Source organism: Phlebotomus papatasi, chromosome 2 (assembly GCF_024763615.1).
Source record: "Phlebotomus papatasi isolate M1 chromosome 2, Ppap_2.1, whole genome shotgun sequence".
Taxonomy (NCBI): domain Eukaryota; kingdom Metazoa; phylum Arthropoda; class Insecta; order Diptera; family Psychodidae; genus Phlebotomus; species Phlebotomus papatasi.
The window spans coordinates 81,747,251-81,869,877 of NC_077223.1; the positions used below are offsets into that span (position 1 = coordinate 81,747,251).

Genomic DNA, 122,627 nt, shown 5'->3' on the forward strand with positions numbered 1-122,627 from the left:
TTTTCACCAGGGGGTGACATTAGCTTTGAAAAATGAGACCGGTTTTAGTGTAATATTTTCTCTGTTTTCGTACACACTTCATGAGATATCTCCAAAACTATGCAGGTTGCCAATTTAGGGTTTCCGGTTGCCTCTTCTTTATTAAATTGGCTTTTATCTTGTATTAGTATTTTTTGCTAATTCATTCTACAATGACAGAAAACAGCTAATAAATTCAAAAGATTTTTCGACTCGCTAGAAACATATGGGAAACACAGGAAATGACATGCCCCTGATTTTCACTATGATTTATTATTTATTATATAAAAATACTCATTTTCTGGTGAAGTTGTGAACATCTTGTACTAACTTTATTTTTATGAATATCCCCTTCGGTTCCCAAAGTTATCTGTTCCCACACTTGTTGGGTGTCTTCTCAATTTCAAAAATATCTCATTTCCCTCTTCCACGCTGAAATCCCCAAACAAACCGATCTGTATTAATTCATTTCAGACAACAGGTCATTAATCGCAGAGATTTGCTATTTCTGCTGGTCCATCTTCGGGTGCATCCGAGACAAATGGCAATCCAGAGGTGCTCTTTCACATTTCAACTGATAAATGATGGATATTAATTCATCTGATATTTACATGCAATTGGTGAATTGAAATTTGTGGCTTGTGAGACAACCCGGTGTGGGATGGGGGATCATCGGGTGTTCGTTGAGGCGGTTGGTGGCGTGTGTAAGTGGCGTATCGAGCATCCGCGAAGTGCATTCACTTGTGTCCTCCATTCGCCAAATTGCAAATTCCTCAGCTACATCGTGGCCTCTCTCCCTAACTCTCTCTTCTCCAGTGCTCTCCATTTGCGCAATCGCGTCCTCGCCGGCGGTTTTGACATGATGCCATGTGTCTGGGTACACTAAATTGAATTCCAGAGAGACAGAGAAATCTCTGGTTTGGCCTCTCTTGGCCGCCAGCCGCTTCTTGGCGTGCTGAGAGGCTCTTGGGGACTCTTGAAGCCAAACACTCAGTCAGTTGACGCTGGTTCACCTCGTAGTCGAGACGTTCTGCGCATCACTCGGCACATTGAACTTTTCGAGTTTCGTTTTTTGGCGATCCAGAGAACTTCTCTGGGATTCCTAAGTTTGTCTCATAACACGTGAACTCGAGACGCACGTATCTCAATACCCATTATCCGAACCTCTTGGGCGCCCCACGGCTCCTTCGCGTGTGCTTCCCATTAGGGCTTGAAAGGCGAAATATTTTTGTGACCCCCTCCTGGGTTGGCCCCAATATTGGCCAGGAGTGCCGGAAGAGGTGTCATAAAGCATACTGTGAAGGGTGAAAATATACCCAAAATTGTGCAAATGGGTGAGGATCATGTGAAAATTGTGTCACAGTGTGATTAATAGTCCCAAGTGGTAAGAGACTCACGCAAGAGGCCCATTGAGGCAGCTGCAGCAAATTCCAGTGCTTCTGGTACAAGAATCCGATGGTCTTAGCCATCGACTTCTTCTGCTGCAAGAAGTGAAATTTGCAATTTGTGATTGTGTGCAAGAAATATTCGTTGGCTAAGAGGTCTCAGATGCAAGGGGATCAGGATATTGAACTCGGGTCCAATGGTGTGTGAGTGAGGTTTGAAATCTTGAGCACAAGAACGAGTTTCTGGCGGTTGGGAGCATCTCATCTAGAGAGGTACATTGTTCAAATAAAAATCAAAAAGCCCACATGTTGAGACTTTGCATAGCGCTGGATATGTAGTACATCTGAAATGTTTTTTTTATTGGAAATTATGTTTGGATTGGTCAGATGGTTAATCTAAAATCCCTTCTTTGATGCAATTCTTGTTGGTATAGCATTTGAAGAGTGTTCTCCTTTGTGAAATTGAATACACTAGAACTGTTGCAATTTAGTTTTGAACAAAATATGTCTGTGCAACTTATTGGTCAATATTTTAGACAATAAGACAGGTTAGAACGTACGTAAAATGGTAAAATAGTCTTGGCCAGTTTTGGCCAGAGGAAAATTAACAGAAGTACGAATATTCTTGATAACTTCAGTTAATACTAAACCTACCAAACCCCGATCAAATTGACCGGTATAACTTTATAAAATTAAAACATATTTAAACGGTACAATGTCACTATCAAACTTTATGAATTTCTTAAAATATGCGTATATATTTTTCAGTGTTTAAATTCTATTTTTTTCTCTTTTCCAAGAAAATTTGTTGAGTATCATACCTGTTATTTGACCGATCGTGATAGGAAATACGACCAAAAACGGTCAAAAGGTTTAATGTTAAGTTCTGGATAAAAATAACATATTGGCAATTTTGGACTTTTACTAACTAAAACGGTAATTTATTAACTAAGTATGTAGAGGTCATAAAAATACTTATACCAAAGCTTTTTCAATCCGTAATACGAAGTTTTACGAGCTTCAGACCAGAGGTTGAGCCTACACTGAGAAAAAAAGAGGGTACGATTAACTTTTTTTCCTCATAACTAACACTTTTTACGTGTAAAAATATATCAAAATTTTTTAATGTTAATTTTACACCTTTTGAGGGTGTGGAGAATTACCTGTGGTAAACAATAATTTCTCTGTGATAGGATTCTGTGATATCTAATACCCTCTTCTTCCTGCCCAGTTTACCTATAAATATATTGTGGTGTTATAAATCTGTCAGGGACTGTGTGTTTCTTGGGCTTCCTTCTACCGTTTGTGATATTCACGTACCTGGAAATATATATTCCTTTATTAAATATCTTTAACAGTGATCCGGAACGTAGGCGGCTGGAAGACGTTTCCTCGATGACCGCCAAATGCTCTTTTCCAAATCCACTGTGGCAGTGAAACACACTTTTCACCTTCACCAATTATTTTATTTACAAATATTCTCCTCTTAGATTACACTGAACACGTTTAACTCTACGTCACGTAAATTTTTCTGTATTTTTAATTGATATTTAATTGATAATTCACAAAATAAACTTATAACTTTATCTCCTCACGTCTCTTTGTCAAATCAAGTCTTACGTAATGCCAAAGATCCCGCTCATTTCCCCTACTTTCCAGCTGATCTTATTCACCACTTTTTCCTCTTTCTCTCTCCCTCCATGCATGTTCAAAATCCAACCGTCTTTTGTCTCTCACCTTTAAGAGGTCTTATAGAATGGAAATTCTATACAGAGGGTAAAATCAACATGACAAAAGGGTAACTTTAACCCATAATACACCTAAGAAGCATAATATTTACACCAATTTCGTGTCACTACTGCTGGGTAAAATTAACAGTTATTTTAACTTTTTCGGATTTCTCTCAAGTGTAGGTACTGAAAGTTGTAAACTCCTGAAATGTAAGAAATTCTAGATGTTTAACAAGATCTAGTCGGTCTTTTGCCATTAATATGGAATCCCAAGTAAACATCGTGCCTGATAAAGGACTAGAAATTTCAAGTCTTCTAACGCTTATCACTAAATCTAATAATAATAATAATGCTGGCACAACATTCCATGAAGGGACAAGGCCTTCCCTCAAGGGGATTTCAAGACATGTATTATTATTTTTTCTTGTACGGGATGAGGTTGTCAGTCCCATACCCTTGGAATCAAGTGCAGTGAAATTCACTGGATGCAATCCGAACACCTTTAATCCCAGAAAAATTCTTAGTGACCTAAAGGGGATTCGAACCCGGGACACTTGCATCATAGAGCGAGTGCTCTACTACTTGACCCATTGAGTGCCTTATGACTAAGTCTGAGGTCTATGAAACCCGTACTCCGACTGGACGTTTAACCTTGTCACCAGATTCTGAGTTGCCAGAGGGAAAATTAAATGTTACGTGCGTAACGGGCATCAATACCCTTAACTCAAAATTTCTTAAAGAATTTTACCCATCAAGCAAAATTATTGAGCTAAACCATGTAGCTGAAACTTCAGTCTGGAAAGTCCTTAACCCTTATATTGGCTTCAGACTTGAGGCTTAGCTAAATGATGTAACATCTTTAATTAGACTAGACTGACTGGACCTAACAAACGTCGCGTAGGCAGTTACTACGCCTAGACACCAAACGGTTAGAGATAGAAACTTGTGTCTTTCGGGGTACTCTTCCAAGGATCATTAATACGTCCCTCAATTCCCCCATCTCTACCTTTTCCTACAAAAAACCATGTTTTTTTTTTTTGAGATTTCTCAGAAAACGTGTCGTCTGAACCGCTTCTAGTCGGTTCTGAACCAGTAATGAAACGGTTCATAATAATTATTTTTTATTCTAAAATCAATTTTATTATTCCTCAACTATTTCAGTTGATCTTTTGAGTAATTTAAGAAACGGTTTGAATCTGTCGTGCTAAACGATAAATGATGCGAAAGTGTTTTTGAGGTATTGAATCTAAAAGTCACGAGTTTGAGCATTTCGCAAAATATAGGACGCTTTGCCACCTCTTTTTTATTGAACTCTGCTTTTATATTTTCACTAACGTTGAATCATTCATATTAAATCTGAGGTTACTTATTCCATTTTAAATGGTAATTCTAGTAATTATAGATGAGCCATTAAATATTAAAATTACATCTGTAAAACCTGCAACTCGACTTAAAAATTTTATTTCATTACTGAATAGTATTCCTTTAATCTAGAGAGAGTCTTAAAGTTAATTCTGTATAATAAAATAAATACTCATAAACCTAGAAAATTATCCTTATTACAGTAATAATTAAGTAGTCTGATTTATTAGACAAGCTTACTATAGAATAAAATAGAATTTTATTTCTTTTCTTTCTTTTAAGTATTTAACGATTTAACTATTGAGTCAACGGTGACCCAATTGAAATTCCCAATGCCGGAATTTTTTAATCTAATTCTAATTTTTGATACTCTCGACCTTAAGGGGTTAACCCACTCCTCGTACGGGCACCGCCGTTTAAGCGTCAAGACTAATTTGCTAGGCAAAATGACGAAAACCCCCTTCTCGAGTTGTATATATTTTGTAGCCCAACATTAGCTTCGTATAAGTAAGGGAAAAGTACCCGGGATCGGAATGTTAAGAGGCATGCTCGATATTTAGTTGAAAATATAAGCATCAAAATACTATTTGGTATTTTTATGTATGCTAATCGGTATATTAGTGATCCATTTAACTAGGAGAAAGTGCCCATGCTTGATACCATTTGAAGCATCGTAATCACTAAATTTTTCCTATGTTTGTCAATAAACGTGACTCCGCATTATATTTTAAAACTGACTATTTTACCATAGTTTTAAAAAATGATTGCGATGAGTCACATATATATTGTGAAACATAGAAAATTTAGTCATTACGAAGCTTCCAATGATATTAAGCATGGGAACTTTCCCCTATATCTGTGTGTTTGAACTTTAAGAGTTTACAATAAATTAATAAAAGATAGATGTAATTGCTACTGTGTACTCTGTTCCTCGAATCGTCACGAATTTAATCACGTGTCTCACGGACAATTGGTTTTATAAATTAAATCTACACTAATGCACCGTATTCTTGTGAGAATTAAATGGTAAAAAGTAGTTAATAATTTTTAAAAGGTTATTTTAATTGGTGAAATAATATGACAATAACTAGATGATCCGAGGAACACTGCCGATCGCTGGTGCTCTTCCCTTATAACTTCTTATACGTGACTGCGTTTTAAAATCTATTAGGCTTAGGGGAAACTGGGGCACCAGCAAACACGGGGTAGCACCAAACACTAATTTTTATTTCTAAACTACTTGGACAAAGCAACTGGCAAGTTGGCCTTTTTATATGGAGCTATTTGAAGCCAATTCCTAAATTGATCTCGGACTCAGCTCACAGTGCTCCAAGGAAAAAATTTATTTAAACAAAAATTTAGTATATTTATCAATCCATACGGAAAGGTATCTTATAATACGGAAAAACTTCTTACTTTTTAAATATTTAGCATAACGATCACGAGTGCAGAAAAATTCCCATACGCATTTGTATGTGAAAGAAAGAAAGTAGCTTCAACTTTGACGGCCACTCGCCGGGGACTAGACTTTGACTATCCCTATCATTTCTTTAGTGAACAAGCATCCCTATAACGCCTATAAATTTCTATAAGTCTTGTCCTCTGAAGTCGAATATCTGATTTAAAAATCTCAGTGTTTGGTGCTACCCCGTGTTTGGTGGTACCCCAGTTTCCTCTACCACTTTTTTACGTTTCCTACAATACTTCTAAAAGCGTAACCTTAGAAATTAAATTTAGATAACTGACCTTTAGAAGGCTTTTTGTTAAAGGTTTGTTTGTTAAAGGTTTATCTAAGTATGTCCACCCAATTAAAATTTGGAAATTATTGTAAGATATTTAAAAGAACATCCTTTGACAATCTTTCGACAAATAGCGTTACAAACTTTTTTGCAAAGTAGTTGTCACAACGTTGGAATATGAATATCTTTTTTTTCCTTTCTCAACTCACCTTTGGGTCCTACCGTTTGGTTGGACTAAATTTAAATTTAAAATTCTGTTAGGAATCACCCCCTTTATTGTCTTTTACCAATTCTCAATCCAAATACAAAAGGCAGGACGAGCAAAACCCGCAGAACGCAGCATGATGAAACGGAGAAATAATATTTTTATTATTTCCCCACGCAGACATTTTCATTTTAATTGAATTTTATTTAAGGTCATTTCAATTCAATGTCCGCAGAATTTATCTTTCTGCGTATGTCTCCGCCATCTGCATAATTTTGTATTCCCGGAGTCCAAGACAGAAGGAGTTGAATGGGGAAAAATGTGCAAAGTTCTCTTTTTGCTATTCACCGTTTTTCTGTATGGGGGAGTTTATTTGAAATTCCCACGTGAAAATTAATTCACAGGTTGAAGTTAATTCTCGGGGAATTCTTTTTTTGCTTCTGGAACCTCTTTGTTTTCAGCACCTCGAGAGGGAACAAAAAGGATATCTTTTCACCTCTGGGGGGAACTTGCAAGAAGGCAACCATCCCCTGGAGTTCACCTTTTTCCCTGACATGGGAAACGAATATTTGGTATGTCGTGATTTTCTGCAATTTTTCCACTTTTCAACCTCGCACCCTCGCGTTTTCGCGCTTATCATGTCCCTGAGAGCCAAAAGATGTGTGTCAAGTCGAAGAAGTTATGTGAGGTCTCAGCCATCCAACCAATTTCTTCTCCCTATCACCAGTCTCTCATAAAAATAATGCCGGTGAATCTATTTTAAGCTAGTGGAACTGATTAAATCGCAAGGAGTTCTTTTAAGCTTTCTGCCTTTTTCGCATTATATCCTTGTCAATGAGTTTACAAGTTCAATGGCTTGGCAAAATTGTCTCATGATCCTCCTGTTTGGTTTTACTCTTTCTACATACTACGCTTCTTTTTCCCTTGGGGCTTTCCTCAACCATGCCAAAAATAGCATCCCATTGACAAAGAGTGTGAGCAAGAGACGCATTTGGAATTTAAATATTCACAGTTGATTCTCACAGTTACATTAAGTATTCCTTTGAGAATGGCATCTTGAGAGCAAACACTTGAGAATCTCAAGAAGTCAGAGATAGGACATTTCGGCATGGAGATGGGAATTTGGCAATTATTGAATTACGATTGCATGTTAGAGAGTTGCATAGATGTGAAGTGTACTCAGGAAAATTAGTGAAAGAACATCTCTGAACTTGTGATAAGTCAAGAGGACTCTGTTTTTTAAAGTTCAATGGTAATTGACTGCTTTTGATTGAGGGTGTAGAGAGCTAAAACTCATAATCTTCTTACTAATAAACTCTTGAAATCCTAGTTTATATGAACGTTCAATTTTATTGAGAATTCTTTTTCGGATCTTAAAATAATAACGAATTGACCTTTATTAAACATTTCTTCGGTTACATCGACCGTTGAAGTATCTAGAGGAAGTCTTTCTGGCTTCGTACATATTCTGGCTTCAAACATTTGATGTTTTTCCATATTCCTTTAATGAGTCTGATCTAATTTTTGTCAGGAATTGTGTGACTTAAGTTAATACTAACTAGCTATTAAATTATTTTGCCATAAGGTCAAATTCTGGAATCTGGGAAAAATATGAAGTGTTCGAAGTCAGAGTATGTGCGAAACCTGAAAGCTTTCCCCTACATCATTTTTAATTTAATATCCACCTCCTGAATACGATAATAGGTAATACAACCAACTATTCTTGAAGCAAAATGGAATGGTTAAATCCGGTATTATTTTTTAGATTTTGATAGTTATTCAAAAGGCGGATCGAGACGTAAAATCAAGCTAGCAAACATATCATCTTGTAGATTTATCTTAAGTTTCATATAATTGAATAACAAAAACTATTCCTGCATAAAAAGCGATCGAAACACCATAGAGGATACAATAAAGAAAACTTAGTCTTTACGGGACTATTTAGATCCAAAGACAATGCTTTTAGATAACTTTATGACGTAGTCGATTTTTAACAAGATATAAATGTTTGCATTTTATTGAATATTATTGAAGCTACACGTATCCGTTTGCAGATCTTTATATCCTATTTGGTACGTAACATATCCCTATATACTTTAGCGTTGTAGACCAGATCGGCGATGAGAATGACTATTATTAAGTCCTAGAATTAAAGTAAAGCCTACGGGCAATAGAGGGACAAAAGTCAGCCGTAGAGGACAAAGTCATCCTTACTTACGGTAATTAAGCCATAACGGATTAATCTCAGGTCTGAGACAGATCTTAGACTTGTTAGCCCTTTAAAGAGGAGACAGTTTTACGTTTCGAAAATTAACAATAAAAATTAAACCGATAAACAAAATTTGTGAAACATCATACATCTAACCTTGGAAAGTCCAATAGAATCTGATTCGCTGTATTTTTTGCCTCTATGAACGATAGAGACAAAAAGAACCCAAAATATTTTAATCAATTTTCTGACAATATTGATTCTAGTGTCAAGAGGCTTTTGCTTGAAGAACAATTGAAAATATAAAAAAGGTTGTAAATTTGCAAAAAATATCCTATATACCTTCAATCGTTTACTTTGAGATTACGCACAAATATTAGAAAGAAATTAGTTTAGGTAGCGAGGAAGGATTATTTTCTCTAAGGGTCACGCGTGACCCAATCGTCCTTAAAGGGTTAATTTATTTATATTTTTTTTTTAGAAATACTCATTAAGGGAAAGCGCGCTACTTTCGAACGACTCAAGCTTCGGATAATTAAACTTTTTCTCTATGTTCCTTTTAGAATTCACCCATAGCTTTTTTCTTAAAATTTGAGGCATTGGACCATCTATTGATATATAGTAATGGGTCAAATTCATTTATAATACATTGAAAAAATTGATTTGTGCGAAGCATAAATCGTCCGAAGGTAGCGCGTTTTTTCCTTTTATCTTTCGGTTTTTTATCGGATTTTATCTTTCATAAAGTTTCTTTTTTCAAAGCTCCCATTTTTATATTTGGAGTTAATTTATATTAAATTTGAATATTTTTTTCTCAATTTTTTAAAGTTATTATAAGTATTATGGGCAAAAAATGAAGAATTCCCCAAAACTCGACGGTTTTCTTTTTCAGTAGGGGAATGTAGGCATGGTTCGCACAGAGTGAACCTTCGAACGATGTGAATTTTCTCTTTGTTTGCAAAGAGCTAACTTACTATTTTTCATCTCGTCTCATGAGCTTGATAAAATTATACTATATCTTATGACTAAGAAATGATGAACTAGCTCTTTGTAAACAAAGAGAAAATTTGCGTTGTCTCGTAGATGGTTTGTTGAATATTTCCTGTTTTTTTTTTTAATTTCTGAATATTTTTAATAACGAGCGATTTCTTTTACTTTTCAAATTTGAAGCTCTAACTAAAAGCATTAATTTAATTTGCCTATCAGATAATTCTATGGGACTAAAATGTCTGATTCATTTTATATATTTTTTAATTTTTAAACATTTTTGTTACACTAAGAAAAAACCTAAAAAGTTAAAACAACTTTACGGCAGAGTTGAATTAACTCTACGAATATAGATGTAATTGTTACTCTTTTTCGATGTAAAATTTCATCTCGACTGAAGTATATGCGTAAGTGTTTTCGTTTTAAAACTATAATTCAGTCAAGAAGATTTTCGTGTGACAAAGTTCATATGGCACATCAACTAGAAATATGCCTAACAGTGTTTCATGAAGACATGTGCGTGCATCATACGTGATATTTCGCTCGGAATATAGGGAACTTAAGATCAAGAAAATATTAATAAAGAAAATGATAAAATAAAAACATAAAATTGCAAAATCTATCCATTTCGGGAATTGAAAGAGTTATTTTAACTCCTAAAAAGATTTTTTTTAACTCTTAAAACGAGTTATTTTCAGTCTTAAAAAGAGTTGTTTACACTCTTTTGTCATGTAAATTTTAGGAAAAAAGTTAAAACAACTCATAAATTTAGTTAATCGAAAATCACAACGAAAAGGAGTCAATTCAACATCGATTCGAGTAAGTTTTACTCGATTATTTTTCTGAGTGTAATTAATAATAATGTAATTTAAATTTGCATAAATTTCGTTTATAACTTTTTTTTATGAAAATCTTGTTTGGCCAATTTTATCCCTTAAAGAACATTAATAATATGTAATTATAACCTGGTATAACTGTTCATAAAAGAACTAGACCTTCGCATTAGTGAGTTTAATAATATACATTTAAATTCAGTACAGTGAGGTTCATGGGATGTGATTCGACCACCTTTAATTACAGCAATTGGTCACCTTTTGGTCCTATTGGGATTTGAAATTCCAAGCCGATACATTAACGTAATGGAATGGGCATTTTATCATTTCACGCATTACCAGTCAAATTTTGTGTCTTTAAACTTCTGTGAAAAACTTTGATCTGACGGTAGCTCATAAATAATGCTTTAGAGATTACAAGTACTTAAGTCTTAAGCTTGTGATAGAACCTCTGCACTACAGTATCTTCTGAAATCTTCATTGTTCTGAGTGCAATATCTTTTTGGCTTATTTCCATCAAATTCAAGCCCAGCAACATGAAGTGCAACAGCATGATGGATTATTTCTGAGAAAAGTAAAAGCGCATTCTTCAGCATCGTGACTATGGCGATATATTGTAGTGCAATTCGGAGGACAAGGAGGGAATGGAGCCCATTAAATCCACCTACTCTGCCGCGAATGAGTTGAAAACGAGTGCTTTAACTTGAGCATTGGGAAAAGAATTCCCCAAGTTGGCAATATAAAGGAGCGCGCTCTCAGTGAAAATGATCCCTCGAAGATAATGGCATTTCGGTGGAGATTTAATTGCAATGTGCTGTATAAAACATGCTGAACTGTTTCTCCAGAGAGACTTATTTGAATTTAAAGAAGCTACCAAGCGAATCTTCAAAATTTTCTCGAGTGAGGAAGTTAATTCGGAGGCCAAAAGACTCCATTGGGGAAGATGTATGTGCGGCAATTTGAAATTGGGTGTAGTTTATTTGATGGAGATTGAGAACTGACCAAGAAGAAATTTATTATTCACATCACACAAATTATACAGTAGAATAATATGCAATTGCAATCTGTTCACTGACCAATTTATGTGCAGATGGTGAAGCTTTTGTTACACCTCATGTTCAAAGGTGTATGTACCAACTTATATTCCAAAATTCAACCATCAGCTTTCATTTACAACATTCACCATATTTACACAGCAACTGTCATAAAATAATACGATACGGCATGTGCTGAATAAAATGTGAATTTCCATTTTTTGCCAACTTCTTTTTTTTTTTGTTAAACTCAATAGATATTCATTTCATATCAATCGACTGCACTCCTGTAACCGAGTTCCAATTCATTATTTTTTTTCCCTTCATATTCTACATAAAATCCATGCTCTTTAATTCTACGTTCGTATGCAAATAAACTGGATGGGATTCACATAGGATTTTCTTGATGACGGTTTTCTGTTATTCATTTTTTTTGTTACATTTCTGCTCACTGGAAATGGAGGAAATACTGCAGAGAGGTGGGTTGGTTACTGCTCAAAGTTATTGCTGTGATTATAAAATTTCCAGAGGTTGTTTAAACTTTAAAGCTGCATTTTTATTAGGTTACATGTCGACCGACATACTACTAATGTCGGTTGATATGTCGTTTGCTGTCTGCGACAAATTAAAAAAATCAGAAAACTGTCTTGGATAGAAAATTACAGTAGACTTTCGCAAAATCGGACCATTAAGAGGCCGTCAAAGGAATTTATTCAGGAATTATGAAGGGATGTGGTAAATGATACAGGTAAATGATAAGCCCTGTCGCTTTAATTTTCTCCCAAAATAAAGGGAAATACTCACACAAAGTGTCACTTAAGTCATTTCGAAATTCGAACAAGAGAAACCTTCAAATCAAAATGGTGTTATTAGCCTATCCAAATCGTTCTTCGACTATCTGTTCTTTTGGGGAAACTATGATTGTGAACGTTCGATCTATATATAAGCAAAATCTCCTTGGAATTCGAAAATTCGAAAAGAATTTCGCAAACAAGATTTAATTGTCGCACTAAATTTTAAGAATTTGTACAATGAAACATTATTACCATTCACAAGTAGAATTTGAAAATTCGAAGATCTAAAGCGTGTCCACGATAAATTTGTTCCCAAGAATAATGCTTTAAATATGAAGTCTGCATAATATTAAAAAAAAAGAAAAAATATTTTTTTAAACTTTAGTTCATTGTAGATTTATTAAATTATATATTAGTTTTTTATTCAAGTATTTGATTGGCGAAATTTCGAATCTTCTTCTTGAATCCTCCCATCAAGGTCTGTACAAGATCATCACCACGATTCTTGGTTGTTTCATTCCGTTTTTTCTAGAAGTACTCGAGGTTCTCGACGCGTTTAGCCTTCTTCTTCAAATCGTATTTGATAATAGCCCAATATGTTTCAACTGGACGGAGATTTGGAGTGTTTGCCGGAATCAGCCTCCTTGGGTACATAACGAACATCGTTCTCCTCGTACAAAACAAACGCAGTTGGTTTTGAGTAATGGCACGACGCCAAATCTGGCCAGAAAATCGGGGGTATGTCCTGGCATCTGTACAGAGGCAACAGGCGTTTTTGGAGGCACTCCGGGATGTAAATTGACGAATTCATGTTGCCCTGCATGAAGAACGCCTTTCTCTGACGTCCACATGAGCAGATCGCCATCTAAACCATGCGTTTTTTCGGAAACTTTTCATAACTTTTGTACCTGTAATTTTCTCTTACATCCTATGCGAGACTTTCTTCTTCTTCTACTTTAATTAGGCAAATGCCTGTTTTTCTCACAGTAGGGCTGCGGATTATTTATCGTGATTGAGTGTTTCAAGGTGCCACAGTATTGAGCATCAGCCGGAGTTGTGATTCTGATGTCCAAGACTCGTACCACCTTCTCGGTGGTCTACCCCGTGGTCTCGTAGTCGATCCTGGAAGATTTTTTTGGACTCTTTGCGGTGCGAGACTTTGCGGTGTAATATTGCTGTCCTGGTAATTGAAGACTCCTTTTACGTATGTTTCGTCATCCATCAAGATGCACCCACTAAAGCCAGACATCATCTTATCGTGCAGCCTTCGAGCTTGTGTTTTAGATAACTTACTTTGTACATCCGTACGATGAGGGGCTGCTTGGGCCTTAAAAGTCTTCGTCCATTCCTCTGTTTGATTTGGTGCACAAGACTGGGAGAACATTTAAGTTTTTTAGCCATATCCCTCACAGATGTCGAAGGATTGTTCTTGTAGCGCATGATCACCTTTTTCTCCAAATCTCGATCTCCAATACCCCGATTTTTTCCACATCCAGGTTTCTGGGTAGTGGTTTTACTGTTAAGGAATCGAAGAATCATCCTCCGGACGGTCTGGCGTGTGGTATTTGTGAGTTTTCCAAGGTCCGCGTAATTGATTCCAGGATTTTTTTTAGATACGTGTACACGATCAGTTCCCTTCTCTTTTCCATTATTATTTCGTATCTCAGTAAATATAAACAGAATTTGATGAGAGTTTCACCAAACGAAAGGTAAAAACACGTTTTACAATGTTTACATACACACGGCTCTTCGTTATCCGGCACTTCGTTATCCGGATGACAGCTGCCAAACTCTGGCGGTTGATGTATTAAAAATTATTTTTACTAAACATGAAGTTTCTCCAGTGTGAATTAAAGTATTATTATCATTGTATCGAAGTTTTTAATATATAATTGTGATAAAAAATGAAACATAAGCACATCATGAAGAAAATTCTCTTGTTCTTTGTCAGACAGAAAATAAATTCACACAGCACAAAATATAAAAACCGTTGATCATTCAAAAAACCTAAATGTCATTTTATCCCCCAGTCAGCCGGATAACGAAGAGCCGTGCGTACAACGAAAATGCGCAGTTAGTGACATCTGTCATAAAAATATCAAATCATTTGAAACAATTTTATTGTGGACACGCTTTATTTGAAAAGTGAAATTGAAGGTATGCTTACGTCTTGAAAATTCTGCACATACATACGATCAGTACATTCTGATCGAATTTCGAAGTGCACACTGCACAAGTGTCAAAATGTGTAGATCTTCACTTTGTTGTGGGGAAAAACACAAATCACTGAGTAATTCTTTTGTGAGCTTTTTAGTGTAATGCCTCATAAAATTTCCCCAGAGTCTTTTTGCTTAGAATTTCTCCACAATAAAGCAAAAACAGTACATTTTGATACTCGAAACCGAGACACTTCGAAATTCCGCCACCATGCGGACGAAACGAGAACTAAAAATATCTTTTCTTTGGCTTTTAAACCCGATGAATGAAATGAATAAACATAATTAATAAATAAAATATAATAAAAGGACCTGTTTATTCCTAAAAAATTTAAATTTAAATTTAAAAATTTAAAAGTTAATTCGAAACTTTCCTTTAAGAATACAATACAAAGAACTTGTTGTTTTCAAATATCAAATTTGAACGCAGGTTGTTTTAAGCTTGTTACTTTCGAAATGATTCAAAAAAATTCGTCATGAAAACAAAAATTATGAAATCAATAATAATGTAAGTAAGTTCAAAAGATCGATATTATCTCAATTTAAAATTAATCTTTTTTCTATTTGTTTTTTTTTAAATTTCAAAAATCCTACTCGTAAATCACAGTGGATTTCGATAAATTATTTCCAAAGTCAGTTTACAAAACCAATAAGGCAATAAAAACCAGCTGAATGAACTACAGGCAAAAGCACAAAGAGTTCAAATTCAATCCCATTGCTGGGATAGTTTATTGCTGAAAGTTACTGGGTGTTCACATGACTGCCTCCCTCTTTTCTCATTATTCCTCGACAAAAGGCAAGAACGCATTTTCCTCTCGTGGGAGCCCAGATTGAAATATTATTATGAATTTTCTTGCCGTGGATGAATTGTAATTTACAGCATCAGGCCAAGTTGATTGTTTTGCCAGGTACAGTCAATGTGAAGGGGCTCTTTATTGAATTTCTTGTTTGCACACGATTAATAATTATGTCAGAGGCAAAAGGAAGGCCCATACCGTTGACTCTATTTGCCATTTAACCACCGCAAATAGTTTGATGAGTCAAACTGAAATGTTTCAAAAACATTTAATTAGATTTTAAATCCGCGGGTTTGGGTGGGGTAGTCAGTATTTGATGTAGCTCAAATTTTAAAGAGAGGTGAACCAGATGAGTTCATTGAGGAGCTTCAACATAATTATTTAACCGGCGTGACTAGGAAATAGTGGATAGTAGATTGGATAGCAAGTGATTTGTAAAGCGTGTGATTTAATTAAAAATTTCCCTTGTAAATTACTTCTTTGATGAAGTATTTTATGTGCTGGCGGACAGATGAGCTGGATAGGGCGGAGTGAACTTATGAGCCAGATCTAAAAAGCAATTTTTACGTAGATTTTTCTTTCAAAGGGAATCTGTGAGTGAGTTTGAAAATTGCAAATGAACGTTACCATGGCGACAAATTAAACTTTAATTGGCGGTTGGTTAAACTACCATTTAATTGAGAGACTGTACCACTCATTTTGAAGATAAAATTGTGTCTTTTTTTTCTTGGGCCAATAAAAAAAAATACCCCACCAGAGTGCAATTAACTGATGCTTGGTGATGGCATTTTGGCTCTTCTTCTCGTAACTTTCCTGGCTGAAATACCTGGGAGAATGTCGAAATTACCAATGTTTTTCTTCTTCAATATTTTGTGCATTTGGATGAAACTCACGATCATCGTTAAAATGTCCATTTAAATTGATTTTTATTCCCAATTCTCTTTGTATGTCGCTGAAGAAAATACATTTGTGGCACAATTCAAAATAAATAAATGATAATATATTGCTTGTTCTTCTAGAGAGAGGATACATTTTTTTTCTTAACAAATTGAAGAAACGCGTGGCCGCTGAAAACTGAAACCATTACGAATATCAATTGGCAAAAGATTTCCGAGGGAAGTTTTAAATTTGTCACTGCTGAAACTTCGTTAATGAATTTTAAATTTTAAGTAGATTATAGTGTTTGATATGGAAAAGGTTTAGCAATATCGAATTTAGAAAAAGAGGATGAAGTATTTGGATATTTTGATAGGTTTTGTAATTCGTTCCTTAAACGAAACTTACTAAACTCAATATTTATAAGAGAAAAAATCCGACTTCAAATTAATTCTTAAATTTTAGCTTAGATTCCATAATGGCGATTTCTGCTAATAAGATTAATTTTCGAATTCGTTTCATTTTAAATAGCCTACGAAAACGTCATCTTCAATATTTCATAGTCGAATATTCCTTTCGAAATCAAAATCCTAATTTTGAAAAATTCCTTAAGAAACTTAATTAAAAGAAAGACTTCCCAGAAAAGCTATGAAATCCATTGTGAGGAGGTGTCAACCTAGGTGTGGACCCACGGCAAGGTGGCTGAATCAGGTTCAGGATTTTGTCTTTTAAAGCGCCTTGGAATCAATTGTTGATTGACACCTTTCTGAAGTGGCAGAGGATCGATAGGCGTCGGCTACTAACATGGGCCTGCGTGTCCTAAGTCCTAAACCCAGGGGCCTTTTAACGTTTCATTTTTCCATACGTTTTTGCATAGGCATAGAAGAGTATTGGCAAGTTTTTTCTTAAAAGAAATTGAATTATTAGTTTGATATAATTTCAAGTCGTGCATTAAAAGCTATCTCAAAATACAGATGTCATATTTGCAAAATTTTTACAAGAAAAAGTGAAAAATAGCTTCACTGTTTATTAGGCTTGAGGGGCCCCTGCCTAAACCCGTATTCCCGATAGGGACAAGCGGTTTAAAATGAATGACTGTACTAGATATTAGAACCTGATCGGAGTCTGACTTTGAACCATAAAGGGGTGAATTATTTAAATAAATTTCGACTAAATAACGAGTTACGTTAAAAACTTTAAACGTTAAAATGTTAAACTGTAGGGTAAGTGGGGCATTTTTGAATTAGGACCCCTTTAATATTGGGTTTTTCTCCTATTTTTAAATAGAACTAAGCCTTATCTTAATGAAATTTAGTTTCAAAATTGGTTTTTGGATCTTAATTTTGTTATGGTAAAATCCAGTTGCACTTAAAAGTAGAAGAAAAAAGCTTAATTTCAAAAGTGCCTAATTCAAACAGGTTCCACTTCCCCCTCACACGATTTCAGTCAGGTTATACTTAAGTCTATTTGTATTTCCAAAAGTCAATTCAGTTTATGTAGATAATTTAGTATTTTAACAGAATGCGATATCGAAATTGGTTTAGTTTTTTGAACGAAAACTGATATTACAGCTAAAGCTTTTTCGAACGCTTTTTCGATTTTAGAAAAAAATACTTGAGGTTCGAATTTTAAATATTTTAATGCTAATATTATTTTTAGAGTTTAAATGAGTCTTAAATACTCTTGATATATGAAGATCAGAAATATCCATTTTTTAGAACTTATTTGAATTCTAATCATAATTGCTCAAGTTTACTACGAATTTATGCCAGATTTGAAGTTAATAAAACGACAAAAGAAATTAGATTGAATCTTTTTGAAATTCAAAGATTTTAATGATTTATATCTGGAACATAATTAAGTGTTACTTAGTTAGGAGTTTCATGCTATTATCGAGCTACGGTTCCGGATGATATTAGAACAATCAGACTATTAGACTTAATTATACGAATATCGAATTTCCAGTCCGTTTCTTGAATTAAATTCTCTTTTGGACAATATTTTCGGAAGATGTATTACGCCCTAGATACACTTACGACTAAAGTCAAGAGTCTCCTTAACGTAATTTTATAATCAAAATAATTATTTGACGAAATTCCCATCAGTTTCCCACTAACTAAGCCCTTACTCGACTTAAGCCGAGTGACGGAATGGTCAGAAACTGATTGAGATGTAATTTGTGTGTATTTGTATGTCTTGGGCATTAGGTTTGATATGAGAATTATTTCGACTTTATATTGGTTTCGAGTGATTTTATTGTATTAAAACATTATTAAGTAGGGTAAAGTGATACAACTTGGACATAGTGTTACAAGTTGGACAATTCGCCGGTACAAGTTGGACATGGCTTTTTTCTTGATAAATACAGTACAAAATTTGTTTTTGAGCGCAAGGAACCAAATTATAAAACTAAAGCATTAAAAATATACAAATAAAAATGAAGTACTAAATTTATCAAGACGAAAAGCCCTTTCCAAATTGTACCATTGTCCAACTTGTACCACTTTACCCTATTGAAGAAGGTTTTAGGACAATAAGTTTTAAAATCCAATATGTTTGGAAGATTGAAGCATCGATCGGTTACAAATTCCAAAGAAAAGACATTCTGACCTCTTGATAATTCCACTAGCTGGCTCATGTAGGTTTCAACTCGAATTTCGAAAAGTCCTGGAAATATCATTATTTATCAATCTTTAATTTATCTTAAAAATCATTGCATAATGATTCTAATCCAATTAAGAATGGAAAGGGGTAAATCTTCCTTCTAAAATTTCTTTTTTTTTAGTACATGTCTCTTCTGATGTGCTTCTGCTTTATCGAGTTTTCTTTAAAGTGATTTTCCTGGTTTTACTGTTTGGTGGTTTTTGGAATACAGCAAAGATATGAGAAAACAGTCGAGACAGGAATGGATTTTTTTAAAGAAATTTTTTTCATTAAGAGACAAATGTCATAATTCTGTCAAGAAGACATTTTTCGTCGAAAGTTGCTCCCAATGTGTAGAGACCTTTAGAAATCTAATCCATGCGAATTTAATTCTCCAAATGTGTCTCGGCTATAAGGTAATATGGCAAAAAATATCTGTTATTGAAAAATTCAAATTGAATTTCGAATTTTCAAATTAATTTTTCTTCCAACGCTACGAAGGGAACTAAATTAGCTTTTAGCTCAATTTTGAAATAAGAAATAACATTAAATCTCAGGGTTATTTTTCTAATTTAGAAAATTTAAATTTTCCTTGTTCTTCATTTTATTTGCAATGATATTCGAAAACATGTTTTTAAATTTCTACGTTTGCGCTTTTCAAGTAATATTTCAACTGAGGGCGGCTTCTATATAATTTTTTTCACTTCATTTGCAATAAAATTACACATTTATTTATTTCGAAATGTGTTTTAAAGTTACCATTCCTCCCCAATAACATTGCGAAAGACTCTTTATGTCGCATCGAAAATTTTGCAATGACGACTAAATAAGAATTTATGTGGTAGTTCTGCTGAAATTATGTCTTGACATGTTGATTTAACGATTGGAATTTTTCCTGCCTCCAATCTAACATTCCATCGTGCTTTCTATGCTGACATAATAGCATTGTCGAGGTGGCAAAAGACGCCAGAAATTCTACACTGAAATTAATATTCCCGCTGAGAATGTTGAATAACAATAAAATTAATATGAGGAGGTGGATCTCGCAGTCTCCCATTTCATACAACCAACAACCTCATGAATGCTCTTTTGCGGATGAAATTTTCTAAATTTTCACTAGCTATTCAAAATTGAAATTGAAATTTTAGCAATGTCACCAGCTGAAGAGAAAAAGTTTTGCTGGGAAATATGTCAAGAGTTAAATTAATTCAACATCAAAATCAGGCGGAAAGGATTCTTGGTCCCAGGGATATGCAGGGCTCTAGTTGAAGGTTGATTTAAAGGACACAATGCAGGTTCATTTGAGTCCAATGAATGTCTGCTGAGTGACGATAACGTCAGGATATCCTGATGCTTACGCCAGAGGATTATGTGGATTCTGCCACAATATGCAGAACATCCACCCATTCCTCGAATTCCTTCCCCAAAAACTGACCCAGGCTTCTGGATCCAGCTTCCTAGGGTTCATTCATGCTTTTGGCAACACAAGGACCATTCTCACGGATGATTGCCAATGGAAGCCGGCAGCCCAGAGTGAAGAGAACTCTGGGGATATTGTGAACAATTATCGTAAATTCCGTCACTTTATTTCCATTGAGATCAAGCCACATGGACGACTATTATGACGCAAAAGACTACCATAAAAATTGCTTTCCTCCCCAACAGTGTGTTTATTATTTTAATTCTGCCACCATCATCATGGACAGAACCAACACTTTGCACTCTCTTTTGCCCACTTAATCGACCATTTAATTTCCTGCCCATCTCAATATTTTCACCAACCACCCATTGTGAGACAATGTTTCTCATAAATGTCACCAAGAAACAAGAAGATATGCAGAAATTGTAAGATATGACATTGCTGACCCAATATATTCATAATTACCAGTTTAACAGGATGTTCAAGATAAGGCTTGGCACCTGGCTATTTGTTGAACTTAGAAACTCTGGAGCTAACAGAGATGTTAATTTAGTTAGTGAGGAGACAAAGACCTTATACTCACATGGGTATATTTACTGAATAATAGAGAGATACAAAAGTCTATTCATCCCGTATTTACAAGAGATTAATAAGCCAGGAGATTATGGAAACAAAAGGATGAAAATGTGGATTATAATATGCAGAATTTAATAAATATCGACATTAACTTATCCAAAGATAAAGAGATCCATCCTTAATATTTTAACAACAAGCCTATTTAATAAAAATTTCGTATTCAAAATTTGCATTCGGTAAGAATACTTGAAACAAATAGAAATAAAATGAAGTTACACCTATCTGGACATAATTTAGTTTGTATACTTTTGTGTTTGAATTAAGAATTTCCTAATTTTATTAATAATCCAAAAACACCTGAAATCACCTTCTAATCACTTTTAAAATATAAAAACTTATGGATATTTTACATTTCCAAAATTGATTCGCCTGATTAGTAATCCCGAAGTTTGTTTACTCTTAACTTAAAAGATTTAAAAAATTTTACAATTATAAACCAAAGATATTTATCCAATTTTTTCAAAGTATTTTAAATATTTTTATGAAATAATTAGAGACAGAAACTTTTGCTTAAATAGAGTTGCCTGAAAAAAATAAAACCCTTTGCTGATATAAAATACTAAATAATTTGAAATTTAATAAAAATGTATCATTTATTAGGGGTAACTGGGGCAAAATTAGTCACGCATGGTATTGGATATTGGACTGTTATATTTTGCCTTACAAGGAATATTGAGGAAACTATAATTTTATCTAAGTAAACACATCCTTTCTTGTTCGTTAACCCTTTAAGGACGATTGGAACACCGGTGTCCCCTAAAGAAAATAATTTTTCCTGACTACCTAAAGTTACCTTTTCCTTATGTGTGCACGTAATTACAAAGTAGAAAGTTGAAGGAATCTAGGATATTTCTTGGAAGTCTCCAGCTATTTGCTATATAGTAAATTTTTAAGCTAAAAAATGACGAATTTTTAAATTCTTATAATGAAAAATAATTTTAAATATTTTTTATACTTCCAATTTTTTTAAGCAAAACCGTTTTGGGAAAAGAAAAAGAAACTACAATACTCAAACATATTATTTTTCAATAGATTGAAAATTATCATTCATTAGTATTGTTAGAAAAATGATTTAAATTTTTAGGCTATTTTTGTCCTAATATAGCAAATCAGACTCTGTTGGCTTTTCGAAGGCCAAATATAAGACCTTTTACTGATTTTGTTCATTGGTTTCATTTTTATTGCTGATTTTCAGTCCGTGAAAACTGTCTCGTCGTTAAAGGGTTAAAATATTTATAAACCTGATACTAACACTTTTTTGTGAATTATACGTAATCAAAAATTTATTTGATGATTAATTTTGCCCCAGTCTCCCCTAAAATTTATCTTATTAAAAAAATAATGAAATGAAACGTTTTTCTGAAGAAGAAACTATTTTCAACCGTTTTAAGAAGAATCAAAAGAGAATATTAAATTATTTGTAATTTAATAATAATTTTAATTTTATTTTATATTTTTTTATTTTTATTTACTTTGTGTCTTTTATTTTTTTTTATAATATTTCTTTTACAATATGAAAAAAAATCAGTTATTCGAATTTTGGTGAAAATCAGCCAGAAGAAATTAACTGGATTAGTAAAACCTAAATTTTGCCAATAATGGTTCCGTCACACCTTTTAGACCAAGAAAATTTCATAAAATCGAAATTCAGGTCCCTTTCATTCCCAGACTTTTTGCATAAGTCCATCAAATTATTTCACATTCTTCTTCCTTTCCTTTTAAGCATCACACCAAAATCAATTTAGTTTGACCTAATTTTGAGAGCGAAAGGGTAAGAGAAACTTATGCGAAACGTTTGAGTATGAAAGGGATAGTGAATTTTGATTTTACGAAATTATTTTGAGGTATGCCGGAGAAGACAATTAGATAAGATACGCATAAGAAAACAATTTTGGTCAGTAAAAATCGACTTTGGTCGGTGAAGCTTTCAGAAAGATTTCATGAAGGCGAAATTTGCATTCAATGTCTTCTGAAATATTTTCCATTAGTGTATCCTAGTCTTTCGAACTCTTCTTTTTTTTATCCACAAAATTTAATTTAGTTAAAACTTATTTTGAGTGGGAAAGAGTAAGATGGTCAAATACAAATACTTTAAAAATGGAAAAGTTGTGAATTTTTATTTTCCAAAATTTTCCTAATCTAAAAGGTTTGCAGGAACCATAATAGGCTGACACATCTTTCAGTTTCGTAAAATTTTCTGAAATTAAAATTCACATCTTTTGCTACATGAAAGGTTTTGCATTTGTCCACCTCACTTTTTCCTACTTAAAATTGGATTGAACTAAATTTAATTCGATGTGATGTTCAAAAGAAGGAGTTCGAAAGAGTATGATAAACTTATGCAAAATATTTGAGAAAGAAAGGTATGTGAATTTCGATTTTATGAAATTCTCCTGATCTAAAATGTGTACCAGAGGCTTAAAGAATCCATTGTGTATATAAAAAAAAAAAGATTTTGGTCAGGAAGAAATCAATTTTGGTGAATAATTAAATTAGGGCTGCAAAAAAATCGTGCAATTGTTATAAATTAGTAGAGAATTCAAAATACGATTTTATTTTGTTTTTATCAAAAGTAACACGATGATTGTACTCTTCTTGAAATTCTGAATTTTACCAGATTTACCAATTAATGGTTAAATTTATTTTTTCTGCTTACCAAAATTGCTTATCTTACTAAGCACATAGGGTAAGTGTGCCAAATTCCGGCCAGCTTGCAATTTCGGCCACCTTTTGTGTTCCTCAAATTTCCATTAATTTTTAGTTTTTACATACTCTATTGATTATACAATGCAAAAAATAACAAAAAAATGCAACTTCGACAAACGAGATGACGTGAAAAAGGCTTTGGGAGAATTCCTGAAAGGCAAGGATCTATGAGAATGTAGGTGGCCGAAATAGGCCACCAAAGCCATGTCTACATTTTTATTGATTTTAAAATGTATTAAGAATGATTTTAGAGCAAATAAAGACGGTAAACTGTCTACAAGGTTCCTAGCAACACTCCTTAAGAATAAGAAATATAAAAATCAATTTGTATTAAAAAATATTATATTTCAAACTTGAGACTTTGGCGCTTGCATGCAACTATGCCGAAATTTGGCACACTTACCCTATGAATATTTTACTACAAAAATCCAATATTTTTACTGGCCCAATTCCTTTTTTTTCTTATTAGTCTAGCGTCTAGCTCATCTTTTACACCAGGAAAGTTTCGTAAAATCAAAATTCACATACGTACCTTGTTCCCTAACGTCTGTTTGAATCTCACTGTTTCACATTTAATTTTAGGTTCAACTAAATTGATTTTATAGTGATAGTCAAGAGAAGAAAAGCGCGAGAGATTAGGATATAAATTTTGATTTTAAATAATTTTTCTGATCTAAAAGGTTGTCCTGATCTATTTGTAATCAAAATTGATTTTCTAACTGATCGATTTTGATTAATTTACATTTGCTTTCAAACTCTATTTCTTCTATTCTTTCTGGATCAGTAACTTGATCGTTTGTATTTTTATTGACCGAATATTAAATTTTACTGATCAAAATTGCTTTTTTTCACTAACGATATGTACAATTTTTTAGCTCAGAAAAATTTTATAGGAACTAAATTCACATCGTTTTCTTGTCTATCCCACTCTTTAGCACTTTTTTTTGTTTTTCTTTGAATCATAACAAATTCTATTTTGAGTACAGAGGAGTGAGACAGACAGAACTTGTCTTATTATTAGATAAAGTGAGAAGTTTTTTTTAATAATTAATTATCTGGATAAAGTTAGATAAACCCAATATTCTGTATAAAAATCTTGGACAATTATCTAAAAATGTTAGAAAATCTCGGATAAAAGTATAGAGAAATGCTTAAATATAATAAATTAGCAAATATAATTTGTGACTGACCTACTTACTTATCGTTTTATCTCAATAGCTGTGAAGTGAAAGGAAGTAAACTTTGCAAATGAGAGCAACTTTTCAAACATTGACGTTCTTAAACCCCGATGAATATCGACATGAATTTTTCAAATAGCATTACCGGCAAATTTTTTTTTGTGTGGGCATAAGAGCTACATTTCTGCAAGTGTTAATGAATTGCTGGAATCTTTCTTAGAGTGGTTTGGTAATTTGGTAGCGTCTCTTGTTTCTCACATGAATTATGGGGAGAGCATCTTCTGAAATGTAGCGTACAGAACCGTGAAGAATTCCTTCTAATTCTGATAATTGAACAAAACCATTGAAGATCTGGACTCTCAGAGTAATTTGAAAATGCTGAAGAGAAAAAACTGTAATTTTGGTGGAAATACCTGAGATCTTTTAGTATGTTGTGTCTGTCACACGACTAAGAGATTTATGGGAAAGAATCCGAGAATGAAGATCACAAGACGTTCAATCTGTTCCATTTGGCATCTTTCGTGGTACCGTGCTTGTCTTGTTTTATATTTTCTTTTTTTGTTCAAGAGAGAGAAGAGACAGCTTGATTGAAAACTGGTTGAGCAAATTATTCCAATTATAAAATCCCTCAACGAAATTTTAATCATCAACATTTTCTTATGAGTGTGTCGCATAAGAAGCTGGAGAATCATGCATCTTGGCTCAATAAAGAAGGATCAATTTCTGCGAAGAAGTAGCCCTATTGGTCAATTCTTGGCAGTATCAAAAATGTCAATTAGTATGATATTCCAAGGAAAATTCCTACAAGTCGGCATAAAGTTGAGGAGGACTTAAAGATAAAAGCATTGGCGGAAAGTACAACTTTGGCATTCTGATGAGGCGCATTTTGCGATTTCTTTGGGCTGATGCCATACGACCAAGAATCTCTCCCTGGGTTGAAGATAAATGATTAATGGCAATTATGTGAAAATGACAGATTAGTAGCAAGAAAGCATATTTGATGCAACAAAAACTGCTGGAAAGAGGAGGACTTGTGTATTTCATTTAACGGTTTTCACCATAAGATCACTCTTATGGAAGTTTCTCAAGAGAGATACCAAAAGAAGTCCACAGAATGGATCTTTCACTACATTTAGATTTTATCTTTGGCAGTTGATATCTTGAGTTGGTTTTTGCTGGACTCAGCAAAATGAAAATGTACACTTTCTGAGGCATTTTGCACTCTGGGCATGGAGACATAGAATAAGAACATAAAATGTGGGACTCTCTATGTTTCAGCAAAATAAATACAAAGCTATTTCCGTTGATTGCACGAATGTAATTTACAATTATAATTATATTACCCTTAATGTTGGGGATTTTGATTGATGGTCTTCGGTTTTCTACCAACTCTTCCGTCACTCAGCCAAACAGCCGAACCAACCCAATTAAATCCTAAGAAAATCACAAGAAACTATTGTAGATGTTGATTTTGCTGATTCAATCTACAATCAACACTCAAATAGTTGTTTGAGAAGATATTTTATAGCGATAGCATATACACAAGATACTCAAGAAAAGAAGTTATGTGACATTTAATGTATCTTCATCTTCTCAAGAGTGGGCTTCTCCAAAATTAGAAATGTGTTCAGAGATATGTTTAAGGTCCATTAAAATTCTTCGACGAATTAACATTCTTCAGACAATTTGGAGAAAATTTACAAATACGCCGAGACACATTCTCCTTTGATTTCTGCAATGGGAATTCTCTGAATTGGAACGATTTATTTGATAGCGGATGGAAAGTTTATGTTTCCTAAAAACTTTATGGACTTATGGGCAGCGCACAATTATTTTAATTTTGAAAACATGTTTTCGAAACTTAGGTCGATTCTGAAAGGGATGGCTAGAACTGAGGTTAGAGTCACGAATCCAAAGTAGCCTGACTAATTACCCAAGAAGCAATTTTTTCTTAATAGAGTCTTGTAGAATTCCCTAAGTAAGTCACTATAGAACCAAAAATCTTTTTATTTGCATATAACGCTCTCGGTTTCATAACTGACATTACTATAAGTACACCGAGAAAAATTTGGATGGTATTTTCTACAAATCGTGTCTTTAAATTCTACTATCTCAAAAGATAGTAGAAAATACCATCCTCCATAGAAACTTTCCTTTAGAATCTACCATCTTGACATTTTAAAATTTACTATCCTATGGATAGTAAATTCTAACAGCCGGATGGTAAAATCTACTATCCTCATTTAGATTTTACCTTGACCTCTCTTAGATTCTAATATCCGGGAAGTAAATTTTACTGGCCGCATATTAGATGTTAAAATTTAACTGGAAGACAGTAAATTTTAACGGAGGATAGTAATTTGAATTGAAATTACTATCCAAGCCAGTAAAATTTGCCATCCTGCTGTTAGAATGTCATTTTGGAATATCGTGGGTGCCGATGCAACGGTTCCCGATATGCTTTGAATACATTATAGCAATTCGTGGCGCAGCTGGAAGATGCTGGACTGTCATCACAAAGGTCGCGTGTTCAAATCTCGGCGCAGTCGTCAATTTTCACGCACCAAAATGGCTTGAAATACAGAGAATATCATCCAAGAAGGGCCCAAGCCCTCCAATGGCTAAAAATCAATGAAAATAAGGAAAAATAGATTTTTCCGACATTTTTCATTCTAATATCCGGCTAGTAAAATTTACTATTCTGCCAGTAAAATGTACCATCCGGCTAGTAAAATTTACTATCCTGCCAGTAAAATGTACCATCCGGCTAGTAAAATCTAATATCCGGGGATATTAGAATTTACCATCCGGCTATTAGAATTTACTATCCATGCAATAGATTCTACAATTTTTGACAGTCCAATTTAATATCGCGTTTGCTGGGTGACTTTTTTACTATCCGGCCATTAGAATTTTGTATGGAGGATGGTAAATTTTACCATCCACATTTTTCTCGGTGTAGAGTGGCGCACTCCTAAGGATCTTAAGAGCTTGCTATAGGAAATTCAACAGAAAATTCTCACTTTAAGTCTTTTAAAAGTGTACTAAAAGACTTGTCTAATACGTCGAATACGTCTAATACTTGGTTCTATAAGGCAGCTATTTTGCTTCTTGGGTACTGACTAGTAAATTCGGTAATTATCTGGTTATAAATCCACTAGCTGTTATAAATCCACGAGCAGTTTTATAATTCACTTTTTGTTCAACTTGGGACACAGCTAGAGACCAAACGGTAAGAGATGTCGACCTGCGATCTTCGACGACTCACTTATAAGTTGACATTTTCTAAGACAGTTCTCCCCTACCTCCCAATTCCCTTCTAAAACCATATTTTCTGGTTTATTCCGAAACCGGATCCTACAATTTTTTTATTTTCGAATATGTTTGGAGGTAGTCAAGGCGCATATTTCGTCCTTAGACATCTAAGTTCGAAAAACATTTCGATATCGAATAGTTTAACCACTTTGGAGGGCCTATTTTTCAATCAACTTTCTTTAAATTGGATTTTTTGATAGATCTTAAATTTTCCGGATTTAATCGGTAATGAATAGGCAATATACCCGTAAATGATTTACTTCTCTCGAATTTACTTTTTTATTTGTTCGTATTCTTATTACTCAGGGCATAACGTTTCCTACACTGAGAAAAAAGTGGGGGTTCGATTAACTTTTTTTCCTCATATCTTTAACACTTTTTAGGTGTAAAAATATATCAACATTTTTTTATTTTTATTTTTACACCTTTTTAAGGGTAAAATTAACATGAAAAAGGGTAACTTTAATCCCTTATACACCTAAAAAGCATAATATGTACACCGATTTCGGATCAATACTGCAAGGTAAAATAAACATTTCCGGAATGTTATTTTACCTTTTTCGGATTTCTCTCAGTGTATGTTTCACATATTATATTTAAAGAATTTCTAGAATGACTTCTTGGATTTGCTCAAAATAGTTAAAGTTGAGGAAGCTCTAAGCTTTATTTATAATAATCAATACAGATTAAGTGAAAGTAATAACTCAGTATGTTTAAATTATTAATTAATTCGCTATTGGGTAATCACAATCAACACAATCACACTGACTGGGAGTTTAAGAATTTATAATGTTCTGATGAAGATTGCTTTCAGAATTAATTCCGAACATAATAACCACATTAATTAAAGAAAAATAAATCCATCAGGGGGTTCGTGGTGCAATTGGTAAGAGCGTTTGGCTCTTGGGCGGTGTGACCGCCGGCTCGACTGTCACAGTTGTGAGTTCGAATCCCGCCCGGTGCAAATAATTGAAGCGTCTGAATGGACATTTTTCACGAAACATTGCAAACTGAATAAATAAACTTGTAAACTGAACAATGTACAAAATGGCAATAAAAGCCCGGTAGGGGAAAGTGCTCTCCCTTAGAACATTCATGCCTTCGAATAATGTGAATTTCTTTTGTTTTTAGTAAGAGATTTACACTAAATTATCACGGAATTATCAACAATTGATAATAAGTCAACTAATATTAAATAAAAATGTGTAAGCCTCTTAGGAAAACTAAAAGAAAACTTACATTATTCGAAGGCATGAACGTTCGATGGGGGAGTACTTTCCCCTACATCGAAATAAATAAAATAATAATATATCCATCAACTATTTAAAAAAGGAAATTAATTTGTTTTTCACAAGAAACTTTTTAGTGTTTGTCAAATTGTATGTTTGAATTGAACCAAATATTTTGCCACTATTATTGTAAGGCTTTAATTACTCTATTCTAAGTTATTCATAATAAAACTTTAAAATTTAAGAAATACTGACATTGTGTCCTGTAGGGGAATTCTGAAACTATATGACAGTGTCATATGACAAGCTTTCGTGATAAATTTAAAAGCATAAATAAATCATTTGAATCTGATTTTTGAATAATTTCTCCCAATTTACTACACAAAAATTTTAAATTTGTCATATGACATTGTCATACTGTTACAGAATCCCCCTACAAAATACACGTTTATTTTTTTTTAAATTCTGGTTATGTAATTTAGATATTCGGAAATATTTTCGAATTTATCCTCTTAAATTTATGGTTTGTAGTTTTTGGCTCACCGATGGAATACGTATTTTAACGAAATTTTTACTATCTCATTTAAAGTTTGTGAACCACTGGAAGAGTCTTAATATACCGTCTTTCAATAGTAAAGATAAAACTTATTTATACGGGTTCTATTTTTCAAGTCTGAGAAGCGCTGGATTCGTCTTCTGGATTATGCGGGTGGAATAAGAATAAATTGTGGGTAACACAATTGATTGATTATGACAAATTTGTATGTAAATTGGAAATTTCTCTACTGATCCTCTTCCTCGTTATATTACAAAATAAGATCTTTAAAAAAAACCTCCTTGAGGAGCATAAAAAACCTCAGATACTTATCTTATTTTGTTGGATAATTTTCATCCGGAAACTCTTGACAATAATCTTCCCTTGCAGACTATCTTAAGGATCTTTAGAGCCTGATGGTTATTATGCGAAATAGTGATTCGTTGCTGTGGGATAATTATTTTGTAATTGCTTAAGTGATTAAATTTAATCCTCAAGTAAGTTTTCTCGAGGACCAAGTGCGTAATTGGTTCTGGAGGGTGGCTTGTGAGACATTCTTGTGCTTCTCAATTGGCTGGAAAATATTTTCTCTCTTAAAGTGTCGCAAATGGAAATCCCGCAGATTCGTTTCGGGTTGTTGACTGACGACTGATGTTTTATTCACTTGCAACCCTCCAAGATATCCACTGAGGGTGACAATCCAGAAAGGGGTAAATCTTTCACAAAAGTGGTGGTTTGCTGTGAAAGAGAATAAGAAAAACACAGCAAATTTTCCGAGTAGAATTTGATGTTTTATTGATTGATTGAAAATGAGCAGACGGTGGATTTTCTTGGTGGCGGATGTTTTATGGGACAAACACACTCAATTTTTTATGTGCTATAAAAACAGCGAGAAGCTCAAAATTGTGTCTGAATCTTCAATCCGTCGCAGAAGTATTCCTTTTGTTTTACATTTCATGGTGGATTACAGAACATTTTGGAACAGAATAAAATTTAATTGTGCACAAATGAACAACTTTGGGACTTGCATAGATATTGCACAAAATCACACACACATTTTCGTGCTTAAGAGTGGAAAACTGAGGAAAAATTTATTGCACTCCTTCATCGTAAAGTGGTTGTGAAATTTATCTGCCATAAAAAAATATCATGGAAATATCTCCATCGCTAATCGTAAAATATGAATATTCAGCAAGTGAACTTTATGGTAACCACATGTGTTAGCTTCAGGAGAATTCTAAAGGGTTGTTTATTCCTCAGAATTTTCTATAAACTCTCAGAAAACTAAAAATGTCCCGTAATGCTAATTAGAGAAAACCATCACTGTTGTTCTATTGATTTGTGTTTTTTTAATGATATACATTTGTTGATGAATAATTTTAAACAAACAGCAAAACAGAATAAAAACTACAAGGATTTCAATTCAATTTCATATATTTTCTGTCTCTTACTGTGCTATCACACTTGCACATTAAAATTTTATTATGATCCACATTAATTGTCGCTGGTGAGAGTCCAAATGTGTAATTTGTGTGTTTGAATAATTTTATATTCAAAATTTGACCTATTTGTTGATAAAAAGGTAGATTTGGCCCGCAAAATTTGATGCAAATTGATTTATAGCATTAATGCGAAAAATTAATGCGATTTTCTCTTTAATTTTTTAATGTGAAAAATATTTATGCTTTAGGTAAATTTAAACTTATTTTCGCAGGCCAAGTCCACTTCTTTATCAATAAATAGAAAAACCCCAAATATTAAGTGACTCAAAGACACAAATAACATATTTGGACGCTCACACAAGTGACAATTAATGTGAATCACATTAAAATTTTAATGTGCAAGTGTGATAATGCCGTTAATCTGTGTTAAAAAATAACTTTTTTACAAAATATTTTGTTTTGGCCTTTACATTTATTAAATCCTAATAATAATTATCCCAAAGAATAAGATAAAAATAAATCATAGAACCAAATTTAATATTAATTTTCAGTTAAACTATGAACCTTATTTTTTCAAAATTTTAGATTTTATCCGAAAACGTAATTCAATTATTCAGAATATTGGTCTAAAATTATTATAAGTTGAAAATATTTATGGGAAAAACCATAATTTTTCTTGTGTAATAGTATTGTTGCGAATTGAGACTTTTTACGACTTTCAGAGTGAGAGAAAGAAATAGACTAAGGACTAGGTTAGAAACAGTGACAAGCCATAAGTACCATTTCAAACACTACCATTAATTTGCTATAACCTGGGTTTAGAAGTTTGCGAGTTAAGGTAATTCTGTTCCAAAGGTGTTTCTTGTTGTCGAAGGAACGTCTTCCTGAACTGAATTAGAATTCTTAATGCGTACCTTATACTTTTGTTGAAGCTAAGGACAGCTGGGAGCTCTATTCGTGAGAGATGGAGTCTCACTCTATTCGTGAGAATGCCATATTAGACAGAAGCCACCAAGGAGACATCGTCGAGCTAACAGAAAGTAATACGTATACTGCTAAAAGGGGTCCAGACATGAGAGCATCCTGTCCCAAGAGTGCAGGACATCAACTCTTGGAGTTTTATGGGTGATAAGGCCCTCCATTATTGGTTAACGATGGGTGACTGAACTGTAGAACGGCAAACATTGCGGTGTCCACAAAAGTCGTAACTCTGAAGCGACCTCACGCGGGCAGAGGCTCCCTTTTCTATGTCAATGCGACCAAAAACTTAGGTAGAATGCCTTATACGGGCTTCAGACCTAAGGCTTAGCCATATGGCTTAAACTTCTCTAATTTCTCCTTAATCAAGATTTTTTGGAAAAATATCAGTTAAGATTGGTGAACATGGGCAAGGGATCCATTAAATTTTGAAAAACCAATAAAATTGGTTGCAATTTTGAATTTCGAGACCATCGGGAACTGGGCTAAACCTTAGGTCTGAAGCCGGCCTTACGGTCTCTTAAGGAGTATAGATAATCTTTATCAAGTCAGTCCACTAATTTGGACGAAGGTCCACGATAATTTCGCACAAAGCGTAGAAATGGGCTCGACGAAGAGAGATCCCGAAGTATAGACAAAAGGAAAGCGAAAATAGTGGTTAAGTCAGCTACCCCTATGTAGGGGAAAGAGAACTGGGAGCATAAGTTATTACTCCTCACTCAGCTTATTGTTTCACCTCCAATGCACCTTATTGACATTTGCTGATATATTGGTTGTTCGCATGAATTTTAGCCTTTAATCGCAAATGGGAGCAAATGGTTCATTTTCTTGACTTTTCTTCGCCCTTACACGAGGGAATTTTAGGTGAAGTCTTTGGGGAGATTTTCTGTGATAATTTCATGTCATAACGGTATTTTTGTATTTAAAATGTGCCATAAATTCAACTGAAAAAGCCAAGATTTATAGGACGGCTAATAGTTCGTTAAAAAATCTAACGATCAAAAACATAAATAGATAAACTGATAGTTTTCGATATTTATTTTAATATTTCGATATTTATATTAATTATTTCGATATTTTGTACTTATTAAAAAAAAAAACCAAAAATGAAGTGCGACAGATTAATAGCAAAAACCATAATGCTATATATTGTTAGGAGTTGTTTTTCGTATATTTTTTTCCAGGAGATGAGATTTATTCAGGGTATCGTCTTGTACAATATATTAAACTTCCTTTTTATTATTCCGTTAGAATGTTTATAGCAAAAGCTGCTATAAGTTTAATAAGATATTTTATTGTTTTTCAAAATTCTAAATCAATAAAAAGAAGAATTTTTGTGGTATCGAACATTTTCATGGATTAAACTTGCTTTTTTTATCCATTCTGAAATGTTATAGATTAATAGGAAAACCCATTTATGCCATTAATGCTTCTCATTAATGTAAATATAATTTTATGGCAAAAGTATATCTCCTTTTAAATTATTTCATAACTATTAAAAGTATATCTTATAGCAATTATATGTGAATTTAACAAAAATATATGGGGCTGAGTAAATTTTAAATATTCTTATTTCACTTCTCAAATAGCGAAACTTTTAAAATCAGCTTGAACATACGAAATGGGAAACTTTTAGAGAGGAAACAGAGTCATGAGGATTTTCTTCCGCCAAAAGTCATTCGTTATCTCCATCTTCCTATCAATCCATCGCCTTTTTCCGCGCTTTTCGCGATATTTTGCGTGTCACTGATCCGCATTTTCTTCTCACTCCATCAAAATCTTACTCTGTGATGTTTTCCTACTGCCAAATCCACATACATATGTCTGAATAAATTTTCCATCAACTGGAATTATCTTGAAATATAAAGAGCATTTTTGCGAGAAAACATTGCTGATTTTACTGTCTCAATTTTCAGCAGTAAAAGCTCAAAAAAATGAGTAAAATTTTTGCAATGGAACATTGTTAGTGCCATGTGCGAGCAATGACGATTCCAATTGTTAACTTTAATTAACTTGAGGAGCAGGAGAGAGAATTTTTTTGGCATTCTGTTGAATTGATACAGATGACGCATTGAATGACGTGGTATTTGGAAAACTCCTCAGAAATTCCCAAATGTACAACTCTCTCTCCCTCTTTTACATTCGACAGCCTTTTCGCATTTTCCCCAAACCTCCTGCAAAAAGGGAAAAATCCATGGGGAAAAAGTTTGGGGCATGTCGCCGAAAGGGAAAATGATTGAGCGACTTAGCGCTGGAAATGATTTTCCCTCTTGGTACCTGATGTACTTTATTGATAGGGTTATTTATTTGGGAAGGCTTGTATTCATTCATACCTAAACAAGATCGATTGATCAGAGCTTTTCAAACCCAAGGCTATCAGAAAAGAGATCCAAAAAAAATTACAGAAACCAATGAATAAAATTTATTATCGATTTTTGCAGATATTCTGTCGATTCATGCGGCGATTTTAGTATCATGTAGAAATTTAATATTCAAGGAATTAATTAATGCTTCTTTCATATTCAAAATAGTACATAAATAGAACAAGCAGCTTTAGGTCATAATGAGTAGAATCATTTTGTATTCTATCGATTTCTACTGCATTTGGATGTCATTTGCAAATTTTGTTAAATGAAAAAGCCAAGTCTTTTACTGCGGTGTATTTCAATTCAGCCTCATTGTATATTCCAAAAGTATAAATCACACTGAGCTTTGCAACTCCCATCAGTGATCATAAAATTCTCCCATAATCACGTTTTTATTGCCTTCAAAAAATTTTGTTTAAAAATGTTACCATTTTTTCCATGAAATGTACTTCAAAAAATCACAAAGATAAATTTGCAATAAAATCCCTATAAATACGTTAACGTGTTTCTAATTAAGACTTCTCGCAAGCAAATACGAATGAGACTCAGGAATTCCACCCCAAACAAATATGCAGAGACCCGCCTCTTGAATACTTAAACAATTTATTGATTGTAATAGTTTATTTCCTATTTTTATGCTTCATATTTTTTGCATTAATAAATCTCTCAACGATGGGAGTTAATTAAAGGAAAATTATATGTCTAGGACTGTGGGACAATAAAAACTTTCTTACGACGATAAATGATGCAAGTGGCTGTCTCACAAATTTAATTGTAATGCATTGATGCGTGTGCTGTATAATTAAAGTGAATCTCTGTGTCATGGGGTACTCGGAGATGATATCATTCACCTGCACTTTATGATTAAATGCACATGGAATAATGCATTTAGTACAATTTCTCAATGAATACTTGCATTTGGACTATAATCCGTTTTAGCGTAAGTCTACCACTTTAGCTCACACCCTCTCGGTGAATTTGCGAGATTGAATCTGCAAAAGAGCACGGCTATTGCAAGTAAAACGTGAAAATTCAGACAGTGTAAGATGATAAGACAAATCAACGTTTTAAACTGATACTTATTCATATTCTGATATATACGAGTATATTTCTGATAAACTGATACATATTCATGAGCATTTCCACTGTTTAGTCCTGGAGGTTGGTCACAAACGCTAATATGGCGGTGGACGGAGATGTTGCTTTCTGACAAATCTTCATATTTTTATATAGGGTAAAGTGTATAATTTGGAATTAGTGTTACAAGTTGGACAATTCGCCGGTACAAGTTGGACATGGCTTTTTTCTTGATAAATATAGTACAAAATTTGTTTTGAAGCACAAGGAACCAAATTATAAAACTAAAGCATTAAAAATATACAAATAAAAATGAAGTACTAAATTTATCAAGACAAAAAGCGCTGTCCAAATTGTACCACTTTACCCTATTTATTTTTCCTTTCAAGACCACTTGTTTAAAAGCACTGTTTTTAATAAATTCAAAATTGCAATAGTTTGTTAATTGCTAATAATATATTTGAAAGATAACTTTTACTAGTCGCATAGCGCAATAATTTAACCTAACCTCAAATAAACATATAACCCCACTAATTTTTAAATCCGATTTAGTAACATATACAATTATCTCAAATATTTTAAAAGTTTAACTTGAAATATGATCGATTTTGTTAAATTTGCAGATTGATAAAATCAAAATACAATAACTCATTTATTCAGATTAATCCGATTAATCTAATTTAAACGACATAACTCAAATTCTTATGTTTCTATTTGAAGTCAATTAAATTATGATTTTCAGGAATTTCATTAGTAATTATGCCTAAACTTTTCTAAGAGTGTAAAGGCAACCAGCCGCCACACCTTCTAGTACCCAGACAGATTCCCCCAAGAAGCCCAAGCCCACACGTTCTTCTTTTCTGGCGTTCTAGATCGGACTGACAATCTCGACTCTCCAACTGATTTCAATGACAAAGACCGAGAAAGCAAATTTTGGGCATAAACGTTGAACTATTCGATCGAAATTCGAAAAATTATGAATTTTCGTAAATTTCAAGGATCTGTAATCTTCATAACCTCATTTATTTCCGAAACCAAGTTTGATTTACTTTGGAAATTTTAGTATTTCATACTAGACTAGTATAACAGACGATGGGTTTGCAGAAAAAAAGAGCTTATATTTTATTAAAACTCAAATTACTCTTTGTAATTCAGTGGAATTGATTAAAACCGCACTTAACCTCAATTTTTTGAAAATAACCTGACTGATTTGAAATTTTGCACATTAGACATAAATGACCTGTTATTGAAAGTTACATCAAATATCTATCAATATTAAATATGTTTATCTAGTAGTATCACTATTCTATATGTAGTTTTACTAAACTTTTGAATAGTTCACAAGAGAATCAAACTTTCAGTAAACCATAAAATCCTTTACCACGGATCTCAATTGAGTCCTCACCCACATCCTGCATTCGTACATGAATTGCAGTTGATTCAATAGCGAGCTGGGGGGAGTTTGCGATAGAGGAATGAGTACGAAATTAATGAAATTGGAATTACATTTGAAAATTTATAGTGACATGCATAGACCTCAGATTGCGGTTGTAGATTTGTAATATGCAATTTCTGTTTTGTGCATATTAATTTTACAGGCAAAACTTCCAAAACCATCGGTACACCATCCTCTCTGTCACATGAATATTCAATTAAATCCATCGTGTATCCTTGAGAGGGATAATTGCTCGAATTGGAGGCAAAGTTGAGCCAAAAACTGAATGCCAAATGACGAACAAGAACCACAATAGTACTTTTTTTTAGCATGAATTTTCCCATGGAGTTTGTAAGATATTCATCCAGCAGCTTATGGCATAAAAGACAAAAGCGACAGAGTGGTTCAAGGGCAAAAAGGGCAAAAGTATTTCTTCACTTTTGGGTTGAATTTTCTTGTTATATATCTAATTCTGAGCAATTTTAAACTTTTCTTGCGCTCGAGAGGGTAATATAGAAGGCAATTCACTGCGAACACTGACATTCGGGGAAAATACCAACAGAGTTGGATTTTCACCAGACACGCAATGATGGAAAACAATCTGCAAATCTCGAGATAACTTTGTGCTATTTCTTTCCTCTTCATGTCTCACACTATCTAACTTTCTGTCAGTATTCAGGCATTTTGAACACTTTTCCTTCCATTGTCCTACATTTTAGACACTTCAAAACAGAAGGTTGAGTTAGGATGAAGAAACTTTCGGGAAAATTTCTTGTATAGCTTAAAATATTTAATCAATTTTAATATTTGGAAGGATTGTTTCAGGCTTGAAAGCTTCGTATAGAAACATTAAACAACATACTCAGGGATATACTATTTTAGTTTTTTTTTGATATTCCCTAAAACGTTTGCATCCGGTGTTTGAATCCAGGTTTATATCTTCTTTGGTAATTAATGAAAATACCATGGTATATGACATTAATTTGCATTACATGTATTAAGCAAAATCAAAGAGATCGAGGCTTAAGTGGTGCAAACACCTGAGGAACAACCCTCAGAAACCACTGCACTGCATTGGCACTAGTCATGTACTGAGTGACTGGCCGAGCAATGAGTGAAAGTCTCGCCTCGAGGTGCACGCTATGCTTGTGTGGGACATACCGTTATGGTATAAACTCTATGGGTAAGCCACAGCAGAGGGATTTTACGCTTATCATGGCTTTTCGTCTAACACATGATATTTTATTAAATTTAAAGATTTAATCATTGATATACAAAATTTTGAAATTGTTCACTGAATCATTAACAAGATCATCATAAGGGAATAAATAAAGTCAGGTAATAGGAGAAACTGGGGCACCACCAAATACGGGGTACCACCAAACACTGCGATTTTTCAATCGGATATTTAACTTCAGAGGATAAGGCCTATAGGAATTTATAGGCACTATAGCGATGCTTGTCCACTGAAGGAATGGTCAAGATAGTCCAAGTAGTTTAGAAATAAAAATTAGTGTTCGGTGGTACCCCATGTTTGGTGGTGCCCCAGTTTCCCCTATTTGACAACCCTAATAGAAATTATCGTCGTTTAACGCTTTAGCAATTAGGTAATCTAACATCAAAATTTAGAGATTTAATTAATATACCAATGCTATTGTATAAATTTGGGAAATAAAATCATCAATTGATTTAGATTGGATTTTATTACAAATGAGGTCATGGTTTTCTCCCTAATTTAATTTGTTGAATTAATTTTCAGTGAAGTTAGATTGATGTTTTTAAGTGAGCTGAATAAAAAACTCTATTTTGACGATTTTAGACCATTAATACTAACCAATAATAGTACACAACTATCATTTAAAATGAATGAACCAAAAAATTAATAAAATAAATCTAAATAATAACCTTAATAAAAGGTGAAAATTCGGAAAGTAAGTGGAATGAGAAGGATTTTTATTGACAGACAAAAAGAGAAATATTATTTCTTTAAGGAATGTTTTATGATTTATATGTGCTAGTCAATATCTCGAAATGCTAAAATCCTGAAGAACCAAAATCCTGAAGAGCCGAAATCCCAAAAAACCGAAATCCTGAAAAGCTAAAATCCTGAAGAGCCAAAATTGCGGAGACATCAAATTTAATAAGCCAAGATCCTGAATGAGTCGAAATTCCGTATAGAACAAAACCCCGAAAAGCCAAATCTCGAGTAGACAAAATTCCAAAAGCCAAAATCCCGAATGATCAAAATCCTCAAGGGGACGAAATTATACGTGGAATAATTTCCAAAAACACAGAAAATTCTGAATTTTGCCTTTTCGGATTTTTTTTTTAACCCAGTTCAGAATTTCGACCTTTTCAGGATTTTGGACTATTTGGGATTTTGATCCATTCGAGATTTTGGCTTTTCGAAATTTTAGCTTTTTGGATTTTTTTTTTGACCCATTACAGATTTTGGCCTATTCGGGATTTTGACTTTTCCGGAATTTTGGGGTTTGGGATTTGCGTTTTACGGATGTAGTTCTTCAGGATTTTCCCAGGACCACAAAATAAATTTCGACAATGCCGGATATTACAAATATTTTAAAATTTTGAATTTCTAATTTCACTTCATTATTTATTATGACTTCAATAAAATTTAGTGAAACTAAATTAAAATTGCATTTTTTTCAGTTTTCACGCTAGTTTTCTTATAGTTCTCTCCAATGTTTTATGAAAATGCTTCTTAGGGAGAAGTGGGACTACTTTGAGCTGTGGGGTTAAAGTAAAGTGCCCTCGAGTCGACCGGTTCTTCGACTCGACCGGTTGTCAATATTTGAATGTTTGATAGTGAATTTCTCTAAAATTGTTACTGATTCGTATTTATTTATGAAATAATTGACGACCTATTAATGTTAGATCATATGCCAAATATTAGTGCAAATATAAATAAATTGAATAAATAACTCTACCGATCCAATTGAGGAACCGGTCGACTTGAGGGCACTTTACCTTACATTGATATATGATTTTTTCGTCATTTTAACTGCTCGAATTCCACGAGACAGTAGTTTCCACAATCTTTTGATTTACCCAAAACTTTTGGATTGATTTTCGGGTTTGGCTTAGGGGTACCTCAGGCGAACATTTCGTCTGAACACACCTATGACCGGAAAATTTGCCACTTTGAAATAATGAAGGTCGAAGATCAATTTGATGGGCTTATTTTTTTACACCGATTTGGTTAAATTTGGGTTTTTTTTAAAGGTAATGAAATTTCCAGGGGCCCATCAAACCTAATAAAAAGTGAAGCTATTTTTCACTTTTTCTTGTAAAAATTTTGCAGATATTGCACCGCGACTTAAACAAATTTTCTTGTAGTATTTTGGCGAGCATTATGAAATACGTATTTTTTGATAGCTTTTAACGAAAAATTTCGAAATATATCAGATTGATAAGTAAATTTTTTTTAGGAGGAAACTTGCCATTAGTCTTCAATGTCTCTATGCAAAAACGTATGGAAAAATTAATGTTGAGAGGCCCCTGGAAATTTCGAACACGGCTGCATCGGTAGTCATCGGTAATGAATCGGTCAAGTAACGATTTTTTAAATAATTTTTTAGAAAATTATTTTTTTACTTGACCTAAAGTTTGTTCCCGAGCTAGAGAAACTCTTAAACCTCTGAAACCATGTTTTTCGGTTTTTATCATTTATTGTAAAATACTGTATATCGTACTTCAGCATCTCTTGCTTGAAGACTATCTAATGTAATACAACTCGTTCAGAGAATGCAATGAAACATTTCAAAATCCTCCTTCATTTAGAATCCTCAAGTGAACTTTCACTGTCTTTGGGGAGACACTGAACAAGGTCCTCTTAAATTTCACACACAGACTCCTCTCAAAAGAGATTTGGGATGATTTCAATGGCGAAAACTTTCCGTCGAATTATTCTCATTTCTCTTGTCCAGCCGAAATCCGACTGCGAGGATTCTTGTGTTGTCAGTCGAAATGATAGGCTGGTTGCTAATATCGTAAAAAGATCCCTACCAGAAAGGGAAGTTAAGTTTGTTGGGGGTGGTATGAGTGTGTTATGGGAAATAGGAAAAGTTTTCCTCTTCCACTTTGGGTCCCAAAAAAGAAAAAAAAACCAACACAGCGGGGGAGCTTTGATGATAATGATGATGATGATGGAGAAGTGAGCCTCTGCGAATATTGAATCTGCGTGAAAGAATGCCAATGACGGCATGCCGCGAAATCGAAAAGAGATTTGCGACAATTTTGCGGAGAGGGATAGACGTCATGGATACAATCTGAGATTGGCAGGCACATCAAATAAGATATTCGACATAATATCCCATTCGATGGACTTTTTTTATTTTCATCTTTCTTTTGCCTTCGCCAGCGAAATGATAGTTCAATTAACGATTATCGTAAGGCATAATGGGTCGATTTAGGATATCTCTTCTAGAGCTCTGGCTTTTCTTTTATTCTCTTCTGAGAATGTTTTCTATTGTTGTGTATATTTTGTATGTAATTGTTCTGAAAATTCAGTAAAGAACCTTATTTCGTACTAAAGATTGTACAGAATTTCAGGGATACAATAAAAATAACTATACTTTAATTAGAAAAATTCATACTACTGAGCAGGAAGTTTAATTTTCATTAGATAGCTTAGTATAAAAGTGCTTTATAATTGTTATTGAACGCAGATTCATCATTATGTGAAAAATGTGAAGTATCCGAAGCTAGAGTGTGTGCGAAGCTTGAAAGCTTCCCCCGCTTTCCCCTATTTACGCACTGAACTCATTATATTTTTGATGTACTTTGAAACTTATGGAAGAGTACCTCTCAATAAAATTTATTTCTACTGTATGTTCTTTCATATGAATAATTCTGTGTGCAATTTTTAGCATAGGTCGTTCAAAAAATTGCACTAGAACTCTCCTGAGATATTTTTTTTGTTACAAACGGAATCTATATTGCATTTCCGTTTTTGATTTGAAATATTTGCATATACCTGTCTCACACTGTGGCTGTTTCAGGCAATGGCACAAGGGGTGAGTCAATTGTGATATAATTGAGATTCCCTTTCACCTGTCTGGCCTGCAACATCCTCCCCAAACCTGTCACCCCCTCTTTATAAATGAATTTACTGGATGAACAAACAACATACAGAGAGACTTCATTTGAAAACATTTGCTCTCGACAATTACAACTGAGTGCTATCCACTTGAAGCAATTTCATTTTCCATTTTCACCATCCCCACACCTCCTTCCAGTGAAAATTCCAGTATTTATATGAGAAATATACATGAATTCGGAAAATCAAGTGGACGATGCAGCTAAAGGAAGAATCTGCAATTGCTGATCTCCCGACAAAGGGGTCCTAGTGATTTCAATCAATAAATCAAAGCCCGTAGGTAATTGCAAAATAGGACGAGTTCGATGGAAATTAAATCATGTATATTTTCGTATTTAATTTTTGATACTCAAATGCCTCGGTGGTTTAGCACATGTCAACCAAAATGGTAAACCAAATTTAACCTCTCACTGGGAGGAGAAATTTGATTTGTGGCCGAAACACAAGTACCAAGAGAACACATGCTAAAGATTGTAATATGACGAGGATATCTCTCCAGAAAATTTCCTTAAAGATCGTCACACATTTCACATAATTCTACATAGACAGGGGGTTTATATTACAGATTCAAAAGAGAGGATTTTTGTAAAATTTAATGAAGTAGAGTACAAAGAATTATTTTGCGCAAATGTGATTGATTCTGTGTGGTAAAAAAGCACTATGTTTATTTTTTTATGTCCAATAAAATGCTGCTAAATTTAGTAACAAAACTGTTGAAACATCAGCAACAAAACTGTTACAAAATCAGCAACAAAACTGTTGAAAAATCTGCAACAAAACTGTTACAAAATCAGCAACAAAGAACAAAACTGTTGGAAAATCAGCAAAAAAAATTGTTGAAAAATCAGTAACAAAATTGGTGGAAAATCTGCAACAAAAGTGTTGGTCCTTTGCTTGCAACAAAACTGTTGCTGAATTTCCAACATTTTTTTTAGAGTAGTCACGAAATTTATTACTCATGCAATGCAGTCCTTAAGTAATAATAATTTAAAATAACACTGTTATACGGGCTTCAAACTAGATACTTACGGCTGAAACTTAGCGCTTAAGTCATAGTTTGAAAAGATCAGGTTGTGGCTAAGCTTGAAAATTAGTAACTTAGCTAAGTCCTCGTTGAAGTGAAGGCTTGTTATGCAGGCTTCAGACCTAAGCCATATGGCTTAACTGTTATAATTTCTTCTTAGTGAAAATATTTTGAAAAATTTGACTTAGGATTGGATTATTAAGGACAAATGGCTTATTAGATTCTGAAAGAGCCGAAAGAGCAATAAAATTGGTTGATATTTGGGATTCTGAGACCTTCGGGAATTAGGCTAAACTTCTAGTCTGAAGACCGCTTTAGTACTTGGATAGTGGCTTATCGATTATGACGTACCCTTGCAGTGATTTTGTGATATTTTGAACGATAAACTGAGATACCAAAAAAGCACAAATTGAGATATTTTCATCAAACTCCAGATAGAAATAATATTGTGTGTTTAAACGTTTGAAAACGCACTTTGATTATCTTTTCGAAAAATGCCATTTGACATGTCAGATTGTTATCAGAATCTATGCACTAAGTCTCAGTTTATCACTGAAATGATTTCTGGCTCATCCTTAATCACTAACAAAGCCATCAAAAAGGAATTGGCATGAGTCTCAAGTCTGAAGTCATGCTTAATGTTGGTAATGTCGTCAGAGCGGTATTAACATAACCTAAAATAAAGTTTGCATTTTTGTGAATGGAAGATTTTTTAACTTTGTTCCATATATTTTTTTTAATTATAAAAACTTTTAGAGACATTAAAATTTTTCAAGGTATGGACCGTAGAACTAAAACCAAAAAAAAATGTTAAAATCATAACCTCAACGGTTCATATTTTATTGTACTTTTCTTAAACTTGTATATTACCGACTCTTACACTTTAATACATAAAATAAGAAAAATATTCAACTTGTAAAACAATCCTAGACATTAACACCTTTTTTTTAGTGTATTACCAATTAAGTTGCTAATATCGAAAGCGATATTAACATAACCTCAAAGACACAAAATTTCACATTTTGTAAACTCCAATAGCTTGTACGCTCACATTTTTAGTCAATATTTTAGCAATTCACTGCGCACGTAAAAAGTCCGAATTGTTAGCAGTGCTGGAGTATATATAAGAAACACATTGGTAACATAACCTCAAATTTAAAAATATTGTATTTATGTACTAATACTTGTGCACATATTTGTATTTTCTGTAATAATCACTTAGTATTCATGTTTCTTTAAGCAAAAGTATTTTGAACATTTTTTTTCTACCGTTTCAAAAAACAAAAAGAAAAAATTACAAAATTGTTACTTAACCGACAGGCGTGGGCTGCTAGATTGGATGTCATGGGCCCGCGACCCCAATAGGGATAAGCGGTTGAAAATGAATGAATGAATGAATGAATGAATTGTTACTTATATAACGTCACACTTTTACTCGTTGTTTTACAAATTCTTTCTTGAGAGAATCTATTATTTTTCCTTATAACATGTAGAAAGCATTAGAATTTACAATATTTAATTAATACCGCTATGGTCATTGGATTTAATTGTCAAAATTTAGATTTTTAGTTTATTAATGTCTATAAATTGCAATCAAATTGAATTTCAAGCTTTAAGATTGCCATGAATATATCGTCGTTTGCATCGATAGCTGTCGTACTGGTACAGTTCCCGCTCTCTAATCCGAATCGGCGTAATCCGGACGAATTCTCGACGGTTACATTTAAAATAATTTTGAGGTTATGGTATGCATATATGTTCAGCAATGAAAATAAATTATCCTGTTATGTTTCTGCTTAATAAATGAAGTATAATAGCATAGAATTCTCTAATTATGTCTTTTTAATCTTCTTTAAAACTTTTATTCTAATTCTACAAAAAAATTGTATTATATTTTTAAGACGTTGAACAAATTTTCAAAAAAATTCATCCGGATAACGAAGTGGACATCTGTCATATTGTTTCCCAACCATCCGAATACCGAAGCGGGCACTGTATCTGCATTTTTTCTGTGTTAGGATTTCACGCAAGAGACGACGTGACGTCTGAATTGTAGTTTGTACCAAATACAGATAGGGCATCGCTTGATACATCAGACGGTATGGTGATCTATTAGATTAATTAATTTTGAAATTTTAAAATATATTAAATATATTTTATTTATTATTAAATATTTTCTCATATTAAATTTAAGGTTTTTGAAAAACAATCTGGAGCTCAATTTATACAGAAAATAAGTACTAAAAAATGTTGCACTGTTTTGTTCTCAAAAGGCTTCACATAACCTTAAAAATCATAATTTTTACATTTTGAAAAATCTGATTTGGTTTTTGATAAACTAAAAGACCTTATTGCAATTTTTTGAATATTTTAAAATCAAAAACTACATCACTATAGTATTACTGACATTTGAATCGAAAAAACTGTTTAAATATAACCTCAAATATTCAAGTTTTGTGAATTACTGCTATATTAAATTCAAGTATAACAGTTATTTTTTATTGCTTTATTTTAATGAAGCATTCTCCTTTTCGAAGGTTATTTTAAAGATCACGTTGGTATTTTCCGAAAACGTATTTGAAGTTAAAAACATAGAATAAATTTAAGGTTAGGTGTTCCATTTTTTAACTTGTCAAATGATTTATAAAATTTACCTTAACCGAAAGTAAATTAATCATCATATTTAATTAGAGCAAATGTTTTAAATAATTTGAAAAGAATTACTTAAATAAACCCCTTTGGAATTGTGTCCAAATTTCTCAATGCTATTAACCCCTTAACTTTGTGGTCTTGTTGGTGAAGACATCCATAAAATGTACGATGAAGAGGGTTGAAAATTTGCATAAATTCGATATTAGAGAATGGAGTTTTGGCATATGAGAGAGCAAATTAAATTTCAATCATGCCAGTGAGATTGAAATCATTACAATGTGAGAATTGTGTGTTTATTTCCCATGGAAAGGTGATGCAAAGGAGACATCAATGGTTAACTTTACTTGGTCTTCACTGATTCAATTTATTCCCTCTTCCCTCCCAAGAATCTTCATCACGTTTAACATGAATTTGCCATCAGAAACGACTTTACCTCAATTGACTCACTAACTTTCCTTTCCTGTGTCCACATGTTTTGGGTTCTTATGAGAGATTGTGATGAGGAATCAGGGAGGGAACAACAACTATATGAGAAATCAATTATATTATTTAACATCAAACAACATACCAAGTTGCACACAAACACAATTATTTCTTCAGTTCGCTATCTTTGGAAGTTGCAGTTCTTTGGCAAACAACATGAGAAAGTCAAAATTTATGGCGGGAAAATTTTTTCTGCACACACGAAGTTATATTTACAGAGGAATTTATCCACTGGATTGTTTGTACATTCAACAAGCAACAGAATCATCTCTAGGTTACGCCTTTCTATATATTCATTGAACTTGTCTAGATTTAACCTCAATATTTAGATTTATGGATGGTAGATAAGTGAGGTTATGTACAGAATTTCAGACCGGATTATGGAAAAAATCTGCTAAAGAAGCAATTTTAAAAGTTTTGCACTATTTTGTTTTATTTCTAAAAGATTATTTTTCTCATAATATTAGCATGTATTCAATTACTCTATAAATCTATCTAGCATAACCCTACTTTTTATGTTATGAAACTATATTTTTTCTCGAAATATTTCCACAACTGACACTGTAAAATAATTAAGACAAGTATTGTTCTTTTAAAAATGTAATTTAAATCAGTTTTTACCCATGATTTGTAGAAAAAATTAGATTCTAAACAAGTGAGATTATGTATGTACAGAATTTATTGTTAAATGGGAAACTAAGTTTGTACTGTTTTAATAATTTGGAATTGAGTGTTTGGTTTATAACCTGAAAATTCGAGAAATAAATTTTGTACTAATGGCTCCGGAACACCTTGTAGATCAGGAAAATTGCATGTATTCAAAATTTAAAGATAATGGCTCCGGCACACCTTTTAGATCAGGAAAACTTCATGAAATCGAAATTCACATCCTTTTCCATCTCAAATTGTTTGCATAAGTCCATCTTATTCTTTCGCACTCTTCTTCTTCTTTTGAACATCACACCAAATTTAATTTAGTTCAGTCCAATTTTTAGACCGAAAGAGTGGAACAGACTTTTGCAAATCTTTTGAGAAAGAAAGAGGTTCGAATTTCGACTTTATGAAATTTTCCTGATCTAAAAGGTGTTCCGGAGCCATAAAGACCAATTTAAATTTAGTTCAATCTAATTTTGAGCGCAAAAGAGTAAGATAGACATACACAAACCGTGCGAGAAAGAAAGGGATATGAATTTTGACTTCAGAAAATTTTCACGATCTAAAAGGTGTGCCGGAGCCATAATTTTATGTCGAGAATTTGAGATGATCATTAAGGCTATTCCTCCTTGTAGTATCCTTTTTTCTTAATACCAAAAATTTTGGGATGTCCAAGTATTCTATTAGGTCAGAGGTTAAATGCATTAATCCACTTAACTTGACATTAATGCATTTTGTAAAATTCTGAGAATCAATTTTCTTGCCAAAGATATCTCAGGTCCAAGGGTCAGAGACTTGTGAAATATCTTCAACTTTTCTTCTTTCTTGTCAATAAAATGTCAAGGGAAATCCGACACAATTCACCCTCGGATTCGTAAAGTTTTCAGCAGTTTGTGTCCTTTCATGCGACGAAGGAAATTGTTGAATGCGCTGAGAAATGGGTTGAAAATTGCTGCTGGCCAAATAATAAAATATTGAATGGGGGGATGGATATGGGGGAGGCAACCACGTCGTCATCTATTTGTCATAAATATTTAATCATGAAGATGGTTTTGTGGGTTGAGACTTTTCCATCTCATTTTTCATCTCAGCCCACAAACTTCCTTCGTCAATCTGATTCCTAAGGCCAACCCCAGAAACCGCAGGAAGAGGCCCCAGCCATCATTTGGGCATTATTTACTCTCATATCTGTCTGATGAATATGGAATTAAGCAAGTGTAAAGTCTTCATGAGGATGTCGTTTTAAATATGAAAACTTCCTGGCAAAATCCAACTAAAGCACAATTTCCCGGACGAGGGGTCTCTAGGCCATGAAAATGGGACAGAACGAGAGAGAGTGTGAATTGCGAGGACTGCAAATTTGACATTAATTGCCAAATAACATGTTTCCATTTCTCAGGGGCTGGTGCAGGGTTTGGGTTATTGTTAATTTACTGACGCCGCGACACATTTTCGCAAATGGAGACGATTTAATTTTAAATTAAAACTGTTCACTGGGCTCCAAAAACCCCCTTGATACCTTACCCCTCCTGGCACATAATTTTCCAGTGGATTGTGCGTTGTCATACGATGTGGAGGGTTGGTGAACTCTCCAGGAGATCTTGCAATCAAGAGGGAACCTCTGGGAGGCTGTTTGATGCGTTGAGGGGCTGATAATTTGACCTATTTATTACTAGTTAAGGACATAATCAATTTTGAGTTCATTATGCTGAATTTTCTGTTGTGATTTCTGAGTAAATTTAAAATTAAATATTCCATCTCAATATTAAAAAGGTAACAATGAATTCCTTAAGTGCAAAAAGCCAAAGATGCTCTTAAAAGAGCTTAAAAATTAAAATAACAGTAATGAAAATAGATATCATAACTTTATTGAAATTATTATGTTTGTAGTGCTTAAAAAAGATAATCTTAAAATAGATAGGGGAAGTGTGCCAAATTTCGGCCAGCTTATAATTCCGGCCACTTTGAGTGTAATTTCGGCCATGCAAATAAATTAATTAAAATTATGTATGTAATCTTCGAATAGTCAATGAATTCATTTTGCTTTTGAATATTTATTCATTTTAGGATGTATTAACACGAAGACCGTTAAATTTTAGGTGTAATTTGAATTTAAACTGCGTTGTAAAAAATTTACTGTGGAGTCTTACAAAAAATGTGACAGATCGATTGTGTTTCTAGCAGTCTTGTGTGATTTGTAGTGAAGTGCAGAAGGTTTTCCTTCGGTGTTTTTCATCAAAAATTTATAAGTTTTCATTAAAGATTTTATCTGTTTAGGTTAATAGTGAATCAATCTTCAAATTTCGGGTAAAATTTCCCAGCCGGATCCTGTGTTTCGCGTAAAAAAGTATATACTTTGTGAGCGTCTCTCCGGTGAGGTAGTGTTGCCTATTCCGGCAACATCTTTTGCTTTCCTAAATTTCTTATTTATTTTGTGTTTTTTTCTCAATTAATGAGTTCTACAATGTCCAGAGAAAAAAACCATCCCTTCTATAAAAGTGATAATGTGGAAAAGTCATTGGAAGAGTTCAGGAAGGGCAAATTGCTACGGGAATCTGCGCGTAAATTTGAGATGCAACTCTTTAGGTCTTCAGGACAAATTACACGGAAGATCTCAGGGCTTGTGGGTCATATAAACGTATTAAACTAAATATTAAACTCGTTCCGTTTGACGTTTTGAAATTTTCTATCCGTTGCGTCACAAAAAGTGGTCAGAAAAAAGGTGGCCGGTATTTCACATAAAGTGGCCGGAATACTACCCAAAGAAATGTCCATTATTATTAATTTTTCAATATTTTAGGAAGTGATTTGAAGAAAACAAAGATGATAAACTAAACTAGTTTTCAAGGTTCTACACAACCTCTCCGAAAAGGAAGTAACAAAAAATATAAATATGAATTAAAAATATTGCATTTCAAACTTAGGACTTCGGTGCTTATATGCAACTATGCTGAAATTTGGCACACTTACCCTATCTTTCTTACGATTGCTCGAAAACGCGTCGTGTGTTTTTTTTTTCATTTTTTGATATGTTGTTATTAACAATTTTCAAGTTCAAAGGTTAAAAAGGCTCAATAGAGTGCATTTATCATCCGACTAAGATCATGTTAGGGCTTGTTGGAAAGTTCTTCGAATTTCTGAGAGAATTGAATTGATCCCGATCGGTTAAGAACCGAAAGTGAACCGATTCATAATCAATAACTAATTTATTTAGTTATGATTTATTTATTTATTTATTTATAATTTATGAATTAGTTCAAATCGGTTGAGAACCAATAAACGGTAAACGATGCAAAAATATTTTTGAGGTATAGCATTAAAGCCATTAGTTCGAGCACTTCGCAAAGCCTAGGATGCATTACGACCCATTTTTTATTTCAAAAACTGAAAAAAAATTGTTATATAAGAAATTGATAGAGTAAAACCTAAATTAACTGAATTGTTTAATTTGAATTCGTTGAGTAATATGAGCTTAAAAACATTTTTTTTTAGCTGCGGAATAATTTCACGTACGCGACCCGTTTAACGCCATGCCCCGTGCCCTATTTTTTTGCCACCGTTTATAACTTTCTATATATAATATTTGGCAATGTAGTATTGATTTTTAATTAAATGAAGTATTTAATTAACCCATTCAGTCAATGTACCAGAAATACTTGAAATAGATGAATTTTTTGAAAAGATTTTTTTTATCTATTATGGGGGCGCGGGGAGCCCCTCTGTCAAACATGCGTCTTAACGGTCGCTGAATTTAAATTCTGTGCCTTAATTCATTAACTATCCCAGAAAACACATTGGCAATCAGAATTCAAATCAGAAAAGAGGATGAAGGCCAATTTTAACAAATTCGACGGGATGTCGAATTTTCCGTCCGCCATTTTGAGCAAAATTTTTGCATGACTTCACGCGAAGCGAGAAAAGAACAACAAGATGTATTCCCATCTCTGTCGGGCTATTTTTCCAAGTAATTGAAGGACTAAAGTAACTAAAAATCCATTCCTGACAGCAATTTGAATAATTATTTCCCTGGAATAAATCATCTAAATCAATTTCCGTATGATGTATAATACCATGGTAAGGAATGGGTTAATATTTTAATGAGCTTACCAAATTTTAAAATAATTAAAGAAAAATAACAATTCATTTATGGGTTGCATCGCATTAAATAAAGTATGGCATTAAATAAGTCACCTTTCCTATTGCATTTATTCATTTTAGTAAAAGGGATGGAAAAACTGTTTTTCTATTTAAATCACCAATATCATAACAGTTTATTAAAACCTTCATGAAATTTCATTTAATCCTAGTGTTCCGAATTAAACATAAGTTATTTAACATAAAAAAGCTTTTTAAGCAGTTTCCTTAAAATATAAAAATTTGAGAAACTTAACATAAACGACAAATTTAAGAAATGTGCTACTGAATGTAATGTAAATTGATTGTTTTTAACAAGTTGCAATCTAACAAAGAAGCAACAAAATGGTGAGTTATCTGCCTCAAGCAAAGCTTGAAAAGTGGTTAAAATGAGGGGAAGGCAGAAAGTGTCTATATTTATACGTCCCCAATGCCCCCTTCATAGCGAACACTGTGAGATTTTGTATGAAAATGCCTGAGTGGGTTGATGCGAATGTAATGAAAGCACCCGCCCCAATTCTAATAAAGTGCTCCCCCCTTACCTCTAAATCCAAATATGGAACACCTCAAAGTCTTCAGGCATTCGCTTGATATCAAATATAGCTTCTCTGGGAGTCTACATCACCTGAGATCCCCAACCAGGTACGACACGGGTAAAAGTACCCCGTGGAACAAACAAGAAAGTGGTTGAGGGAGTTAGGATCGAATATTGCCGGGATGTCTATTTGGGATCAATGAAAATGTCAGAAGGGATTGCGAATATGCCAAACCGTCATCATCGAACAAGAGGAGGTCTATTAATCGATTGAGTTGCTTTTGGGGGTATACTATGACCTTACCATAAAATTCAAATTGATGGCTCTCTGACCTCATATTTCATGAGCATCCCTTCGAGTCGAATACAAGACTTTTACATCCTCAAAATTATGTTATTTTTTATCGTAAAATTCTTTTTAAAGGGAATTTTAATGGTCCGCACACCACCATTAACATTTACTCATCCTCCCTCTCTTCCATCTTCCATCCCATTGCCCCAAATGTTTATTTCGAGTGGAAAATTTCCCGAAAATTGGACATCAAAACATCCCATTTTAAACTTAAAATTGTTACAAACATGTTCCAGGAAATGTTGATGAATGACCTTCGTATTGACTTCCAGACTTTCCTTTAAATATATCCTCAGCCGTCTTTTAACAACAATTTTTTTGTGGGTCAAAGTAATTTATTCATGCAGAGGAAAAGCCGGTGAATTTTCCTCAAATGCTACTTCGGAGAAAACCCCCTGCTCTATTTCCTGAAAATAAATTAGAATGCTTAATTAGTGAAAATTCTAAATCCACACTGAAAGATTTATTCTGCTCGTTTATTATTCTTTATGAAATTTTGCGGAAGTAGCACATTTTTTGGGAAGAAGTAAATAGGAGAGAAAAATAATGTTCGGTAAATTTGCGACCATGATTTTTTTCCTACATCGTTAAATTTATAGATGCAATTGACCTAGAATTCTTTAATTCGCATCAGAGAAATTTTTGTGCTTATTGTGCGAATCATTTATTACTGAAGTTTAGAACAGATAAAAATTCGGATATTATGGTAAAAGGTGGTAAGAGAGTGTGAAGTTTTTACGACGGAAGTGCTAATACATTTTGATTTGAAATTAGGAATAACGGATATAGGAATAATGGACACTTAATTAGATTAAATACTCTTAAGCATTTTAGGATTACAAGGTCAGTTCATAGGTTATGTTCTAAAGTTTCACTCTATTTATCTTCAAACTTGTTGAAAATTATTTTACAAATGTTTGATTAACAAGAAAACTACATACACTCATGAAAAATCAAATAGGGACCAGCCTAAAATATGTCTGAGGGCCCCAACGGTTTGAGACACCAACTTGTGGTCTTCGATGACCCCATAATTGGGCATCATCTAGGAGAGCTCTTTTCTTTCTTGTTAAAATTTAAACTAAACTTGATAAGAACCCACTTAATTTTGAAACTATAAATGTCATAGCTTAGATTTGAATTGGAATATTTGATTAATACGATCATGTTTGAAATTTCGGACAACGTGGAATTACCCGCAAACCTATCTGGAATTTTAAATTGCATTTAATATAATAATAATGTCATAATTATGAAATTCTAAAGTCCTTTGTTCATTACTTGACTGATTTTTTAATCAAATTTAATATTAGTTGGTTTCTACGTATTTCCACGTTATACGGATTTCCAAATTTTGGCCAATCCATTACAAAATTTTTCAATTTCAAATAAAAGGAGGATAATTTTGGAACAGTTTCGGTTAGTTAAGGTAAAGTGCCCTCGCTCGACTGGTTCCTCGTCTCGACCGGCAGAGTTATTTATTCAATTTATTTATATTTGCTATAATATTTAGCGTATGTTCTAACATTAATAGATTGATTATTCCATAAATAATACGAAACAGTAACAATTTCATAGAAATTGACCATCAAATATCCAAAAATTGATACACCGGTCGAGCCGAGGAACCGGTCGCCTCAAGGGCACTTTACCTTATTTAAATTAATTGGCTTACATTTTTAATACTTTTAATCTACTTAAATTCTAATAATTATAAAAAGAATTATTCCGTAGAAAAATAATTAATAAATGAAGTATAAATTTAAAATCAGTTGTAAAATAAAAAATTATATGACAACATTCTTAATTATTGTTTTTTAGTCAATTTATATGATAAAAAAGGGTGGCAAAGCGTCCCAGACTTTCCAAAGTTCTCGAACACGTAACTCAGATACGATACCTCAAAAGTATTTCCGCATCATTTACCTTTTACGGGTTCTCAATTGATAACCGATTTATAAATCACACAAAAGATCCCGCATAAGAGTAATAAAATTGATGTACTGTAAAAAACTACTTATCAGTTCATTGCAGGTTCACAATCGATCTGAATCGATTTATTAAATCACTCAAAACATTCTCCCAAAATTCATCTTAAGAGTAATTATAATAACTGAATTTCGGATAAGAAATACTTATCAGTTATGAACCGGATTTTTTATCGGTTCAGAACATATTCGAACCGGTTCAGTTTTATCGGAAATTCCGAGACTTTTCTAACGACCCCAAAAATGAACATGCCCGAAAATGAAAAGGGACAGATAATCCTAACCGGCTTATGTAGGTGAGATTTTTAACGTGAGCTAACTCGGAATGCATGCAAATTCGATTTGGAGCTGAAGTTGGGGGACGCCATTCAGTTATCTTGAATCAAATTCGTGAAAATATACAAATTTTGTATTTAAACCAAAATATCAAAAAATTTGGATGGAGTGACAGAAAAGTGATATATGGGTGAAATGTAGACCATAATGTTCTCTATAATTTTGCCGTAAAACTTGATCTCATCGATTAATCAGAAACCGAGATAATCGAGGTTGTTTGTTTCTGAACTCGTTTTTTCGACCAGAGCGCCCCAAGTGTTCATTTGATGCATTTCAACTATATCAATGAGTTGTTGTATTTTGTGAGACTTTCCATTTAAAACCCTATTTTAAGTGTCTTGGTCGAGTAGAAGCAGTCAAATTGGTCTCCGAGTGGTTTCAAAGCGTTATTTTGGGAAAAATCAATGTTTTCACACTTAAACTTCAAGATCAGACAGATCGCATTATCTGATCGAAAATTGATGTATGGACGAAATATACACAAATGTCCTCTACAATTATGTCAAAGTAATCATCAAAATTGGTTCAGCGACAGTCGAGATAATTGAGGTTATGTGATATTGAAATTGACAATAGGGAAAACCGGAAGTCGTCGGGAAGAGACAATCACTCAGGGAAACACATCAAGTATCTTCAGAGCTTTCGGCTCTGTCTCCAAGCCTTCATCAGTGGCTGGAGCAAAAAGAAGGAGCCGTTTTTATTTGCATCTTTAAATAAGTAACAATTTTTCTAATAACTCACTCAAGTCTTGCAATCTTTCTCTTAGACTCGTTCAGGCCATCCATACGGTTTTTAGCCATACATATATTCGTGATCAGGAAGTGGCTAACACATTCTGGCAAAGTTTGGGGCCGATCGGCGGACATGAGATTTTGTTAGGATTATAGTAGGTGAGATTGTTAAGAATCTCTCCTAATAAGGATTTTTAGCCATATAAATTAACTTTAAAATTATTGGTTGTGGAGCTAAATTAGGTCTTAGTAAGGTCCACATTCATTTAACGATTAGCGAAAGAACGCCTTATTTTAAAATTGCCCCACTTTGCCCTATTATTGAGCAGATTATTGATTTCCAAAGATATCACCCTGCTTATTCGATGTTTATTTTGTTCGTTACGGCCCTTGAGGCCAAACGCTAAGAGATACATCGACATCTACTCGTTATATGTAAAAGAATATTTTGACTAAAGTATCACTAGCTGACACTTCGAATTTCTAAAGGAATAACGGCTACAAAACTTCAGCTCTTATATTTCTCAAACAAAGCCAAACTTTCCTCATCTTCAACTATTCAATTTACAAAGAGAATACTAAACTTGATTTCAGTTTTGAATTTCTTACTTATCAACTGAATTGTGTTTTTTTCTCATACAAAAGTAAAATAATTCCCTGCAAAAGCCATTGTCTGACGATACTTGATACAGTTGCAGAACTGCTGTTTTCATTTTGAAACCCATTTCCCTCACCTCAAGAGAAGAATAAGTAAATTTTCTGTGGTTAAAGTTCTCATAGTGGTTTTTTTCTCTTGTTACAGACATCAAAATTCAGCTGGAGCTGTGCTGAGGGGGTTTCCGATCGGTCGTCAAATCTCAATAAGGTGAGTTTGAGCACTTATTCCAGCGATGGTACAATAAAATTCCTCTTTATGGCGAAAAATGTGTGAGTAGTAAAGCATCGCCTCACGATCTGGTGGACAAGCATAAATCTTTAGATATTTGACATTAAGTGCGGCTGCTGTAAAACATGTGCCATACCATCCTCTGGATGCAACAGCAGGGAGAGTGGCCAGGAAAAAAGGGGTGACTGGAAAAGTTCCCATACCGCACGCGTGGTGTGGAAAGTTGATGATGGAAATCATGACAAACAACACCATATTGCCACTATGATACTCTCTAGTGTCTCTCTGTTTGCATATAAAATGCTCTCTGAGATACTTGCATGCTTCCATTCTTCACTTTTTCCCACGCGATTCACACTCAAGTGCTCCAGGGATAAATTCCTTCTGGCACGAGTTACACACCCCCCACATCCAAATGCATTGTCCTCACTCGCCAGAATCTCATGTTAGAATTAACTTACTTGTTGTAGCATATTTCGGAAGGGACAAGCCATAAGAGCACCCGGATCTGAGGTTATGGACTTGGGAAATATTATTGCAAACTTTGAATAAAAGCTCAGTATGATATTCGGAAAATTATGCAAAGAGCTTGAAGGGTCTGACATAATAGATTGTTTTACTTGGGAAAATTTCTTTGATGGCTGGGATGGCTGGTATATAGTGCAAATATATTAGACTTTTGCAGCTTTATATGAACAAACCTAACCACTTCCACCCGAAAACATTTATGTGAAAACACAAAGAACTCTTAGAAAGTTGGTTTCTATTTCATCATTGCATATTATTTGCAACTTTGCGAATAACAAACCAAATGATATTCTCAGGCAAAATTAATACCGAAATGGAAAATTTCGCTGAGTTAGAGAAAAATCGAATTAGATAAAACGCCGTAGTGGCCTCTTAGTGAAAAAGAATCGTCAAAATTGACCTTTTGACATATTTTGACGTAATTTTATGGCGTCTACACACCACTGAGAGAAATCCGAAAAAGTTAAAATAACATTCCGGAAATGTTAATTTTACCCTGCAGTATTGATCCGAAATCGGTGTAAATATTATGCTTTTTAAGTTACTAAGGGTTAAAGTTACCCTTTTTCATATTAATTTTACCTTTAAAAAGGTGTAAAATTAACATTAAAAATGTTGATATATTTTTACACCTAAAAAGTGTTAAAGTTATGAGAAAAAAAAGTTAATCGCAGCCTCTTTTTTTCTCAGTGTCCATAATACTCGTTAATAAACTTCTTTTTAATCGACTAGGAGGAGAATGGGGCACCTTTGAATTGGGGCAGCTTTAAAATAGAGCTTCTTCTTTTATTTTCAAATGAAATTGGGCCTTTCCATGATATAATTTAGCTCCCTAAACCATTTGTAAAACTAAAATACATCATGATGAGGCTTACATAAATTTATGGCCATATTTGATTAAAAATATTTAGTGATTTAATTAGAGATAGTAAAAGAAACGTCCACTTCTGATTGTCAACCAGTAGTGTGCTTTCCCCTACTTAGTAGATTTTCACAGATAACATATACCAATCATAACTAAATGTGGCTATTTAAATTACATTTTAGTTTTTATTTAATGGTATCTGTATTGATTTAAACGGAAGAATTTAATTTTTCTGCTTTGTGTTGATTTAGTACAGACATGTGCTAAAATTTATATAAAAATAGCGCAACTAAATTTCACTATTCACAGTCCTATATTACATATATTCTAGTCTAGCCTATCTATTAAACCTACCTGACCATATCATTTAAAGTTAAATTGAATTGTTGAAATTAAGCACGTACGTATAAGAGTAATAATTTAACACATCTCTGTGCTAGATCACTTCAACTTTAAACCAAAAACACAGACACTTAAAACTAAAGTATAGCTTTAAAATAAAAGTAAAAGCGTTAGGCAAAACTCTTATATACTGACTCTGTTTACTAAATGGTCATCAAAGTATTATAACACTGTTACATAATATTTTAGCACATGCTTCTATACTAAATCTACGAATAATAATTACATAAACTTAATACACTTGTGTTTAATTCAAGATTGAAATTGCTAATTTAAATCGTTAAAACTGGTATGCCTAATGTTTCAGCGACTTATCAAAATGCATTGGAATAATAAATTTAGAACATCTTTGTACTAAACTTACTAATAATAAAATGAATTTAATACAGTTACGTATAAATCAAGATTGAAACTACTAATTTAAAAATGGTTAAAGTTGGTTAAAGCTCGGTCTTCCTGGTTTTCCTGATGTGCCATCAACTAATTGTAGAGCGTGTGGTCTATTGGACACATGTCAACCCAGTCGACGGCCATAACCTAGCAATCCTAATCCTTCATTCCTTTGACACGCCCAACCTCTACCATCCTTATGAGTGCTGAAAGCGCTGAAAGGTTACTTTGGAGCTTTTATTGTTAGGTAAATGTCCTCAGTCTTCAGTGAGTGAGCATCAATCGCCGTGGATGGTTCACTCTCATGAAGTGAAAAATGGGTGGCACCTTCAGTTCTCCAATTTCCCTCTAAGTTCGTATTTTTATTTAGGTGAGCCCCATCTGGGCTTACATTATCAAAAAATCCTTTGAAATAACACTTTAACACCCTGCTGTACTAAATCTACTAATAAAAAAAAATGGAAACTTGAGACAGTAGCATTAAAATCAAGACTAAAACTTCTAATTTAAATTATTAAAGTTGAGGTTGACTAATGTGTCAGCGACTCATCAAAATGCATTGGAATAACAGTTTAGGACCTGCCTGTACTGAAACTACTGACGACAAAAGAAACTTAATACAATTTTACTCAAATCAACGGTGAAACTCTTATTGTAAATTGTTAAAACTGAATGTGCCTTAAGTGTCAGAGACTTGTCAAAATCTAAAAAAAAAATAGCTTAACACCTTTATGTACTAAATCTCTACTAATAAAACAAAGGAAACTTGATACAGTAATATTCAAAATAAGAATGAAATGAGTAATGTAAATGGTTCAGTCTGAGTTTAACTAATGTGTTAACGACTCATCAAAGTGCATTGGAATAACAGTTTAGTACCTGCTTGTACTAAATCTACAAATAATTAAAGAAACTTGATACATTTGGATGGTAATCCATATCGAAACTGCTAATTTAAACCGTTTAGGTTGAGTTTACCCATGAGTTTGCCTAATGTGCCAGCGACTTATCTAAATGAATTGGAATAATAGTTTAGCACAAGCCTGTACTACGTCTACTGATGACAAGAGAAATTGATAAAATAATTAATTTCAAATCAAATTGAAAATGTTATTTTAAATTGTTAAAATAGAGTGTGCCTTAAGTATCAGCCACTCGTCAAAATAATTAATATAATAGTTTAGAACATTACTGTGCTAAATGTGTTTTTAATGGAATTTTGCGTCAGTTGCGTTTCAAATGAGCCTACAAATTGTTAATTATTGAGACTTTTTAGTATACATAACAATGTTAAAGCATATTTAATCTGTACTAAATTTAATTTTACTAAAGACATTAACCAATCAATGTTGTTAAGCGAGAAAAAAAGATATATAAAATAATGTAATTTTTAAATTTTGACAAAGCTCAATTAGCACATTAAACCACATAAAATTAAAGTCCATACCTCTGGCTATGGTTCTTAATTGAATCCTTCTGTTGATATATAAATTTAATGCACTTCCTCTTTAATCTCGACATCTAAGAAACTTTTATCACTTTTATCCTTTTGGCTTTTGCTTTGCTTTAATTTGAACTTTCTGAGTGTTTTCATTCTCAAAACAATTTCCACACATTTTCCACATTTGATTAAGCTGAAACTTTGGCACAGTGTGAGCTTTTTCCGGATTTTGGGGTGACTTTGACACTTGATGATGAACAGCACTTTCTGTGCGAAAGTCTCCTCCCAAATTCCATTTTCATTGCTGTTCTGGGCGTGCAGCACGAAAAGAGCAGACCCAAAACTTTGCTTATAAATTAGAAATGACAATGTGAGGCTTTTTTGGGCAATCTGGGATTGTCATTCCGCACCAGAAGCACCTAGCTAGGGGAGGTATGAATGTGGGTCATCCTCATTTTGCGACATGTGAAGAAAAGCACAAAAAACCAACCGAAGTGAAAAAAAACCTCAGGTTTTTCTGACATAATTAACAGTGTTGAAATGCAGAGTGTTATTTATTGCCTGAAAACCCTTTTGCTGTGGTTTTGGTGTCCAAGGAGGACTTTGCTGGGGACAGGTGATAATGTGAAGGGATGGGGAACTAGATAAACTCATTCAGGGGATGTTTTTTCACTTGACTTTTGTGGTTTTAGAACTTGAAGGGGGATTTGCTACTGGATTTCATTTGAATGGAAAAAACAAATAAATTATCCAATGAAAATAATTTCAACTTCACATGGTTTCACTCAATAATAAATCAGTGAATTAATTTAATCATTAATCTAATGTGACACAATCATGATATTATACTTCTGTAAGCTGCCTATGGATATTTGCATAAATACACCCAAATTCCCTGTAATTTATAACAAAACTCCCTACTTCTAATTCCACAAGCAGGGATTATTTCAATCCTTTCTGAAAATATGTGCTTTTGCACGCACAGCATCTGAATTTTCCAATGTCAATCATTTCCCTCGTTTTTTTCTCAAATGCATTAAAAGAAAACATATTTGGATCAATTGAAACATTTGTATTTTTAACTAAATAGGATATTAATTGTAGGAAACTACCTTTTAATTTGACTGAACGTTGAACTATGAATTAATATATTTACAAAGCTTTATTTTAATTAATTAATAAGCATAAATTTTAATATTCTTGAAAAACACAAGATGTAAAGTATCTCGACTGAAGTATACGACTTTGCTTGAAAATTTTCATAAATTACTATGGTTTAGTCATCAATAATAATAATAATAATAATAATAGAAATCAATATAATAATTTACACGGTACGATACGAGTTAGAATAAATCGACGGTAGCCGTATCCCTGTCAAATTTGATTATTTGAAGTAATATTGAAATAATTTTGTTTGTTAGATAATTGTCCAAAGATTTATTTCTAAAACTTTAAATTTGTGATTTTTAAAGCATCTTTATCATTTTAACAAACTACTAATTGTAAAGAAAATCACATGATTTGTAAAATTTAAACAAAAGATTGCTTACAATTACAATTTGTTTCTTTTTCGTCTGCTCAAGAATAGGTAATTACAGCACTTTTAGGGGAGATGGGGGCGATGAGTTATTGACATTTTTCATTCATATTTTCCCTTTCACTTGGCAAATCATCAAACTTCTGCGTCAAATTGTAAAATTAATTACTTTTAAATCTGTTACGGCACGATGTTTGGATTGTAAGCATCTCTACCCATCTTCAGTGGAACTTCCTGCAGTTGGGGGGATAAAATTAAGTATTACCACAACCAACTGGTAGACTAATTACTAGCTCTTAATCTTCTTTCTCCATCACCAAACCACCTTCCATCCCCTCAGGAAAGGCTGTCTGAATAGATAGCGCGATGCTTTTCCGGTGGAAAAGACGGTTGGAACACAAAAGAGAAAATATATTTTATAGGCCGCATAACTTTGAGGGAAAAATCTTCGGTGGTGCCTAAATATGAATTATGAGCTCACAATTAGAATGTGATTCATTTGTAACAATTAATCACGTCAATCCTAAATTGAATTCCTCCCTGACACCTTTTCATATTGCAAATTATGAAGAGAACCCTCTTAATCGATTGGATTTTTGGGGTGAAAAATTTATTGCTATATGTTCCCTGCAATTATTACCTACAATTAATCACAATTTACATGGACAAGAACTTTCATGGATAAGCAGCTATTTTTAGAAACTCTCTCAGCTTAATCTCGAAGGAGAAGAAGAGGGTGTATGAAGATGCCGATGGGATAATTTTGGCCATGTCGTCCCATACCAAAAACCGTGTTAACCTATCTGATGAAAAGGCCAAGTATTTCTGTGCCTCATTTTCCCGTGAAATGCTAAATAGATGAGAAGGATGTTGTACCCTTGTTCATAATCTAATGATCCTGACCGACTAAATGACAAACTGAGAAAATTTTCGGTATACGACATCGTCGGTGTAAGTTTTAATTAATATTTGTTAGGACAAGCTTTTTTGATAATGGGCTGAGGGGATTTTCATTAAACTTTTCTCAAGCACAAGATTTAGTTCAAGGTTGGTAAATTGCTAACATAAAAAGTTACTGTCATTTCAATGTGGAAGGAAATGCTTAAATATGCTTCTAATATTTATATTAATTGCCGTGCAAAATGGGAAAATTTGTAGATATGGAAAAGGGAGAAATAAGTTACCTGACGGTAAGTCCTCATGTTACCAACATGAAAATGTATACAAAACTTTGCAAAATTAGTTAACTCTTGCAAATTGAGGGAAGAGTCTGGAGAAGACTTTTGCGAAACAGATTTTAAATTATGATCTGAGATTTTCAAGGATATACTATCATTGGCTAATGCTATACTGTGTATCATTTAATACTAAAATGATACTTAAATTTAAACAAAAGCCTTTTGATTTAAGTTAATACTTAAAGATTGTCTTTTATTTCACTATAAGCCTACGAAATTATACTTTTACTAATAGCACTATAAACAGAAGAGCAGCAGAGTAGTTTTACGTCTGCATTACTTAAGAAAATAATAAAATTTTGGAATAATGAATAAATATATGGAGAATATTCTGTTTATTTCGAAATTTCCAATACTGAAGAGAAATTACATGCACTTAGTTTCGATACAGTTCACAAACGTTTGAAAAGAAAAACTTTATAAATAGTTCAGCTATATCTGAAACTGAACTACCCAGATATTCAGAAAAAACCTAATTGAGAATTATGTGAATATAACAGAAAATTGCAATATTAATTGAACATCTGGGAGACTCAATGGGTCAAGTGATAAAGCACTCGATCTATCATGCAAGTATCTCAGGTTAGAATCCCCTTTGGGTGACCAGGAATTTTCAAGACTTTTCAGGAATTTGAGCTTCACTGCACTTGACTCCACGGGCATATGACTGACAACCTCGTCCCTGTATAAGAAAAATAACAATAGATGACCCGAACTGTCCTTGCGGGATGGCCTAATTCCTTCATGGATTGTTGTGCCAGCATTATTATTATTATATTATTATTAATTAAACATTCAAGTAATTTTTTGATTAAAATTTTTAATTTCGTATTTCAAATGATTAAAAATTAGGAATAAAATCTATGAATTAGGGGAAACTGGGGCAGAAGTAAACAAGGGGTAGTTGTAAACACATTACTATTATTAATGTCTACACTACTTGGTCTTAAATTGACCATTTCTTCAGTAGACCAGAATCCCTATAGTACCTATAAATTCATTCAGGACTCATCCTTTGAAGCTTAATTGCAAAAAATTGCGGGAACTCAAATCTTTAACAAAATTGTGAAAAAATTCAATTAGGTTGATTTATAAAACAGAATTACATTTAAAAAGAATTTTTCTATTATGTTTTAAATAAAAAGAGATATAAAAATGTTCCAGCATTGCTGAATACTCGAACTCACCAGAAAGAGCGCTCCATTAATTCTCGCACTAAATGACTAAATTTACTCATGACTAAGTTTACTCATAAATCATAAAAGCATCTCATAATCAAAAATTTAAAAAAAAAATGTGCATTTTGGAGTGTTCTAGCATGAGTTACAAGCACACGGACAAATAAAAAATGTAAATATATGAGAAAGACAAGTCATTTACGGATATTTAACCAATACATTACTGATTTCAGAGCCTTTCGAAAAAATCTAAATTCAATCTAATCCGTTGAAAAATGGTCACTATAATATGGTCTCCAAGAAGTCAAAAAAATAACTTTTTCTGACTTCTTAGAGAATAACATAACTTTAGAAGGTTGTAGGAAAAAAATTGGAACACCGGAGTCCCTATTGTTCTTAAAGGGTTAAACTTTGACCTTCAAAAACTCAAGATGGCGATTTTTCAGATCATAGGTATGTTTGGACGAAATGTTCACCTGGAGGGCCTCCAAAACAAAAAATACCGGAAAAGTACTTTCGCATCATTTACCGTCTACCGGTTCTCAACCGATTTGAACCGATTCATAAATCACTCAAAAGATCCCTCAAAACATTTTAAAAGTAAGAGAATTAATTTTAATACCGGTTCAAAACCGATTGGAACCGGTTCAGTTTTGTCGGAAATTCCAAGACCTTTCCAACGACCCCAAACATGACCAATTCGCTTGATAAATGCGCTCTCTAGTGTCATTTTAACTTTTGACCTTGAAAAATCGTTATTAGGAATGATTCAAAGAGATTTTCGTGTATGAACGAGATATCCACCTGCGTGATCTCTAAAACATATCCAAAAGTGAAGAAAATCGCACGACGCGTTTTTGAGCAATCCAAAAAAAAAAACATAGTTTTGGAGGAAAAGGGGATCGGTGGGGGAAATGAGGGGCGTGTTAACGATCCTTGGGTCGACTTATGAGGGCTCTCTCTTAGGTCCCATGTCGCTATCTCTAACCGTTTGGCCTCTAGAGCTGGTGACAGTCGGACGGACAGACGGACAGACGGACAAACAGCGTGATGACATTTCTCAGAAATGGTCTGAAACGTGAAGATTTGTTGAGAAAAGTGGTCTCCGGGGGTGGTAGGTGGAAAATTTGGAGAGTGAAAAAATCGAGGGATTATATTTATGTACTGCTCTCTCCGTAGAGTTCGAGCATTAAAAAAAATAGAAGGAGCCGCTTTCGAAGTTAAACTAATTTTTATTTTATTGGCGGTCATGGAAGATCGCAAACTGTTATCCCCTACCGTTTAAGACAAAGGTCGGTGACAAGTTGAATAGGGGAAAGTGGTACAAGTTGGACAGTGGTACAAGTTGGACAGGGATTTTGTCTTGATAAATTTAATACTTCATTTTTATTTGTATATTTTTAATGCTTTAGTTTTATAATTTGGTTCCTTGTGCTTAAAAACAAATTTTGTACTGTATTTATCAAGAAAAAAGCCATGTCCAAGTTGTACCGGCAAATTGTCCAACTTGTAACACTAATTCCAAATTATATCACTTTACCCTATGCTGTTTTCTTTTTGACCAGTAAAAGATACAATACATGGGTTAAACATTTTGTCAAATAGGATATATCGTAAATTTAAATTTTGAAGCTCTATTGGAACATCAATTCAACAAAATAAGATTAATAATGAAAAAAGTTTTTTTAATCCATCTTTAACTGTGATGGACTAGTGTAACTTAAAGTTGATACGGAGTTGAAAAATATGGTACAGACTAGGGCGTTTCAACTAGGAAAAAATTTTTTTGGTACTATTCTCACGGTGTTGTATTTGATGAGACAAGAAAGTTTTTCTTCTACGACCATATGATCAGATGCTGTTTAGAGGTGGCTGAACGACCCTCTCTGTAGTGTAAAATCCGGTAAAATCAGAAATTTGTTCTACAGAGAGGGTCGTTCAGCCACCTCTAAACAGCGTCTGATCATATGGTCGTAGAAGAACAACTTTCTTGTCTCATCAAATACAACACCGTGAGAATAGTGCCAAAAAATTTTTTCCTAGTTGAAACGCCCTAGTACAGACCTTAGCAACTGAAGTGCAGAAGTTAAGAACTTAAAAGTTATATAACTCTTTTTAAAAAAATATTTTAAAAGATGTTTAAAAAAAACTTTTAGGCCTGTTTTTTTTTAATCCAAATTAACCAATAAAGACCGAGAGTACATATTTTATGCTGCTCGAACTTAATTTTTGATACTTTTTGGAAAAAAAATTACTTGACTAATATGACTCGTTTGCCGCCGGATTAGCTTTGAGGACCCGGCTTATTAATCATTTGCCCAAACAATATTGTTTCTAGCGTGATTTCAAGTTCGACAAAAACTTTTTGAGTTCAATTTTTATGTACTTTATTTGCAATCAATTTTTATTAATACAGTGATTACATCGTAGATACGAGTGACTTTATACTACGGTGGTGACGTTGCACCCCTTCTATTCGTAAACTCTTCTTTAATTGTAGCGCTTAAGGATGGTCTAAAGATCGTCCTTAAGTACTATAGGTAATTAAGGAAAAGCTTACGAAAAGAAGGGATGCAACATCCCCCCTGAGTGCAAGTCACCTGCATCTACAGTACATGTATGTATTCAAAATGAGATCAATACCAACTTTTCTTAATAGTAATAAATGTTCTAATTGATTCAATTATTTCTTTCAACAAACATTCCTTTCGACAAACAAAAACGCATATAGTAAGACAAATAACCAAGAATTTCACTCAGACAACAATTACAGCTGAAATGTGGTCTTTTGGAAGACATTCTCCTCCCAAATCGTAATTATTCTTCATCCTTCCTCTGCAGTGTGATTAAAAGTCCACCATTACCTTCTGGAGAATGTAATAAGAGAAATGGATACTAGTGATGTCTCACGGAGGACATAATTGAGAACGACAAGGAAGCATAAGACCTGAGAAAAGTTCCACAATAATGGACGAAGAAAAAATCCTTCGGTGAATCTTCCCCTTTTAGTATCTTGCAAAAAAAAAAAAACAGGCTCCAAATTGTTATTGTTGGGAGTCATCTGTTGGGTTTTCTCTCTCTTGCACCTCATCCTTCCGCTTGGGGAATTTCTGTCACATCCTCCCCAAGTCCCTCAATCACCGTGGAATTTTTCGAGAGTACACGAAGAGCGGATTTTTCAGGTTTGTTATCATCTTTGATGTCACTTCTCGTTTGTCGTCTAACAAGACACCGTGAAGCTGTCCTTTCCCATTCAATTTCTCAACCATCCGCATACTCCTGCTCCACTTTCCTGGGTGCGCCTCTCCAAATGCTGAGGGAAACAATTTTCCGGGTGTTGGGGGTGCGTCCAATTTGTGCGACTGGGTTTGCTGTTGCTGTTCGTTCCTCTTGAAAGACAACACTCAATAGGGACACTCTCCATGGGATTTCATCTGGTGCTCTCTCGATGTTCCCTGTGCTCTCCACTTTCCCAGGATTTATTTATTCTTTCTCTATTGTGTAGTCTCTTCTTTTGTTACCAACTCCCTTTTAGTCTTCCACCCTCCAACCCTAAGCCTGATGGTGCAACTTTCCCCAGGAAAATTGCAGCACCAAATTGCAATGGCCATTAGCTCCAATAATAATTCTCACAATGCGACATTGGAGGATTCGTATAGGGAGCTGTCTGCAAAATAGGAAATAATACTTGGGATTTTTCCACCTTCACAAGTGGCGTGCAAGAGAATGACCAAGAGGAAAATCCATGAGAAAAGAGGTTTTAAAGTTTAGTGAGTTTTTTTATATAGATTTTCAATAAAAGTAATGTCTTGCACTTTCAATTCTATGAGGTTCAACTTTATTGGGAAGAATTTAATGTCTTTTATTGCAGATTTAGACTATGAAATATGTGCTGAGCAACTCTACTACATGATATGTCAATCTGTGGGACTGCCTTTTTGAATCTATAATAAGTTTCGCACTAAAGATAAACTTCAGGAGAGATAAATTTTCTTTTTCTTAACCGTCAATTGCGTCATGTATCCACGTATCCGTACCGTATGATGCAAGCGTCCTGGTTCGACTCCCCTTAACAGCACTAGAATTATCTAGAATTGATTGTTTCCGATGGACCCGGATGAATTTGCTAATTCTTACTAGCTCCAGATCTTGTACAATTAATAATAATAATATTAATAAGAGTTAGAAACCTAGAAATCTCATCTTCCGAGATGGCCTAGTTTGTCTATGAGATGCTGATGATGCAGATTAAAATTTCGTTCACTTTGACTTGAATGCAAGGGATAGATTACTGTGCCGCTCACGGTTCGACGGTTAGATCAGCAACTGTGCTAACTGCATTTGCTTTGTGTCAGCATTCGTTGTAAAAGACACATCGTTGCGCGACGTTTGCAACGAATACAGACACAAAGCAAATGTTCTTACCACAGTTTGTGATTCAACTGACGATATATCTTCGCTGAAATCAGCAATTCGTCAGCTAGATCAATAACTGGGTTATTGCATTAGGTTTTTTTCTACATTTGTTGCAATACCTCGGTACGAAGCATTTCGAACAAATGCAGATACAAGAGAAAGGCACATAGGCTAGTTGCTGATTCAACTGACGAAATATAAAAGAGAGGGCGATCCGTAAACAATTGATAGTGTAGGTGACCACTGCACTCAGGCATCTCTACTGTGGCTATTATGCATCCCCTAAAAAATTTACCCTATTGAAAGTAGGGGAAGCAGGGTGTGTCAAGTTAATCCGTTCTACGTATAAATTCCATCAAACAGACCGGCTGTATCTCTGACAATCCACTCTGAGGCAGTACCGCTTTACTAAGCAGATTCTGCTTTAAATTACACAAACTGGGGCCGTCACAGACAAAATATATGACCTTTTTTCTCAGTCTTATTACATCCTCTGCACACTGGATCGCATTGGATACCAATCTTCAAATCTTTCTGCAAACAATGACTGCTCTTAAAGTGTTGGCAGCCTATCGAGCTTCCCAGCAATTGACATCCACATCCATCCGTTTAATCCGTCAGGTTTTTGTTGATATTGGCCATAAACTGTTTGGACACAAGACAGTTATTCCCTAGACACTTTTACAACTTAAGCCGAAAGACGGCTTAACGTAACTATAATCAAAATAATGATTTGACTAAATTCCAATCAGTTTCCCACTAACTAATCCGTTTTTCGGCTTAAGTCGAGAGACAGATTAGTCAGAAATTGATGAAAATGTAATCCCATCATTATTTTGATTATAATTACGTAAAAGCCGTCTGTCGGCTTAGGTCGTAAGTGTGTCTAGGACATTAATAGCTGCAGTCCAGTCTGTTTGATAGGCTTTGAATGTCTTTTCTTATTATAGGCTTTCTTATTTGTGAGGAAAGCCCTAATACTGGTTCAGGACCAAAGAAAGCAATCATATCTATCGGAAGAACGACGTGGTCAGCTTCTTTATTGCCTGCAGTTCCACTGTGTCCAGGTACCTAATGTAGTCGAACCTCACATATCTCTGAAGTCGATATAAAAAGCTTCCGGCATTCGCAAACAAGAGCAGATCCCGTGTTCTAACCATATCAGAATATTTAAATGAGTAACTTAATCTTCACATAAATGATGAGCTCTAAAATTTGTTTGCCTTACTTAACGATATGGTCAAACTGCGCAAGAGTTTCGGCATTGCAGTTCAATGAGATTCTGTCAACATATGACTCCTTCAGAAGCCGCTAGTAGATATCTCTTACCGATTTCTCTGTATAGAAACACCTTTCTGTAAAATTCGGAGAAATCTAACTACGAAGTTTATAACAGAAATTGGATTTGGTAAATGCAAACGTTCATTATATGCTGAATATACCTACGGCTTAAGCCGATAATTATAACTTCATTATAATCAAAATAATGATTAGATTGCATTCCCATTAAGCTGTTTATAAGCTTAAGTCGTAAAGGTGTTGACAGACCTGAGGATTAGCCAGGGGTGACATGATAACTTATTGTCGATACTATCGACTATCGATTCTGAAAAATTTAAATGACAGCTGTACTTCGTGTAGCGAATATAGATATTTATTAACAGTCACATCCTTTTACAAATGTCACAATGAATGGCCAAACAATTCGTAAATAGTCGACATTGACTTAATCTAAAAGATATAGATTTATCGATACTATCGATTCGATAGTATCAAAAAGTTATCATTCCACTCCAGGAGACGGCTTAGCGTAATTATATTAGAAATAATGGTCAAACTACATTTCCATCATTTTCCATTAAGTCGTCTCTCGGCTTAAGTCGTGAGTGTGTCTAGGGCATAAGTCTATCTAAGGCATTATTCTCAGTGTTGGCCCTTTCCAAAATCGACAGCTCTGAACTTCAATTTTTATTTTGAAACGACAAAAGGGAGAATTGTGTAAAGAATTTTTAGCAATACAATGCTCCACGTGATCTAACATCCACAGCTTCAACAATCAAACCCCAATTTCCTGCTCTATTTGAAGTCCACAGTTCACTCTCCAGGAATATTCAATAATTCAGTTGTGTCAGGGAGAGCAAGAAAGTTTGCACTGCACTTGAAAAGTATTTCCAGATGTTTTTTTTTTCATTCGTCTCCTGGCACAAAAACCCCTTTCTCCCACAAAGAACTTGGTAACTTTGAGGGAATGCTTTTGGGGTATTGCACTGTATCCCTTAGCTTGTTTATATACCAAGTCCAGAAGAGTTGAGAGAATTTTTTTACAGCTGGATTTGCCAAGGGAATTGAGATGAATGGTTTGTAAGTTTATTTCCGACTTAATTACTCCTTCAACACAATGCACTGGAGTGAATATCGCTTCCTCGGACTTTTTATTTCTCCTGTGATTTCTTCTTCTGAGGTCTGCGGGACTGTTTTTTTTTCTTCCTGGTTTTTAAGATAGGGAATCTTAGAGTCGTCACACAGGATGCCAAAAGTAAATTTCCGTTTCAATGATGTCGGGTTTTTCATCAAGAGACTTTTCTCACAGCTTGATTGCACAGATTTTTTTTTGCATTTGCCTTTTTATGACTTCTTCAACTTTCTGGGGTTTTGCGACAGACTCAAATGGCTTTCTCCATTTACGGTGAATTGGCCCCCTATTGGCCTATTGGATCGAAAATTAAGAATTTTTGAAATCAAGTAAAAGTCTCCACTTATTGGCCATATTCCACACTTTTTGGCCACTCTTTATTTATCATTTTTTGATCATTTTTTTGAAAATTTGTAGTAAATATTTGAAAGCAAGGTATGACAATGGCCAATTAAGGGGTTATTTGTCTCTATTTTTCTCGTTTCCAAAGAGGTTTTTCTTTGAGTTGGTATTTAAAAATGCTCTCAAGAGTGACTAGGAAAATGATTTTTCCCGTGGAAAGTAAATCTTTTCATTTTTTCTCAAGTGATTCACAAATATTTATGGATGCACTTAGACATTTTCAGGGAGTTGATGGGGGAGATGCTCCTTCAATTCTCCTACGACAAATCAACATTGGGATCTATTGAAAATCGTCCTGGAGCACGTGAGTCTTCACTGTAGAAGGAAGAGACTTTATCTCTTGAAGTTACCCTCTCTTCTCCAAACTCTTTTCCCATTTTCCATTTCTTTTCAATTTAAACTGCTGTATAGAAGCTACAAAGCAGGATGGATTTGAAGTGGTTAGAGTTTTTAGTTAAGAAAAAAAATATATCTACAAATGCTTTTGAGGAAATCACTTGGTAGAGAAAAATATAGAATATTTCTTGACTATCTGTTTTGAGTTCAATAGACACGAGAGATGGGAATATCTGCGTATGAAGGGAAATTGATGGAAAATCAATGTGGGAGCAAATCTGAGGAATGGCCAAGGGATCCCAATCTACAAAAGGCACAATTGTGTAACAAACATGGATGGTAGAATTTCATGAATTTGCACAATCATCCCTCACTCTTTGCGACATGGAGATTTCTAATTAATTACACCCAAAGAACTTGAGAATGCTTTTATACTCCTCCATCTATTTATTTTTATTTGCCTTTTTTTCCCCCAACAACCCCCACAGCCCATCCACCCTCCCTCGAAAAACTGATGGATGCCTCCCGTTCATTTTGGTTAATCTTTGTTGGATGCTCTATGCTAGGAAGAGATAAAGTTGCAAAGCAATCCACTTAATGAGTATAACATTTTATATTGCTTGTATACGGGATTTTCTCTTGTCTGCATTTCCAGGCCAAGAAATCATCCCTTAAGAAACACACGTCGTACCAGACCAAACCTCCTGCGGAGCTTTTTAGTTTGGGGAAGCAAAACCTGGGAGAGAAATTAAGCTTCAGTGCAGTTTCTTAGGGGGATATTGCAAAAATTGTAAATTCTAACTTTTGGGCGAGAAAATTGAAAGGGGTGTCGGAAGGAAAAAGCAGAAAACGATACTTGAATCGGTAATTCAATTTAATTTGCACCAAAAGATCATAATTTCAGGGAGAAACAATGTGTGTAAACAAGACTTTTCCAACTCATGGATTCCAATGGAAGGGGCTGTTTAGCCAAAGTAATTTGGCAATATACCAAAACAAAGTCTTGCTTTATAAAATGTTTGATTTTGTACAATATATCAAGTAGGAATTATTCCCTTTGAGCCCAAAAAGTTTTAGGTAGAGGAAATTTATGCAAAGGACATCTAATCGATGATTGCAAGCCTTTGGTGTATGGCAGTTTAGGATAAATCTTTCCAGCAAAATTTACCGGGCTAAATATTCTTTAGGATCAACCTGAGTCTATTTGGGACCTTAGGGGAATGTAGGCATGGTTCGCACAGAGTGAACCTTCAAACGATGCGAATTTTCTCTTTGCAAAGAGTTGGTTTACCATTTGTCATCTCGTATCAAGAGGTTAATAATTATCTATCATATGGCTAAAAAATGACTATAATAATAATAAATGCTAAAACATTTATTAATGCCCCAAGCAAACAACTTTACATTTAAGGGGCTATATACAACTATTTATAAAAAAAGAAAATAATCAGAATCAGAATAGACATGAAAACTTGAATACGGAGGAAATCGATACAAAATAATGAGGAAATTTAATTTAAATATGATTTTTTTACAAAATCTGTGCTTTTAAGGATATTTTTGATATTTTTGTGTGTTGTATTAGGGTATTTATGTGAGAAATAATTAAAGAGCTTTATTGATGTGTACGGAGTTATCATACTAGAAAATTTCACATTAAAGTTAAAGTGAAAAGTTGCTCATTAAAACTTCTAGAACCACTCGAAATCGCTGATTTAGTCAGGACACATTGCTAGAATTGCTCAATGTCACGATGGCATACGGGTTGTCAGATGAGTGTTTTTGTTTTTGAAGCATTTCAGACGTTTCAGCGAAAATGTGCGATTTTAGTGAAGAAGAGGAAGTTTTCCTCCTGTACACTACTTTTATGTCGTGAAAAAGGACCCGCTAAGCGAGAAGAAGGAGGTTGTGAGCGAGAGATTGGCTCCTAACGCGATCTTCACATGGTGTCGTTGAAATTCTCTGGGACGATTTTTTAGACATAGGGGGAAGTGGGGCACCTTTGAAAGTGGGGTACCTTTGAAATTGGGATTTTCCACCTATATTTAAGTGGAACTGAGCCATATCATAATGTAATTTAGCTTTTCAATCTGTTTGTGCAGCTAAATTATTTCACGATAAAGCTCAATTTTATTTAAGAATAGGTGAAAAATCCCAATTTCGAAGGTACCCCACTTTCAAAGGTGCCCCACTTCCCCCTAATAATTTTCTCCGGATGACTTCGAAGGAATTTAAAGAGCTGCTTCAAATCGTAGGGCTTTATTTTCAAAAGAAGACTACGAAAATGAGGGAGCCAATATCACCCAAATCCCGACTGAGGTGTGAGTTCCGGCGATTGGTGACTCAATTTGTCGTAAACGGCATGAAAACCATCAGATCGGCTGCCTCTATTTTTGTATTCCCGACAGTTGTAGTCCCAAATGACGGTTTCCTGATGCACAGCCTCAATTAATTCGGCCACCGTCTTCTTTGACCACGAAATCCTAAAAGTTTATGAAGTAATATAAAATGTAGATCGAACACATTTTTGTTTAGCTTTTTTCTTACTTATCCTCTGCACCGATCTTTTTCAAGGTCTTTTGTCCTTTCTCCATCTCGTGCGCGATAAACAGTAGGTATTAGCACTACTTTTTATCACAATTTAATCACGAATAAATTGGTGAGAAAATTGTGGCGCAGAAACTACCCGAATGACTGCAATAAAGTAGTACCTGATGAAAATTTAATTAGCAAATTTTGCTCATAAATTTGCTCAATTCTCATTAATTTGCTCACTTCTCATTGATTTGCTCATTAATTATCAATCGTATTTATGCTATTTTAATCTATTTAAATTAATTTTTGTGACTCGAGTCCGCTTTTTTATCTCTAAATAAATCGATTTCTAAAAGCTTTTGACGAAAATTGCACATTAGGAAACATATCAGCAACAATTAATGTGAATCACATTAAAATTTTAATGTGAAATTCTCTAGTGTGATACCACGGTAAGACTAGCTTAAAATGTTAAGTGTTTGAAGTCAAAATATGTGTAAGAAGCCTGAAAGCTTTCCCCTATGCAATTCATGGAGCAGTATCAACATAAGAAATTATTTAGAATCAATTGTTTTGATAGTATCACAATGAACTTCACTAAAACCTCTGTAAAATCACGACCAAAAACTCATTTTGTAATGAAATCGGGATACATCTTAGCTGAAAATTGGTACTTTCTAAAAATCGTATATGCTAATGTTAACCTGTAGACTTATTGAGTAAAGTGCTATGTTGTTCATGACTCATGATTATTTTTAATTCACCAAAGTGTTAAATTATTACCCAAAAAGAGGTTCTTTTGTGTATTGCAATAATATTCCACTAACAAAAGAGTACCATAAATCAACCTTTGTTTAAAAGTGTAAACAATGGAAAGTGTATCGTCCAACTACCTTGCTATTACACCAACCCTCTGGATATGAAATTTTCTAGTGTTCGTGGAGAGTTTGGCGGGAAAGAGAATAGCTCAGGGTAGAGATTAAGAAAGCGCCACGTACGTGCACTGTGCACACAAATATTTCTCACTAAAACTACACAAAAACTACATAATGCAGCAAGGAAGAGTATGTGGTGGCGATACAAACTCTTTTATGAGATTTACTAATAAGCTGAGAAAATTATTACCAACAACTCATGAGGATGCCAAGAGGTATATTTGAAATATTATAGTAAATTCTTTCTCTTCATAACTTTTCGTATATATACAATTGAATGGGGAGGTTAAGAGAATTTCCCACAGCTTGGTGAAAAAAAACAACCTTCATCTAACTAGAAGTAACTTGTGGCAGTTTGGAGTATCGTGGAACTGGAAGAGCTTTTAATTTGTGCAAATGGTAAAAAGTTATGTAAAGTTATAAATTCTTCTCACACTGCTTGTTTACACGAAGCACTTCCGAGGGGATAAGTGAAATATTACAAGTACTTTATGGGGAATGGGTGAGAATGGACTGTTAGTTGCTTTTTGTTTGTCTACTTCAAATTTAAGAGAAAAATACGCTTGAAATGGTCAAAGCATCATGTTGAATAATTGGTACAAAGTTTCGCGAATTTTTTTGTAACTCTTATAAAAGAATTCTACTCATACGGATTCTAAAAGGAATCCCCTAATAAAAATAATCTTTTTTCAAAAAGAAAAACCTCAGCTATATTTTATCAATCAGGGAAAATTGAAAGGAATGCGTGAATGGTAAATGAAAAAGGGAATTTCCAATGAAAAACTTTTCCTCAACAACTTTTTTCTTAACACATATTCTCTTTATGTGCGGTGCCAAATAAAAGAAAATCACAAAATTGAAAAACAGCACGAGATTGTCTCCCCATTTTGCCATAAGGGTTGTGCCTTTTGGAAAAAAAAGGAAAAAAAATCCCCTTTCCAGAAAATTTCTCAATGTATATGGAATTGATTCAGACTCCCGCAGCTTCTATCAGTTGTGAATAACTTTTGAGCGGTAAATAATAAACAATTGAGGATATGAGTGTGAATGGATTCTTCTCCCTCCTGCCGGAAGTCTCCGCGGTGGTTCTTCCGGCAAGATATTCACGGATGGATGAGCGGGTGTCTGTGGAGATGCGTGCAAAATATAACAAGATTATTCACTGGAATTGTTTCGATGTAATGAATATTTATGATATCGCGACTGTGCAGCAGACGCTGGATTTCATGTGGAAAATATGCGTCAAACACTCAAGAAATTGGATTAATAACAATGTAACCCCCATCATTTGGTAAGGGTATCCCCAAATGAGATTCATCGGATTGAATTCATTGAGCGGAGTCTGTAGATCAATTCCCCCAGAATCTTCTATTCAATTGAGAATTCGCAGCACAAGTTTTCAAAGGCAATTGTTAGTGAAGGGAGAATAGAATTCTAAGAACTTAATTTAAAGGTTAAAGGGCAATGAGTAACTGGAAGTTCAAATTTATTTAAAGGTCCTAAAAACTGTAGAAAATTGAAAAAAATTCATAATTGATAATTTGTTTTGGTTTAATAAAGCATTTCAGTTACTGATCATTTTCACAAAAATCCAATCCAATTTGCTGCAGCCAATATTTAATATTGCAAAATATTTTATTAATATTACGCTCAGTGATTAAAATTTAAAGCTTTAATAATGCTCAATCGTGTACAGCTCTGACCGTCAGAGAATAGAATGGGAATTAAATTTTTTATGGGATTAGATATTGAAAAATAGCCTTTATTCGAAAATTATCCTTTTTAATAATATTAGTTATCCCTAATTCTAGTAGTTTTCTACTTTATTCGCTTGAAGTTACAAAATTCAGTATAGGGTCGGAGGAACGTCTGTTCGACAGGGAACCCCTATTGACACTTTTGCCAAAATAATGAAAATTATTTAATGTATCTAGTAAAATATAAGTAATACAACGTTTTTCTGTAATATACCTTTTACTATAAACAGAAATGTTCAAATTTCATATCCCAAATGGTACAAAGTAGGGTGTCAATAGGTGCTGACACGAGTTCTTAAAGTGTCAATAGACATTCCTTTCACCCTAAGGATTTGCATAATCTAATAGATTTTTTGGAGAATTTTTTCTATCAATTTTTATACCGATCATTTTAAACAAAATTTAAAAAAGATTCACGAGAGAGAGTTCTCCGTGAATTAGTTTCTCGCATGATCTTTTGATGCTTACTGATCTACTAGAGATCAAATTGATTCATAAATCACAAAAGCATTTGAAAATCAACAAAATCGGTACTTGAACGATTCTTTACCGATGAAAACAGATACAACCGAGTTCAGAATTTCAATATGTGTCTAAAACATCCAAATTTAACCAAATCGTTTGAAAAATGCGCCCACCAAAGTCATTGACCTTTGACCTTCAAAAATTCAAAATGGCGAATTTTCCGGTCATAGGTATATTTTGACGAAATGCGCGCCTGGACTACCTCTAAAACATATCCGAAAATAATTGAAAAAGCTCGGGTCAATTTTGAGGAAAATCGAAAAAATATGATTTTTAGAGAATGGTGGATAGGGGAAAAAGGAAAAAAGGCCGTCCAAGATCATATCCAATTATGAGGGGATCATCGAAGACCAGAAGTCGATATTTCTTAACATTTAACCTCTAGGTTGGGAACAAATTTAAGGTCAAGGAAGAAAATTCCGAAAAAAAAATATTGAAAAATCGGTTTTTTACCGATTCATTACCGATGAAAACTGATGCAACCGGGTTCAGAATTTCAATACCTTTCCAAAAAATCAATATTTAATCAAATTTTGTGTAAAATGGGCTCTACAATGACCTTTGACTTTCAATAATTCAAAATGGCGAATTTTTTCCGTCATAGTTATGTTTGGACGATATGTTCGCCAGAACTACCTCTAAAACGTATCTGAAAGTCATTGAAAAAGCTTGGGCCAATTTTGAGGAAAACCAAAAAACATGGTTTGGATATTGTTTTTTTTTATTGGGGGTCATCGAAAACCGGAAGTCGATATCTCTTACCGCTTAATCTCCAGGACGGTGGAAAACTGAAAAAAGACGATTATAAAACTGCTCTTTCTCTGAGTTAGTAAAATAACGACTAAATGAAATGAATAAAGACTTATTCTGTTCAAAATTGTTAGATGGCAGTATATTTGCCATCTTCCGAAAATTCGAACTCATGTTCGAATCTACGATGACAACTCGGGCAACGTCATTTGACTACTCTTCTCCAACCTTCGTATTACGACTCAAGCTTTGAATAACTCATATCTTTCAATACATTTCCAATTAATTTGATCCATTATATTATAATATCGTGTTTTAATATTAGTCCGCCTTAGATGTCATGAAAAGATCCATGGGTCAAATTTATTGAGAACGTAAACAATTGAGTTGTCCGAAGCTGCAGTTGTCCTAAGGTAGCGCGCTTTCCTTAAGCCTAAAAGATGTTGCATGAAAATTTCAATTAGGGTAAGTGTACCAAATTCCGGCCAGCTTGCAATTCCGGCCACCTTTTTTATTCCTCGAAGTTCCTTGAATTTTTAGTTTTTTGCATATTCTTGTAGGGTAAGTGTGCAAAATTTCGGCATAGTTGCATGCGAGCGCCAAAGTTTCAAGTTTGAAATGTAATATTTTTAATAGAAATTGATTCTTTTCATTCCTTCTACTTAAGCAGTGTTGCTTAGAACCTTGTAGAAAGTTTACCGTCTTTATTTACTTTAAAATCATTCTTATTACATTTTAAAATGAATAAAAATGTAGACATAACTTTGGTGCCCTATTTCGGCCACCTTCATTCTCATAGTTCCTTGCCCTTCGGGAATTCTTCCAATGTCTTTTTCACGTCTTCTCGTTTGTCAAATCTACATTTTTTGCTATTCTTTTGCATTATATAATCTCTAGAGTATGTAAAACTAAAAATTCATGGAAATTCGAGGAAACAAAAAAGGTGGCAGGAATTGCAAGCTGGCCGGAATTTGGCACACTTACCTTAAATGACACCAAAAACGCAGTTAAATAGATGGCTTAATTAATAAATACTTGATCCCAGGATTTTTAAAACAAAAACAGGTTTCAATTCCAAAAAGCCTAATACACTTATATAAGTTAATGAGCTTAAATTTTTACGTTATTCGTTGTATGCGAAAAATTTATGATCAGGAAAAATGTCATATATTCATTTAATAGCTTGCAATAATTTATCTTAACATATGTATGAAAGTTCATTTTGATTACTCTTCAATTTCTTTTAAAGTCTTAAGTGTTCATTATTAACGTTTATTATGGTCATTAAAGTTTATTAATCTTATCGTACGAAATGTAAGCTTTTGTTTTTATGAGTACCTCACTACTTTAATAGTTTTTACTATAGTTAAGCATAATCCACATGTAATTAAATATTTACTGCTATAAAATATTTAGGTCCAATAGCTTTTTTCTGACTGCCTGGAATTTTGAAGAATTCAAAGCTATTTAGAATTCTAGTGAATCAGAAAATGTGCAAAGACTTTTAATATTTTATATTAATATTTTAAGGGAAATTTCATTTGTTTTGATATCATGAACCAAAGCCCTTCTAATATTGAAATGAAAATTTAGCCTCAAAGCTGTATTTTTATCAAGTGAGCTTTCGAACTTTACGTCAATTATAAAAAATGGTCAAAATAAAATTTACTAATATAATTTATATAATATAATTATTAATACTAATATAATTATTCCTACATCATTAAAATTACTGAGCTATATACTCTTTTACCTGAAAATTGCGTTATTTTGAGGTTTAAAATGTTCTCTTCAGGCTAAAGAGGTTAATTATCTTCTGCTCAGAGAACTTAAGGCCCAATTAGTCTGATAATCAAGAATACTTAGCCAGACAATTTATGCAAAGAATTTTAAATCCCTGATCTTAAACGCTTATACCCTAAGCACACTTATGACTTAAGCCGAAAGACGGTTTAACGTAATTGTAATCAAAATAATGATCAGATTACATTACCAACAATTTCCGACCAATAAAAAGTAGAAGTTTACTGGTAAACTATGATAGGACTTTAGTCAAAGCATTTTTTTGATTACAATTACGTTAAGCTGTATTTCGACTTAAGCCGTAAGTGTTTCTAAGGTATTAGGACCAAAATAGACTCAGCCTGATCCTTCAGATTATTTAACCTGTACAATAAGTAAAAGATTACGCAAAGAAAACTTATGCAAAGGACTTGTAAACGATGCTCCTATAAGCCTTCAGTATGACAGTTTCAGATAAATTTTTACTGGATCACCCAAATGTGCTGGGACTACTTACGGCTTAATCAAGAAATGGCCTAACGTGATTATAATCAAAATAATGATTAAACTACATTTCCATCAGCTTCCTACTAAGCCGTATCTTGCCTGAAGTCGTAAGTCTGTCTAGGGCATAAATCTATTTGGGCATTTAGTGTGTGATAGTTCGAACTGATCTTTTACATCTTTTATGGCCAAATTTTATGAGCCGAATATTGTTGAGAATCAGCCTGAGTCTATTTGGGACTTTAGATGATTTTCTCTAAAATATTTAATATGTTCATACGATAAAAATTACCTTATGCTGACTTCTTTTTGCCACTTGGGAGTTCTATAATGAGATTGAGCTCTGTCCTCGATATTTCTTTATTGTCCTAATTAAAAGTTATATAGATTACCATTTACAATAAATAACCTAATTTAGCCAAGAAGAAAATAATTTTTTTAATTACAATGAAACCGCTTGGAGAAAAAACCTAAAGTTCATAATCAAATAAAATTAATGTTGTAGCATGTTCCATAATTTTTCAAAGTATTTTTGTTTTAAAGTTTTCTCAAGAATAACTAGTCTAGCCAAGAGTAACTTCAAAAGAAAGTAACCTTTTAAAAATGAACAAGATATTAAGATAAGCCAGGGATTTAACTCAAAAGCTAATTTCCAGACAGATATCATCAATATTTCAGTGTCCAAGACGACCACCAACTTAGACGCCTGAGGACGGATTTAAGAGCCCAAAATAGCAGACTGTCTTGGTAATGTTAATTAATATTTGCAATCCGTATTCGCTCGACTGGTCTCTTCCACCTTGCGAAATTAATTCTCGCTTACACGAAGCACTGGACCATGAAATTTAATCACCTTATCTCCTCTTGACACAAGTTTAAGTATTGATGAACAATGTGTTTTCTCCTTAATTGCTTCCACTTTCCTACACTTTAGTTCATCCTTCGGCTCTCTGTCCACTGGTTTCTTTAGTCAATTGGGTGGTACTCAAGTTGACGCCCTTTTGGATTCCCTCCACTTTGTCCAGGAAATGAAGAAAAATTTCCTCTATCGAGTGGATTTACTGCCATTGAGACATCGTTTCAATTTCTCTCCCTCAAAAATTTCTCCTTTAGTCGATGGAGAAAAAGATTCTCTCGTCGTTATTTAAAGACGAAACCAGCAGCTGGAGCTGGAGATAGTTTAAGAGTTGGGATGAAAAATTCATAATAAAATTTACTTTTACATTTTCCGCCTTTGTGCCTTCACTCTCGAGCCAAATTGTTCATCCACTTGAAGCCTAAAGTTGAGTGGAGCTTCTAGAAAGAAGAGCCGAAATACAGAACAGAATTATGCTACTATGCAAAATCGACTTTATGGAAGAGGGATTTCCATACTAGAAGTTATGGAAGATGCTGTTGTGTGAATTCTATTTAAATGTGAATTTAATATCTTTTTAAAATCGGTTTTATTTTATGTTAAAGTTTGTGGCGTATTAAAATAATTGCCAGCTTTTAGATTTCAAATTTAAAATTCTGAAACGATCTTTGATGATTTTGACACCTGCTACTCTTAGGATATTCATTCCGCCGTCCGCCGCCGTCTTAGCATTTGCTACCAGTCTTCGTAGCCAATCAGCGAAAATCTTGTTTTGGTTGGCTAAAACAATGAAATAAAATTCCAAATAATTAAGAACACAGCTCTAATTATTTAAATTAAAATTTATGTAAATTTCATGAATCGGTATTAGACCGGTCCTAAACCGATAATAATTTTCTAATCGAATTATGATTGTTGCTTGATTTTATGAAAGAATGACAAAACGCTGTTTGCCTGACATCAGTTCTTCCATTCTACCATTACCAAAGATAAGGTCGAAACTGTTTCAAATTGCCATTTAAAATCTTATGCAGACCCCCTCCCTGAAGTTGATAAAAGGATCACTGATATGATCTTAATTTTTTCCTCACTTCTCAATCTTTAGTCTAAAACCAGTTGCTTTGCATTTTCGATAAATTTTATAGAACTGTAATTATATTTGCTAATGGTTTTTCAAGGTCAACTGTTACATACACTATAGGGCAAGTTTAGGGCAACAAATATGAATCGGTTTCAACCGTATTAAATCGGTAACACACCGACCATTTACAGGTCAGTGCCGGCCAAAATCAGAAAAGCCAAAATCTCGAACATCCTAAAACCGAAAGTCAAAATCCTGATTGAAATGGGTCAAAATTTCGAAAAGCCACAATTCCAAAAAAAACCAAAATCCTGAAATCCAACATTCCGAACTTCAAAATCCCTCAAGTTAAAATTCTGAAAGTCAAAATCCCGAAAGCAAAAATCTGGAAATCCAATATCCCGAAAGCAAAAATCCAGAAAGCCAAAATCCCGAAAGCTAAAATCCTAAAAGAGACGAAACCATACGGAGGAAAATGTGTAGAATAGTTTTCCAAAACAGATCAAATTTGAAAATTTCTATAAGTCTGCAACAAGTACGGGTGCATTCGTGGGTGTATCTATGACACTTTTAAGAATTCGGTAATCTGGCTTTCGGCATTTAGGCTTTCGGTATTTTGGTGATCGGGATTTTAGCTTTTCGAGATTTTCGCTTTCAAAATTTTGAGTGGAATCCAAATTAACAAATCCGGCCTTTGACATCTCTTTTTCTGGACTTGTACTAATTGAATAAATCGGTTTTCGATTTTTATTTACTTGATTTCAAATAGCCAATGAGAAACACTTTCTCATATCAAAATTTAATCGATTTTAAATAGCGCTCTCCAAAATCGGGTCACACGTAACCCAATTTTAAAATAGATTGAAACTTTAAAATTAAATAGCACAAATATTGATTTTCACTTCTAAATTATTTAGCCAAAAACTCCTCTCAATTCTGTGGAAATAATCCTGCAATTTACACCCAAATAGTCATGCTGATGAAGCGCGAAATCCTCTTGAAGTAGATTTCATGTCAACGGCCCTTCAAATTGTAACCATAGTACATTCGAGGACCAGGCAATTTGGTAAATTGCTGCGAAAAGGGTCCAATGTAGGCCATATTGAGGATTGTCGGATGAAGAAAAAGTGCTTATGTGGCCTCGAAAAAAAAACTAGCAAGAAGTGCAAATGGAATAGGGACTAACAGGAAAAAGTCATCAGGATCATTTCCAAATCCGTTCAATTGAGAACAATACTCAATATTCTGCAGGCCAAACACTTTACTTTGGTCTGTCCACCCCTTGAAATCCATGCGAGGCACGGAGTGCAGAAAAACCAATCAAGTCCCAATACTCAATGAATTTCTCTGCTGGATGCTGGATACACATTGGATCAATAAATGGGGGGAGACGAGGTGAAACGTGAAGCAATTCATTGGGCTGTTTTTCCTCCATGACCCGCATTTTACCTTGACTTTGCTACTTTCACCAAAACTTCCTCCCAAACAATTCCGAGTTAATCAAATTTTATTCCTAACCAATATCCTGAGTTTCTCCTGTTCTAGTCCTCTGCCTTTGGTGTAATAGACAATTTAATTTGCCCGATTTTTTGGCTAATCTCTTTCTGGCACCAAATCAATTTCTTTCATCATTTCACCCCTGAAGGTTCTGCTGCATGAAAAAAAGAGGAATCAAAATGACGAATTCCTTGTCAATCTCATAGACGATTTTTCCAACCACAACAAAAAAAATCCAACACATTTTTTTCTTCTTATATCCTTCCAAGTGAGAAATGGAAGAGAATTTTCGCGGAACTTTCTACCAAGCCACAACTTTCACTGTGATTTGGTGGAAGAATGCCAAGATAAGAATAAATTTGTTCAACCCACATCCACCCCCTCAATTTGCCACAAAAGATATGGGGGCCGATCGGAAAGATGAGTTGGAGGAAAGTGTCTGGAAGATATCCCTCTAAATTCACGCATTTATTGAAATGTGTGGCAAATCGAGCCCCAAATTCATGATGGTGGAAAAAATTCAATAATTCGATGGGCTGCTCTGAATGGGGGTTGAGCATTGAACGTGGGAATGTGTGGGGCAGATAGGATTACCCTTGCAATACCCAGGGAAATTGTGGGTATAGACTGAGAGACGAGTTTGGTGAATTCTCATGACCCAGTCGCCTGTAAATGCTTCGACCACTTCAAGGGGCTTAGCAATTGTGCGTAGGAGATACTATAGGGTGAAAGGAACGTCTATTGACACTTTAAGAACTCGTGTCAGCACCTATTGATACCCTACTCTGTACCATTTGGGATATGAAATTTGAACATTTCTGTTTATAGTAAAATGTATATTACAGAAAAAACGTTATATTGCTTACACTTTACTAGATACATTAAATAATTTTCAACATTTTGACAAAAGTGTCAATAGGGGTTCCCTGTTGAACAGACGTTCCTCCGACCCTACCCAAGAAGCAAAATAGCTGCCTTATAGAACCAAGTATTAAACAAGTCTTTTAGTATACTTTTAAAAGACTTAAAGTGAGAATTTTAAATATAAATTCCTACAGAAGCTCTTAAGATCTTTAAGAGTGCGCCACTTATAGTATTCTCAGTGATGGTACCAAGAGCGTTATAAGCAAATAAAAAAAAAATTTGGTTCTATAGTGTCTCACTTAGAGAATTCTACAAGACTATATTAAGAAAAAAATGCTTCTTGGGTATGTACTTCTTAAAATGTCTCACTCAGAGTCATAAATATTAATTCTTCTTTAATAAATAATTTCATTGGAAGATATCTAGATGTGTATATTAATTAGTCATTTTAGAGGCGATAGGGGTGTTCATCCGTAGCCAAATAAGTAACGAAGCAGGGGTAACTGGCCTAGTACCCAGTACTGCTGGGTACACTGGGTAGGCTTTTAATATTGTCCAACGTGAATTGAAATGGAAAAATTGACCTAAAATACGAATAAGTGGAGAAAAATGAATGCGAAAGACTCATTTATAAATTTTTACCGGACCCGTATAAATCTATTTTAATTTTGATTAATACAGAGAGAGTAAACCCAGAGGTTAACTTGGTAAAGATGGCAATGCCGACTGGAGAAATATTACTTTTATCCTTTCGTTTCTGCCAGTTTTATGGTATTGTGGTGCTCTAGTGACGTCTGTGTCGTTTCCCCAAGTCCTCAAAGATCTTTAGAATGGGAACTCTTGGCCAAAACCCGGGATCTTGGAAAAGATTTCTTATTTCTTCTCGGCCTAGGATTGATTTGAGATACACAATCTACAGGGAAAATCACTGATTTCAAGCAAAACACTTTAACAAGATCAAAAGATCTTTACAGTTGTTCACCAAAACCAGACTCTCCGATCATTCCCCCTACATTGTAAATATCTATAGAAATATCGTATTAAATTGTACATCCTATGGATGATTGGCATATACAACCTGTGATGGCTTTTGCACCATTTTTACTCCTGAGGTTGGTTATCAACGCTAAGACGGCGGTGACCGCTAAAAACTACAATGTGCCTTATTCCTCTCTTGTGCTGTTCCTTATAATCACTGCAATGAAAATATCTACCTATAGTTTTATCTATTCGAGGTGATATATTTAATCATCCCATATTGGTAAAAATAAAAGGATCATATTGATCCAAATTTTATCCTTTTGCAAAGGATGGATCAAATTTCAAGCTTGGAATGCAAATTTATCATAATAGAACATGTTTTACCATAAACATATTATCACTCATAATATATTTCTCTCATCAGAGGGAACACCAAACATGACTTTTCATTGTTTTTATTCAAATATTATTTATTTAAAAATGTGATATTTTTCAAATGATCCTTGATGATCCTTTTGTTTTTACCAGTGTGGGCCTGCGGTGGAAGGGTTCAATTGTGTTCATTTTTGGATTGAATTGCGCCACTAGAAAGCCCAGAAGCCCAGAGAAAATATCCTCATTTAAAGATAACCTTCATAAGCAGTCCGGAATAAAGCTAATTCTTCTAACACAACAATGATTTGGAAACCTTTTACACAAGATAGTCACTACCGTAGATGTGGATAAGTTCGCACACCTGCTTTTCGTATAAGCTGGTCTGGAATCCTACCACTTCTGGACGGTTTTTGCTGATCGAACATAATATATTGGATCCATGGCGATCATCCTTACGAAAAATCAGAGTAGCTGCAAGCAAAGTCACGCTCGGAATGCAGAATTACTCGCATTTATCCCGGCAAAGCGAGGATTAGAGACCTGACTTGTAGAGTGACAAAAAATGGGGAGAATTAATAAAATTATTTTAAAAAAAAATATTCCTTCCAATTTAAAGGAAATGTAGTGATGCGAAACGTTAACCATAAAGAAACATACATACTCTCGCATCTTCATTGGCTGTACTACTAAAGCATTGCGATGAATAAAAATTAACTATCTATCTATATTGTTGGGCGTTTTCAAAAATTCAAAAGTTTTTAAATTGACCCAGTGCTGAAGAAGACTCACATCAAAGGTCCAAAGCTCTGGAAAAAATTGAATATTTTACTTTGAAAGAAGAGTAAACTCTTACGTACACCGGTAAGGCTAGGGAGAAAACTAACCTTGCAACTAATTTTCCGTCAGAACCCAGAATCAAAAGTTGAGGCATATTCCATTAGGGATCATGACCATTACCCCTAATTCCAATATAAATAGTAATTCTACGTAGTTCCTTTAAAACCCAAATGGTTTTAAAGGAACTACGTAACATTGAACATTTTTAATTCCTTGAACTCGTAACAAAATCTTAACTAATCCAAAAAAATAAATATAATAATTATTCAAAATTTTTGACTCCTAAAAACCTTTTTGTAGATTTTAAGAATTAAGGCCAATGAATTAAAATATTTAAATTCTAGAAAACGCTTTAGCTATCAATATTTACATTAATTGTAATAATTTTTCATTCATTTATTAGTTTTTACGGTTTATCCCTATCAGGGTCGTGGGCTTACGATGCCTAGGTTAGCAGCCCACGCCTATCAATCTTTCGCCTTTTCAGGAAGATGTTCGCGCTCAATCCCAATCATTAAAGAATAATCATTATTGATTCACAAGATTCTTTTGGAATTTAGAGTTTTTATTGGTTTTTGTTATTGTTGGCGATTCCCTTCCAAAAGTCCATATTTTGAAAAATTGGAAATATTAAATATCAAAATATTTTTTTCTAATCTTTATTAATTTATATATGAAATCATTTAATTTATATCTAATCTTACTTTTTTTCCATCTTTACAGGTAATTTCTGGCTTTTATATCGAGAAAATACTTAAGAAATCTGTGAAGGAATTTTTCTGTAAGTCAGTAAGAAAATATTTTAATTTCTAGGTTACATGTCATTACGATTTTATAAAATAGTTTTTGACTTTTCTGAGATAAAGAAAACCTTAAATATTTAAGTTAAATATTTTGTGTGACATAAAATATTCCAAGTTCTGAGTTAAAGCTGATGATGCTTTATCAATTCTAAACTTGCCTCAAAATTTTTCGTGTTTACTGATTTAAAAGGCCTCTTAGCCAGCTTTTTAATTAGAGAAAACTTTATAAAGTTTGACATTTTTATTCAAATTCTGTTAGTTTGAAGTTTGAATTTTGCGGTTCGAGGACTTAAAGAAATTTAACACTTTACAATTAAAGATCTTTATGAAACACCCTTAAAAAACAATTTAAAAATTGAAAGTTTAATGAATTATCACAGAATTGAGATGTTATTGGTTATGACTGAAAAGTGTTTTACAAACTAAAACTATTTTTTGAACAATGTTTGTCTATCTGAATTTCAGATTTATAATCCACTTTGAAATGTAGTATGAATTGCTCGACATAGGGGAAAGTGCCGATGCTTGATACCATTGGAAGCTTCGTAATGACTAAATTTTTCCTATGTTTCTCAATAAACGTGACTCCGCAATATATTTTAAAAACTGGCCACTTTCCCATAGTTTTTAAAATATGTTTGCGATTAGTCACATATATATTGTAAAACATAGAAAATTTAGTCATTACGAAGCTTCCAATGGTATCAAGCATGGGCACTTTCCCCTACGTAATATATTTCCATGAACGTTTTTATCCGTTTTTTTTTTTGGTAAAAAAAAGCTTAACGTTCACAGAGGTCTTCGTTATTCATCTCTCCAATATTCGGATGACAGCTGTCAAACACACGAAAAACCGAAAAACCTATTATCGCATGGATTCTTATCTGTCATTTTCGGTTCCAATTACCGGAATAGCTGTTCAGGGGTATTATAATACAGACATCATTTAAAGAGTTCAAATAGAAAGATACCCAACTGAGTAAATTAGACGTATAATAATAACAAATGAAATGAAAATGAAGCCTATTTATGTAATTATGCTGAAATTGAGGTTATGTTTAATATAACCTCTATTTCACTCTAATTTACTTAAATGCTTTGCTGACTGGATTTCTTTAATTCTTAGTCAATAGTATCCCTAAACTTCTCACTATCCCACCCCTTCAGCCCCAAATAGAGTCCCCTACACGCACGTTGATAATAAAATACATCTTCGGTTCTCTGGATGGGGCTAGAAAAAATGTGCTGGGAAGTTGAAGAAGATTGTGCACAACTTTCTATTTCATTCCCTTCAATATCCATCGACCATCAACCCAAGGATTCTTTTCGAGTTGCTGCGTCGTCGGATCAATTGAAATTCCGAAATGGACAAATCGAATTTTCTCCAACCACTCTCCACAGGAGGCCACCAAAATTCTGAAGAACCACCCCCCTACCGAAAGTCATGGGGATGCTACACAATCCTTTTCGCTTCAGCAGGCTCACATGAGGTGTTGGTGGAAATTTGTGTATTTGGCATATAAATCAGAAGAAAATTCTCCCCCTTAAGACATTATTTATAGTCCTCTATCAATCAGACGATCTTTTGCACATTTCCAGGCTCCCATCCATTTGCATAGACTTTTCTAGCGGGGTATGGGATGTCCTGGAATGTGTCTGTTGGACAAAATTGCTTCGGAAGTGCCACTATTCGATCGGAGCGCATACCGCAGAAGATATTTGAATACTTTTGCAGACTCTTGGGGAGTGATTTTCGGTGGTCAGAAATAACCAAAAAGGGGAAATTATGTGCCAAGTTAACAGTCTTTCGTAGTTTATTGAAAGTTTTTCTTCCTTATTTGAATTTGAGAGATTTTGTGCTGAGCTTTTGTGCTCTGGTGGTAACTTTGCATATTCCTTTGTACATACTATTTTATATGGGTCAAAGAAGGAATTTTTGCTTAACTGTCAAACTTCGTATTTTTTCAGTTTGTGTTTGTGTAGAGAAAATTGGGGCAGTAATAAGCATGGGGTTGTTGTAACGACTGCATTTTTTTTTTAAATTAAGTATTAAACTTCAGAGGATACGTCCTATATGAATTCATAGATACAGGGATCCTTGTCAACTGAAAAATAGTCGATAAAAATCCAAATAGTGTACACTTAGAAATCAGTGTTTATAAGTACCCCATGTCTGCTATCCCAGTCTCCCCTATTTGGATAATTTGGCAAAAGTCGGACGGTGCTAAAAGTCGGATAGGGGAAAGTGTCCATGCTTGATACGATCCAAGCTTGATAATAACTATTTTTTTCCTACGTTAATCAATAATTGTGACTCATAGCAATATATTTTAATAGCTGGTGCTAAGCCTCACATTTCCTAAAAAAATTAGGATCCCAGCTCTTTTTTCCTAGTTTCAGGAAGCAAAAATCAAAAATATGTCAAAAACTGTAATTTCGATACATGATATTTCATAAGTATTTCTTAATTAATGTCGCTGTTCAGGAAAACTACTATCATAGGCACATAGAGGGTCCATCAGTATTAATATTTATGTAAAAATATTTTTACTTGGGGACACTGTTTTTGAGGGTGGTGACAAATTCATAAATTCTACCTGTGTCCATCCTATATTTTAAGAAGGGTCCATGAATGATAATTTAAATGTGGCAACTCTATCATTAGATGGGATTCTTTCATAATTACACCTATTGTAATCCTCCAATTTTATCGACAATTGACATAGCCTTCAACCTTGTTGCCTGAATTTTAAGGTTGCAGAGTGACATTTTCATGAACTCAAAGTGAAAAAATGGTTTTCGCTAGCGCCCTAATGTCATAAAAACATGGCTCAGAAAAATTACATAAAAGTGATATTAAAACTAATAATCAGTCGTACAAACGATTTAAGCAGCTAGATTAGAGTTCCGTCTAAATATTGATGTGCAATTTTTTGTATCCGGTGAAATTTTTATAGTCAAAATGGGCCTCCGAATTGTCGAATCAATTTTTATACAGGAAGACCTCGGACCTAACTTGTATAAAAATCGACACTAAATTTCCATTTTCTTCTTGAAGAAAATCTAAGGATTTCGAGGAACTATTTGAGGTGGGATTATGAACCTAATAAGTGAGACATTTTTTTAACATAGTGGAAGAATCGCTTCGGTTTGTGTGTTAATCAGAAAAAAATCACAAATCTTGGACATAATTTTACAGTATCAAGCATGGGAGCTTTCTCCTACACCGAAAGTCGAACTATGAAAGTGACTTTAGCACACAACTTCATGAAGTTGAGCTATTTCTTATCTGCCTTTGCAAATTTCACCATATAGTAAGGTGGGGTAACTGGATTGTTTTCCGAAAAGTGCTACTTAAACGCCTGTTTTTGGACAGACGAAATTCTTTTTTACTTCTTCTAAATCCATAGAATTATTCACTGTTTCATTCAGAAACATAATATAAAAAAAATATCAAAAATATTAAAGAAAATTTATAGAATAATAATGATAATTCTGAAATAAGTCGGCATGCACTAACTGGGTCGTCTTTCCGCTAATTCACTTTTAATTAAACCTTTGGATTTAAAATTTTTTTTCACAAGGAAAAAACAATAATTGTTTTCAGTGCATCAGTGCTAGAAAATTTTTAGTAAAGAACCCAACTGGCACAAGATTGAAATGAGTCGATTACACTCACTTATTTAATGGATAAAAATATTCTTTTTGCTTTTTCTCAAACTTAAATAGTTTTATTATGTTACCGTAGTGACTATATTAAGGAACTAAAAATAAAAATATTATTTTAAGTGGATTAGTCACAAACGATCCAGATAGCGAAGCGCCCGGATTAGTACACTTGACTGCATATTAAAATTTACTGAAATATTCGAATCCTGTGATTCTCCGACTTTGCCGATAGTTTCGTCAAAGAATTTTTTTTCAGTTAATTTTTTTCTATTCACGTTCTTCGTATGAATTAGGGGAGACCGGGGCAGATTAGCTAGTAAATTAAATTTTTCATTTCGTATAATTTATAATAAAATGTTTTTATAGTGCTGATAAATACTTCAATGAATAGGAAGGCAAATGGAATTTATCACCATTATTTATTTGGAATAAATCCAAACAATAAATAATGGTAACCATTATTTATTTGGAATAAATAATGGTTACTTTAATATTGCTTTTAGGACAAGCTATAACATCCGACTGTCTAATACCATGCGTGGCTAATCTGCCCCGGTCTCCCCTATTCAGTTCTCCGAAATCCGCTTTTCCGACATTCAGATGACAACTGTCAAAGACAGAAATTCAAAACTTTCCTTTTCATACTTTGTCTATGATTTTTATCCCAAACATCCGAATAAAAGAGAGTTGAGTGTATTCCGATTCTTATGTCAAAATTCAAAATAGGGGAGGGTGGAGTAGTTCACGCATGTTTTACTTTATAAAATAAAGATTTTTATGACGAAAAATATTTATTTAGAATTGTTCTGTACATTTTCATATAGTCAATACTCAAGAGAAACTAACAAAACATAGTTATAATGAATATGTTTCTTATTCGTTTTGCAATTGAGTTCTGAAAAAGTTCAGTTACGTGAGTTGCCCCACCCTCTCCTAACAAACTTACTCAAAACCATTGAATTCAAATTCGATATAATCTTGTCTAGTTGGCTCAAAAATTACTCCAAAATAGCTTAAGACTATCAGAATTGATTTTTGAACAAAAATTATTTTAGAGATTATAACTGGTTCATTATCGGTTAATAATAGATTGGAACCGATTTATACTTGTCAGAAATTCCAAGAACTTTCTAACGAGCCAAAAAATTACACCATTCGGTTGAGAAATGTGCTCTATATATTTCAACTTTTGACCTTGAAATGAACTAGGTTTTTCAGGACAATCTATCCTTCCGGTGAGCGTCGGAATTTGTTGATAAAATTCTATGAATCAAATACACAATTTCACCAGAGCTTTCGACACTTAACGTGTCTTCCTCAGTGGTTCTTGATGGGTCTTTTCTTTAGGATTTTTGTCACTAATTCCTCTACTTTCTTATGCATCAGTTTTGAATTTTGTTAGGAGCTAATTTTCTTTTTTTTTTCTTTTTTACACAGCCTTGACCTTGAAAAACTACTATTAGGATCGATTCAATGGAATTTTCGTATGTGGACGAAATATTTGTCTAACTCAAAATCCAGGCTTCACGTACACCAGGTTTCTTGCTAACTAGCCAACCTCATCCAGGCTTGTTTAGGGATATTCCTTTGAATAAATTCCATTAGATAGACCAACTTCAATTGTGATAGGTCATCTCGGGTGGCCGCTATCTTAGCGAAGAACACGTTACCTGCAAATGTGCAAAGCCCAGGCACGCAATGTGATCCGATTTCTTAATTAAGAGAGACCTTTTCTAACATTTTCCGACACTAGAACTCAAGCCAAGAGCTAAAGCTGTATCCTAAGATGGAAAGTATAGCCTTTCTGTCCGAAATTTGGGCAGTAGGGTGGAGTCTACACTTATGGATGTTATACACTTATGGACAGCTTGCAAAAACCTTAAAATATTACTTAAAACTGATTTCGAAAATCACAAAATTTGTTAATCACATCATAAACTAATATTTTTATGACTTTTCGAAATCTCTTTTAGGTAAGAACTTAATATTTTTGCACGCTGTCCATAAGTGTATAACATCCATAAGTGTAGACTCCACCCTAGTGCACGATCCCTGAAGAGCTACTATTTTTTATTAGGTGCCTTGCAATTTCTGGTCATATTTTGATTTTTACTTAGTTTTTAAGGATCTCTGAAAATAAACGGGCAGAGCGTTGACTTTGTAACGCTGAAGCCCTCTGTTCGATCTGTGGTCCGTTCTCATGAATGAAAAGTTTCAAAAACGTTCTTATCATGTTTCAATCTTATTCCTACTCATAACTGTCCCACTTCGTAAGTCTTCGAGTTATTCGTCGAAACGTCATATTCAAAAAAAAAAAAAAAGAAAACAAACAGTTTTTTTTTTATAAAATTCAAATGAATGCTATTTTTCTTTTCATCCAGCCCTCTGGACACAATTTCCCATCCTTCATCGCAATATTGGATCCCATTTTCTCGTCCAACGCTTTCAGCTGCGGAATTCTCGATATGCGACAGAAAATGAAATCAAATCCTGAAATGTTACTCGGCATCCGAGGCATGAGAAGAAGTAAATTTCATTTCAACTTTTTTATATTCGTATCTGTTTATTGGATTGTGTCTTTCACTGTGGTTTGAATACTTGTAAAAGGAGGAGGGTAGTATGGTAGCTCAGTTGTTTCCTATCACATCTCTCTTAATGCACTTTGCCATAAGATTTAGGGGTGAATCATTCCTTTAGCTTTGTCTTTTTATTGTCACTGCGTCTTGTGTTTAGGGTCTTTGAATTTAAGATGTGGGGTTTTCCGTCGGTTTTCTTCAATTATATTAACAATGGATGAATGAACCGAAAGGGAATGAGGAATGTTGATGCCTGAATAAATTGCCATTTTTCCCCCCAAAAAACTCATCCTCCTCATTGAGAGATCTCTTTCAATTCATTCGGCAAGTATCGTTTTAGGGGCTCCTTCCTGGGGTTTCTCAATCACACTGCAGTCGAAATCATTCCCGATGATATATTTGCCTTTCGCCCCATGCTCAATTTTTGTCACATAAAATACCAATACATGTTTCTGGGTAATTTCCTTAATGCGGAAATTCGGGAGGCCCTCTCCAACATTTGCAAAAGAACGGCCAAACTGGGAAAAGGAACATCAATGGGGGGAGAGATGTTGTGCATAAATCAGTCCATTGAACTATCTGGAATTTATATAGGGCTCGATATCGATGGGTTGTCACTTGCACAATTCATAAATTTCCATCTCAACCGATGACGCATCATTCGGAACACATTTCAGTCCGCAAGATGAGCACGTAAACACACATTGTAAACATTATTCAATGGATTGGAATAATATTTCTCTCGTTTGTTGACATCTTGACTGAAATTGATTACCGAGATGATGTTATTTTTGTGGCCTTTTCGCAAGGGTGTTTCATTCTCCAAAAGGGCAAAATTAAAAGGAAATGAGTTTTTTCGGTAGTAACTTCAATGGAAGCTCTTCAGATTAAAATTAAATATTTAGCTAAGGGGGTGTATAAAATTGCTTGGTAATATTCCATCAAGAGAGACAGCAAAGGCAAAGGAACAATGAACGTACTTCAAAGAAATGTAATTTTTGTGAGGAATTTAATATTACAAAATAAACGTTAAGATAGATCAGTATTCAAATTTAAATGGATCACTCAGGCTTAAAAATGTCATCTTCTTTGACAGTTGACAGGTCTGTCATAATACTGTCATCTGCATAAATTAGTGTAGTTTAAAATAAATACTAATCTATTAAGAGAATAAACATTTTTCCTCAGTAACTTTGTGAATTGATAAAAAAGAGATTATTAAACCTCGCAAATTTTGCAAATCGCACGAACTCGTGACTTGGATGCTATATACAGTAGACTCTCGCTTAATGCGCGCAATCGACTCTTTTTCAATCGGCCGAAATTTGACAGTTGACAATTTTCACGTTTAATTATGAAGCAAAAATAATAAATAAAAATAATAATCGAATTCGCTGCAGTTCCTCTTATTTCATCATGATTCTTTCTTTATAATCGAGCGCTTTTTGTGGAATTTACAATAATTTTGACGCCCAAATCTATCGATAATTTGGATGACATTTTGCACCAAATGCCCGATTGAGAGAGAGTCTACTGTACCTCAAAAGTACTTTTGCATTATTTACCGTTTATTGGTTCTCAACCAAATTGAACCGAGTCACACGTCTTCAAAAAATCCGTCAGTCATTCATTCTTCAGTTCATTACCGGTTCAGAACCGATTGGAACCGGTACAGTTTTATCGGAATTTCTAAAACCTTTCCAACGGCCCCAATACCATACGGCGTGATACCATTCGGATGAGGTGTACGATCTCTATAGCTTTTTTAAGTTTTGTCTTTGAAAAAAACGTTATAAGGAATGATTCAACGGAATTTTCGTATAAGGACGGATTGTTCACCTGGGTAATCTCTAAAACTTATCTCTCTCCATATAAAAAAGTCAATTTATCATAGGTGTGTCAAAAAACATGGCTTTGAATTGGAAGGGGACTAGGGGGAAAATGAGGGGCATGTTAACGACCCTTGAGTCATCTTATAGGGGGGATCCCCTGAAGATCCCAATCCGAAGCCTCTGTCTCTCACTGTTTGGTACTCTCGTGACAGCCGGTCAGATCAGATGGACAGACGGACGCATAGACGAACAAAGAGCGTGATACCATTTTTCAGACATCATCTGAAACGCGAAGATTTGTTGAGAAAAGTGGTCTCCGGGGGTGGAAAATGGAAATTCTGGAGGATGAGCAAATCGAATGATTATATACGAAGCTCTCTCTGTAGAATTCGAGCAGTAATAATTAAATTTGGAAATGACATTGTTCCGAATATGGCCGTAAAAGGCGACAGAAAGTAGGAAAACAAACACAAAGAGTCAAACTTCTAAAAGAACTTATTTACTTGCTTCATTGCGAGTATTAGTTGCTCGCATGAAGTATACAGAAAAATTGAAAATTCTTTAGGTCACTGCGCACACTTCACTCTGAATATATAAAAATATTCCTTATGTAGGATAGCACGAAATAAAAATTCGGAACAATATGTTAAACGATTTACCGCAATCGGTAAAAACTTTTCAACTAAACGTATACTTCTGGGGAGATAAATTTTCTCCTGCTTTCTATCACTAAATCTTAGAATTTTGACGTATAGAAGTGTTTCTTGTTAATTTTAACAATGTGTATGTTTTATCTTATGGAATATATAAATTTGAATGCGAGAATTTTTGACATTATCGTGTATTTGACAGCTGTCACTTGAATATCGGAGAGCTTTTTGTATCGACACGCAAAGAATTAAAAATAATATAAGTGTTGTGGGTTCAGAAGAAATTTATCACTAGTTCTCTACTAGACTTTATTTATACCACCAGATGGATTTGCTTTACATTACACTGGTAAAAATAAAAGGGTCAAATTGACCCTTTTCAACAAAAATGGATTTGACCCTTTGAAAGGTACACTTGAATCTTTTGAAAATTTGTATGCATATTTATCACGATAGTTCGTGTTTTATCGTAAATTTATCACTCTTATCGTATTTCTCTCATCTGAGCGAACACCAAAAATGACTTTTTCATTGTTTTTGTTCGTATATTCCAGAATTAAATAGGTGTCAAAACAGTGACCCTTTCAAAGGGTCATCGGTGACCCTTTTATTTTTACCAGTGTACTATAAATTGGTTGATGCGAGAATTCAATCGCAGTCCTTTCATGTCACTATTCATTGTACCACATTTAAGTTGGTACAGATAAAATAGTTTCTGTTCTGTTTAACAAATCTCTACTCTTATCATTTGTCCTTATAAATTTGGAAGCACAATAACTGTTAAAAGACATCCGCAAGTGTCAACAATGTATGTCAAATACCTCCATTGCGCTTTCAGTGCACAATGTAAAAGCCTCTTGATTGGCACTTTTATCTCACTAGTGACACCTTTTCAGCACCGCTTTCATTTCCTTCGTCTACTTCCAGCATCCCCTATGGGGAAAATTTACATCGGCACTATTTCATTTTCACCAGAACCCCGCACTCAATAGACGGAAATTAATTTTCATGAAGTTTTTGCTTCTTTTTTTTTTGTCCCACACTATGTCCAATTCACGCACAGATATAGTGAAAGAGAATATTGACTGTCGGCATTGGGACTTATGAGATGGGTAAATAAATAAACGAAAGGAAGGAGGAATGGGATAGGAGAGATGACGTTGGAAAATGATTTTGAGGGCAAGAGGCCAATATCTTGGCGATTTATTATTGAGAGTGGGAGATAAATATTGCAAAAAGGTGGAGTATGGAATTTTTGTTTGAAAATAGGAGCTGTCAAGTATTTCATATTTGACGGCTATTGCGGAGAGTTTGATGGGCGGGTGACATCTATCGTTAAGATGATTAATTGAAATTGATTTACTACTGTACTTTTGTGCTACGGTTTTGAGTTAGTTGTAGGGATACTTCCTGGGGAGACTTCTTATTGGGGATTTTGTGGCTTTCCTGGTGCCATCCTTTGGATTTGTATGGCATCTCCGGGAACAGGAAAAGCAATATCCCAGAAGTGCAGAGATAGCGAACGGGCACACAACTTCCCACCCAAGCCACAATGAGCTCTTCCCGCATTTCCCATCCAAGCGCCAGACGGGGCGGACAGTTGGCAGAATTTACAGCGCGATGCCATACCACTTAATGGCGGTCTCGGGGCTAAACTCTCGTGTGTTACCGAGACATTTTTCATTTGGCGCTTCCAGGAGTAGTACACCACCCTCAGACCCACAGAACGATAAATACGTCAATTACAGTTGTGTACAGAACGACACTCCACCAAAGAGGGCCTACTTCCCGCGACCCCATACCCACCTTATCCTTCCCTCCGGGAACATTTGCAACAAAACGCGAAGAATCAATATACAAGACCACAGACTTGGAACTCCAGCAATATATCTCCTTTTCAGAACACCTTCAAGCAGAAGGTGCAAGACACCCAGTCCCCATCCCTTCGGAAAAAACTTCCCCATGGGACTTAAATGGACAAAAGGAGCCCAGCAATTGGTTTGATAAATCTAAACTTTGATATTTGCTGAATTGCTTCATTTGCACAAAGTTGTGTAGTTGGGAGTTTGGCTAAGTTTATCCCATACCGTTCTCAGATTGTATACCGATTATTATTTGTACGGAGAATCTCTTTTAGTGCACAAATTTCCAATAAACTCAAGTTTTTAGTGCAGTCTAGGAACTTTCTCAAGCAATATATTCAATATCAGTTCAGATGAGAAATATTTTATAGAGCTTAGTTGAATATTGCATTTATCATTTTGCCTTCTATCTCCATATCGGTGCTCTCAGTAAGGAATTTAATTTATAAACTATTCGTATAAGATTAGGGCTTAAACAAAGTGACTGTCAAATTCTAAATGCATGCGGTAGAATATTACTATAAATAATTTTGTGTCCTGTGGTTTTGCAAAAGAATATTGAAAGAAAATTAAAGCAGTGTTAACGGTAGGTCGACTTGTAGAAGATTCCAGCGAAGTTCCCAAATTACTATCTTTAACCGTTTGCTTTATAGAGGAAAGGCTCATAATTTTGTCCAGTTTCTTATTTTGGACACTTTGATGATAAAATTGGACACTAAAAATAAATTGATTAAAATTATGGATTTTTATTCCAATATTTGATGAATAATGAATTCTGTCTAAATATTTGTTCTTTTTAGAAGATTTTAACACTAAATACGTTAAATTTTAAATATGATTTGAGTTAAAATTGCTTTGTTGAAAATTCAGTGTGAGCAATTGCTTACGAGAAATATGACAGAACTTCGTGGCTTACTTCAGTCTTATTTAGCTGTGGTGAAGGACTAACAATGTTTCTTCGCTTTTTTTAAATGATATTATTGAATATTCATTGAATATTGTGTTGATTCACGTTAGTAGTGATTTGTACATTTGACCTGAAGTGAGATTTGCCTTATGAATTATATTTTTCGTGTGAAAAGTGGGAAATTTTTTAAGACATTTACCAGTGAGGTGATACTCCTTATTTTGGACAGGTATTTTTTTCACGAAATTTCGTGAAATTTTAGCTTTTGTGATGACTAGGTTGGACAAATGTCTGGAGAAACAAAGGAGCATCATCTCTACGAACGAGATGTAGCGAGAAAAGCCTTGAAAGGCTCCCGGAAAGGCCAGGGAATGAGCGAATCCGCACGTACTTGGAGTACCGAAGTCAACTCACTTTAATGAAGGATATGGAAAGTTTCCGGGTTTCTTGTGACATTCTACGTTTCCCTTACATGAACAGGAAGAGGACTTGGTAAGATTGGTTCATTAAATGAAGAACAATGGGCATCCTCTTGAGACGGATTAGCTGTCCCAATTTACAGCCAAGTTGTCCGAATTAATAACCGTCCAAATAAGAGTCAAATTCACCTCTACATATCTATTCATTTTTAAACATATTAAGACTAATTGTAGTAAAAACAAGGACAATAAACCCTTGCCAAGTTTCTAAACAACCCTTCTGAATAGAGAGTAACAAAAAATATCAATTAGTATTGAAAATATCGCACTTCAAACTTGGAACATCGATGCTTATAAGCAGACTGAACCAAATTATGAGCCTTTACCCTATATTCTGTTCACGGTAACCGCGCAAAAGATTATAGAGTCTATAATCTGAATATATTTGTATTCTTCTGCAGTGTTTATTATTATAAATAACCTAATTAATTTAACTTATTTATAACAAAAAGAAAACAAAAATTGTAAAACCAACCCAGAACTGACTTAAACGCTCCCATTACACCCTCACCATGGCCCGGTGTAAGCAAGGGTAAAATTCTCGTTAAAAACACTCATGTATCCGGATTTAAAGTGAGCAGCTATGATGAAAAAAATGAGGAAAAGAAACAGAATCACGTTCTATTGACTTTAGAATTCATACCCTTGTCCCAACCTTATGGTATGACAAAGAAAAGGTCTCCAAAGTTTCCTTGTTGTACCTCGAGAAGGAGTGACAAGAAGAAAAATAAAAGAAAAACTAAACGAGGACGATGAAATGCCCAAAGACACGGGGAAAGTGTGAGAATGGGTTCTATAGGAAAATCCACATTTGCCAGATGATCGTTTTGGCGCGATAAGAACAAGTGCCACTTGAGAATGTAACAAAAGAACAATGTTTTCCTCACACATTCACCATGGGTATAAAATATCCTCAACCACCCCCCGATATTCGAGGGGCTAACCCACAATCACTTGTGTGGCACACAATTGGAAAGGGGTTGAATTGGGTGAAAGAATGTTCAAGTGGCAAGTCCTTTCGATATATACAATTTCAGCAAGAACAACAAATAAAATTGAAACACGAGTTCGATGCTTGGGATCCTTGGGATACTGCGAAGTACGAGAGAAATGGTTGATTCTACAGTCTAGACAATCAAGAGGACATGATACTCCTTTTACACTCTCTTCTTTTGCACAACTTTCATATCAACGACAAGGGTTCACAGCGAGGTGAGAGGAAAACTTACAATGGACAAACAAGAAAACTCCTTAAGACAATTTTCTCAATACATTAAAAAAGCACTCAGATAACTTTTATGGAAATGAGGAAAATTTAGCAATTTAAATAAGGGATTTCTACCTCATTCTTACTTTGATTTGATTTGTAACTCACGCTTTACCACTTGTTTAGCTTGTCGAAAATTAATCAACTTGCAAATTTCGGTTGAAAAATTATAAGACCGGTAAGACCGTTTCACAACGGTTATCACAAAAATCACATTTACTGCGATTACCAAATTTTGTTTATTTAAATTTTCTTTAGTGTAGTTAGTTATAGTCTTACTAACATTTCTTCTGAAGGTAAACGTAAATAAACGCATTAAATGTATATTAAAATACCGTGAAAGTGTCTTTTCAATGCATGCCTCTACACGTGGTAACTTTTAGAATATTATATTACTTTATACGGGTTTCGGTAAAAATCCCATAATTGTACAGAAATTAAAATTCCGAAAGTCAAAATCCTGAAAGCCAAAATCTCGAAAACCAAAATCCCGGAAACCAAAATGCAGAAAGCCAAAAATCCTGAAAGGTAAAACCCCAAAAGGCAAAATTCTGAAAGTCAAAATCTCGAACGCCAAAATCCCGGAAACCAAAATCCCGGAAACCAAAATGCAGAAAGCCAAAAATTCTGAAAGGTAAAACCCCGAAAGGCAAAATCCCGAAAACCAAAATCTCGAAAGCCAAAATCCCGGAAACCAAAATTCAGAAAGCTAAAAATCCTGAAAGGTAAAACCCAGAAAGTCAAAATCCTGAAAGTCAAAATCCCGAAAACCAAAATCCCGGAAACCAAAATCCCGGAAATGAAAATGCAGAAAGCCAAAAATCCTGAAAGGTGAAACCCCGAAATGCAAAATCCTGAAAGGCAAAATCTCGAAAACCAAAATCCCAGAAATGAAAATGCAGAAAGCCAAAAATCCTGAAAGGTAAAACCCCAAAAGGCAAAATCCTGAAAGCCAGAATCCCTAAAGCCAAAATTCTGAAAACCGAAATGCCGGAAACTAAAAGCTTAAAAACCAAAACCCCGAAGGCCAAAATCGCGAAAAGTCTAAATCCCGAAAACCAAAATTCCGAAAGCCAAAATTACGAAAGCCAAAATACTGAAAGCTAAACTCTCAAAAGCCAAAATTTCGTAAGCCAAAATCCCGAAAACCAAAATCCTGAAAGCCAAAATACTGAAAGCCAAGCCAAAATCCTGGAAGCCAAGACAAAATCCCAAAAGCTGAAATTCAAAATTATTAAAACTGTCATAGCCATTCCCATGATTGCACCCATGCTCCAATTTCGTCCCTTTCAGGATTCTGGCCATTCGATATTTTGGCTTCCGGAATTTTAGCTTTCGGTATTTTGGCATTCGGTATTTTGGTCGTCACCGCTTTATACTAACCTCGATAACTGCAACTGTTTAGGAGAAGTCAAGTTATGACCGTTTCCGGTTTTAGTTACAAGGGTTTCAGGTTTCTGAGGTTTCGCGTATCACTTTTTAGGTTCATAGACAACTGACAAAGCTTCTCTATATATAAGTCACCCATTGATGGAAGTTAAGTATTAATTTTTCAATTATTTTAGTCACCATCTTAGTATTTAAAACAGTCGTCAAACTAGAAGTTTAGCCGAGTTCCCCGAAGGTTTCAAAATTCTAAAAAGCAATCAATTTTCTTGGTTTTTCAGAATCTAATACACCATTTTCCTTTCTTAATGTTTCAATCCCAAGTTAGATTTTTCCAAAAAATATCAAAAAATTAAAATTTAAGCAGTTTATCCATATGGCTACGCCTAAAACCCGTATAAGTCACCATTGCTCAGATTCTATTGAAACGATTTAATTTTTAAAGGTAGAAGCTGAAAGGCTTTGAATGTCCAACAATCCTCCTCTTTTCACAAAATATTAAATAGTATAAAAATCTTGAAGTCCTTATAAATTTTATAGAAAATTAGAAAAATGTTTTGTTATTGTAGAAAATAACATAGTGTAAAGTGATACAAGTTGGACATAATGTTACAAGTTGGACCATTCGGCGGTACAAGTTGGACATGGCTTTTTTCTTGATAAATACAGTACAAAATTTGTTTTTAAGCACAAGGAACCAAATTATAAAACTAAAGCATTAAAAATATACAAATAAAAATGAAGTACTAAATTTATCAAGACAAAAAGCCCTGTCCAAATTGTACCATTGTCCAACTTGTACCAATGTCCAACTTGTACCACTTTACCCTAGAACATCAAAACCACATAAGAAATTGCATATCCATCTCTTCTCCTTCCGGATCATCGCATCCTTTTCAAGTTTCTTTCCATTGAGTCGCATGTAACAAGATTATTCAATGGAAAATGACATGTCTTTTAATAAAATATCACATTGATGACTCTCTGCATGGTTTAGATGTGCATCTGATATGCAATCATTCTGCAAAAGACGTATCCTCTAGAGGCAAGAAATTGCAGCCCAAGGGATGTTTTCCTGCAACCTCAAACCCCAACTCAGTTGACATCAATGTCATTCCCAGTGGGAATTGAGGATTTTTCCCCAAGTGTTGACATGCCGAGGAAGAGCTGAGAAAAATCCTCAACGGTTTAAGTATTTGGGAAGTGTGAGAAGTGGTGGAAAAAAAAGTATCAAATTCCATTTGGGTTTTGTACGGTGGGATTGAGTGAAATTGATACCATTTCGCCCTAGATAATGGGCCATCATCCATGTTGATGGGAATTTATGCACTTGGCAATCGGCACATTGTAGCACTCAGCAATCGACAAACATCCTCCTCAAACTCTTTGTTGGTCCATCCAACTTTTGATGGTTAAATTGATTTCGTATTAAAATCCTTGTTGATGGAGTGTTCTGTGGAGTGTTCATTTTGGGCTTTGGCGTCTAAATGGTCCCTGATATCAACCACACTGAATAATATGTGGTTGAGACACGAATAACAATAAACGATTACTTTTAGGAGCTTTTGTTTGCTTTTACACTGTGAGACGAAATAAGAAGCATTTTCATTGTTGATTTAGCAGAAGACAAGTTTAATTTACAAAATTCTGCAATTAAGGATTTCATCGATTTCTATACCCTAACCTTCTGAGGACCAATAAGAGATCAAAACAAAGTAATAATAATAAAGCAAGTTAAATATGGTAAAAGGGAGTAGGGTAAGTGTGCCAAATTTCGGCATAGTTCTATGCAAGCGCTAAAGTCTCAAGTTTGAAATGTAATATATTTAATAGAAATTAATTTTTTTTATTTTTCTACTTAAGGAGTGTTGATTAGAACCTTCTAGACAGTTTATCGTCTTTATTTACTCTAAAATCATTCTTAATAATTTTAAAATGAATAAAAATGTAGACATAGCTTTGGTGCCCTATTTCGGCCACCTTCATCCTCATAGTTAATTGCCCTTCGGGAATTCATCAAATGTCTTTTTCATGTCATCTCGTTTGTCGAAGCTACATTTTTTGTTATTCTTTTGCATTGTATAATCTCTGGAGTATGTAAAAACTAAAAATTCATGAAAATTCGAGGAACAAAAAAGGTGTCCGGAATTGCAAGCTGGCCGGAATTTGGCACACTTACCCTAAATCAGTGCAGTACGTCTCTTATGAGGATGAAACTTTAAACGGAAATATGAAATTGGCATAAATTACGTGAAAACATTATACGTGGATTTTTTTAAATCAAAGTTTTAATATCGAGAAGAATGTTACAGTTGCGAACATAAAAAATTAATGGGAAAAATTGTAGATTGGGTGGCATATGTTCTGACTGACGCTCAATAAAGAATTTAAAAAAGAAAATTCCTGAACATATTTTAATATATCGCAAATATTACGAAATCGTAAATAATTTTCTGGATATTACCAAATATCTAGCAAAGACAAGATAAAAATAAGCACTAATTAGGACTTAGTGAAATAACACTGTTTTCAACTTTATTTTTCTTTAATAAAATAGGGCTTTAAATATTTGTACTTGTTCTTAAGTCTTGTTTGGTACAATTAGTAACTGAGTTGTAAGGTAAATGATTTTTTTCTTTCAATATTTAAATACCAATATTTTCAAATTATTTTCTGGTTTTAAATTTTATGAACTGACCAAAATTTTACTTTTGACATACCAAAATTTATTATCAGTCATGCACTCAAAATTTTGTCAGAAAAACAGTTAATTCAAATTTTTAAAAGCAAGCGTTATTATTAACGTTTTTTCTCTTATTGCATTTCGGCATTTTCTTTCAAAATCACTTAAGTAAAACATCTCAAACATGTTACATAAAATTAGTAAAGTGGATTAATGTGGATACTAAATGAATATTGTTAAACTTTTCTACTGTAACCCCATTCATCGATCTTTCACTTCAAGAACTATCTACTGCAGAACATAAAAAATTCACCATCGAGAGTGGCAAAGGCAATAAAAGAAATATAACCACAGCCAAATAGTGCGACATAAAAGTAAAAGTCCATTCTTTTGACTTTTCGTTTCCTGGGTGATGACGTTTTATGATTAATCGTTGAACGCGCGCGTTCTCAAAAACCTTCCACATGCGAAGCTTTTTATTCCTGGAATGGGAATCATCATTCGTCTTTGATTCCATAAATACATGAGACAGCGTGACAAGCTGGAGGAAAAACACTAAAATTGGGGTTGGGCAGAGACTTTGGGAATAGCTGGAAAGACAATGATGAGGGGGTGTCAGAAGTGACGAAAGCTTCACGCGCCAAAAAGACTTCACTGCGGATGAATTATGGACAAAGATGACATGCAGGGGATTTGCCTCTGGAGAAGAAACCTGGGCAAACATTTCTCCCTCGCAACTTTCATATTGTCATTTGTTACCCAATTCGACATGGTTTCGTCTCAAGACGATGCCCCCTGAAGGAGGTCACACAACCAAGAAATGAATGAGTCACGAATGACTGAGAAAATTTATTAATGTTTCCCTTCAGTCATCAGTAGAACACCCAAGGAAGGGGCCTGTGGTTGGATCAAGAGGATGATTGGTGTGAATAAATTGATGAATTATAATCTACAACGTCTTGGGCCGCTTCAGTACATGAAGAGAATCCAACATTGAAAATCTCATTGCAAAATTTTTCATTATCACTACGCACACTCCAAAAATTTCTAATGGATGATGCGTCTGAAGCGGAAATTTAAATAGGAAAACCACACTAAATGAAGCATAAGCAAATGAGAAAAATGATGAAAGCTGCATGAGTGTCGCTGTCACATAGTAATTTCAACAATTTTTCATTGGTACCCATAAAAGAACTCAGTATTTGCACAATGACGTGACTTGCTTTATGTCAGTTGTGTCTGTTTATGAAATTATTTTTTGAAAAACAAATGAATATCGTTGTTTTAATTCAAACAATGGAGTTTGATTGATGAGAAAAAGCAAGCAACAGGATTCTAACCACAAAAATATTTAAAATAAGGGATAAAGCGTCAGATACTTGTCGAAATACTGTCAAAATCTCGTATAAAGTTTTCCATGTGTTATTTACAAATTGATTTTTGGTTAGCTCTTACAGGTCAAGGAAATTTGACCACCATGCTTTTTAAATTTATTTTAATTGTAATTTTAATTGATTTCGTCTAAACTTACCTTACACCAGTTATGCCTGCTACTGTTTTTTTTGATAATCATAACTTACATTATTTTGAGAATGAAATTAAATAACAGGGTACAAACCATACAAAATAAACTACATATTTTATACTAGTCTAAATAATGTCAGATTCTCGTATAAAGCGTATGTATAGCTTTGCATATGTCTGTGAAGAATTAGGTTTTATTTAAATCTAAATAGTAAAAAATCATAAATACAGTGCTTTCGGAATATATCTAACTGGTCTAACGCTATAGCTCTGCAATTTCGTATAAAGTTGATCAATAACATTGAGAAATTATTTAAAAATCGGCTAATAATTTGGACTAAATTCAGATAGTCTGAAGATATTTCTTTTGGACTTATGGTATTATAGTTTTTACATCACATAATTGTCGTATAAATTTATACTAGTATAAAATTATGACAATAGTGGGAGCACATATGCCAGAAGATTCCTTATAATCCCCGGTTAAGTTTTTAGCTTATAGCCAGCTATATTGTAAACTGACATTTATTTGTACATTTTCTGTCTTAAATATATTTTACACCAGATCAATTGTTTTGAGTTGTATAAATTTTGGATCTGTTCTTAGAGTTAAGTTAATTATCGTCTACAGTTTGCTCAATCAAGTAAAAGGTTCATCAACTGGTTTTTCAAAGTCACTTAGTTACGATGGATAACTCGCCTAATTCATGAAAAATTTGAAAGAGGATAAAATTGTCTAAGGTTAAATGGTATAAAATAATCTACAACACGTCTAAGGCTTAATGTCCAGCTTAGTGTCAAGGTTAATACTGGTATAATCTTTTCCACTAATGAGTCTTGTCTAAATTTTCGGAGCAAATGAAACTTGTTTCGCTTTCTTATGTTCCTCAAGACAATTGACTCTTTCAAATTATAGACCTTAATTGGAATGCATGCATTAGCCTTTAAATTCTGGTTTAGAGATTAATAGTATAGATTTACCTTAGAATCATCAGGTCACTAAAAAAAATCCTGGTAACTTAAAGGGGATTCGAACCCGGGACACTTGCAGGATAGAGCGAGTGCTCTATCACTTGACCCATTGAGAGTGCCCATTAGACTTATACTAATCTAAAAATTCGTAATGCTCAAATATTATTCAGTAATCGGAATAAATCATTTGAAATTTATCAAACTGATCTAATATAATTCGATCGAGGTTATGCTATAATTTCTGACAAATCCCTCAATTGTCAAAGAATATTTAAGATGAGAATAAAATTGTCTAAATCCTCTGGTACAAGTCATCTGGTCTAAGATTATACTAAATACTCCTAATTGGTGTTCTTTCCAAAAATTCTCATAAATGATCTAACAAAATTTTGGATTGGGAATTAAAAGCCGAAAAGTACATCTAACTTATGGCTGTATTAACATTTTTACTGCTCGAAGTCCACATAGGGAGAGCAGCCTTCCACAAAATTTCCACATTACATCCCACAGAGAACACTTTTCTCAACAAATCTTCGAGTTTCACACGATTTCTGAGAAATGTCGTCACGCTGTTTGTCCGTCTGCACGTCTGTCCGTCCTTCTGTCTGTCTGACTGCCAGTCCATCTGTCTGTCTGTCTGTCTGTCCAGAGTAGAACCCAAATGGTTTATGAACCGGTAATGAACTGGTTCATAATAGATAACTGATTTTTTCCGAAATTCAATTGTATTGCTCCAGAGTTGCATTTTGGGAAATGTTTTGACTGAATAATAAAACGGTTCAAATCGCTTTATGAACCGGTAATGAACCAGTTATGAACTGATAAGCAATTTTCGTTCAAAAATGAATTTTATTACTCTTAAAACTATTTTGGGCACTCAATTGGGTCAAGTGGTAGAGCACTCGCTCTATGATGCAAGTGTCCTGGGTTCAAATCTCCTTTAAGTCACCAGGAATTTTTCTGGCGTTAAAGGTATTCGGATAGCATCCAGTAAGCTTCACTGCACTTGATTCCACGGGGCATGGGACTGACAACCTCATCCTGTACAGGAAAAAATAATAATGCATGTCTACAAATATCCTTGCGGGAAGGCCTTGTTCCTTCATGGAATGTTGTGACAGCATTATTATTATTATTATCAGGGGCATGACATTTCCTATGTTTCCCATATGTTTCTAGCGAGCCGAAAAAACTTTTGAGTTTATTAGCTGTTTTCTGTCATTGTAGAATGAATTAGCAAAAAATACTAATACAAAATAAAAGCCAATTTAATAACGAAGAGGCAACCGAAAAGCCTAAATTGGTAACCTATGTAGTTTTGAAGATATCTTTTGAAATGTATACGAAAACAGGGAAAATTTTACGCTAAAACTGGTCGCATTTTTTCAGAGCTAATGTCACCCCCCTGATTATTACTATAAAAGTATTTTGGGGGAGCTTTTGAGCGATTCGCAAAGCCTGGGACACTTTGCCATCCCTTTGTAGTAGAAAAGTGTTTGTTATGATTTTATATTGAAATTAACTCGTCTAAAATTCGTCAATGTAGTTCAAAGCTACAATAATTTCGCCTAATCGCATTTTGTATTTACCATTTTTTTTAAATAGGAGTAAGTCATTTGAACAATCTTATCTTAAATTTTACTAATTTTATCTGAAGATAGAGGGTAGTAACTACCAAAAATTCTCATCATGTCCAATTGAAATTGCAATTAAATTTGGTCTAAATTTACACTAATTTCGTCTGTACGGACAATAATTTCAAAAAAAGACTGTTAAGTACAAGTCAATTTTCTAATAAAATCCAGACGTTTAAGATCTTATAAAATGATATAAATCGTAAGTAGTTTGTCAAAGTAACATAATAGTTTAATTCACCATTTTACCATGCGCTACAAAGTTTCTTCAAATGAAACTCCTCTAAATTTTGCGGTTACAATTTCCCTCTAAAAGCTCTATTACCCAGTCTTTCTCTCAACCAAATTAACTCTCCGGATGTGGATTCTCTTTCTGATTTTCTTTGTAATCAGTTTTGCATACATATTTGAGCAATCTCATCCCTTTGTGGCTCGTTCTTTTGCAGCAAAATGAAACTGTATTAACAGAGATGGGAAATGTGAAATGAAGAAAGTAATTAAAATTGTCTCATTTTCTCTTGTCAGTGATGTAAATTTTGCGGCGAGTTTAAAAAAAAAAGAGAGAGAGACAGGAATAAACCCCGGAAGAAGCTTTTAATCAATAGTATAATGAAATATGCATATAATTGCACAATGAGAATGTCCTGAGGTTGAACATTTGCAGCATCATCGTTTTCTCCCTTATCTCTCAACTGTTGTCTTGTCATCTAAGAAGTTTTCAATGGAAAATTTCTCGTCATCCCGAGAACAAGAGAGTTGGGAGGGTATTATGTATGAATTTTACAAAAGTTATTTTTTATACATTTCTTATTGAACATTTCCTCAAATTTCCATTCAACTAAAAGAGAGAAGATTTCTGCGAAAAATTTGTCAATGGAAGAAGAATGGAATGAAGTTGATCAGGAGGAAGTATTATTTGGAATGCACGACAATGGGACATTATTATCTCTCGCAGCAATTTTTCCGGTCTTTTCGACAATCGCTTTCACCCGCCAAAACCATGAAAAAGCCCCCTATTGAAGGAGCTTCCTCTGCTACCCCTCTAAAAGCTCTCCATTGTTGGAGGGTTGAAATACGGCGGAGAGAAAGACGCAAAGCCACTAAATAGCACCCAAGGATGGCTGGTAGATAATGGAAAAAGGATGAGTGGATTGGAGAATTTTTGTCTCCTTTGGCACGCGATTTGTCGTCATGGATTCCCTTCATTGGCATTTTGGGGGGATCCAAAATCTCTATCGATAGCTCCCCATTGTTACTCAGTGAGCCATTTTTTGGCTGACGATGCGAGAAACTTGCTAATTTATTCACAAAACTCACCATTGTTGAATTGGTTCCAAGAGGTTATTGCAAAGGGGGAAATATCCTAATGGATCTATTGCATCAATTTAAACACAGTAATACTCCAATATTGGACTGCATATGCAAAAAATATTCACAACATTTGGATAGCTTTACATGGAGTGATTAAAATGTTTCCCTGCTTTACCTTTCTGTACGCTTTTCATAAATATTTTTCCATTTGTTCACAAATCCTCAAAGGAGTTTCATAAAAAAAATTTAAAGGCTAAATTTTCTATACCTTTCATCGTAGATACGGGATCCTGAAGGACCGTCAATACCTCTTTGAAATTAAAATATATAAAAAATGATGCCTTCTATAAGATTAACTTCGGTTTACAAAAAAAAACCCATGTAGAGTTGGAACAACTACCACTGAGTTGAGTTAACCTAATAGATATCAATGTTCTTATTACTCTTTTTCGATGTAAATTTCATCTCGACTGAAGTATATGCTACAATGTTTTCAACTTCAGAATATACTTCAGTCAATATGATTTTTGTTTGGCAAAGTTTATATGAAACATGAAAATAGAAACATTTCTTGATATGTCTCATTATATGCATCGTATGCAAGTATTTCCGAATATGGGGACCTCAAGGTTTTGCAAAGTACCCGAACTCACGATTTAGATGTTATACCTCGAAAATACTTTGGAAGCATTTACCTTTTACGGATTTTTAAATTATTTATCGGTTATGATCCTCTTCATTACCGGTCCAGAAACGATTGAAACCGGGTCAGTATTATTGGAAATTCCAAGACCTTTCTATGAGCACAAACCTTATACCATTCGGATGAGAAATGTGGTCTCTAAGAACCTTTTAAACTTTTGACCTTGAAAAACAGTTATTAGGAATGATTTCACGGTATTTTCGTATCAGGACGAAATGTCCGCCTGTGTAATCTCTAAAATGTATCTAAAAATGAAAACAAATCGTACTATGCATGTTAAGGTCCAAGGGGCGGCTTATAGTGGGAGTTCCCGTAAGGTTCTAAGTTTCTATCTCTAATCATATGGGCTCTTGACCGGACGGACAGATAAACAGACGGATAAACAGCGTGACGTAATTTCTCAGAAATCGCCTGAAATGCGGAGACATTTTCAGAAAAGTGGTCCCCCGTGGGGTGGAAGGTGGAATTTTTGGAGGTGAAAAAATTGAGGGATTGGTTACTGCTCTCTCTCTGTGGAATTTTAAAAATCAGATAGAAGACCTTCTTCTGGGTGCGAGAGTGGTGTTTCTTTTCTCAGGAACAAGATGAGACTGAGAACAGAAACACCACTGCCGCACCCGGAAGAATCTCTTCTTCCTTTAAATCTCACTGTGAAGTTAGAGCAGTAAAATAGACCGAACTTCCTTCTTGACTTGTATTGAAGGATCTTTAAATGCCTTACGCGTGGCTGAACCACCTGACCTCGTTGATCATCAGTAGATCATTGTGGACAACCTTGCGTTTCTGCAGAAAGTTCATCCAGATGCGATAAGTGAGTGCATGATGACCTCCTCGTAGCTTATTTATAACACCGGTGATAGTTTTCAGTGTATCGTTTGTTCGAAGGGAAAAGATGTTCTTCCGGGTGCGTCAGTGGTGTTTCTCTTCTAAAGAACAAGAAGAAACTGAAAAGAGAAACACCACTGACGCACCCGGAAGAATCTCTTCACCCTTAGAATCTCACTGTGGCGTTAGAGTAATAAAAATATACCGAACTTCCTTCTTGACTTGTATTTAAGAATCTTTAAACGCCTTACACGTGGCTGAACCACCTGACCTCGTTGATTATCAGTAGATCATTGTAGACAACCTTGCGTTTCTTCAGAAAAATCTTTGAGATGCGATGAGTGAGTGCATGGTGATCTCCTCGTGGCTTTTTATAACACCGGTGATAGTTTTCAGTGTATCGCGTGAAGCCTAATATATTTTTAATGAAGTATGAAAACTGACGTAGTGACTTAAAATTGAAGGCAGGATACAAAAATGTCCCTTCCGGAAGCGTCAGTGAAAATGGATTCAATCCAGAGTTTAATCTATTTCCACTGACGCGTCCGGAAGAGACATTTGTGTCCTGCCTTAAAGCCTAATATATTTTGTACGTAAATTTTTCATATGCAAGAAAAAATAAACATTGAGATTCTTAAATTGGAGTTTATGCAGTCCGGCAGTCCCGTTTCTTTTTCCAATCATTACAGAAGTACCATCTGTTGTGACTGTGAAGATCTTGTGGAGAGCACCATATCATTTCAAACTACTCAATACTTCTTTGAGGATATCAGACCCTTCCTAGTTGTACGCAATGTGTACTAGGGTAGGGTGTGGTCATTATTTATGAACGTTATATACTTATGGACAGCTTGCAGACTGTTTGATGACTGATTTTATGCTTATAATATACTAGTATATGTAATAAGATGCCTAACACTACTTTCAATTAATTGATGCTGATTTACCTGCTTATATGGCTGTGTAACCACGATGGTGATACAGTAGAGTCTCGCTATAGTCCATATTTGGTACCAGATTTGACACTTGGGTCCCTTGGGTCACACTATAGTCCACGTCATTTTTTTTTTTAAATTATCAACTTCTTTTAGTACTGAAATTGCTCGACGGCTTCCACTTTCTTTGCGATTATGGTACTTGTCCTCGCTCTCTTCATTATGGATCACAATTATCACAACTACTCAATAAAGTTTGCTAGAAATATTAAAATAATTATGACAACATTGCATGTCGCGTACTGAAAAACAAAAGCTCAGTGATTTGAAAACAACGGTCGATAAATTGTGGACTATAGAGCGATGGCCTATAGCGGGACTCTACTTAACATTGTTTTCCAATGTTAAGTTTGGTAACTCCTAACCTCAAAGGTGACATAAATTTGTGTCGAAATCAATGAACTGCTCGTTGTTGATTTGATCATTTGAGAGAAAAGAAATGGGTGACAAGCCAAGTCTCTAAAATCTTTCAATTAACTTTTGATTTAATTATATTGCAGATTTTTCTTGTTTTAATCAAAAGAAATCCAGGACAGGAACATGTAAAGTCAATCTTAGAAAAACTATAACACATCATTATATCATATTGTCACTTGCGTCAACCATTGTCGTATCTGCAAGTAATACAAGCAACAGTATAAAAAATGTGGTTTATCAGTTCAGTTTTTTAGGTTATATATATTTTTTTAATTTTTACATTTATTGATATTTTAGATTTAAATATTATCGAAAGAAAATAAAAAAAAGCTTCATTTGCCTCTGCACGATAAACAAAGTAGAAATTAAATACTTTGTTCTACTGAAGACCTCTTTTTCATTTTTTTAGGTTAGGATATTTTAGGTTATAAACGAGAATTTAAGGTTAATGATTTTGTATTTTTTTAAGTATATTTAAAATGTTTCAATCTGAAGTTGGGTCATTTAAGACCTTGTGTCTGTCAATATACCCAGCACTGAGAAAAAACGGGGATTCGATTAACTTTTCTTCCTCATAACTTTAACACTTTTTAGGTGTAAAAATTGATCAACATTTTTAATGTTAATTTTACACCTTTTTAAGGGTAAAATTAACATGAAAAGGGTAACTTTAACCCCTAATACACCTAAAAAGCATAATATTTACACCGATTTCGGATCAATGGGTAAAAAAATATTCCCGGAATGTTATTTTAACTTTTTTGGATTTCTCTCAGTGAGGATACACCCCCCTTGACCATTTTCACGCAGAATTCTTGCACCATTCGGAGTTAATCATTTAAATTAATATCAATTTGTGGGGTTTTTTTTCACAAAATTTTTCTTGCTTTCTTTTCATTTCAGCAGATCTCCATTGTTCGTCGGTGGCTACGGAATCAGAAAGCTGAGGAAGAGGCCACGAAGAGCTGCAAGAAGTGGCGCATTTGCCGGAAACGGAGGGATAATGTGAAGTGCAGTGGAACGGGATGTGAGTCATTGGCAGAGAACGGTGCATCCCGGGAGGATGGGTGGCAGTCGGAGTGCCACTTGCAGAAGCATCAGATTCAGTCGACAGGACGACAAATACTCCTCGGGAGCAAGCACAAAAGGAGGATTTACAGATGCATCAAGCAACTGTTGAGGAGACAATTTAGAGAGAGATTAGCTGAGAAAGACCAAGTCACTTATATCGAGGTAATGCTCACAATTAAACAATCACCAAGTGCTCAACAAATACTTGACTACAGAAAAATGTTTCAATGGCTTTTAAATGGACTAAAATCAAAAAGCAAAGTCTTGAAAAATTTAGGACGTTAAGCTTAAAATTTAAATTAAGACTCAATTGATTTTAACCAAGTATGTGACAAGTTAATTTTTTTATATGGAGGTATTTGAAGCCAATTCCTAAATTGATCTCGGACTCAGCTCACGGTGCTCCGAGGAAAAAAATTATTTAAACAAAAATATTTTATATTTATCCCTCCATATGAAAAGGTATCTTATAATACGGAAAAACTTCTCACTTTTTTGTTATTTAGTGTAACGATCGCGAGTGCAAAAAAATCCCATATAAATTTAAATCGAAGTATGAGAAAGTGGCTTCAAATTTCAGGCAATTTGCCAGGGGCGTGATTTTAACCATTTTCACGATTCTAGCGGTTGATAAGAAGCTAAGAATATGTATCTTGTAGGTTTCTAACAACATCAAAATAATCAACAATAATTTGCGTTCCGCGCCGGCGACCCCAGCCAGGACCCGCGCGTTGAACGGCAACGGCACGGCCATGCAAGACGTGCGTGTCCGCCTGGAGCGTGCGGCTCACGGCTCTCCGCTGCACACGGCGCAGCAGCGACCGGCGCATCTCTTCCAGAAGGCCGGTGTCACGCTCACATGTGATGAAAATGTTAACATCACTGCCATCCGGTCGCCCAGTTCCGAGGAAGACAACTCACCAACGGAGATGAACAACTGTCGGCGTTTGGTGGAGAAACCGCCACTCGTGAAGCGGCTCACAATGGGTCTGCTACGAGCCACAGAGGAGAGCCGGCCCCTGGTACGCAACGCCGGCTCTTCTGTCACCTCCGGATCGACCCACACGATCTGCGATGGATACGTGAATGAGGGCATTTGTGACCCTGAGAGACTCATCTCCAGTAAATTTGGGGACTCGTGCAGGAAGAGCTTGATGTCCATGACGATGGACACAAGGGCTGACAGTCACCATGAGTTCAGCTTCAAGAAGAACTTCCTCAGAGAAACTAGTAGTGGTAAGTTTCTTTCTAACTTCAATCTTAATCTTGAACCAAGGTTCACTGTGGGAGTATTTTTTGATCGATTTTGGTAGAAACATTATATTAGGAACGTTTTACTGTTCGATACGTTCGATATAATACCAAAAATTATGCATTGGTGTGTTTTCTGTAGAGACATATCTAAAAAACTAGACTGTAGAAACCATTCCCAATCGAAAAATCTGGATTTTTTGCTGAAAAAAGAATATTTTTTTCAATAATTTTACAAGATTTTACATAAAAAACTTTATAATGAATATAAGGTTGCGATAAATCTTGGTAACTATCCTTCCAATAATATTCTTTTTTTTTCATATTTATGCGAATATTATTTTTCTTTCACGATTCAATTTTTCTAAACTTAAGTATAATAAGATTAAACTAGTCATAGGAGTTTAAAAATAAAGACGAAAACTCTTTTGGTTTGTTCGTTAAAACGTTTTCTATAATTTTTTTTTTCATTTTCCAAGATCTAGAATAAAATTTTTAAATATTTCCTTATTAAAGATTTTCAAAAATGACAGCGTTTATAGGCAATTTATTTTAAGAAAAATAAATTGTATGAAAAAATGGTTATTTTACGGAAATCTACACTGCATTAGCTTTTCCACCATACAATATTATTGGAAAAACTCTCAATAATTTTCCTGCACTCTGAAATTTCCTGAACTAGGGTAAAGTGGTACAAGTTGGACAGTGGTACAAGTTGGACAATGGTATAATTTGGACAGGGCTTTTCGTCTTGATAAATTTACTACTTCATTTTTATTTGTATATTTTTAATGCTTTAGTTTTATAATTTGGTTTCTTGTGCTTAGAAACAAATTTTGTACTGTATTTATCAAGAAAAAAGCCATGTCCAACTTGTACCGGCGAATTGTCCAACTTATATCACTAATTCCAAATTATACACTTTACCCTAGTATTTATGGCTTAACTGCTCTAATTTCTTTATCAATCACGATTTTTTGGAAAATTTTTACTTAGAATTGGATTATTAAAGATAAATGACCTATTAGGCTCTCAAAAATTTATAAAATTAGTCGCTATTTAGGATTTTGAGACCCTCTGGAACTGGGCTAAACCTCTAGTCTGAATACCGCTAAAGCGTGCCAGGATTTGGGAAGTGTTCGAACTCGTGACTTAGACACTATGCTACAAAAGTACTTTCGCATCACTTACTGTTTACCGGTGTTCAGGATGAACATGAATATCAACCTATTTAAATTATAATTAAGGTACTAATTAAATATCCCGTGAAGGAGATTATTATTTGTAAGTCCTTCAGACTCTAAGTCTCCTTCAAAATAGCATTCAAATTTAAAATAGTCAAACTCATACTAATTGCTGATCAATTGCAGTCTCCTAGAAAGGGCTAGGAAATCAGCTCAATTACGAGGACTTAAAGGACAAGATCAGTCTCATTGCATTTTTTATATCCTTAATTAATAGGACAAGGAGACTCGTCCTTTAAGGACCACTAGGATTAGTTAATATTTTCAAATTACTTTTATCAGTTAATTAGGGTCAAACACAGAAAATTACTCATTTTTTAACGTCAAAATTTTCATGTTTCTAGGACGAATCCTGGGATGAAATTTATACCAGAATATTTGTAAAAGCTTCAAATCCTAGGATTCATCCATAAAATTCAAATAGTGTGTATAGTTTTTCTAATATTAATGAAAAGGTTTTTATCATTTATGGTATTATGTGCAAAGAAAAGATGAAAAATTGCACATCTTTTAGGACAAAATTAACGCATTTAGGATCTAAATTAAGGACCTGGACTAACGGCAAATCATTTTTAAACTCTTTAAAAATAGATTTGCCATATCAGAATTCAAAATTAGTTAATAGTTTAAGAACTATTAAAGATAAAAGATGAGCTGTTTTCCACCCAAGAATTAGGTCACCCGCAAAAGGTGAAAGACGACATGGAAAAATGTAGCAATTCATCAGCAATTTTTGGTAAATAGGAAAATTAAGTTAATGTGTCACCAAAGACACAACAGAAATTATTTAGAAAATATTAAGTTTTAAGTGGGAAATTTAAAATTGTATAAAAGCTAAAGAAATTGTTAAAATAAATCAGAATGAAAAAGCCAGCTTCAACAAGAGTTTCACTCAAGACTTCAGCGGCAGCTACTACAAGTAAGTGCCAAATAATAAGCAGGGCTTAATTATTCTCCTGGACAGGCCTAAGTTCGGCGGCACCATCCCGAGTGCCAACAAGACATCGGCCCCAGCTAAAACTTGCCTAACAAGCGGCAGGTGCAGAGAAGCTCTCGTAGAGCTGAATTAAATAGTTGACGAAGGAGGCGCACCACAGCCAAGTCAGAAGGGCTAGAAACCCTTCAGATTCCCCGGAGAGGCAGCATCCAGGTTGCCATTTTTCAAGTGGCAGTAATAGCCCTATACTTGAGGCTAGAGGCTGTCCAATTGTGGACGCCAGGGGAACGACTTATCCGGCAACTATTTAATTACAGCCTCGTGAGCTACGCAAAAGAGCAAGGAGCCTTTCTGAACGTTTCGGAAAGGATTCTTCCTCTAGGCTAAGCTCTGCTACAAGTCAGGGCTTGGACAACCGGTTCTCAAATGATTTAAACCGATTAGTAAATCACTCAAAAGATCCCCCAAAATATTCAGTTTTAATTGTAATAAAATTAACTTTCGAATAAAAATTACTAATCGGTTCATAACCAGCTCATTACCGGTTCACAATCGATTTGAACCAATATATGAATCATTTAAAACATTGCACAAAATACACATCACGAGTAGTATAATTGAATTTCGAAAAAAAATAGTTGCCGGTTATAAACCGGTTCATTATCAGTTCAGAACCGATTGAAACCGGTTCAGTTTAATTGAAAATTCCAAGACATATCAGATGAGCCCAAAGGTCATACCGTACTTTTGAACCTTTGACCTTGAAAAACCCTTAATAGGAATGATTCCACAGTATTTTCGTATCTGGACGATATGTCCTCCTGAATAGTCTCTAAAAAATATCCAAAAATCAAAACACTCTCACCACGCGTTTCCTAGAAATCCCAAAAAACATGGTTTTTGGTAGTTAAGGGAAGGGTGGAGGGAAATGAGGGGATGTTAATGGTCCCAGAGTCGACTTATGGGAGGTCTCCCGAGGTTCAAAGTTAAAACACTTCAGATATTATTAACATGCTGCCATACTACAGATTACACTTAGAATTATATTGCACTTCAGGTTCCCTCCCAAAGTCAAGGAAATATTTTGCAGTGTATCTTGATTTTCAAGAAATAAACTAAAACAGAGGTGTGCAAAAACCGTTGAAACCGAATTAACGTCAAAATAAGTTTGTTATAGTAGTGTTTTGATCATTGACGTACATATTTCATTTGACGTTTATTCGGTTTCAACGGTTTTTGCACGCCTCTGAACTAAAGCTTTTATAAGAGAAATTTTTATTTTTTTTGGAAGGAGACGGTTTTAAACCGGTTTCATCTCTAAAAACAGGTTTTAAAGCCGTTTCCAAAATAGGGCGGTTAACCGGTTTTTCGAAACCGGTTTACCGTTCTTGGAATCACTAGTGAATGCAGACCAATTTTTTTAGCTCAGTTATTACCCCCTTGGTGATCGATTATCTAGAACCAATTGAGAGCAATCATATGCTAAAAAAATTCAGGAGAGATTTCCCTTTTTAATTTTTCATTGGAATAGCACCATTAGTCCTGATAGAGGTGCCCAACATGAATCCTGTTGCAGGATGAAAGCTCGAACTTCTTCTGTTTCGGTCAAAACTTAGAACTGGTATCACTGGTTCTGATCAACGTTCTTTTTAAATCTTAAAAATTTATCACAGAATCGAGGGACAATTTATTTAAGTACCGTTAATCTTTAACTCATTCTTTATTTTCCCTTTCCAGCTAATTCCAGTCCCAAGATATTCGGGCCATCGCTGAGATCTGACCACCTGAGCCTGGCTGAGCAGAATGAACTGAAGGGAGCTGCATGGTTCCAGGCGGGAATCCCAAGGGAAATTTCTCTAGAAGTGCTCTCAAGACAGAGTCCGGGAGCTTTTCTTGTGCGGCAGAGCAGCAGCAAGCCGGGATGTTTTGCCCTATCGCTGAGAGTTCCTCCACCGGCTCCCAAAGTAGCCCACTATTTGATCCTCAAGACCCCTCGAGGGTACAAAATCAAGGTAAGAAGCATGATTGATACTTTTTTTTAGAGGGATGTCTTCGGTGATTGCCAGTGAAAATATTAGTCACCTTAAGATGAAAAGATTTTTTTGGTTTTGCCCAGAGCTTTCGATCCTGATGGGGATCTTCTTCAGTGGTCAATTAAATTGTCTTTCCAGCGTCTTTCTTAGGGATCGTGTGGTTCATGGAGTTTCAGATCATTACAAGGATGTCAGTGTGGGGCGGTTTTCTTTCTGGAGAACTTTTCTCAATTATTTTTGAACTTTTTCTGTGGTTTTTTTTCTGAGAGAAACTAACTTTTTGTGGCGATTGGTCTTTGTCTCTTTGCCTCTAACTGAATTAAAGATGAAGAAGTGTTTTCATCTTAGGGTGACTAACATTTTCACTGGCAATCACCGGAGTCATCCCTCTAAAATCAATTGCGCCAGTTTATCGTTGAGAGAATTACATGATCGATACACTGTTAAAAGAACCAGCTAAAAGAAAATTCCCTCTTTTCCTGCCTTTTAGGGTTTCACCAAGGAATTCTCATCCCTGCGTGCCCTGATAACCCATCATTCTGTGATGCCTGAACTGCTCCCAGTTCCCCTATCGCTACCGCGGCCGCAGAATATGGCTCCGCCGCGGCGGGATCTCGATGATTTCGACACTTATGGATCTCTCAATGACTTTCGCAAGATGATGGCTGATCTGAACGTCTGAGGGACTCCCGGAAAAAAAAACAACAAACATAATAAACTGACGATTAAACATGTGCCGTGAAATGTGAGATGAAATAAATTCACAAAAAGAATATTTTAGAGAGAATGAACTCAATTTGGTGAGAGACAAGAGTTTTAATTTTTAAATAAGGATTGTGTGAAAAAAATATATATTTCGAAGTATGTAGAAAACCCTATATTAGTAAATTAATGAGTAGAGTAGATTATATTAAGAGGAAAAAAAGTATATTATCTTAAATGTGTTGAAATGTAACGTTTTATAAAGAAGAAAAAGCACTTGTAACCAATTGATGATCATTTATCCAAATTTAAACTATACGAAAAGTGACTTAAGGAGAATACTGACAGAATTAGGGTAATTTTAAGATGGAAGAGACACTTGAGAAATTCATTTGGAGAAAAGGAGAAAAAAATTGTATCAGAAGGATGTTATACTTTTTGTTCGACTGTAAAAAAAAGAAACAACCGAGATAGAAAAGAGTTTTAATAGCAAAAAAAAATTAAAAACTAAAATAATGACTGTGTCTGGTATCTCGGAAGAATGAAAAAAATATATTGCTGTATTGTGAAGAGTAAGAAACCAACCTTGAACTTAAAAAAAAGAATAAAGAGAATCTTCATTAAACTTTAATGTAATGAATCAACTTTTTGTTAAGCTAATCTTTTACTAGTCACAATAAAGAAAATCTGGTTAACTGTATGGCGTTTTATTTTCTATACTGAAGATTTTCATTCTTACTGTGTAATCACACTTGCACATTAAAATTTTAATATGATTCACATTAATTGTCGCTGGTGAGAGTCCAAATGTGTAATTTGTTTGTTTGAATTATTTTATATACAAAATTTGATCTATTTGTTGATGAAAAGGTAGACTTGGCCCGCAAAATTTGATATAAATTGATTTATAGCATTAATGCGAAAAATTAATGCGATTTTCTCTTTAATTTTTTAATGTGAAAAATATTTATGCTTTAGGTAAATTTAAACTTATTTTTGCAGGCCAAGTCCACTTCTTTATCAATAAATAGAAAAACCCCAAATATTAAGTCACTCAAAGACGCAAATAACATATTTGGACGCTCACAAGTGACAATTAATGTGAATCACATTAAAATTTTAATGTGCAAGTGTGATAACGCCGTTAGAGAAAGCAATATAATGCAGCTTATTTTTAAATGTGTTATTTTCAAAGGCGTTAAAGGTGTTCGGATTGTATCCAGATAGCTTCACTGCGATTGATTCCACGGGCATGGGACTGACAACCTCACCCCGTAAAAGAAAAAAATAATAATGCATGTCTAGAAATACCCTGGAAATAATAACTAGAAGACTAGAAATAATAAAGTCGGTTTAAATGACGAATTGTAAAATTCGTTGATAACTGTTTTAGTTTCTTTTACATTTCGTTCTCTTTCTCTGCTTTACCGGTCCTTGAGCCAAGTATTTTAAGATTTAGCTATCATGCCCTGAAGCTGATGTTGCTTAGGATATCGATTTTGATTAGTTTTATTGGCTAGCAAATAGTGCAGACTTTGCCAAAAGCGAATTATTGGCCAAAATACAGCAATAAATGGTAATAAACTGTGATTGGAGCCCGGATTTGATAGTTCTACCACTGGTCACGTCTAGATATGTAATCTGATCTCTGTGATATGGCCTACGTCATGTTTTGCAGCCATTTTGTTGAACCTAAAATCCATTATTGATATACTTTTTCATATGAGAGCGTATTTTACTCAGATATACCATTACTTAGGGTGTAAGTGAACAAATTCTGGAAGTGATCACGGAAAATGCATTAATAACAGCCGCAAGTCATTATATTAAATTACTTTTTACGTAAATAGTTCATAAAATAAAATTTTAGAACAAAAAGTAGCGTTTGGGTACAAGTGACAAAATTGTACCAATGCATCCTTTTTTTAAAAGGCTCTACAAAAATATTAGTCCCTTTCCTAATAAATCCTAATAAGGCACAATTTGTAGCTTTATAATAAAGCTCTCTAAGAAAAAAAAAGTTGCAGTCAAAATGTAAATTAGATCTTGAGATATTAAGTGCTTTATAGAGAATTATAAAACTGGTACAATTTTGTCCGGTACTGTAGAGTTCGGTCAATATTGTTTTAACCCATTCAGTTAATGTATCAGAAATACTTGAGATAGAATGTTCATATTTTGGGATTCGTTTCCTACAGATTAATAGATGAATTTTTTGAAAAGAAAAATTTTTTATCTATTATGGGGGCGCGGGGAGCCCCTGAAAAACACACGTCTTAACGGTCGCTGAATTTAAATTCTGTGCCTTAATTGATTACAAACTCTATTGATTTAGATAGAGTAACTATCCAAGAAAATAAATTGACAACCAGAATTCAAATCAGGAAAGAGGATGAAGGCCAATTTTAACAAATTCGACGGGATGTC

General features: G+C 34.2%; 1 protein-coding gene across 2 annotated transcripts; it reads left to right on the forward strand.

The window, feature by feature from the left end:
* Positions 1–995: 995 nt before the first annotated feature.
* LOC129804656 (EGFR adapter protein-like) lies at positions 996–120,896 on the forward strand. Of its 2 annotated transcripts, none has more exons than XM_055852185.1 (6): positions 996–1,676; positions 55,956–56,018; positions 113,866–114,195; positions 114,693–115,269; positions 119,203–119,477; positions 119,989–120,896. In XM_055852185.1, exons 4-6 carry the CDS (start codon positions 114,786–114,788, stop codon positions 120,178–120,180), a joined length of 951 nt encoding a protein of 316 aa, XP_055708160.1. In that variant the 5' UTR covers positions 996–1,676; positions 55,956–56,018; positions 113,866–114,195; positions 114,693–114,785; the 3' UTR covers positions 120,181–120,896. The 2 variants fall into 2 exon arrangements, with proteins under 2 accessions (XP_055708160.1, XP_055708161.1); XM_055852186.1 differs by having other exon boundaries at positions 113,869–114,195.
* Positions 120,897–122,627: the final 1,731 nt, after the last annotated feature.

Bases quoted from the DNA above. Each gene is read 5' to 3' on its own strand.
- LOC129804656 (XM_055852185.1), top strand. From the start codon at position 114,786: ATGCAAGACGTGCGTGTCCGCCTGGAGCGTGCGGCTCACGGCTCTCCG. The intron at 115,270-119,202 runs GTAAGTTTCTTT...TTCCCTTTCCAG, and splicing joins CCTCAGAGAAACTAGTAGTG to CTAATTCCAGTCCCAAGATA. The intron at 119,478-119,988 runs GTAAGAAGCATG...CCTGCCTTTTAG, and splicing joins CTCGAGGGTACAAAATCAAG to GGTTTCACCAAGGAATTCTC.